Raw genomic sequence first — 144,179 nt, 5'->3', positions numbered from 1 at the left:
TGTGGGGCTTTGGAAATTTTGCCTTTTGTTGCTGAATCAAAGGTCCCTGGACAGCTCTGAAGTGCCCTTCTCACAGAGGGGCTTTTCCATTTGTCTGTTCTGGCTCTTGCCTGGAGATGGGTCTTTGGGTGGATTAAAAGATGGGCACATTATTCTTGATGGCTAGAAAGTAGTATTTTGTTTTCTAAATATTTTCTTTGTCACTTTTTATGTTCCTAAACAGTCACTTATTTCATGAGGAAACAAATTCAGATGTGGGACAATTAGTCTTGACCCTTCAAAGGCATTAATGTCAAGAAATAATGAAAATGAGGAGGGCTTGTTTTAGATAGAGGAATGTAAAAGACCTGGAAACCAAATATGTGGACATCCTTAATCAGCTCCTACATGGACAGGAGATGGTTACAGGAAGGGTAGAGTTGGGGTGATTGGGGAACTTTGACATGGAGTAATTATTGGGGAGGCCACTATATTAACATTCCATTTCTCAGGTATTAGCGTAGTTATGAGGGACACTGTCCTAAGCTTGTGCTGAAGCGCTTAGAGCTGAGCTGTCAGGATCTATGCAATTCACTCTCTGAGAGAGCGAGAGAGGGGTCACAGCTGAGGAGTGACTTGGATCCAAGCAAATGGCGCATGGGGAGTGCAGCATCCTACCATCTTCTCAGGGCTGACAATCTCCAAAATAACACGATGGGATAAGCATTTTCTAAAAGAGATCTTCACTTGAAAGGTGAGATCTGCATGGATGTGAGGCTAGAAAACTCGAGTCACTGCTTAGCTCGGCAGGGGACAAGCTCCTTTGTTCTCAGCATGCTTGGTTCTTATCCAGAACGCAGCCAAGATTTCACACTGTAATCACTGATGTGGGGTCCATATGAATAACTTTAAAATAGGGATGATTTTTTTTCCTGTTATTGAAATTTAAGTTAGCACACAAAACCATGGGCTTCCATGGTCTTTTTAATATATTGGTTGAAAATCTAACTCCCTCCCCAACTACTGCCCTCCCTGTGCCCTCCCTGATGTCTGCCTCCCCAGACAGTGCCCACTTCTGCTTTTACGGCATGTGTATTCCATCGTACCCTCTCTTCCTCCCGTTAATGATTATACGGTTAAATATTTACATTCAAATTGGAAGACATCCAATTCTGAATTTGACAGTGAAGGAGAGAGAATGAGGCCCTAAGGAGCTAAGGGGTCAAGAGTCACACAGCTGCCCTGTGGTGGCTAAGACTTCAGCTGGGCTCTGAGAGGGCAGATGGGGAAGTATTGTCACTCAGAGTTCTATGCAGGTTTCAGACTTGAATGAAGTTACACTCTCAACAAAAAGCTATGTAAGTGATTCCAGGAATGAAAAGTTGAAAATAGAAAGAAGGGGGCCTCATCAAATTGTTTACTACATGGGGAACAGAAGTTTAGCCCAAGGGACAATTATCCCTGGATCTGACAGTCCCTCATCTATGACAAATAGGATGTCAGGCTGGTTCTCGTAGAATTATACAGTCAGAGAAGCTTGGGCAGGGTGCTGACATGTGGTCCTAGCAAGTGATACCTCTTAAAAGTCAGGTTGCCATAGTAACTGCTGGGGAAAGATGATCAGGAAGGGGTTGAGCACCAAAGGTGTTCAGCAGGACCTTGGGTTATCATGTTGAGCAGGGGTAAGAGGAGGAAGCAGCCTGGGCCATGCCTGACAGAGTGGCCAGCCAGGCAAAGGGTTGGAATTGCAATAAACTCCTCTGCTTGAGTTCTACCATTGTGTGCAAATGTCACCCAGTCATTAAGAACCCAGGGCCATCCTGACCCTAACGTCCCTGTAGCACACACTGGACCTAAGGACAGCACCCAGGACAACTGAGACACCGGCTGCTCGCTAACTTTCACTTTCCTGAAGTCTTGTGTCCACCTGGAAATAGCATGGCATTTTTTAAACCTATTCTCTGCATTTAAATAATACTGTCTTTTTGACAATAATATATTTACAAAGATTTTTTTTTTTTTTTTTTTTTAAGCTGAGGATCGAACCCAGGGCCTTGTGCTTGCTAGGCAAGTGCTCTACCACTGAGCTAAATCCCCAACCAAAAATCTTTACAATGCCATTTGCATTGGCATACAAATTAGTTAATAATGGGCTGAGTCCCTAGGTCCAGCTCCCCTAAAGTATGAGGTTAAGGACAGAGTAGGCGGATAGTCTCAAAACATTTTAATGATGGAAGGACTAAACCGCAATACCACTAAGAACAAAAACAAACACAAGGCTTGAAAGCTTTAATCATCTGATACAATACAGATATTATTCTCCTGGCCATTTGTTCTCCTTCTATATTCAAAATGAAATGTTAGTGATTTTAAACATTCCAGAAAAATCAGAGTTGGGACACTTTCTTATTCAGGATTATTTTAATTATGGTTCCTATATAATCCTCAAAAACAACCTGACATCTTTGTACAGCTCACAGTCCTGGGGCTCAGGAGGTGGACTCATTTGCCCAAAGCCCCAAGCTGGGCCAAGGCAGAACTGAAGGAAACTACAACATCTGGCTCAGCCCAGCTCCCTTTGCACAGAGCTTCCAAGCCTTCAGCAGACATGCCAGATGGCTCTCCCCGGGGAATCCCAATGCTGCCAGAAGCTCCTGGCTGGGATGACTACGAGGCCACCAGGAGGTTCCTAACCCAACCGCTGCACCTGCCAACTGGCAATGAGCCAAGTGGCCTCTGGAAGCCTTTCCCTGAGAGTCTGTTACTACAGCTCTTGTTTACCACAAGGAAAGTGCATGAGGCGTGGTTTCCTGTAAAGAGCTGGGGAAGGCAGGGAGAGAGACGACAGAGCTGAGGTCTCCCGTTCCCAACTGTGAGCTGGGGGGTTCATGGTGGGACCAGGATAGAACAGAATTCTGTACTCCTGTGCCTCTCTGGCAGAAGATCTGGTGGGTGACTGTGCTCTGCCCCCGGTGGGGGTCACTGGACAGGAACTCAGTGGCTCTCCTGAGGTCACCAGCCGCTGTCTGAGCCCAATAAGGATGCAGTAGGCCACATAGTACATTAAGCCAGGGAAGTTTAACAGAGAGAATTACTTTTTTTCTTTTATTGAAGATAGATTTTTTTTCATATCATATATTCTTATTATGGTTTTCCTTCCATCTACTCCTTCCAGGTCTTCCCTGCCTCCCCTCTCACCACCCCCTTTCGGTCTTTATTTATTTTTTTGATTTTTTGAGACAGAGTTTCTCTGTGTAACAGTCCTGGCTGTCCAGGAACTCGCTTTGTAGACCAGGCTGGCCTCGAACTCACAGAGATTCACCTGCCTCTGCCTCCCAATTTCTGAGATTAAAGGCGTGCACCACTACCACCCAGCTTCTGTCTTTCATAAGAAAATAAACAGGCATCTAAGGTATAATAACAAAATAAAATATAAAACAAAATCAAGCCAGAACAGGACAAAACAAATACACTGAAGGAAAACGGCCCAAGAAAAGCATTCAGGAGTCCCATAAACACACAACTGCAAGCCATAATATATACACAAAACCAGTAGGGTTAAGCCTTGATGTGACATCTTGAGACAAGGAAACTCGAAAGATACCAGCAAGTTAATCTTCTGTTGGCCATCTATCTACTGTTGGGCATATGGCCCACCCTTAACAGTAATTTGTGTCCCAGTGAGACTCCCCTGGAGAAAACTAATCTTTTATTTGCAAGTGGTTATCAATTGCTCCTGGATTAGGAATGGGCATGTGTCCACTTCTCAGCTCTAGGGCACTATCTGGTACAGACCCATGCAAGCCCTGTGCATGCTGCCTCAGACTCTATGTGAGTTCATGTGTGTGTCCATCATGTTGAATTAAAGGGACTTGTTTCTTGGTGTCCTCCATCCCCTCTGGCTCTTACATCCTTTCTGCCCCCTCTTTTGCAGGGTTCCTGAGCCCTGAGGGGAGGGATTTGATAGAGATATTCCCTTTAGGGCTGAGTATTGCAAGGTCTTTCACTCTCTAGTAAGGGCTAGCTGTGGGTCTCTGTATTTGTTGCCATCTGCTATTGGAGGAAGCTTCGCTGATGATGGCTGAGCAAGATACCGCTCTAGGGCTGGAGAGATGGCTCAGAGGTTAAGAGCACTGGTTGTTCTTCCAGAGGTCATGAGTTCAATTCCCAGCAACCACATGGTGGCTCATAGCCATCTGTAATGAGATCTGGTGCCCTCTTCTGGCCTGCAGTCATACATGCTGTATACATAATAAATAAACAAATCTTAAAAAAAATATATATAGATATGAGATAGATCATCAAATCTACTCTGAGAAAAAAGATAAATAATAGGATAAATAGGTGGATCATTGAATCTACACTGAAGAAAAAGGGGAAGATATAAAAATGACAAAAGGTAGACTACTGAATCTACTATGAAAAGAAAAAAGAATATGGATATGATAAGATAAAAAGGGAGATTATGGAATCTACTTTTAAAAAAGAACTACTTGTTTTAAATAAGATAAGTAATGAAAATTTTTTGGTCTGAGTTTATCAGATGTTACTGGACTGGACATTGTTAATATATATATATAATGGAGTTTTTTGTCTGGATCTGTCAAATGTTAATGGACTAGACATTGTTAATGTAATCTTGACTGTATATTGCATATACTTATTGAAGATAGTTTTTCTTGTATTAGTTATAAGCTTTTTTAGTTTTAGACAAAAAGAGAGGAAATGTGGTATTGTGCTCCCCAAAATATTGTGTACTCTAATAAATTTATCATAATTTATAATTTATAATTTATAATAATAAAAGATCATTTCCTTTTAAAAAAAAAAAAAGATACTGCTCTAAAAGTATAGTGTTATATTTTAAAAATGGCCTGGCAGTGGCCTTGGCAGGTGGAGCCAAGGGGAACGGCGGAAAGTTACTCACACCACGCAGACAGTGGTCACACAGAGGATTTTATTGGGGAGAAGGGAGAGAAGGGAGCAGAGGAGAAAAGAGAAAGAAGAAGAGAGAAAAAGAGATGGAAAAGGGGGGAGAGATGAGGTGCAGACTCGACCTTGTGGGAATAGAAGTAGAGAAAGTGGGCAGGGCCCACCCTTTATGAAGGGACACAGCACACGTGCAGAGAGATCACGGAGCAATGAGTGCATGAAGCTGTCAGGATCCCGAGCAGGACCGCCTATGCACTGGCCAGGTCCCCAAAGGGCAGGTCCGAATGCTAACATTCAGCAGAATGTTAAGAGTCATTTATTGCTATGTCCCTTTTGTATTTTGTATTTGCTTTTACCCTAGGTCCCTGTCCTATCTGGTCTTGGGTTATTGGTCACCCAAGCAGTGTAAGGCACGTGTTCATCTCATGGAGTGGGCCTTAAATCAAATCAGACATTGGTTGGTTACTCCCACAAGCTTTGTGCCACTATTGCCCTAGCATATCTTTCAGGCAGGACACCATTGTAGATCAAAGGGTTTGTAGCTGGCTAGTGTTTATCTTTCTACTTTGGTGGCAAGCAGAGTACCCTTTGGTACCAAGAACACTAGCCAGTAGGGGTGAAGGCTTTAGGTAGGTACCTGCTCAACTTCCCTCTGTTCAATTAGTTGTATAGGTATTGTTTTTAGCAATAGGGTCTTACCATCATTTTGTGGAGAGAAATCTATAGTCTTTGTAACAGCCTCAGTTTTTGGGGGGTTCCCATGTAACCCATTCCCAGTAGTGAAGCTTCATTTAGTGATGAGAGATGTCCGTTTGGGGTTCTGTCTCTCCTGCTATTTAATGATTTCATTTAGATAACTTTTATATATGCATATAATTTAGGAAGCTATTGGGTGTTCTGTGTTGTGTGAGACAATCCAAGAAAGAGAGTCACTCCAAGGTGAATTTTAGGCCCTCTGTGGCATCAGGAAGGTCCAGCTTCTGATGGATTGAACCTCAAACAGCATTCAAAAGCATATTTATTGATGGTTACCCAAAGTTGTTTTTTGGGTATACAAGTTTCTCATACCAAAATACCTAATTTAATCTATATATTTTTCTGAAGAAAAGCATCATACCCATCTCTTTAGTCCTAGTTGTATACTGTTTGCAGTACCCAAAAATTAAAGTGCTCCAGGTGTGCCAGGACCATCTTGTGACTAAAGTCATACAAAGGTTGTAAAGCTGCTTCATACAGCATACCTATCTGCCGCCACCAATACCTCGATTACCATTATGGTTGGCTGGATCATATGGTCCAAGAGGTAGAACAGCCTAGATATAGCAAACTATTAGCCTACAGCAGGAAGCTTCTGAAACTTTGGAGGCATCATGAGAAGGTTTTTTTTTAAACTATGGGAAAAGCTATCAAGAACTAATTATCAACACACACACACACACACACACACACACACACACACTTTTTTGGTGTCTGTATCAATAATTCAGCTATTTTTAGGAAAGCCATCTCTGAAAATACCTAGCCTTAGTCTTTTCTTTCCGCTTTCTTTATTGTCTCTGACGCCAAAGAGGACATCTCATTGTCTTCTTTCTGAGTCAGGCGTGCACAGTTCTTTTCTTAATATACACCTTGCTCTCCCTAAGTCACCAAATGGGACATCAACCTACTGTCAAATAGGAAATAATTTTCATCAGGTGCAAACAGTAAGAAATCTGATGCTAGGAAAAGGTGACCTCACAATGACCTTCATGTGGTGGCCACTTCCCTTTTCTAGGAATTCCTAGAGGAAACTTGAACATGTCTTCCTTATGCAAATTGATCTCAGAAAGGTACATGTAAAGTTTAATGTGTTACTGACAATTACCTATGTATTTCAAAATATCTACAAAAGGTTGTGAATGTTCCCAACACAGAGAAATAATAATGTATTCAGTGTTCTGCCTGCATGTATGCCTGCAGGCCAGAAGAGGGCACCAGATTTCATTACAGATGGTTGTGAGCCACCATGTGGGTTCTGGGAATTGAACTCAGGATCTCTGGAAGGGCACTCAGTGCTCTTAACCCCTAAGCCATCTCTCCAGTCCATAATGATTATTATTGATAGATATGCAATTATTGTGAGCTGATCACTCATCAATGTGTACATATATGGGAATATCACCTTACCCCATCAATATATGTAGACATAATTATAAGTAAAAATAAAAGTATAGTTAAAAACCAAAAGTTGATCTGGTCTTACAAGTATTCTTACACATGTAACAAGTAAAGCCCCTTAAGTTGCAGAAATTCAAACATTTAAGAGAATCCTAATAACAGACTGTCTTTGAATTCCTGAAACCATACTTTACGAGCAATCAATCTCCCTAGTGGAATTTATATAAATCACATAAAACTCTTATTGTATTTTATAATTGCTTTTTAATTATGCACATTTTCAAATAGTCATAAAAGTAAAGAGAAAAGTGAACCTCAGTGAAGACATCACCCCAGTTCCAACAAGCCACTGAGGTGGTTCAGTCATGTTGCATCTTCCTTTACCTGGCCCCCAAAGCAAATCTCAAATATTGAGTATTTGGGGGCATATCAAGTGTCACCCCCCAGAGCCCACTCTTGTGCCATTTCTTCACTGACTACCACTTGTCTCTTTCTTCCAATACAGTCTCTCAGTGGAATGTGGACACGTTGGCCTTCCAGGAACTGAAGTCAGAGTTAACTGAGGTTCCTGCTTCTCAGATACTGAAAGAGAGTCCATCCGGCCAGCCCAGGAACAAAGAGGGAAACAACGGTATGAAGTTAGATCTCTTCCCTTCGGAGCCCACCTGGCCATTGTGTGTCTGGTTCTGTGTTCAGTTTGGGTAGAGCAACTGTTCACCCAGGGGGCAAGACAGGGGACTTTCCTAGAGCCAGAGCTGGGGAGAGGGGAGTAGAACCCTCTCTGCTGCCTTGTCTAGAAGGGTGTACAGGAAGTCAACGTTTCCCCCACAAGCCCTATATCCTCCCACCTCCCACCCTTGGCGGGGCAGGTATATACCATGCATTATCTTAGCATTTCTGTTACTAAAGGTATTTTTCTGACCTTTGTCCATCAAGGAAAAGTACATCTGTCCCTCTCTAAGTGTTCCATGAAATAAGGCTGTTGTTTTCAGAAAATAATACAGACTATGTTATTAACAATCCTTGCTAGCACTGAAGGGTATGGAAGGGTGTCCTAAAGCATTTCAAGTGCGATTCCCTGAGGGAAAAGCATCACTGTTTGCTTTTTGTGAGGAAACTCAAGGCACCCATGAAAGAAGAGAGATTTATCTTGAGTTCACTAAACTGAAATTCTCATCTATTTATTAGATTAAAAAAAATCACTCTGTTTTTATGATTTTTTTAAATAAGCTTTTTTTTTTTAAAGATTTATTTATTTACCAGGTATACAGAAGAGGGTGCCAGATCTCATTACAGATGGTTGTGAGCCATCATGTGGTTGCTGGGAATTGAACTCAGGACCTCTGGAAAAGCAGTCAGTGCTCTTAACCTCTAAGCCATCTCTCCAGCCCATTTTTATGATATTTTAAATGGATGCATTAAATACTGTGGCCCCTCAAGTTAGGCTTGAAAAACTTGGTCATATAGAGATTATACTTACAATGAACAGATTTCTTGTTTAAATAAAATAAACCCAACTTGAAAATCATGAAGAGCAATGTAATAAACACCCACAAACCCCTGTCAAGCTCAAGGAGAGAATTACAAACACAGTCAGAGCTCAGTACAGCCTTTTCCCTTACAGAGTTCAAGACTCATCTCCCAGACTCATCACATGATATTTGCTGTGTATTTCTCTAGACCCAGCACCTGGACATGTCTAATCACATTTATATTGACAACAACCTCATTACCCCAAACCTTTAGCCTCCTTTATAAATGAGAAAGCCAGAGGATTGGAGAGACGACTCAGCAGTTAAGAGCACTGGCAGCTCTTCCAGAGGACCTGGGTTCAATTCCCAGTGCCCACATGGCAGCTCACAACTGTCTGTAACTCCACTTCCAGGGGACCTGACACCCTCACACAGATTCACACAGGCAAAACACCAACATCCATAAAATAAAATGAACAAGAAAGCCAAGGCTTACAGAGATAAGCACCTCACTGGTCACATGGTAAGTGGGTGGCGGGGCGCAGATGTCCATCCTCTCTGTCCCCACCTTCTCTGCTCTGCTCCCACAATCCTGCTGTGTTTGGAAGACTTATGGATACTAGATATATGGCATTTTTTTTTTTATTATTCATCAGGATGTGGAGCGCTAGTCTGGGTAGGAGAGCCAGTCACTCTGAGGACTGCTGAGACAATCACTGGCAAGTATGGAGTATGGATGAGAGACCCCAAGCCCGCCCACCCCTACACCCAGGCGACCACATGGAGGATCGACACTGTCGGCACAGGCATCCGCCAGGTGTATGAGTACAGTCTGATAAGCCAGTTCGAGCAGGGCTACCCTTCAAAGGTTCATGTGCTACCCCGGCCTCTGGAAAGCACAGGTGCTGTGGTGTATGCGGGGAGCCTCTATTTCCAGGGGGCCGAGTCCAGAACTGTGCTCAGGTACGAGCTGAACACCGAATCAGTGAAGGCCGAGAAGGAAATTCCTGGGGCTGGCTACCATGGACAGTTCCCATATGCTTGGGGGGGCTACACGGACATCGACTTAGCTGTGGATGAGAGCGGCCTCTGGGTCATCTACAGCACAGAGGAAGCCAAAGGAGCCATAGTCCTCTCCAAATTGAACCCAGAGAATCTGGAAATCGAGCGTACCTGGGAGACCAACATCCGTAAGCAGTCCGTGGCCAATGCCTTTGTCATCTGTGGCACCTTGTACACGGTCAGCAGCTACTCCTCAGCCCACGCAATGGTCAACTTTGCCTATGACACTGGCACTGGAATCAGCAAGACCCTGACCATTCCATTCAAGAATCGCTACAAGTACAGCAGCATGATCGACTACAACCCCCTGGAGAGGAAGCTCTTTGCCTGGGACAACTTCAACATGGTCACCTACGATATCAAGCTCTCTGAGATGTGAGGACCCCATATCCCTACCTGCAAAGGCAGAGGAAGGTCAAGTTTGGGGCTCCTGGGTGAAGCAGCTGCAGAGAGAGCCAGCCAGCTGCACAGAGCTTTTCTCTGCTTTTCAAGCTTTCATTCATCCAAGTCAATGTACAGAGTCACCATCTGATTAGACAGAGATGCCGCCTAGGGACCTGGACAGTTATATATACTATATTCTCTTCTGTCAGCTTTTAAAAGGGTGTTCATCTTAAAAAGTTCATAGCATGCAGCAATCTGGAGCAAAATCTATAAGCATGGTTGTTTCTTCATGAAGCCATTGTCCTTGTAAGCTGTATGGTTATCATCAGCTTTGAGAAGAAGCAGTGTTTCTAAAGAGGGGCCACTCTTGTGACTAGAACTGTTCCTGCAGAAGGTTCATTTACTACAGCTTCTAAAGCTTCAGGTAGCACTGAGTTAGGTAGTATTTAACCCTTTGCCCTGTGAAATAAAGTTATCTTATACAACCTTACTGTCTTTGAGATCTTTGCTTAAAAGCACACGTTCCAGTCTTCAGACAATGCCTCTGGGCTGGAAGATATGACTGTAAGACATCCCAGATGTATCCATGGGTGTGTCTGTCTGTCTGAGAGGCTTAAGCCTGCTCTTTCCTGTTTTGTTCAGGCCAGCAGTGGAATGCACACCTTCCCACCTCCATCCAATTCTGTTCTTGCCTCTTCCTGAACATTCTCAGCATCTCTCCTTCAGCCTGCCCTCTTTTCTAGATTAATTTCAGGTTTTGTCTGTTGTTACAGATACTATTTTTTTCTTGAGGGCATAGCCTTGGCTGTCCTGGAACTCACTATGTAGATTGGGCTGGCCTCAAACTCAGAGATTTGCCTGCCTCTACCTCCCGAGTGCTGGAATTAAAGGCATGTGCCATCACTCCTGGTCCAGACACAAGATTTGTTTGTTTGTTTTGTTTTTCAAGGCAGGGTTTCTCTGTGTTTCTCAGTCCTAGCTCTCCTGGAACTTGCTTTGTAGCCCAGGCTGGCCTGAAACCCACAGAGATCTTCCTGCCTCTGCCTCCTGAGTGCTGGGATTAAAGGCATGCACCACCATGGCCGGCTAGGTACCAGATTCTTAAGCCACAACTCTCAGGTGAGCATACCTTACAGAACTTCTCTTCCAATTAAAAAAATTATGATAGAACACATATAATAAAAATTACCATCGTAACCATTTAAAATTACTAGTGTGTGTATGGTCAGAGGACAATTTAAAGGAGTCAGTTTTTTCCATGGGTTGAATTTAAGGAGTCTGGCTTGGTGGCAAGAGTTTTTAGCCAGCTGAGCATCTCACAGGTCACATCTTGACCAGTTTTAAATGTACGTAACAGACCAATAAATGGTTTTGTGCCAACATCACCGCCAGATGCAGAACCCTTCCCTCTTGTAAAAACTGAAGCTGTTGGCTCATAAGTAACTCTTCATCCCTGTAGTACCTGTAGTATTGCTTCTTGTGTGTAAACATTTCGTGTGTGTATTTGAGTATGTGTGTATGCATGTGTGTGCCCATGTGTCCATGCAGGTGTATGAAAGTCAGAGGACTACCTGGGACATCATTCTTCAGCCACAGCCACCTTTTTTTTTTTTTTTTTTTTTTTTTTTTTTGGTGAGACAGACTTTACTAGCCTGGCACTTGAGCCAGTGAGCACCAGAACGCCTCCTGTCTTCTCCCCCAGTGTTGGGATCACGAAGTATGCACCACCACATTCAGCCTTTTAAATTTCCACATGGCTTCTGGGGGGTCAAACTCAGTCTTCATCTTGCAAGGCAAACACTTTACAGACTGAGGCATCATCCCAGAGCTCTGCTTTTTAGTAAGTGAAGTTCATTTCCTTCTACGCGGTGCAATAGCGGTAGCGTATTTGATCTTGCCGGTTCAGCTTGAACTTTATCCCACTGGGGCATCAGTCAGTCCAAACTTCCCGTCTCCCTGTCTCTGGCTGAGGTGCATCTGTGCTTAAGATGGGCCTGCTTTCACCGCATGAGGGAGAATACATGCAGCTGGCCAGCATTTGTTACCAACGTGCGTGTCTTCATTGCGGGTTCCACATCTGCTAGCTCCACAGTCTGGTGTTTGGATCTCTCAGGTTTGTTGTTTGAAAGACAGAAAAGGAGAGGAGGACTTTTACATCTCCCCAGGGTTATGGGGCATTTCAGGAGTGGGCCTGAAGCATAGGAATGCGGGTTCCCTTTGCTCTTCTGCTGCTATCCCTGCCGGGGATGGGCTGGTTTCCCAGGGGCCTGATGAGCACCAGCTCCTCTGATTTCAGCTACCCACCCAAGGTTTTTGTATACTGCATGCACATAGTCAGAAGGCAATTTTACATATCTTTAGGGTGACCCATCACATAAGGGTTAAGTGAAGAATTTCCCACTTTTGGCATCCTGTAATTGCCCTCAAACGTTTTGGATTTTGGATCATTTCAAATTCAGGATTTTTCAGTTTGAATGAAGACTTCAACATAGGACTCTGGTGGAGGAATACAATTCAGGCCCTGACCATTGGGTTTTAACCATACTTTCTCTCTCAGACCCAAAGACCCAGAAGTCAGAATGCACAGACTCTTTCATCCCACCAGCTGCCAGGTGTCTGAATGAGGAGGAGATGAGAAGTGTCTTTGGGTCACAAGAGATTGTGATGTGATTTCTCACAGCACACAGACAGGTGAGGCAATCCACTCAGGCCCACCCTACCCTGCCCAGGTTCCTTCGCTCCCTCCATAAGCTATACCCTAGCTTTGGGAACGGAGAGCAGAGGAAGGAGGGGTGAAAAGGAGGAGCCTTTCTTTTCTCAGCTTCCAGGATGTTGCTCTCCTGTGTCCCTGATGGCTTCGTCATCTGTTGTTTTAGTGTTTGCTGTCACCTTCTGTTTCTTTATGCTACTGCTTTCTCCTTTTATCATCTGGATATTATGACAGAGGTTCTCCAGGCTCAGGGCTGTTCATCTCTCTGGCAATCTTACTTAGAATTGTGGCTTTAAATACTATCTTCATGCTGATGATGCCCAGAGTGTCATCGGGAGTGCAGTAACTATTCCTAAACACCAAATTTGCATATTCCTTTGCTTACTCGACATCTCCATCTGGCCGTTTACTGGCAGAGATGGATTTCCTGGATTGCCTCATCACACCAACCTGTGCCTCTTGCTGGTGGAATTCCATCCTTCCCATCGCTGAAAATCTTTTTCTAATGTTTTACTGCATTTATTTACTTGTCTGGGTAGATGCACATGGCATGGCGTTCATGTGGAGGTCAGAGGACAACATATGTTGTCCAGATGTAGCTATGCAGGGACTGAATTCAGTTCATCAAGGTTGATGGCAAGTGCCTTTACCTGCTGAGCCATAATACTGGCCCAAGGCCCCGCATCTTGGAATCATCCGTTATCCATAGCTCTTATAATCTCTATCCAACCAATCTATCAGCATCTTTTATTGGCACTTCCTTCAGACACGTAGGTCCAGAGTCTGACCACTCTTCTGTTCACCTCAACTGGTACTTGTTCAAATGACTGTCTCATTCCCGAGCTATAGGACAGCGGCTGGACTGCTCCCACCCTCCCCCATGCAGTCAGTACTCTACAAAACCACGGGGACAATTCCTTAACACGCAAGCCAGGTGATCCTTTTTTCCTGAAAGCTCTCATAAATTCTCACCTTGTTCAAAGTCACAGCCAGAGCCTTTAGAAGCCTTCTGGGACTCACCTCCTCCTCTCCTCCACCTCTCTCTCATCTCCTCCACCTCTCTCTCATCTCCTCCTCCTCCTGGTGACTTTATCTTTTACTAATTTATTGATGCACTTGAGTCCAGCCAACCCCAAGTATAGCCTCCTTGTTGTCCTTCAAATATGCCATGGATGCTTTTGTCTTTCAACGTTCACAGCAGCTCTTTACTCTGCCTTCAACATCTTACCTCCGTCAGTGGGTTTAGGTGTTTACTCAAATGTCACCTTTCTAAAGAGGCATGTCCACACACCTCTACTTCAAATTGCAGCCAGTCTACTGGTTCCTAAGGCAAAATAGAATCTCCTTTACTCCTTGATTATTTTATTTATTCTTCTTCATTTTCTATTTTAACCCTCCAGGTATATGATAGAATTTATGTTTGTAGGCTGCCAGTCTTTTCCTGCTGGAATGCAAATTCCACTGGGACTGAGACCGATCATCCCACACTGTAACGCTAGCACACTGCCTGACTCATATCGCATGTTCTTGGTTGTTTGTTGGACAAAATAAATACCCTGGAATGTGCGTTGAAAGCAAACACGAAATGAAACTAACCCAGGAGTGAGTCTTTCCAACCCTTTTTCCTCCTTTGCTAGCTGTGTGGCTTGGGACCCTTCATTTAACATCTGTCCCAGCAGTGTACGATAGAACTGTCCATAGTTGTCACATTCTCTACCTGCAATATCCACTTATCCGGTAAGGTAGCCACTAGCCACAGGTAGCTACGGAAACCTTGAAATGTGACCCGTGCAACTGTAGAAAAACATGTTCATTTTATCTGGATACATTTAAATGTAAATAACTGCACCTAACTAGTAGCTACCCTATGGGGCACAGAGGGTCCATTTCCTCGCTTGGCCAAGGACGAGGTGGCATATGCCACGCACTCAGATGGCAATGACAGGTTTCAGTGTGTGCCCCCTCCCTGGCTGACACTAGGGCCAAAGTTCACAGAAGAGAACACGGCCTAGCACTGTGGTGAAGAGAATCTACGCACTGCTGCAAAAAGAACTTCGTGAAGGAGGAGATGAAGTAAAGGATGGCAGACAAGCACATTCTCCAACGCGAATCTGAACGAACACAGTTTGTCCAGTGCCGTCAAACCATTCAGAGAAGCTCTCAGTTAGGGGCTGTATGGGTTCTACTGAGGCGCCTGGGCCAGCCATCCAAGAGATACACTGCTACCCACCAAATTATTCCATAGTCAGCTGCCTTTAAGGGTGGTGTGTTCTGTTACAGAATTTGAAAATCACTTCAACCGCATAGAAGTAAACTTTGAAAATACTGACAATAAATTTAAAACTCAGCAGCCCTGCCATCAGCCCAGGGGCTAGGCATGCTGCTAGCTTAGTATGAAAAGTCTATATGACTATGGAAGTGCCTGGTATAAAGTCTGATAACCCCCAAACACCTCAGGATTCTCTGGACCGTGGAGCTTTTTTTAAAAAGATTTATTTTTATAATTGTGTGTGTGTGTGTGTGTGTGTGTGTGTGTGTGTGTGTGTGTGTGTGCGTGCCATGTGTTACGTGGGTGCCTGTGGAAGCCAGAAGCAGCATCCAGTCCTCTGCAACTAGAGTTACAGTCAGTTGTGAGCCTGTGGGAAGTGAACTCAGGTCCTCCAGAAGAACATCAAGTGCTCTTAACCACCGAGCCATCTCTCTAGTGCCCAGGCCTCAGACTTTGAGAGTTACTGTCATCCAGGCCTAGACTTTCAACTGGTTCAAGATTTTATCATAAACAAGACGCAATCATTTTAAAAAAAACTCAAATAGAGATGACAGCCAGCAATGTTCTAGACAGCATAGCCCAAATCAAAGAATAAAACCAAACACACACATCTCAGAGACTTGAAAACCCAGGCTACCTTGAAATGTGTTAGTGGGGTGCAAGCTTCAATGTGAACTGTGCCCCCATGGGCTTATGTGTCTGAACACTTGGCCCCCAGTTGGTGGCAGTACTGGGGAGGCTGCAGGGTCTCCCGGGGATAGAACTTAGCTGGAGGAAGGGCCATTGGGGGACGGGCCCTTAGGTCTAGCCTGAGCCTGCTTCCTGCTGAGACAGAACAAGCAGCTGTCCCCGACTTCTGCACTGTGAAGCCCCCGTTCCTGCCATGCTACAATGTATCCCTCAGAGCATCAACCCAAATAAACCCTGCTGTCGTCCTTCCTTCAGCTGTTCTGTCAGCAATGAGGAAAAAGAATGACACACACGCAAGGACAAGCGACCTTCAACAGCGGCCCTAGAGCACAGAAAGGGACGACAGTGATTTCTAGGATCGTCTTCGAAGGCAAGCGCAGAGACCCCAAAGGAGCTGGTGTGTCGGCATCTATGTAGAAGCCCATCTTAAAATAATTGAGTTTGTACTTGCTTATGTTCGTAGCATCAGCTGGAGAAGGAGGTGGAGCCGGAGGCACCCTCACGTTGATTTTGCTGGTAGGCTCTTGGTCCACGACCACAACGGGCAGCGCTTCCCTGTCTTCACCACTTTTCTTGGTGATTGTTTCATCTCTGGGAGGAAAAACATGTTATTTGAATAAAGGCAGGATAGGGCCCGGTGAGACCGCTCGGCCGGTGAAGACGCTTTCTGACACACCTGGTGATCTGAGTTCAATCCTTAGGACCCGCATGATGGATGGACAGCCTGACACCTGAAAGGAGTTGTCCTCTGACCTCCACGAGTGTCATGTTGCGTGCACGCGTACACACACACACACACACACACACACACACACACACACACACACTAAAATGCAGTGGTTTTTAAAGGAGGGGGCGAGCAGGAAAGCCGGATCCCAGATACCAGCACCAAAGAGAAGCGCTTTACATTTTACAGGTTTTTCAGGTCACCCTTTGGTCATATCTTCAGAGCTACCCACGTGCAAAAATGAGAGAATTGGTTAGGAGGTGCCCTTCTCAGAAGGGACTCACCAGTCCCTGTCGGTCCTGGGGAACCAACGGGGTACAGTTCACCCTCCTGGTCCCCAGAAGGGTCTCTGACGATTAAAGCAAAACCTCTCTTCACTTGGCTTTCTCTCCCCTGCCGTCTACTCTTTGTGAATCCACGAAGCTTGGTTTGTACTCAGGGCCAGTCCTCTCTCAGGCTCTTCACACTCACCTTTCTTCCTGACTTTCCCCTTTTCCAGCCAGCCGGGTTGGTTTTTGTTTGTTTGTTTGTTTGTTTTCTCCTCTGCTGAGGTGTACTAGGCCTTTCCCATCTTGCTCAGGTATGGGCTAACCCTGTCCACCAGGGCATAGGACCAGCATATGAAGTTACTACAGGGGATTTTGCTGTTCCCTGAACGCGGAGTACAACCAGGGTATAAAAGTTAGCTTTCAACTAGAGACTAATCATATGCTACACACAGATTCTAAACCAAGATAAGGTCTTAGACCTTTCTGCGGAAGAAACCGAGACAGAAGGTGATTTGCTTGGGGTATGTGATCCCAACAAAAGCCAATCTCCCTCCTGCTGCTGAAAGGATGTGAGCAGAGGCATTTGATAGTGAGACGGAGGCCCCAGAATTGGTTATGTGCACTTCTCCTTTCAGATGGACATCAGGGCACAGTAACCACAAGCTTCTGGAAAGAGGATCTTCCTTGTGATCTAAACCGGGGCCGTCAATTGCCTGTGCACCGCTGTCTGTGAAGGTCCCCAACACCCATATGTGTACCCCAAGAAAACGCACAGACCTCCTGTCAGTTCACAAACACCGTACTTCTCAATACACTCACGAGAGCACCGAGACCACTACTGGAAATGGAAGGCCATTTTCCAACTCAGTAGCGTCTGGTTCTTTGGTCAGTGTCTTGGTCAGATTTAGTAAGAACAGGACGTCCAGATTTATAACTGTCGTAACCCCGGAAGTGTCGCAAAGTGCCTGCTCTGCCATTTCTTGCCATTGACTTGTATTTGTGGTTTCAGAATTATTTCAACCTGAGGTCTCTTTTAGGTCACTTGCCTCTTTTAAGGTAATTTAACTTGTAAATCATGTAAACAAACTTACATGTTAGTATTTGCAAAAAAAAAAAGTAATCTCCTTGCCCCTTGCATAAAGGAACCCGCACAAACCTGCACATGCCCCAACACAGTGAGGCCTACTGTGTCTAGCCAGGTGACAATTTCAGTAGAGTCCTATCATTCTCCACAGAGATGCCATCTCCAAAGTTGACATCACAGGCATGCCAAATGTAGTAATACAGGGTGAGCTGGGTATGGTGGCATACATCTTTAATCCCAGCACTTGGGAGGCAGAGGCAGGCGGATCTCTGTGAGTCTGAAGCCAACCTGATCCACACAGTGAGTTCCAGGACAGCCAGAGCTGCATAGTAAAACCCTGTGTCAAAAACCAAACCAAGCTGGGCCTTTAATCCCAGCACTTGGGAGGCAGAGGCAGGCGGATCTCTGTGAGTTCGAGGCCAGCCTGGTCTACAGGGTGAGATCCAGGACAGGCACCAAAAACTACACACAGAGAAACCCTGTCTCAAAAAACAAAACAAAACAAAACAAAACAAAAACAAAAACAAACAAACAAAAAACCAAAACACCAGTCAAACAAACAGATCACAACAGGGGGCCGATCAAATTTGTATTTTTACAGCCCGTTGGTAGTCTATCAATCACACAGATGTATCTAAACTAAACTAAAAAAAAATTACTTAAAACTCAAATTCAACTGAGGTTTCTGTATTTTACATGCTTAATCTACCATCAAAAGACTGTCCCTGGGCAGATGAGGACTTTTAGGGCTGAAACACTTCCCTCACATCATCAAAGAAAAAGTGGTTCAACACATGGGGCTGATGACCTCAGTTCAACCTCCAGAACTCCTAGGTGGACACACGGACACACACACACACACACATACACACACACACACATGCACACTCTCACATACACATATACACACTCTCTCACACACACACATACACTCACACACACATACACATACTCTCTCTCACACATACATGCACACTCTCTCTCTCTCTCTCTCTCTCTCTCTCTCTCACACACACACACACACACACACACACACACACTTAAAATAAAAAAAAATAGACACAATGCCTGCATCCACTGATTCAAAGTTCACTCTACCACGCCCAAACACAGAGCACCATCACCTCTTGAAGGGACCTGTGAAAAAGTTCTGCCCTGCACAGTGTGGGGCAAAGTGTCTGCCTCCCCTCTCAGAGGCGGCTAGGAGGACAGCGGATGAATACATCTGCACAAACCCTACTTCCTACAGCCTCTGCCAAACTAGGTGAGGCTCAGCCGCCGCCATTCTCCCTCTTAACTGACAAGCAAGCTACAAGAGAACCTTTTGATACCTTGTGGCCATGGCAGTTCTACGCTTGTTCACCTCAGAGACCAGGTCGACGTAGGAGAGGTGGATCTTTTCCATGGAGCTCTTCTGGGCCAAGCCTCACTCAGTGCAACGGAGGGATTTAGATTTGCTGCACCTGGGAAGCAGGAAATGGAATCTGGGTATCAGGGTGCTCAGCTGGGTCCAGCCTGGTCTGTCTCACTGCCACATCCCCAGAGCTTCACCTTCCCCGGCCTAGTCAAGAGGCAGATATGCCCTCAAACCTGGGGGTGGATGAGGGAAGGAAGGGCCCGGGTCTCATTGGCCCGTTAAATAAAACACATGTGGTTATTCCAACCAATAAGTGAAGAAAAATAACAGCCATGACTGGCCCAGGTAAGGGGGAGGAAATGGAGACCCAAAGAAGGGAACTCTGTCTCCCCAGATTACTCAGCGGCCTCTTCTCATGCTGTCTCATCTATTGGTTGTCACTCCAGGGGAGCATTTTTCCTGAAGGGTTCTTCGGCCCATGTAAACCTTTCTTCCCAGAGTCCCCACCTTCTAGGGGGACAAGAAAGGATTGATACACAGCTGGAGCACAGAGTTAGGTCATTTACAGTGACACACTCAGGGCCTGGATACCAGAGGGTTGGTTGGTGCTGGCGTTGGAAGTATTGGCAGCCTACCCACAGGGCATTGCCATTCACCGTGGGGCAGCCCTTTATGTGCACTTCTTTGATAGTGATCATTTCTCTTGAATTATGACTTCCATAGGACAAATGAGGCAACTGAGCAAGGGAGAAATTAGGAGGCTTCGCTAGGAGGCACCGAGCTGGGACCTGAACCTGAGTCTGTCCGATGTTCAGAACTGATGCTCTCTCTACGACAGAGGCAAGCCACCTGCAGGTCCCATCCTCCTGCCATGCCTTTCCTTAAGGAGTAGGAGGCTGTACACTGCATCCCACCCATGAGGCCACGCTGCTATTGTTACAGCATGGGTTTCAATGGCCTGAACTCAACAGCCTGGGCTTCTGGCTGAACAGGTTGGTTCCTGTGAGGACAAACAATGGACTCACCTTTGAATCCCAGGTCTGCTGATGTATGGCCACTTCCGCACTTCAGCTCACGGTATTGCTAAAACAATAACAACAACCACCCCAAAATGCTATCATTACACTGGGTACCCACAGAACAGCCACACTACCTCCTCAGAGAAGGAAAGAGCCAACACATGACCAACATCTTTGTCTCCTTTACTCTTTTATTCTCCTGGAGTTGAGTCTCTCTCCGGAACTTGAATTGATGGGATTAATTTGCACCTGTAGCACAGAGCAGCTGACTCAAATGTTCTCTATCCACCTAGCCTTGCAAATGCCCCCTGCTGTGGCAGGGAGGAGGTGGGGCTCCTGAACCGAGAAGAACTCTGTCTGTGTGTTGCTTGGGCGTGAGGAAAGGCACTAGCTTAGACCATGGTGAATTGACCTGGCAAACATCTTGACCTGTAGCTATTGAGTACACATTAAAAAGCTGGTTCATGAGCATCTGTCTTCCCAGAGTGAGCACAGTCAGTGACCCTTCCCCTTCCTGAAATGACTTCTGGTGGACTTAGGCAGCAGAGGCAGACAGATCTCTGGGAGATGGAGGCCAGCATGGTCTACATAATGAGTTTTAGGCCAACCAAGGCTACAGGCTGAGATCCTGCTTCAAACAGTAAACAAAATTACTTCTGCCAGGGTGGCAGGTATTTTGGCCTTTGAAGTGTCAGCGAATTCCCAGCCTTCTCTTCTGAGCTGAATGACCTTGAGCAAGTAACTTAACCTCTGAGTTTTGATTTTTGTATCTGTCGAAGAATACTGTCTTTCTCTTAGGGTAGTGGGAAAGACTGAGAAAATATTTGCTAAAAAATTCCTCCTTTATCAACTCTCCCCATTTAAAAAATGTTGAAATGAATGCTTGAATATATATGTCTAGCCCGGGAATGATTATAGGAATGATTATATGAATACAGGTAGATAGAGGTATTTTCACTCCTGTATGGCCATGGGTAAACCTGGTCCTCCCAAACCCAATTTCCTACATTTTGAAAACAGGAGCCCTGCTTCTTCCCTCCATATCTCAGAGCTTAGCAAAGTTGAACTCCTGAGACTCCAACAACTACTTAAGTTGAAGTAGGATCTTAAAATTTCACCTTTTTTTAAAAAAAAAAAAAAAAAGTCAAAGCTCGAACCCAGGGTCTTGTGATCACTAGGTAAGAGTTCTACTAATGAGCTAAGTCCTCATGCCCTTGAACCTGAATCTTAACTAGCATTGTGCTCCTATCTGTTTCTTTTAGCCATGTGATTTCTGAAGTACCTAAGTGCCTAAAATGATTCCAAAGCATGAATTTTTTTCCCCCTTTGCATTTGCTTGAAGGGGCCAAAAGCAATTACTGTATGCAAATTTCAGAAGATCTAGAGAAAGTGTACTGAGTTCTCAATCTTCCTAGCCTCTCTCTCTCTCCCTCCCTCCCTCCCTCTTTTTTTTTTCTTCTTCTTCTTCAGGGTTTCCTGTATCCCTGGCTGGGTGTGCCTCAAATCTGTTAGGCTGACTTCAAACTCTGTATGTAGATGAGGATGACCTTGAACCCTTGATCCTCTTGCCTCCATCTCCCAGTTGCTAGGATTACAGCTGTGCAACACCATGCCCCTTAATGCAGTCCTGGGGACTGGGCACAGGCAGGGCTTGGTGCATGTTAGGCAAATGCTTTGCCAACTGAGCTATATCCCCTGGTCTTCTGATAGCCTAAACTGACCTGCTTTTTGTGTTGCTGTTTGGGTTTAATAGCTTTGGAGATAGGAAACCTCAGGAGTTTGTTGTACTTCATCTCCACCAAAGTGATTGACAGTAAAAACTGTCCAGAAACAGCATTGTCTTAGAAAAATCCTACAGCGGGGGTTCTCAACCTTCCCAATGCTGCAACCTTCTAATACAGTTCTTCATGCTGTGGTGACCCCCAACCCTACAACTATTTCGTCAGTGCTTCATAACTGCGACTTTGCTATTGTTATGAATCGTAATGTAAATATCAGGTATGGAGACTGTCTGATATGTGACCACCAAAGGGCTGAGACCCACAGGCTGAAACCACTGTCCTAGAGTATCCTGTAAGATGTGCCAAACTCCTCTGAGACAGTTCCTCAGCCCCCCAGCAGCAGTGCGGAGGGCTTTGAGGGCTGATCCAGGGCTTTTCCCCAGGGCCCTGATGTCTAAAACCAGGAACATGCTTGGCGGAGCTGGTAACGGCTTGGGGCCAGGCCCTTGGGGGAGCTGTGGCTTCAGCTCCTGAGAACCAACTCCTTCCCACGCTTTGGGGCTGTGGTTATCCGTCCCAAGGCTGCTGTGTACTCAGTCTGCAGTGCTCTTGAGATACCTGTGTTCCCTCGGTGCAACAATGCTTGATTGGCTTCCTGCTGACTTCCTCCCATTAGCTGAGGAAAACAGAAAGAAGCTTAAGAGAACGTCACCCCCACTATTCCTTCTCCGCTCCCCCCCCTCCCGGCTTTGTGTTTGTGTTACTTGGCCTCTCACCATCTCTCTACAGACTCTGACCAGCCACACTGCAGAGACTTGAGACATCTGGACCCTTGAGCTGTCTGCAGGCTGTGGAGCGAGTCCCATGGTCGCAGCTTTCCCGAGTCAACTGGACTGGGAAGTTGCCCCTCACTCACAGTCCTGTTAGTCATCCCAATAGAAACTCATTGCTTTACCAAGTTGGACTTTGGTGCAATCATTACTTGGGTCTGGTGTGTGTGTGTGTGTGTGTGTGTGTGTGTGTGTGTGTGTGTGTGTGTGTTGTGTCTCCACAGGAAAAGTTCATACATCATTTTTGATAATCAAATTTCCTCCTCTTCCTGTTGGCTCTGTCTCATCAGCATGCAAACCTGCTAACTCCCAGATCAAACCTTTCGACCCCAGCTTTCCCTACTACCTAGTAAATCAAAGAAAACTGTAAGGACTTCGCCTAGGGGCTGGGGCAATGGCTTGTTTAGTGGGTAAAATGCTTGCCATGTAAGCATCGGGGCCTGGGTTAAGATCCCCAGCACCCACTTAAAAGCTGGGCACAGCAGCACATGTCTGGAATGCCAGTGTTCAACGAGATTCTACCTCAAGAAATAAGGTGAAAGTCAGAGACCGTGCTGTACTTCTGCAGTCCCAACACTGGTGAGGTAGAAGCAGGCAGATCTCTGTAAACACAAGGCTAGCCAGGGCTACATAGTTTCAACCTAAACAAATACATAAGGTAAGGTGGAGGGCAACAGAGGAAGACACCTGATGTTGGCCTCTGGCCTACACACACACACACACACACACACACACACACACACACACACACACACACACACACGACTATAGCGGCACACCAAACCACCCACCCATACCCATGAAGGGGAGATAGTGTGAAAGAGAGAGAGAGAGAAGGGGGTGGGGAGATAAAGAGAAAATGTCATGCTTTCCTGTCTTTTAGAGCAGCTGATGAGAAATGTATTACTCTGTTGTATTTCTCTCTGTGCCTGAGTTAGCATTTTCCCATTACATCTTTTAATATTGTTTTTTTGCTTTGTATCTTTGGTGTCCTGACTACAAAATGTTATAGAGAGGTTCATCTCTGGTCATATCTCCTGGGGATTCTAAATGCTTCTAGTGTTTGGATATCCAGTTGTTTTTGAGATTTGGGGGATTTCCTGCGATAACTTCATTAACTAGATCCTTGTATGCCTACAGTCTTTCCTCTCAGCTCCTTCTGCTCCATCACTTCTTAGGTTTGGTCTCTTGATCGTATTTCAGAGTTCCTGCTGTGGTTTTTTTTTTTTTTTTCCTCTATTGAAAGTTGAATTTAGTATGTCCTCCATTCCTGGTATTCTGGCTTCGGCCTGATCAACTCAATTGGTGATACCCTCCACTGTTTTTTTGTTTTGTTGTTTTCCAATGCTAACATTTTTGTTTGTTTGTTTTTTAAACAAAAATCTCAATTTCATCCCCAAGTTTTCTGCAATGTCGTTGGCTTTTTCATCCACATTGCTGATTTTTATCATCCATTTTCCTCATTTCCGCTGTGTTCCTGCTTTCCTCTCCACGTCTTGGGTAGATTTCTCCTACTTCGTTCATCTGCTTGTTCGAGCATTTTCCTCACACACCATTTTGCTGTTTCAGCATCTTTCAATCAAACCTGGAGGGCGATGGTCTTTTACAGGAGCTGTGTTGCATTGACTTTTCTGGTTCTTGTGTTTCTGTTGTGTCTCATATGTCTGGTGGTTTGGTTGTCCCCTCCGTTTGATCTGGGGATTTTTCTTACGGAGTGGCCTATCCTGGAGAGGTAAATCTCCAGTAGCAGAGTGCAGAAATCAAGTGGCTTTAACAGCAATGACATCAAACTGACAGGGTGTGGGAACTGTATGTGCACCGATGATGTAAAGGAGTGTGGCAGGGAGAGGGAAAAACAGAAATGAAACAAGTAAATGAACAAAAGAAATAGCTGCGAAATCTCTGAAGGGGAAGAGAAAATTAAGGAGATTAGGAAAAATTAAAGAAACATTTCCTAATAATGAAATTCATAACCCCAGTTACATAAATGTAAGAAGGGGAATATAAAACAAAAAACATGCACTTTTTGTTGTTTTTCTGAGACAGGGTTTCTCTGTGTAGTTTTTGGTCCCTGTCCTGTAGACCAGGCTGGCCTCGAACTCACAGAGATCCGCCTGCCTCTGTCTCCTGAGTGCTGAGATTAAAGGTGTGTGCCACCACACATGTTTTAAAAGCATATAGTAGGATAAGGCCAAAATAGTGCTAAAAGCATGATAGAAAAGATTGAAAACAGAAAGCCAAAGAAAGTTTGCCTAATAATGAATAGAGAAATGTATGAAGATAAATAAGCCTTTGAAATGTGCTAATAATAGGGTGCTTAAGAGAGGGTTCAGTGGCTAAGAGCACTTGCTGTTCTTGCCAGGGGAGCCAGGTTCGGTTCCCAACACCCACAAAGCAGCACACAACCGTGTGCAACTCCAGTTCCTGGGGGTCTCTTTGGGCACCAGGCAGACAGGATGTGCACATACATACAATCAGGCAAGCAATCATATACACGAAATAAAAATAACTCATAAAAGATAATGATGCTACAAAAAAATGGTTAAAATCAAACACACACAAGGGGCTGGAGAGATGGCTCAGCGGTTAAGAGCACTGACTACTCTTCCAGAGGACCGGGGTTCAATTCCCAGTACACACATGGCAGCTCACGAATGCCTGTAACTCCAGTTTCAGGGGATACAACACCCTCACACAGACATACATGTAGGCAAAACACCAATGCTTGTAAAGTAAAAATAAAAATTTAAACACACACATACACACACACACACACACACCCCACACACACACCCCAAGGGAAAAAGAATAAAAAATAAAGTGTTGGGATAGATTCTTTCTGGATCCAAGGTGTGTGTGTTGGGAGTCAGGGATGTTGGGTAAAGGAAGAGGGTCAGTTGAATTTGTGATTCATGCTGGTTTTGAGCCCATGCTGGATAAGTAATGGGCTTCACCTTAGTGTCTTCCCTTCTTTATGTACTGGTGACCTCTGCAGGTTGCACATAGCTTTGCAGTATATGTGGTCTGGACAGGGTTTCCCACCTCCGGTAGATTTCCTAGCTTGTAGGGTGCAAGTAGAAGCTAACATTCCATTTGTGGGCTGGGGAGAGGGAGAAGCAATTCCAGCCCTGAGATCCAGACGGACACCCTTTCCTTTGTACTTTCAAAACCCACTGAGCATTACTTACCCTGCTAAAGAGATAGATGGGCCGAAGGACGCCCAAAGCTTTTGTGGCAGCTTCAGAGTTCTCTGGACTCTGTAGCAGGGAACCCCATAGCAGTTGCTGGCTCCAGTAGTTGGTCCACAGGCTAATGTCAGACTCTGGATTATCAGTCTCCAGAGTTCTTCTCAGTTGAGAGGTTTGATCCTAGGCATGGAGGGTACCTAGCCCCTTCCCTTGGTGAACTGGATTGACTTCCTTATGATTTCTCCTTTTCCACTTACCAGCATCCAGCACTCCCACCCCCAACTGTTTCCTGAACTGGGGCAGATTGAATTTGTGCTCTGCTACTTGCAGTTGTTCCCTGGTCTCAAGTCCTTAGGAGAGCTCAGTTTTAAGTCAACGGATTCCCTTTCGAGAAGAACTCCTTTCCACTGTGGCCCATCCTGCCAGACATAGCACTCTGTAATACTGCAACTGGATTTGAGGTGTTTATTTTTATTTATTAATTTATTTGGGGGGCGGTTTTCGAGACAGGGTTTCTCTATGTAGCTTTGCACCTTTCCTGGAACTTGCTTTGTAGACCAGGCTGGCCTCAAACTCACAGAGATCCGCCTGGCTCTGCCTCCCGAGTGCTGGGATTAAAGGTGTGCGCCACCACCGCCCAGCTTTGAGGTGTTTATTAAGAGCTATGACTTGTCTCGTGAACTGGACCCAGTGTCTGCACCAGGTGGCCAGGCTTACCCTTTGGATGAGGTTTCTGCTTCCCTTCCTGCATCCGGGGAGCCTGCTGGTTGGTGCTGGGTTCTGCTTGGCTTTTTCTTTGGTGTCTCTCTCACATTTCTCTAGTTTTCAACTTCCTTTTCTTCTTCTTCTTCTTCTTCTTCTTCTTCTTCTTCTTCTTCTTCTTCTTCTTCTTCTTCTTCTTCTTCTTCTTCTTCTTCGTGTGTGTTTCTGGTTTCTGAAGCTCTTTGAATTTTTTTTTTTTTATTTTTTTTAAAATTTTTCAAGACAGGGTTTCTCTGTGTAGTTTTGCAACTTTCCTGGAACTTGCTTTGTAGACCAGGCTGGCCTCCAACTCACAGAGATCCGCCTGGCTCTGCCTCCCGAGTGCTGGGATTAAAGGTGCGCGCCACCACCGCCTGGCCGAAATAGTCTTTTTTTCCTCTCTTACCCTGACAGTTTAAAATTTCTTTCTAAATTATTCTTATTTTATGTGCATTGGTGTTCTGCTTGCATGTAAGTCTGTGTGAAGGTTTCAGATCTTGAAGTTACAGTTGTTAGCTGCCATGTAGGTGCTGGGAATTGAACCTGGGTCCTCTGAAAGAACAGTCAGTGTTCTTAACCGCTGAGCCATCTCTCCAGCCCCCTTATGTTTATTTCTAAGTTTATTAATTTGACTCTTATTTAATTAGTTAAGGGTTTATTAATATTGCAAACCATTTCAAAAATCAACTCTTGGTTAATAAATTTTGAGAATTTCAGACACATGTACAATGTATTTTTTACCCATTCACCCTCTGCTACTCACCTAACTAACTCCTCCCAAACCCACTTCCCAACTTGATGCTTTTAAGCCATGGAGTTCAGTTTGTGCTTGCCCTCACCTTCTCTGGCAAGTTTGTCTATCCTGTTGCTGATGGCAGTAAACCCAGTTCCTTCAGGATTCCAGTGCAGACTGAAGACAGGACTCCAGGAATCCTCCAGGAAGGACTGTAGTGCCAGACTGGGACTGCTGAGACATCCAGCCTGGAGGCTTAACAACTATGGGATTCTTGGCCCCTTCATTATGAGACAGTATTTGTTGAAGTACCTGGAGTCAGCCTAGTAAATCCCATATATATTTTATTTATTCTATCAATTATATTCATTTAACTGACCCTGACTAATACTTTGGCTTTACAAATTTGATGTTTCTTTTCTAACTTTCATGGCTATTCTTCTTATGAGGTCTGTCTTTTCTGAGCTCTAGTGATCAGGGCTTTCTTCATCATCTATGTTCAGGTTTCCACCAAGTATATCCTGCAATGTGGTCTTGGGTGTCAAGGACACCTGCTTTACTTCGTCTTTCTCTTGGAATTTCCTTATCTCCAAAATAACTTGGCTGGGTATTGTAATCTTGTCAGCTGTCTATTCTCAGAGCTCAAAATTATTCTCTGTGTCCTTGACTTTCCGGGTGTCTGTGGAGGTAACAATGTAATTCTATTGAGTTTGCTTTTATTAGCTTGCTGCTTCTCCTTGCAGCTTTCACTGTTAACAGCACTAAGACAGAATTTGAACTATGTGACATGGAGAGTTCCTTTCTTCTATTTGAGTTTTAAATGCCTCCAAGCATCCATCTTCTCCTAGATTTGAGGGATTTTGTTATTCTACAGAACATGTTTTTCCTCTATACCAGACTCACATTTGGTCTCTCAGTCACATTCCAGGTCTTGAAAGTCACAGTTATGATTGATAGTTTTCCTTTACTGCTATCAGATTCATCAACCTTGTCTTCAATCCTTTGTACTTGATCCACTGATGTGCTTTGTTTTCGTTTTTTGAGACAGGGTGTCTCTGGGTAACAGCTCTGGCTGTCCTGGATCTCACTCTGAAGACCAGGCTGGCCTCAAACTTAAGAGATCTGCCTGCCTCTGCCTGGGCTCACTGGGTTCACTGCTATAGAGACCAGAGAAATCTCAATCTGCAACAAAATCGTGTGACAATCTCTCTAGCAGAGTAAGTAACGTTTAGTGGGTTTTGAAAGTACAAAAGAGTGCCGGGTACAACTCCAGGAACACGAACTGCCAAGGCCATGGGTGGGTTAGGACTTCTGTTGGTCTTTTCTGTGTTGAACACACAGATTGCAAGCCCAGCGCCACTTTGAGATCTTTGGCAGCAGTTAACTCTGCAGCTCACATGATTGAGCCTGTATGATAGTGAGTATTCAGAGATGGGTAATGCCTGGGGGGCGCTCACCAACCTAAGACAGAGCGATTGTGTGGCCTGGGCAGGCGTCTCCATGATGGCTAAGGTGACCTGCTGACGTCCCACACAACCTAAGTCAGAAGCTCATTTATTAGTGAAAGGGGGACCTATAGGTCCCTGGCCCCCGATTTGGGTAACTGTTGCCTTGCTTGCTGACCTTGACCTTGATATCCTCCCTATGCTAATTCCCTCCTGGGTTTCACTCTCCTGTCTGTGTATCCTGCATAATGGGCGTTAACAGCTTAGATGCAAGATTGTAAAATGTGGTAGCAAACTTCTGCCCTCTGGGGTTCTCCCATTGTGCTGTAAGCCTGTATTTAAGACCCCCTCCCTCCTTCAATAAATGGCATTCAGCATTAAAAAAAAAAAGATTTGTATGATTTATCTCCTCCCAAACCCTTACCTCTCATAAATCTCTCATCCACATCTCTACATGTCTTATCCACTGACTTGTTTCCTCTTTGAGATCATTAATCAGCTTTTAAAATTAGGTTGCATTCTTGTCTGGCATTTCAATCATTCAATATTTAGATTTAGAATTTGAACTCACAAACTTTTGGATCATTTCGCTTTTCTTTCCTCCCCTTTACAAATTTGGTTTCCTTGTTATTTGTGCAAATGTTGGTTTGGGTATCTTTTCAGATGGGATCTTTTTGACTAAAGCTTTCATGTGACTAAGCACTTTTTTTTTCATACATCTATACAATGTATTGATTGTACTCATACACACCCACTGCTTTCTGGTATACCCTCCCTTTCTTTTTGAATCCCTTCCTCCCACCTAGTTCCTTTAGTACACCATTAAAGGAAGTAACATCCCTTCCTGCAATCATTATGCCACTATTTCCCCAGGAACGGGTAGGGACTTATGGATACTCTCTTTCCGTGGTGAAAACTGAGTCCAATCTCTTTTATATAGTTGTAGGTCTCTTATATGGTCATTCATGCATCCTTTGCTTTTATCAGTGCTCGAGTACTAACAATGATACCCACAGCAAGGACACTAAAATAGCTCAAGTATTTCTCGGATAAATTAGGAACTTAAAAAAAATAAACAGAGGAGCTACACAGAGAAACCCTGTCTCGAAAAAACCAAAAAAAGAAAAAAAAAATAGAGAACAGAAAGAGGGAAAGTGAGGGAAGTATATAGGATGAAAAATAGTGGAGAATAAGAAATACACAAATCAGTAAAGAAACAGTATTACTTCCTTGCCGAGATGGACAATATGTTTCTTGTTTACTTGTTCAGGGGACAGAGAGAAAAGCAATCATTTTTTTGGCTGGATTCAAACTAATAGAAAAGGGCTATTTGGAGTGGTCCTGCCTTTTCTGTTTTTGAGACTGGGTTTCTCTGTGTAGCCTTGGCTGTCCTGGAACTCACTCTGTAGACCAGGTTGGCCTCCAACTCAGAGACCTGCCTGCCTCTGCCTCCAGAAACATGGGGTCCTTATGGGAGGTGAGGCTCCATGTAAAGCTGGGAGAGCAGTTTCATGGAGAGGGATGGTGAGGGAGGTGTGTACTACCCTGGCCTGGCTAGTCCTGCACATCAGCCACAATCACAGCTCTTCACTGCTTCTGATATGCAGATTAGTATAGAACTCCCTTAAGCTGCTCCCACCAGCAGAGCCCACAGATCAAATTGGGTGACCCTTTATAGAGAAGCATTCTGGCATCACCATGTGGTTTGAAGAAATGTTAGCAAAATGGCTGTGATTCTCACTGGTCATCTCTGGGGTATATGTGGAAAGCAGTCCAGACTGTGCTAGGACTGCAGAGACAGCACTGGCTGATGGCCTACCCCATCTGTCTCAGCCCACCTCTGGCACTCACTCAGCAGGTCTTGGCCCACTTCTGAGGTTGGGCTGCAATTCCCAAATGGATGTTGCTTCTGCAGTGCAAGCATATACATCTTCCATGACTTGTGACCAGATCTGCTTCCTAAGCTCGAAGTTGGTGCAGCTGACTGATGTTCAGGAAGGCCACTCTCTTTAGTTGGGGTTAGATTAGGGTGAGACTTTGGAGTCTACTGGTAAAAAATGCTGAGGCTTCTGTCTGCTCTACTCCCTCCAGTAAAAGGTCTGTTAAATACAATGGGCAACAGCACCAGTCTGCCCCCAAAGGGAAGTTGACACATAACTAGGTGAAAACCAAACACTAAAGATCGGGAAATTGTAGTTACAAAAGTAGTTCTCAACCTTCCTAATGCCGTGATCCTTTAAAGGCTGTTGTGGTGAACCCCAACCATAAAATGATTTGTTGCTATTTTATAACTACTTTTGCTACTTTTACGAACTGTATTGTAAATATGTCTTAGACAACCCCATGAAAGGGTTGTTCAACCCAAAGGGGTCAAGACCCCACAGGTTGAGAACCACTGACTTACACAAATGTTGACTTTTTCCATTGCAGACCTAGGCCAAAGTATCAGTGGTGTTTTACGCAACTGAGTAGCACATACTGGTGTGTAGACACAATGCAAGCTTTATGGAGATTAAACTTAGGGTTGGAATGGAATACATGAAGTAGCAGTGACAGAAGTGACTTAATAAGAAGGCAAATATGTGATGTAGTGACTATAGCTCTTTGTCACAGTTTCTAACCCTCTCACAGACCTGAAAGCTCAGTCAATGTCCGAGTATTTTAAGTGTGTAGGAACCACAATCTATCAATGACCCAGTGACTGGCTCTGCTAAAGCTATCTAGAAGCTATGTGTCAAACATACAGGAATAAACAAAATCTTCCAGAGCTTTGTCAAGTCAGAAAATACTAGTAATGACTGTGAATGTGCTAAAAAAAAAAAAAAAAAAAAAAAAAAAAAAGTACCGAGAAACATGCAAATATTCAGGTCTACTTTTGGTCCTTCCACTTCTATCCAAGAATGGTAAAATGTTTTCTGTTTGGCATTTTAAACCATCAAGATCAATCTTAGAGTTCTCCTCATCTGACTCTCTAATTATAGGTTGTTTTTATTTTTCCCAGAGACAGGGCTTCTATGGTTCCTCTCTCCCCCTCCCCGCACAGGGTCTCACAGCCCAGGCTGGGCTTCAAACTTGCTACCTAGATGAGAGTGACCTTTAACACCTGGTCCTTCTCTTGTTTCATCTCCCAAAGTCTTGATTATCCTGAGAACATGGGCCATAATTATTACCCTCCACAACAATACTGACTTTGACTGAATAAGCTTCAAAATTCTTGAAATTCATCCAAAATTTGGATGACAATATTTTTCCCCCTAGAGTGTAAATGTATTCTTGGTTATGGTCTCTGGTACATTCATAAGCCTTGCTTCAGATTTTGGAATGGATTAGAAGCTGCACGATTCATTATTTAGAGAATACTTTATTAGTTTTTGTAATCAAACCCACGTAGATAAGACCTTACATATTTAATACAGTGCGTTACCCCTGTACAAATGGAAAAAAAAATTAAGTTCAACATTTCTAGACCAATATGGCTGTTAATTTCTGTACAATGCCAACTCAACACGGTAAACTGGGATACTTTTTTCCAAAGTTGACAGCACAGCTAGTTTCCAAAAATTCAAATTATATATATGTATATATATATTTATATTTATATAAAAAGACCAATAATAGCAGTATGTTATGCATCAATAGCAGCAACAGCTTTTCCAGGTTCTGCAGTCACTTGAACAAAATTGTAGAGACATCCAGCACACTCAATTAAAAAAAAAAAGAAAGAAAGTAAAAAACAAAACCCCAGAAAACAGCACAGTCCTGTTACTCTTGTGGTACCTGGCACCATTTGTTTTTTTAAATTAGTTTCTCAATCATCATCTGGAAAGAAAACATTCTGAGCAACATCATTAAAAACAGCTCTGATAAAGCACAGTCACTACTATGTATCATAAAGCAGGTACAAGCTATTTTACATTCACAGAGGTATGATACAGTACTGTCCTACACCTATAATACTAGAGGATACAATTGAAAAGGCATTATTTGAGACTTGATTCTACTTTTCCAGCAGAGGGCCCAAAGGATGGTATGACAAGCTCTGTAAAGAAACACTCTTAGATAGGATTTCCTTTCACCTAGTGGCACAGTTCTAAGGATTCATTCTCTCATGAACATCAGCTAAAAACCGTTATTAAAAAAAATGAAAGAATACCCCTAAAACAAAACCTTATAACCACTGGATTCAAATGAAGATGATCTAGTGGAGACAAGCAAGACCTCACCTTACCAACACTTTATCAAATCTGTTATGCTTAAATGGTGAGACCTCCAAGGAAGGAAGGAGATGCCAAGTAGTGCTTCAAAGCTTCGGACCACAATCAAAACACAGCATCATTTTAAACAGAAGCAGAAGCCAAATGTTGCTCACTTGAATATACTCAAGAATGCTGACATCAGTATTTAATCATCTGCTCACTCATCCAGGAAGAAGGGGAGATCAGTTACTACTGTACTTTATTGTGTTCAACCCAATCACCATGTTACAAAAATAACAAGCTGCCGTAATAAAAAATAAGGCTCCTCTATCCAGCACCAGTTAGCATCATTTTACTTTCAAGCCTAGAAATGCCACAGACACATCCAAAGAACACAAGGGAGCAAAAGAACCACAGCTGATCTATCTATCAATGGGACCACCCAGTGCCCAACTGAGCCATGGTGGTGTCATTTTCCTTCTACTTTTGGTGTTTCATTGAATCACAAAGCTCCTTCCTTAGGTCTAAACTGTATGCACTTATGTACGTGTGGACACACTTGTATATAAAGCGACTGAAGATGCACGTCAACCAAGCAGACGTTACACAGTAGGTGCAAGCCTCCTTTTAACTGGAGTGGCAGCTCTGTCAGTGTAAATGCTCTATGCCCCTTGAGCATCTTCAAGCTCTACACAGGATAACGTCACAGACCATTCCACCCCCTGGCTGCTGGCATTATTTGACTTCATTTTCCCTGCCCACCCATCCCCAATGCCCCCAAATAAACCAAAGCTTTTAAGATTTTGTTTCTTCAGTTTTGATCGCCTGAGGTTTGATTGGTCCAGTTCTAACAGGCTTGGTGGTTATGGTGGGCGCAGGGGGTGGCTTTTCTTCTACTTTTTCCTGACAGGCACCAGGAGGGTCCGTCAGTGTTTCGGGGGGTTTACTTGAATCACTGTCCACTTTCTGGGCTTTGCCTCCTATCTGTTTGCTCTGTTGCTGTTCAGAGAAGAACCGTTGCGTGGACTGAAGAACCTCTGCTCTCTGCTTTGCCTTAAAAAAAAATAAGAAAACAAAAACTGAAAATACTGCAACATCACCAAAGCCTCTCAAATCAATCTCAGTTCAAATTTTTGTACCAATCACAAAAATCAGTTTTCCCTAAGTTGGTTTGGCCCCATTGATCTTTCAGTTTTTAATATATAGGCTTCTTCCTATCTTTGAAAATATTCTATGTGATTTTTAAAAAAATTCCGGAAACAAGACCACCTCCCACCATCTTCTAGCGTCTGCCCTCTTATAAACAATAAAATACACATTGCTGTTGGTTTGTAATTTTTAGGGGGGAACAGCTCACGGATACTTTATTCAGGGAGGCTGCTTGCAAATCTGAAAACATACATGTACTGTAACACTTAAAACTTCTAGTTATCAATATGTGGTCTACAATAAAATGAAAAGGAAGCACTTATATTGTGGCATTACCAACACCTAGGACCAAATGTCTTGTGGCTGAGTCCTCTTCCCACAGCTCTCTTCTGCAGGGGAAGAGCATCAGAAATTAGTAACTACAACTTCACTTGATCACTAAGTTCTGATAGCTCCTACCACATTCTGAGCTGGTAAATAATCTTAGTTTCATTGACTCTGTGCCCCAAAGAAGGTACTTAGGTTAATCTGTAAATCATAGTACTACAACATATACAATTAAAACCTAACTCTCTACCCCTCTTTCACATGACAAAAAGAAAACAACAACAAAACTCCTTCATGTTCTAGAGGTAACCCATACTATCTAAAGATCTAGAAACCTAAGAAATAGTTAAGAAACTATTATTATTAAGCTCTAATGCCATTTCTAACATGAGAAGTGTTTGAAAATCAAGTGGCAAGTAGCCAGGAGCAGAAGGCTACCCAATCTGCAAAGCTTTTGGGGCTGGTACTTTAGTAGTAACCAACAGATGGAGCCCTAGGCAAGCCTAACAAAACTAAGTGATGTGTAACAAGACTTCTCCTAAAGGGGAGACTTTGAGTTGTATTACTCAGCATTAGAAACACAAAGGCTATCAGTCAATTAGCTGAATTCTTTAATCAGCATTATCACAAACATGTTTCTAATTCAGAGTAAAGCATTACTGTGCACATTCTCCTGCTTGTAAGCACTAATCTCGTCTAATCCATGTCATGATAAAGCAAGTAAAATCACTAAGATTCTTAGAGTCACCCCTAAAGCGATTACAGAAACAAACTCTAACTGGTTATACAGGCAGACTGGTAAGATTTATGCTGACAACTGTCCCCACACAGACTCCTAATGGCCTCAGCAAACCCATGTTTATTTGTGCCTTTCATCATGAAGGATCCCAAGTGCTTTACTGAGTTCATTTATACTTATATTCTAGAATATAGCCATTTCAAGTGGCAGGCAAAAAAAAGGATGTAGAAAACAGTTTGAGATGAAAAATTACTTAAATGACTTGTGAATAAAAAAAAAAAAAAAAAAAAAAAAATCAGAGATAGCTAACATGTCTTACCCATTCCAGAGTTCACATAACCATGATTATGTATTACACTGGGTAGGGGAGGGGAGGTCAGGGAGGGAAGGGGAAAAAAGAAATAAAACGGGGTAACTTGTAATAAACAATCCATATCACATTTTTTAATACTTAAAAAAATAGTGCATCCAAACTCAGATCTCCCTCACTTATTTCAAAAGCAATTCATTTGGATATAGTTTAAACATTAATTTGATTCCTGACTACAGTGGCAAAGGGGGGGGGGTCATAAAAAGGAGGAAAAGGTAAGGATGGAAGGAAGAAAAAAATGGGGTGTGTGTGTGGTGGTGTGAATAAAAGTAGTTAGCTTGGTTAAGTCTAATAAAGACAACGAATGCCTGGATATATCGTTATGGGTCCAGAGGCATTTAAGACATGGTTCAGAGACAGACTGTTGCTCTGTTGGCTGTTAACACTGTACTAACCTTCATATCTTGTTCAGCCTTCAACGCAGCCTGGGCCTGATTACCTCTGACTCCAGATAGTGATCCACAAGGACCCCTGGCTACATGTGGCAAACGAGCATGGCTCATGAGGCCTGTGGTCAGCGGAGGAGGCATCTGACTGGCCAGTGCCATTGGTGGCCTCTGTACAGGCGCTGGGAAGGTGTTAGTATGTGGGGCTCTTACCAATGGAGGGACCAGGTTAGGCTGAGAGAGAATCTGAGTGAAAAAACAAAACATACAACATTGAACTGTTAAAAAAAAAAAAAAGCCAACTAGACTAGGTTGGCTTATCCCAGAGTAAACCTGTGCCCACTTTGCCAGTTTTTAGATCGTGCCATTCCATTAATAAGGACAAAGAACATACAGGCCATGCTTATAAAGTTTAACAGAAAAATTAGGCAAAGCATGCTATGGCACTTCAGCTGCAAATTCTATAGGGGAGATAGAAAGGATCCAAATAAGTAGGATTGTGGGATCTTTAAAGGGACAACTGCAGAAAAGCACACTTCTAAGCCAAACATGATCTGAAGACAAAGTAATTCAACAAATGTGTTTCTTAGGAACCAAGTCTAGCCTATGAGTTATCAACCTTAGTCAGTCTTCAATATGATCAATAAGGGAAGGAGAAGCAAACATACCCACCCACTTATTTAAAACATTCTGAAACTCTTACTGCAACTATAGATACCATAAAAACAAAAACCCACTTTAGGCCTGGAAAACTTAAGCACTGGGACCCTTCGCTGAGAATTAAACTTCTTCAAAAAAAGACAAAAGGAACAGGACTCAAACTTCAAGAGTTGTGTGGGGAATCTTGAGTATTTCTACTGTCTGCTTTAAAACTAAACAACGAGTGCCTGTGTATTTATAAACAATAGAAAGAATATATTTGAGTATCATACATCCACTGTTAAAGCCAGACAAGTCTTCACTCAGAGGTGCACATCTTAACTGGTTCACCCATGATCATAAAACCACAACTTTAGTCAGATTAGCCACCATTTACAAGCACTACATTCATTCTCCCCCAGGAGCTGCCTACCTGGGGTGCAAACTGTGCAGGAAATGGTTGAGTCATTCTCACTGTGGCAGGGGCTGACTGGAATTGCTTCTGATAAACAATGCTGTTCATTTTACTAGACTGGCTGTTTGGACTTGTCGAAGTAGCCCTTGGAAAAGAAGTCACTGGTTAGTAGAGTAGTGCCAAGTAAATAATGCTGTTAGATTTTCAAAGATATTTTCTTTTGCGTTTCCATCACATTTACTTGTTAATTAAAAAACAAAAAAATCCCATGGTAGTGCTATTAAGAGAAGCAAAGGTGAGAAAGAGTTCCTATACTTGTATTAAAAAGGATGTCCTTAAAATACAGTGTTAACATCTTAGATAAAACTAACAAAATAAATGTCTTAATCACTTCTGCTTAACATAGGACTGATAAAACAATTGAATTTCTTCATTACTTTTCAATTTCCTAAGCAAATTTAAATGTCAATTCCTTACCGGAACGGACTAGACGTTGGTGTGGTGCTTCGGCCACCAATTGGAGGTGTCCCTGGTTTGATATCAATGCCACTCCCAAAGGCTTTTAGTTCCATTTCAGACATCTGAGAAAAAACACAAAATAAAGTTAACATTCCTTTAATTCTGTGCTTAATGTCCTATATATGATGGTTAAACTATAGAATCCTATAGTTGGTTTCAAATTTCATAGTCACTGGGTCAAGCAGACTTTTATCATTGAGAGATTATGTAATAATAAAGTTTCATAAAAACCCTCTGAATTAGACAAAAACAGGGAGTGTAAAAGGTAGCAAATAATGATGTTAGAAAAACAAGCATACATGCATGTGAGGTTTTCGGTGGGGTTGTAAAAATTGATGTTTTATTTACATTATACCTTACTTATGTATTTATTTAGTGAGTATCAGTACATTTTGTGGGTTCCTTCCACCATACGGGTTCCTGGGATTGAACTGAGGTCTTAGGCCTTGGCAACAGGTGACTTTACCCAATGAGCCATCTTAAAGCTGTTTTAAAGTTGTATCTGTTTTATTGTGTGCGCGCACACGCGTATGTTTGTGTGACTGTCATGTGTACATGCATTTTATCTTCATGGACAACACTAACAGAACATACACATCTCTTAACTCTAAGCACCATCAGCAGAAAGCCCTTCTGTACACTAACCTTTCCTGTGGCTGCCATCATGCTATGCTGTGTTCCAGCAGGGATTAAGCCTCTGAAAGGCTGGCTGACTTGTGCAGGGCGGCTCAGGCTTGGGGCCTGTGCTTGTGGTGTTGTGTGCTGTAACTGGGGCTGAAGTGTCTGAGGCAAAGCAATCAGAGGCTGTCCTGCAGATCCAAAATTAGTCAAGGAGAGTTGAGATGCTGGTAAAGGTACTGTAACCTAGAAAAAGAAGCAAAGAGAAACTGTAATACATACGAGGTCTTCAAAGACTTTTAAAATGAACAATGTAAGAATATTTTCATCAAATATCCATCAAATCTTTAGGTAAGTATCACTATTTTCTTTTTCCTCTTTAAGACAAGATCTCACTATGTAATCCTGGCTGACCTTGAACTCAGAGATCTGCTTGCCTCTGTCTTCCAAGTTCGGGGGTTTAAAGGTATGAAGCTCTGCACTCAGCCCTAACTATCTCTATTCTTGTATTAGTGGTCTGATGACAATATACAGCCATATGCTGCATAACAACAGGGACAGGTCTTGAGAAATGTGCTGTCTGGTGATTTCATTACCATATGAACATCAAGATTACAGTTCTGTATATGTTAACTGTAGTGAAGAAACTATATTCAATGAAATGATGACTAACTTTGAAGATACTCACTCATAGTGCATGTCAAATATACAAAACAGAATCCAAGCAGCAAAAGTTCCCTCCACCAATACTGCCATATTATTTGCAAGTCTGGTCAAAATGAGTGTTCTTAACAAAAACTTTCTAATTTTCATACAACTTTTTTTTTTTTTCTTTTTTTTTCGAGACAGGGTTTCTCTGTGTAGCTTTGCGCCTTTCCTGGATCTCCCTCTGTAGACCAGGCTGGCCTTGAACTCACAGAGATCCACCTGCCTCTGCCTCCCTAGTGCTGGGACTAAGGGCGTGCACCACCATCGCCTGGCACATACAAACAACTTTTACGCGTCAATAAAATATTATGAACCGTCATTCCTATCAGTGGCAAACCAAAGCAAAGGATTAATGACTTGCCCTTCTCTAGCCTTCTACCATGTGTAATAATGCCAGAAGAGAACATTCATTTTCCACTGGAAATCTAACTGTATCCACACATTTAAGGTGCTGTCTTTACTGCCACTCTTTGCTATAGCACCAAAGTTATTAACTTGTTTAGAGTTTTTTTTTTTACCTCTAACACTAATGGGCATGTCACATTATATTCTTGAAAAAATGGTTTTCAAACTTTCATATTCATGGATTCTTTTCTTAGAAGCTGTAAGAAACTTACATGGAAACTCAGCTTTAAAAAAAAAAAGAGAAAAAACTAGAATGAATTAGAGGTGGAGGTAGAGTGAAGAGCTGGCTGTTATAGGACTGAAGGAAGCACCTTTAGCTTTCAGTGGAGCTAATGGAATCCCCAGAACATTGCAGTGAAGTTTGAAAATCACTTCCTCTATCTTGGTTCTATATAAATATCCAAAGAATAACAAAAGCAATACAAAGAATAATATAGAAAATTGAGGAAATTTACCATGCCATAGTTTACCTGCTGGAGAGCACTTGGTGATTGGGCAGTGTTATAGAAATTTGTCTGACCAGGCTGCTGTACTTGTCCAGAATAAAGATTTGAGGCCTGGGTAAGATTTGCTCTTGCCTAGAAAAATTTACAAGAAAACAGAAGAATAAATAAATAAATAAATAAATAAATAAATAAATAAATAAATAAATAAGAAGGAAATTCCCATGCAATCTGTATCAATAAGATCATTTTAAAAGGGAAGATCTTAGTCAGGTGTGGTGGTGCACGCCTTCAATCCCAGTGCTTGGGAGATAGAGACAGTTTGAGTTTGAGGCCAGCCTGGTATACAAAGTGAGTTTCAGGATGGCCAGAGATACAGAGAGAGAAAAACCCTGTCTCAAAAAACCAAAACAACAACAAAAATCTTTTTTTCTTTGTAAATTACTATGTGCTTAAAAGAATCTGGATAAAAAAACAAAAAACAAAATCAAAACCCAACAAGAACACCCTGATTAAGCAAGCACTCCTTTACCTGAAGAAGATGTGTGTCAATCAGCTGAGAACTTCCTAGTCCTGACGCCTGCCCCAGTTGATGCTCATACAGTATAGGGATAGGCTGAGTATTTGAAGTCTGCTGAAAGGCAAGGCCCGATTGTGCTTTGGCAAGTTCCTGGTGCTGGACAGTTGGGAAGTTGTGGATAGCTGTACCAGAGAGGACCACAGAAGGCTGGGACAGACTGCTTTGCATAAAGGCTGGCTGTGATCTATGTAAATATTAAGGAATAGAAGGTCATGTTATACATTAATTTTATTTAGAATCTGAAAATCTTAAGAACAAGTATCTCAAATGACCAAGTACTCTAATTAGTAATGAGGTAGAGAAGGCAATGTCTATGGCCACTTTTTTCAAGTCCAGCATGCATCAGAGCTCTATATGCAAAAGTTCGGAGGCTCCACATGCAAAAGCCTGCTCTTAGCAACAACAGTTTACATTTTACCTCCTAATTATGATAACCGATTCAAGTTTTACATGTTCATTACAAAACTGAGAGCCAAACCTAGTTTTCTCTTTGATGTGTGTGTGACACCCTTCCCCCCCCCCCCCCCCCCCCCCCCGGTCTGTCTTAAGACAAGTATGGAAGAAAATAAAGTTTCTTGTTTTGTTGTTTTGAGACAGGATCTCACTCTATGGCCTAGGCTGGTCTTGAACTTGCAGTGATTCTTCTGCCTCTGTCTCCGAAGTGCTGGGACTCTTAAGTTTGAGTCACCATCCTCTAATCAAGACGGCTGCCCACAGGTTATAAAAATCCTATCTGAACCATGAACAAAACAGAAGAAAACAAGGCCTAACTGAAATCACCAAAGACAGGCTTGCAACATATAATGAATATGCTTAATTATTTAGTTTATAACATGGTACCCTAGGGCTTGGGGAAACAGAGTTAGCACTAGATACCACATAATCTGCAATTATAATACTAAAAATATCAACTTTTAATGCAATTTACCTATATGGTTGAATTGAAGAACTGAATAATTCCTGAGCCTGGGAAACAGCAGGTCCAGCCCCCAAACTCAGCTGGGCTTGATGCTGCCCTTGCAGTGGGGCATAAATAGGAATTGGAATCTGCTGAACTGATGTTGGCTGCAATGAAAAAAACAAACAAACAAACAAAAAGTGCATATATAGGTACAAGCTTCATACATACAAATCACAAGACTGAGAAAATAAAAACAACAGAAATCCAGACATAAAAATAAAAGATTTATAGTATATATCAGCTCCCTTTTAACACTAATTTTCTTTTTAATCTATGACTTACTGCATAACGATAACTATTAAGCTCTGATAATTTGGGGAATTAAAATTTTTTCCCCCAAGTTTTGCTAATAGACTATACACAAGACAATTCAAGGTATTTTTTTTTTTTTTTAAAAAAAAAAAAAACAAAAACAAAAACAACTAAGAATCCAAGAGAAGTGTCAAAGACTGTTTACCTGAGAGAGGCCTGGTTGGAAACCTTGCTGTTGAGCCAGGGAAGGTGGAGCCAACCGTGCATGCTGGGTATTGAATAGATGACTTGTGTCCATATAGAAGGCTGGAATTTGAGCTATAGACCATCAGGAAAAATAAACAGTATTGTCTAAATTTCAGAATTTTCAAATCAGTAAACCAAATTGCTTACAGCAGTAAAAAAATATTTTCTAGCTGATTTCAAATGTAAGCCCTCTGAAAATTAATAGTCAAAGAAAAAGTGTAAATGTTAAGACATAAAACTTCTAGTGAGGAAGTGTATGTAAATAACACACTATAAATCTGGCACTACTGGATCATATGAAATAGATGCTCTCATATGTTCTCAATTGGCTGCGTATTAGAAATATTTCACACAAAAATTGAACTTAACCACTGAACCAGCAAATCCACTCCAATTTTAAACTACTGACTAGAATAGGGCAACATATTTCAAAGCAATTGGGATTTAATAATTAAAAAGTTTGGCATAGATTTTAAATATATTTTTACATATTTCAAACATACAATTTTGTGATTTGCTGTCGTTGTAAAGCAATATATTCTGACGACCCAAGCATACTATTTTTTGTGACTATTATACAACAGTCAAATGAACAACCTTAAACTTATCAGATAGGAATCAAGATTCTTATTTATAAAATAGTCAATATAGATGAATACACAAATCTTGTAAGAAAGAACTGTTAATTCACAAACTATGCATTGCTAGTAAAACAATACCTTAGATATTAGATAACAGATGTTAGCTACTAATAACCTTATTATGAATGGCATTATTCAGAATTTAAACCATCAGCAAGTTTAAGCATTTGTGATGGCCACTGTAACAGTCACCATTACAATATTTTCTTGTTTGCTGTTCTTATGTTCTTTTTTTTTTTTTTTTTAAAGATTTATTTATTATGTATATAGTGTTCTGCCTGCATGTATGCTGTGCACCAGAAGAGGGTACCAGATCTCACTATGGATGGTTGTGAGCCACCATGTGGTTGCTGGGAATTGAACTCAGGACCTCTGGAAGAACAGCCAGTGCTCTTAACCAACTGAGCCATCTCTCCAGCCCCTCTTATGTTCTTTTCACCAAGAACTTCACTATTTTTTTTTTAAGTAAGATACTTTGGAGATTTTAATGAAATAGAAGGCATGGACAAATTACTTTGCAAATTATAAGACACTAATTTGTCATAAATGTACAAGACAAAAAAAGGAGACACACACACACACACCTCTCTAAAAGTCCCAGAATTCTTGTTATGGAGGGATAGGATTCAAATCTACAGAAGGACATATTTGAAAAGTACACTAAAAACAACAACAAAAAACAACAAAAACCACCACCACCAACAAAACAAACAAACCCAAACCACCAAGCTTTAAAGAGTTATGAGAAAAGTTCATTTTCTAAATTCCTATAACCAAACCTAAAATTATTACCTGCTGCCGACTGAGACACATAAACTTGTGGACTCTGCTGTTGCTGGGCAATCAGGGAAGGCATACAGCTTAACTGTGAAAAATGACTTGCAGAAGGTAGGCTGCTTGTCTGTAACTGCTGGGGTTTTACTTTACAAATATTAGGAGGGTCCGATGTGGTTGTAGATTTTGTACTCAAAGAAGAGGTAGTGTAAGTGCCAGCTCCTGTATTGGAGAAGGAAGAAAAACATAGCATGTTCACTCTTGATACCTATTATGTCTTCTGGTTCTATGGGTTCTATAGATATTAAAGCATTCAAGCAACCACAAATCAAAAATATTTGAGGGGATTGGAGTGTCTCAAGGGCTGGCAATGGAGTTGAGTTGATAGAGGTGCTTGCCTAGCACACACCATATCCCCAGCACTCCGTAAACCAGGCACAGCGGCATATGCCTGTAATCCTAGTACAGAGTTCCTGTGATCTCCACACTAGGAGGTAGAGTCAGAATCATTCACTCATCTACAGAGTTTTAGGCCAGTCAAGAATACAAGAGACCTTGTCTTGAAAAGAAAAGGGAAGAAAACCAAACAATGGCAACAACAATAGAAACCAGTCATGTCACTACCAAGTAAGGACAGACTTTTATCCCTGTCACATTTGCTCAATCAAACAGCAGAGGGAAGCTAGACCCGGAAAAAGGAGGTCACTGGATTCCAAAGAAAGACTGAGGAACATTCAGGTCATCCTACCACAATCTTATATGTTTGTTTTATATCAATTCCCACTCGAGTAGATGGGAATTCAAGCTAGTCTATTAAGATGTCTTACAAATGGGCAGTGCAGAATGACTGGACAAGTTTTAAAGAAAGAAATACAACTGGGCATTGTTTGGCACAGCATTACAATACAGGAATCATCTCTGAGGGTTTTCTTTCATTTTCTTTTGAGACAGTGCCTTCATAGCTGTCTAGATTGGCCTCAGTTTTCTAATCTTCCTGCTTCATTATCTCAAGTGCTGAAATTACAAGTGTGTGCCACCATGCCTACATTGGGTTTGTCTAAATACATTAATTACAGATAACAGAAAAACAGGTACAGGACAGTCCAAACACCAGTGGTGGAGTGGGTTCTCAAAATTAGCACAATATGGCATAATATGGAGAAAGAACACTGTAATAATCACCAAATAAAAACCAACTAGAGCAAGCAAATTCTGTACAAAGTATATTTATTCATTAGAATGGCGTTTCTCACTGCTTTGGAAACACCATGGAATACTGTAAAAGCCTGACATAAACTTTGTTTTTAACAGAAGCAGCATGGTTGCATTTAGAAAACAAAAGGGATATGCTATCCCGGAAGTCAAGCATTTAGAACCCGTGCTTTTAAGAACTACAAAGCCTCTAAGTCAGCAGCCGTGCAAAACTATAAGGAAGGAAGGATGGAGTCCTTCTAAGTCCAGTCTGTGACAGACTTTCCCCAGACCCACCCCAACAGCAAGAACACTGCCTACCTCACTCTTCATTAGAAAAGACTCCATTAGTACCTTTAAACCAGACATGTACTGGGGGGAAAAGCTCTGGGAATTTGAATTTCTGAACTGGGTTTTAAATTATTTAGATATAGTAAAAATGATAATAAAAAGGTGAACTTCACAGAAAAAAATTTAGAAAAGATACATTTTTTCTCAATGAGGAAAGATGCAGCAAAATCTTTTCTAGTAAGCAATCAATAAAACAGTAACATTAAAATTCTGAGAGACAAATAAGAGGATAGGTAAGAGAAGGGGAGGACTTTTCCTAAAGAATAGCACATCATTTCAGCTAGGAGTGGTTCAGAGGTCCAGTGCTTAGGTACAGTGCTTCTAGGGTCCATCAGGCAACTATGATCACTCCTCAGAAAAAAGGTATGTAAGGAAAGCTATGACAAATGTCTGTCTACCTGACAATGATGCTGTAGGAGTGACTGAAGCAACCGGGATCTGAGGCATCGATGCACTGGAGAAGGAGTTGTAATTAGCAGTGCTCGGTCCACTGGCACTACTGCTGACTCCACTCACAATGGGAGGTGCTGCAGAAGTGACTGGAGACCCCTTCTCCCTTATATTTGGAGAGTTCTCCCATGCCTTACGTGCAGACTCCATCTGCAATAAAACAGACTTCTGTTAAAGCAAACAAAATAAACAAAAACAAAGAAAAACCAAAATACCAAACTCTACATGCTAGCATGTAGATTCCAAATAGTGTGTCAGACTGAGAGTTTTCAAGCCTCTTACTTGTTCTCTCACCCAAAGGGTTATTATTATTTTAAAACAGAATTAATCAGAGGCTTTAAGAAATGCACACTGAACTATAGCTAAAGCTCCACCTCCCCACCAGTGTAAAAAAAAGAGTATGACTCCTCTATGGGACAGAAGTCAGAAAGGGCCTTATGAAGCACCTTTTCTCTCCATTCTTTCTTTAAACCAATACTTCTCAAGTGCAGATGGCAAAGGACTAGGACAAAATTCTCGGCTAGTGTACTACCTGTAGCCATTTGTATTTGTGGCCCTGATTGACCTGTACTCTTCAGTTTTTAAAAGACAGAATTAGACCTCCAAATCAGAGCAGCATTACTCACTAACTTTCAGACAACAATGATAACACATATACAACTTACATTTTTCTACCAGCTACATTTAAACAAGTAGAAACAAAAAGGTAGCATTAATTTGGTTATCAGTTAATTTAAGACTATATATAAACTGAAATAATAATTGATATAAAAAACACTAAGACATATCCTTTTCTCTAATTTGTTTCCACTGTTTTACTGTACCACAGACTGGCCTTAAACTCATTATGTATTGGAGGATGACTGTGAACTGCTTTCATCTCTGAAGTCCTGAGATTTACATAAACGTCACCACACCCAATTTTTAAGCTTTTTAATATTAAAATTTCAGGTGCAGCATCTATTTCATTTTCTCTTAAGCACACATCAACTTAGATCAGCCATTGTTCAAATGTTGAATAATTTTAGCTATCTAGGGTCTGAATTAGAGGGCAGAGGAAGATCCCTCTACCAAGGCTATGAGGTTCTCAGTATCACTAGAGGAAGTTTTGGGTTGAAACGAAAACCCATGACAATCTCTAAGATGATTTGTAAGAGGTCATTTTCCTACTAACATGTTAGCTCTTAAAATGCCAATCTCTAAATGCCTTTCCTCCTGAGACAAGATTTCTTTGTGTAGCCCTGGCTGTCCTAGAACTCACTCTATAGACCCGAATTCATAAATTTGCCCACCTCTGCATCCAAAGTGCTGTGGGATTAAAGGTGTGTGCCACCACTGCCAAGCAATTTCTAAATTCTTAAACAATCTTAATGTGTACTTTATCATATTCCCTTTAAAACACACACACATACTACTCATCACTTAATTTTATGCTGTCACCATTAAACCATCAAATTGTTCAACTCCTTTATGTTTAAGGACACATATGTATTTCTCACAATCACTATGCTAATTCAAATGTACTTTATTTAAAAAATAATTGCTTCTTGGCCTTTTGGCTAAGATCAAGTGTAGTATCTGTTCTTATCAGTTTAAAAAATAAAAGCTGTGGAGGGTAGGGTGTTACTGGAACCTGATCTCCCCCCCCACCCCCCAGATTCTGAGATCCTTTCTAAATCCTAGAATGGCACATCTAGAGACCGTTCTGCTTCTGCACTGCCCTGAATTTGAGCTCCTACTCAGAATATGTACCCTGGTATTTTAGTTGAGTTTCTCCTTAGTTGTTCTGAATGAGAGAATCCACAGCCAGGTTTGTGGTATCACCTCCATCCCTTAAGGGACAGCTGAGGTTTCTGCCTAGCTTCTGACAGAAGACTGACTTTGTTGAACAACCAACCTTATTTAAGTTCTACACTCTCCATATATAATGTAATGAGAGGAAAAGTCTAAAGACATACTTTTTTATTAATTGGGGGGTTTCTTCTGAAATAAACATCTACATATCTAGGACATGCCAACTTTTGATATTCATTAAAACCCATTAAAAGTAACTGTAAAACAAAACCAAACATCTTGTAGGGAACTTAAGTTTGTTGACCACTGTTATAGTAACTTGATACTTTTGACGCTGTAGCGCTGCAGTAATTTGGGAAGAATACTATGTCTTTTTAGCAGTAGGCAATTAACATGGTATGGGATATAGTTCACACATATACTTGGCTTAATTTCACTTCTTAAACAGCAAGGAAACAGTTTGTCTTTGGAAATTCGGGGATACTAAAATTATAATTATTTTACATGCTGGAAATAATGCCCATATAGAACCTTTTACAACTAAGTATTTTTGCCAAGAAAGGTTTAAAAAAAAAAAGCAAAATGACAGGATGACAGATCAAGCTAATTTAATTTTAACTCTGTATATAATTTAGTTCTTCTTGGAATGTTAAAAGTGAGTAAAAGGCAAAGCTCAAGAGGTATTCTAAAGAATTAACAACTGACTCAGAAATATGTATAAATGACATTACATTTGCTTATATGAAATCCAACCAATATAATCATAAAAATCATCTGAATTATAAAAAGAGGTAACGAATCCAGAGTGAGACAGTCCCGAGTGGAAAATCAGCAGCAAAGGCCCAACAAGAATTGGTAGTCATCAGGAAGAACAGGGCAGGCACATCAGACATCTATGTCACAGCCTCACAGGTCTATTAACACTCTCACAGAGAAGTGACCGTGAGGTTGAGCAGCAAGAGTCTACAAATGAACACTGGCCACATGACTGAAACGACTTCGCTTTCCCTTCCTCTCCTCTGCAACATCCAAGAGTCACTACAACCCAATCAGGAAAACCTGCCTGTAGAGGCTAATCCCATGCTTGCTGGGATTATGAACCAAAAAGGGCACCAATAAATAAAAACATTAAAAAAATTCATGTTTTCTCCCCCTAACCACTAATCCACCCTGAGGTGAATCAGAAATCTAAAGTAATCTCAAGTAACCTTCTTATAGGTTCACATAGGCAAAAAATCGTGAAAACAGGCTAGAAAAACCAGGCAAATGCCAGGCATGGTGATACAGGACAGTCTGTAACCCTTGCTATCTAAGAAGCCGAAGCAGAAGTGCGGCAAGGTTAGAAGCTAGCCTGGGCCACACTGTATCTAAATAAGTAAACAAATGGCTGGGATGTGGTGGTACAGTGCTTGCCTCAAATGTGAGGGTCCCAAGTTCAATCTTTAGTACCTCAAACCAAAACTTCCCACTATCAAGTATGCTATGTTAATAGCCTTTTCATAAAATATTCCTGCATGCACTGAATTTACAGATGACTTATAAGAAAAAAAAGCATTCTTACCATAATTAGTACTTTGTATCTGAGTACAAATCACAAACTGTAATTCTATTTTTATGTCAAAATTCACAAACATAATAGACTTGCCATTGCCAAGCAGTGTTAAAAGCCAACGTAATTTTAAGGTATACTTTGACATAACTCAAAAACCACTATTACTGTGAACTTAGGTCCCTTGCATGCAATGATTAAGGAGCCTTGGAGATGGACGCTGTACATACCTTGAAGGTGAGGCTGAAAGTAGTGGGAGGAACTGAAGTTAGGCTGGAGCTCTGTTGTATAGTCTCCCTCTTAGGGAGGGGAAGGGTGTTGGGCAGGGGCACCTGAAAAGGCAGGCGACATATCACAATCTAAGTGTGCTGCAAAAGCCCCATCAGTCACAGTGCTAATGTATTCTAAGGGTGCTTGTATCTGACTAGTTAAGTTACCATGCTTACAGAGGCTGATAACTATGTTTAAAGTTCTGAAGAGAAAAACTATCCGCTTGGGTATGCACAAATGTCAGGAAAAAAAGAAACTGCCTTGAACATAAAATACATACTACTCAGGTAGTATTCTTTATACTTAAAGCGAAATCTTGTGTTTTAAACAAATTCCCAGGTAGTGTTAATACTACTGATCCAAGAGCCATACCCTGTGCAATCAAGTTCTAAGAAATACGACTTTCTTGTCCTGAGTATTTAACCTAGCAATGCAAAGGTAGAAAACCTCTTTCCTACAATACAATCAGCCTCTTTATACCTAGATTCAAGAATAAGAGCAACCTCTGGAGCCAAGTATGGAATACATCCTTACCTCATCACATCAAACCGTTCTATTGTATAAGGAGAGGACTACAGCAAATACTGTTAGAAACTTTAGCTATTATGCACTATCTGCATTTTTTTTTACCTCATTAGTCCCTAGATCTTATTTTACTATGTGTACTGCTTTATGTTTGTTTTTGATGATTCACTCATTTATTCAGAAAAAATTTGCTTGGGGTGATTTCAGATTAAAAATAAAAATCACGGAGATACTATGGACTATCTCTAATGGAGATCTCTCAAAAACATGTATTAGTTAACAAAGATTCTTTAATAAATCTTGAAACTAGCTAAACTACAGTAATAAAAAATGTGCCCTGTACTTAACTCTGTGGGACATTCAAAATACACAATAATTTTAATACTGGGTAATGCGAGCTACTACACAAGTTAAGACATTGATTTGAAAAGCCTATACTGGGGCTGGAGAAATGCCTTGGTGTGCTTACTGCTTTTACAGAGGACCCAGATTCAGTTCCCGGTGCCTCACAACAATACAGTTTATCTAACATCTATCCAGATTATCTAACATCTTTTTCTGCCCTCTGAGGACTCCTGCAAGCAAGTGGTGCACATAAACTCACTCAAGCTCATACATATACATATAAAGTTACATTTAAAAAAAAAAAAAAAAAAAAGCCTATATTAAGTCTCAACAGAAATAAACCTACACACTTGGCCCATGGAAGCAACATTGAAGTCATCTGAACTGAATGTTCAACAGCCCTAACTTAAATTATGTTTTTGCTTTTATAAATGCCTTCGATATATTACTAATAATCAAATGTAGATTATTCACATATACACAAGACTGGGTTTCTTCCTCCAAAGTAGTTGTCAGTGTACAAAGTCACATGCTAATTGGCCTTAGGAACAAATGGAGACTAATGAAGTGCTCATCTCTGTATATATTTTTAAGTGACAAGATGTTATAGGTTTAGAGAATTATAAAATTTACATTTATCCAATTATATTTCAGATTATAGATTAGCAGAGAGCATCACATACACTTTCTAAAGAAAAGTGACATATCCCCCCCCCCCCCCAAGACAGGGTTTCTCTATGTAGTCCTGGCTACCTTGAAATTCACTCTGTAGATCAGTCTGGCCTTGAACTCAGAGTATCTCAGAGTATCTGCCTACCTCTGCCTCCTGAATGCCTGGGTTAAAGGTGCGCATCACACAGCCCAGCTGAAAAAGTGACATCTTACAATTTTTTTTTCTTATTTTAAGCATAAACTCATGAAATTTACTGTAACGTTACTGGCTGATCACCTAGCAGTGGAATCAGCACTGAAACTCAACAAACAGCTCTTTTTTCCTAAGTTTCCTATTACACAGGAAACTTCTCTCTAAAGGTGGAGAGGGGAGTGGTAGGTTCCAGGTTTCGGTGCATGAAGCATCTTACAACTTCTACAAACTGGACAAGTTAATCAAGTTCTCAATACCAAGTACAACGCATTCCTCGCTATTCCTTTTCCTCAGCTCTGTAGGGAAAGTGCTTTGATTGGACTATCATTTTAATGAACTGACCCCTAATGCAGCTCACCTTTCTAAAACTCCACATACTTGATGCTAGAGGGACGAATAGACAGCATGAGGGAAAAATATAAGACAAAAATCAAGATTTTTATACTGAAAATGATTAAGTCCTTTTGAAGAAAAATTTAACTGTAGCTATAGAAGTACTTTTTGAAAGAACAATCAACATTTAAATATGATAGTTTTTGATTATTATAGAAATTTATATTTAAAAGGGAGATCAGATGACAAAATTTCTCCTTTATAAAGTGAGGAACATACAAGAAACTTTTAGATGTCCAAAATTATACTGTGCATGTGACCACAGCAAGTTAGTTAGCATATTTAGAGTATTTTCTCATCTATAGTGAACTAGGCAAAACGATATACTGTACTGACTTAAAACATCCAATTACAATCTCGTCCCTGGTAAACTAAGGCTTAATTTGCCACATAACATCACCTAATACTAGAGAATTTAAGAAATTTGGGAATATTTATGTACATATTATAGCTCAATTTTCATAAAAGGAATGCTGGAAAAGCCCGGTCTATGTATTTAAATTTCAAAAGAAATGCTTGATTCTTTGGAAACAGTTTCTTTTCTTCTAATGACCTTAAATGAGTACAGCTTCATTGCACCATTAAAAAAAAGTCTCATTTGTGAACAAAATTATTCAACCAAATAAAATTAACTGTAGTATATAAGGGAAAACCCAACACTTTTTTTTTTTTAACCAAACTAGGTTAACAGGATGAATGCCCATTAAAAACAACAACAACAACAACAACAAACCAACCAACCAACCAACCAAACATACAAAAAAACCCAAAACAAAAACCAAGCCTTAATATAAGTCTTGGTCTTAGAAAGCTGCTAACTTTTTTTTTTTTTTTTGGGGGTGGGGAGATAATGACGACTTTGACTTTAATAGGCATATTTACTACAGTGCTCATAAACACAAACTTACTATCAACTCATTCCCTGTTAAGAGTCCAATATTGGTCATGACAGTGTATATAAGACAAGACAATGTATTAGATGACAGCCAGGCTTCTATCCAAACCCGTCAAATCTCTGATTACTTACATTATTAACCAAAGTATCCTCCATCTTTGCATTATTAGTAGACACAGTGTTAGGCAGAGAAGAAGAAGGTGTAGTATAGTCTGTTACAGACTCCTGTGGAGGAGTAACAGAAAAAGTCCTTTTAAAGCCGAATTGATAGGTCACCTTTTGACAGTTTAATAGAATAGAGGTAAAGCTGTTTTGGAAGGAAAGAGATCATAAAACTTTATGCCCTAAATTTCAACCCACCTACTAATAGAAGGCCAATAAAGCATGGTACCTTCAAGGAACAATATCTCAATTGCTGCTAGACTTTTGCACATATTTAAAATGTATTTTACAGCACTCGGTAGGAGGCTATCAACAAGACTAAATATTTGTGAGTTATTATCTTATTTATTATCGAGAATCTCTTCTTTGAATATGGTAATGTAGGACTGTTTTAGTTCCTACTTACATGAAGAATTAAAGGTGTATGACAATTAAAAAAGAGGAAACTATTAAAAAATGAACATAAAATATCACTTCTTCCTTCATTTTCAAGCAATATAAGTCTCCAGATGAAGACAAGTATCTGTTCTCAGTCACTTTCCATAACTTGCCTTTACAGGCACATCTAGTTACATACTGGGCCTGCAGACATGTGGATGTTGGAGTCTTTTACATAAAATGTTACAGTATCTCTACACAAACTACCATCTTCTCTACATTACTAACAACATGTAATACAACAAAATGTTCTATTACTGGATATAATAGTTTAAAGAAGACAACAAAACAAACAAGCAAAACCTCCTAATAACAACAACAACAACAACAACCACCCGCTATTTTTCAGGGAGAGTATTTTTGATCCAGATTTGAGTTCAGAAATCCTGAACTCAGAGACATAAGGGAGCCGACTGTATTTTAAAAGATACACATCTTTCATTCAATGTGGAAACCAAAAGCAAGTCAATATTTTTAGTGTTAAATTTAGAATTATAAAGCTATAGTAGACAGAGACATCTTTGAAATGCTTACAAACTCAAGGGAAAGAATTCTGATCTTATAGTTTTCTATTTAAGCCCATTCAACAAAATACAAACTTCTACAAAAATGTAACTTTTTGCAGACATTTATATCATATGAGTATCTCACAAAATGAAAGCTTGCTAAAGAACAAGCAGCATAATACAATGCTCAGCATTAACAAGTCCACCACTGATGCCCCTGCCACTCATTCTGCACCAGGGCATGCTGCCTACCTTTGCATCAGTGCCGTATTCTGCAGATGACACCGAGATCATTGCTCCTATGTCAGCAGACATCTCTGAGACAGCTTTGGTTTCTTTTGCTGCTCCAGGGTCTGTGCTTCTGACCACAGCTGGGCTGGGTTTCTCCTGTCCTTCTGGCTCTGCCTGTTGGGCATCTTTCACTTTTCTATTTTTTAATGATCGCTCCTTTCCAATGGGACCAGGTTTATGTTCTTTGTTTTCTACCAGACTCAAATCTGGAAGCTAAAGTCAATGTTTATGACAAACTTCATTATAGTGAAAGATTTATGAAACATTAAATCCAACTTTAAAAATCATTTTCTTTGTCCATTTCAGAATCACATCTCCCTTACGAACAGTACTCACCTTCTGAGCTTTAATAGGCCCTGCCCGTGGCTGTTTCTGACGCTGCTCTTTAGGTTCAGGAACTTTGTCGGTTGGTTTTTCTGAAAGCACAGGAACCACCTCATTTTCATTCCCATTTGAAGATGGAGCACCAAACTGAATTGTGTCAATTCCAATTTCCACACCATTCTCTTGACCATTTCTTGTTCCCTAATAAAATAATGTTTAACATTTGGTATATCTCAGTAAACAAAGTTCAGACTTGACTGAAATATGTATACAGTTAAAGTGTTCAAAGTCCTAGCTAGCTCTGTGATGAGAAAAATCAAGAAAAGCTTCAAGTTATGCCATCATTAAAACAAATGTAAAATCAACAAATGCCAAAGGTATAAATGGGAAAGATAGTAACGATCAGCATCAATATTTTCTTGGAAGTCTGATTTGAGAGTAACTTAAATAAAAAACCCAACAAAGTACTATGTGAACAGTGAGGTGATATGTACACCCATGGAATCAAGCCACCCATTAAAACACTACTTTTCTGAACATATTCTTTGTGCTAGGCAATATCATTTGGATTTTCTTGGATAAAATGAAGGACCAAAAAGTTGGATAGAGGATATTACGAAAAGCTAAGACAGAAATACGCAAATGGCCCTTTAGAATAGAGGGAATTCCTGAGCAAAACATACTGGAAAGGAATAACTACCAATAGAAAGTGTCTCAGAAAAATTGGAACAGCTAATGTAAAAGTTAATAGCACAAAAGGTGAGTGAGGCCAGAGCACAAGAGTTGACAGTGATGGAAGATGGCATGCAGGAGGCTAGATGCATGAAGCAGTTACATACAGTAACTTACAAATTGCTACTTCCATATTATTTCTGACCTTACTGACCTTAGTGTGGCTAATCATACTATGGGAGCCAAATGACTTGTCACTTAAGTCTAGACAAAACTGTTGTAAGTTAGAATACAATTTTATTTTAGTCAATGTTGAAATTTCTATAGGGAGTTAGAGTCATTAAGGGAGAATGATACAGCAATTTGCAACTGAAAATGACTAATGATGTAGAAATTACAACCTCATATGTAGCTGAATGAATAGAAAATGACCAACAGTAACTATAAGAGAATAACTGTTCTGAGTTCTCTAAGTTAACCAAAGGGATAAGCAAGGACTATTAGCAGGGCCTGATAGAAGCCTCCTCGTGCAGACTGACCCATGTTTGGTTCCTAGTACCCAGGTCAGTCGGCTCAAAGCTGCCGGACACTACAGCTCCATGGTAGTGGATGCTTCTGGCCTCTTTTTGGTACCCACAACTGCGCACATAACCACACATACATCTTAAAAAACAGGCCGGGCAGTGGTGGCGCACGCCTTTAATCCCAGCACTCAGGAGGCAGAGGCAGGCGAATCTCTGTGAATTCCAGGCCAGCCTAGTCTACAAAGCGGAGTTCCAGGAAAGGCGCAAAGCTACACAGAGAAACCCTGTCTCGAAAAACCGAAAAAAGAAAACAAACAAACAAAAACCAGAACAAAACAAAAAAACCTATGGGCTGAAGAAATAGCTCAGTTATTGAAGTACTTGTTTTATAATCATCAGTATCTGATTTTTTTTTTTTTTTTTCAGTATCTGATCTTGATCACAGCACCCATGTAGAAAGCCAAGTGGGCTTGGACTGGGATGTACTTGAAATCCCAGCAACAGAGAGGTGAAAAGGTAGATATCCCTAGGCTTCAAGGGTCAGCCAGCTTAGTCTAAGCCTCACATTCTTCTGGTCAGAGACAGTGGCTCAAAAGGCAATGTTGATGACTCCTGAGGAATGACACTTCAGGATGACCACTGATCTTGACATGCACATATACACACATGTATACTCAAACAAAACATAATGGAAAGATATCAGGGAATTCTCTCCAATGTCTGAAATGCCAATTTTGCTAACATAAAAATTTCAAGGTAAAGGAACAGCTTTCACTCAGAAAGCAGTTTCCAGCTGGAAATTGCAAAGAATATGAAGATGGTGAGAAGCAAAGTGCGGGAGGATCAACAAGATACTACCAAAACATACAGTTGCAGAATGCCTGCAAAACAATTTCTGTAGCCAATCAACGAAACAAATTTTTCCATACTGAACCTTTTCATATCAATATGAATAAAATTACTTTGTAAGAAATGCACTGATGAATCATAATAATGCTAATACTAACAACAGATATTAAACGGAGGCTCTTATATTGAAACACAGTGACTTGAGTTATTAAAGGTCTCCAGAGAACTATAATACCAAAATAGATGATGAAGCCTACTCCAGGCCTGTCATGTCAGAAAAATGGAAAGGCAGATAGGGTAACAGAAAGACTTCCGTAAAGAGAAAACAAACCGAAACCATTCCATCCTATTTACTTCCCCATTTTTCTGCATGTCTTACCCCACTGTTACTGTACATTACATAACAGGGCACATTAGGAGGAATCCATTACAAGACAATCGTTTTGTTCTGCAAGTATCAAGGTATACTAAAACCAAGACTAGCTGCCAGCTGATGCCTTATGTGCACAACATGGCATCGGTGGTCCAAAAAAGACATTCTGACTATAGAATTCTTACGTAGCACATGACTGTACCCTGAAGCTCTCTCTACTCACCTCATTTTCTCATGTCAATGTCACCAGTGGCCCTACAGCATTAATTCCAACTGTCAATTCAGCACAGGTACCACTTCTTCTATCAGCAGCATTTGACACATTTGATCCACGCCCTCTTTTCAGATGCCTCTCCAATCAGTTGACAGTTACACCTCCCACCTTTCTGAGCTGGAAAGCCTCACTTATTTTTCATTTTTTCCCTTTTTCTATCTTCATAATTCATATTTACCTTTCATCCAACCTCACTGCTTTGCATGCCGATATGTTAATGACTTCCCAAATAAATCTTCAAATCAGACTCTCTTCTGACCTACAGACTCTTAAGAGCCAGCTACATTGACATTTTCACTTAAATCACGTTTATGCGTGTGTGGGTAGGTAAGTACACCTGAATATTGGTGTCCATGGATGCCAGAGACATCAATCAGATCCCCCTAGAACTGGAGTTCCAAGTAACTCTGATCCACCTGATGTGGGTGCTGGGAGCCAAACTTGAGCCCTCTGCAAGAGCAGTAAGAACTCTTAACACTTGAGCCCAGGCAATAACATCTTAGATGTAGCTATATGAACTTCTTATTCTCAGCACTAATTCTGATTCATGTGCAGCTGCTCATTTGAAACTGATGAGAATTTTTTTCTTTCTTCCTGTTCACACCAATAGCTCTCCTTTTCCTGACATTCTACATTTATCACATAAGCTCAATGACCTTCAATGTCATTTCTTTGGTTTATCATTTGACTACTGTCATTTTAACTCCCTTGCCCCCTCACCCACACAGACAATTCCTAACAGAACAATCTATAGTCATGCCCTGGCACTCCTTTGCATCCATGACACCCTCCAATGGTCTTCCAAAGCCCCTATTGCCTCTCAACTCTGTTCTTTGTTCACTCCAGCCAATGAACTTCTCTGACTACTCTGAATACACCAGATTTGTTCTTGCCTCATGACTTTCATAACTGCTATTCCCTGACCTGAGAACTGACCTTGTTTTCCTCATATTTGACTAGCCTACTCTCTGTATCTCCTCCAAATCTTTATTCAAATACCACACAAGTAGAATCTCTTGGCCCCTTTAAATTACTTCCATCTACTTGGACAAAATCCTTGCCTAGTCTCTTGATTAAACAGAAGGATTACCGACTTCTCCAGACACTATAACGGAGCCCTGCGAGGACAGTGTCTTTTAGTCCTAGCTTCAGCACTAGTTTTGCAAACTTAGAAGGGAGAATGGCCACTGACAAAAACATCATTTACCAATACTGCACACAGTGAGAAATGACAGAACAGTAACCCGTAAATTGTAATTATCCTATTATATATGAAAATGAGGAAAGCCTGGAAAATAGTGACTGTATTACGGCCTGTACCATAGGTCTTTTCTGGATATCAGAATGAAAATAAATGCTTAACCTTTAGCTAAAGGTGAAAAAACAGCTTGTAAATATAGAGGACCAGTAGCATTAATATCGCCTGGGTACAAAACCCAACCCAGACCTAACGGATCAGAAATTCTGGGCATGAGCTTAATCTGTTTCAATGGCCCTCCTAGGTTAATAATGAGCTACAATGAAGTATGAGAAATTATTTAGAAACTATTGAGAACTGCTGGTAGCAAAGACCATGGGAGTATACAGCAGGTGACAACTAGAATTCAGAAGGTCAACCCAACTAAGGGTTCTGTTAGAGGAAACCATCACGCAAGGTGTTATGGAATTATTGCCTTTTGAATGAATTGGCTGTTTCTTATTGTAAACTTCTTGTGCAATAACAGCTATGATTCTCCCCATTTACTGTGCATTTCCATGTTATGTGTACATGCAATCTCATGACTGCATCTCAATGTTATGGGCACACTTAGTTGTGGATGGTCTAGAAGATGGTTTCTTACTTAACCGTACAATTTTTATGAATAGAAACATACTAAAATATGCTTCATACTAGATCTACTGTTCCATTAGAGGTCTTGCTCTCCACCCTTAACCACTGACAAGGTAAATATTGGCCAGACAAAATGTCCTCATAGAACTTTCACAGAGCAGAATTGCACATGCCTGGCCTTGCTGGATCAAAACTCTTCAGAAGAATTATAGTGAACCAGAAATGATGATAGTGCAGGTGTCTGGCTTTGGTATATCTTAGTCCTTCTAGAGATCAATAGCTCCTATGTTGACCTAAGCTTCCTCCACTAGTACCTCCCCACTCTGATTCAAATTAACAATTAACTTTGTTTTTATTTCTATAATAGTTTTTAGCGCAAGACTTTTAGGCTCAGTAGACTAATTACATATAGGCCCTGAGATTCAGTGACTAACAGAAAAAGGCTGTTAACCGACTAACCATGTCTGGATATTATTAATCACATATAATAGTATATGTATTCTTTGCTTTTTCCTTAAATCTCTCATTTGTTTCTTCCCTTGTAAGCCTTGTAGCTATCCCTTTAAGAGATAGCCAGAACTTTTACAACCTACAGCTGTTGTTAATCACCAATTAAGCTGACCAAGTTTTGCCAAGTGTGACTCTAATCAGAATACTTGTCCCTGAGAGTTTATTTTGTAGTTTTTACTAACAAGTTGTTAATTAATGGAGATTTGTATGTATGTATGTACACACACACACACACACACACACACACACACACACACACACACACACCTACCTTCATATTTGGGGAAACAGAAAACAAGAAAGATAGAAATAACTATATAGAAATGAGAGAACAGCAGAGAGGGGAACTGATTGAGAAGAACAAGATGAGGATGAAGATGGAAAGAACTAGCTAGAGAGGAGAGAACAGTAGAAGAGGGGAACTGACTGAGAAGAACAAGATGAGGACCAAGATGGAAAGAACTAGGTAGAGATGAGAGAACAGCAGAAGAGACTGATAACAGGAAGACTGAGAGGAGCTAAGCATGAGAACAGAAAAGAAACTGTGTAGACAGAATTGACTTGGAAGAATAAAATGAATGGACTAAAGAACTCAGTGTGTTAGATTCATTGAATAGCCCTCAGAGTAGTATCCTTAGCCGCTTGTAGCATCTATTCTGAACCATGGTAGAATTCTCCTCAAGGTGGACACTTGGGAGGAATTTGGTAAAAAACTATGTCACTAATTCCATCAATGCCAGTCAGTCTATTCTTACCTCTGATGAAGTTGCTGATCCAAATGACGTCAAGGGCTTATTCCATGCACTGACTGAAGGTGGCTGTGGTGGACTAATAGGACCTACTAAAAGTCATTGAGAAAAATGTGACCATTACAATTTAGATGTTGAAGTCTAATATTCAATCCTTAGTTGCAATGGTAGCCTGACAATAAAACAAATCTCTACATCACAGATTTTTTCACACTGCCCCCACTAACCCAACCCCAGCAGGGTTTCTCCTTGTAGTTCTAGCTGTCCTTGAATTCAGACTTGCCTATCTTCTAAGGTGTGTGCCTTATCAAGCTAACAGATTCTTACATGTCAAAATAAGTTAAGGTCCATTCAAGGTCTGTTACACACATATATTATCACTTTGTCTACATAAAACGTGTGCTGTTCTACCCTTTCATGCTATGATGCCCTTCTTTCCACTTCATCTTAAATGGTTCTCTTTCCTAAGTTTATACATACTTTACATTCCACATGAGAGAAACACATAGCTTTATTTTCTAACCTTCCAATACCTCTCTTGTTGGCCAACATATCTTTTCTTTCTCCCATGTAGTTCCTCTTTACTTTTACCTGTGTGCACTCCCCTCCCCCATTCACATACAATCTAAAGCACACATAAAGAAAGACAGACTACTTCCATTCATTTCTCTGCAAATGACATAATTCATCCTTCTTTATGGCTGAATAAAATTCCACTGCGTTATACTAGAACTTTATGAATTTATCTGTTAATAGGCATCTGGGCTGATGACTTATATTGGCTATTGTGAATACTGTTAAATAAACACCAAAGCTTGAGCATCTCTACTGAGACATAAATCCCTTCAGATATTTACCTAGGAATGGAAGAGCTGGATCCTATGGTAATTCTATTTTTAGTTTTTTTAAGAACCTGCATACTGATTTTCATATTGGCAGAGCTAATTTACTAGTTGTGTATAAGGGTTTCCTTTTTTCTCAACTAGCATTTGTTGGTTTTTCTAACAGCCATTCTAACTAAGGTGATATGAAATCTCAATATAAATAAAAAGCATGTTGTTGTTAACTATGCTTATTTTAGAAATAAACCATTTCAAGAAAGAAACTAACAACAATTGCTACTACTGCTCCCTACTAGGAAAAACGACATGGCTAGGTGGAAAAAAACAAGCTTAACTGAATTTTTAAGTAAAATAGAAAACAAATGTCAGTATTTCTATATATTTTCCTACCCCATACTTCTTTCTGTTGCATACTTACATTTTTTAGAGATGTCATTCAGCACAGCTGGAGCAGCCACTTTGTTATCCCACAATTCAGCTGTTAGAGGACCATGGGATTGTGGAGTCTGGATGGATTTTCCTGTGGCTACATAATCTGTGCCATTAGATGTTTGAGCTGAAGGTAATCTAATTGAAGGTGGTGGCTGTTTTGAAGATGGTGTTGGAGGTGGAAGTGGACTCTGGACTGGTTTGTGGGTCTGTGTCTGAGTCTGTACTGGTGCGGCTGGGGCAGGGGCAGTGGTTGCAGCCGAGGCTGGGGCAAGTGGAACTGAGGCTGCTGGGGCTGAGGCTGGGGCAGTTGATGTTGAAATAGTTGGTACAGCTGGGGCTGAGACTCCTGGGGTTGGGGAAGAAACTGAAGCTGGTGCCAGTGCTGAAGCAAGGATAGGAATTGAAGCTGAGGCAAGAATGGGGACGGAGGCTGTAGTTGATGCTGAGGCAAGGACAGGAGTTGGAGCTGGAACTGAGACTTGGAGTGAGGAAGAGGCTGTGACTGAGGATGAAGTGGACACTGGAACAGGAGCTGAGGCTGGGGCTGGGGCTGGGGCTGGGGCTGGGGTTGGGGCTGGGGCTGGGGCTGGGGCTGGGCTGGGGCTGGAGCTGGAGCTGGGCTTGAAGTGAGAACTGGAGCTGGGGTGGAGGCTGGAGCTAGAGCAGTGGCTGAAGCCAGAACCAGAACTGGAGCTGGGGTGGAGGCTGGAACTGAAGCTGCTGGGGATGTTAAAACTGCAGCTGAGGAAGAGACGGAAACCGCAGCAGAGGTTGGAGCTTGAGCTTGCTGAGTCCCTGTGGCTTGTTTTTTGGCAAACCTTGGAGGGAGTTTAGAAGTCTGACCTCTTCCTTTTTCATTTACATTTTTTTTGTTCCACACCTTAAAGAAATTGACAGAACCATTTCTGTTGTCAATAATATGCCCAAAGAAACAATGCACACAAGTAATTTCTACATCCTACTATTTCTAGAACTTCTTAGTGCTAACTTGGCTATTTCAATTTTCCAAATTGGACACTGTCAGGGTACTAATGAGATTTAAAACTACAAGAAGAAAAGATAATAAAGAGAAAAAAAAAATTTTTATATACAGGCTTAAGCACCCCTGCCCCCAATCCGAAATATTTAACAAAGTTTGAAGTGAATGTGACCTCCCCCGAACCCTCCCCCAAAAAGACAAGAAGTCACTTCTGGATCTGTGCACTGTGACCATTCAATTTCCAAGAAAATTTAAAACAATCTGAATTCTACCATGGAACAAATTAGTAACACATAAGATCTATTATTGGAAAAAGACAAGCTACAGCAATTATCTCATTTTGAAAATTACCTAATTTTGAAAATTTCCTACTAGAGTTCCCAGGTGTGAAGATAAAAATCACTCAGCTCTTTAGCTAAATACAAATGCCGTTCTGAGTAACCCTGACCATTTGCTAACATGCTCTGAAAAACAACATATGAACTAGCAACAAAAGGATGAGCTTTGAACCTGTACAACTTGTTCTTCCTTCTTTCGGCGTTCCTCATCCTGTAACCGCTTTTGCTGTTTTTTAGATACCACTTCAGTAAAGCCATCATCATTCAAATTGGACTGGGGATCTTCAATTACAGTTACTTCAGGATGATCATCAATTATAACAACACCTGCAGGCACGAAAAATTTTAGAGTATAACTTAGATGGCCCATAATGGATTAGCAATTTTCAAAGCTATTGCACCTTAATGAAAAAGTTTCATAAATAAGATTTTTGTTTATAAAAAAAAAAAAGTCCTAAAATTGCATTTTTAAAACAGGGTGTTATGTAGCCCACAATAATCTCAAACGTGTGCAGCCGAGGCTGGCCTTGAACTCCAGATCATCCTGCCTCTACCTGTCAAGTGCTGAGATTACAGGTGTGTGGCAGCATTCCAGTAGTTTATTGAGAATACCTGTCCATGAGCTACTTGGTAGCTGTTGCCAGACCAACTAGAGGTACTGCAATGCTTCTGCTGAAGCAACTCTTGTAACTAACAGTATATCCACTTCAGCTCTTCACTCATCCACCTCACATCACAACAAACGGGGCAAAGGCACAAGGTATTTGAAATGAGGAGAGAGGCAACATTCTCCTAATAGGCTGGGGGCCTGCCACCATGGAAAGTCCCTAACTGCATATCCCCATGTTCTGTTATGATTGGTTGAAATTGAAGGATTGCCCTCTTTTGTTTTTTTCCTTTAAAATCAGCCTTTTTCACTAAATTTTCTGTTTGCTCGAACCCAGTCTTCCTGATGGATTCTTCCTGGATTTTTAGACCTTAACAACTCAGTTGACCATTTATTTATTTTCTTTTTAAAAAGAAAGATTCAGAACTGCTTCAGTTCTAATTAAAAATCTTCCCTTAAAGTTTTCTTGTGCTTTCTCATGCCTATTTTGCAATTTTACTGGTTTGATCAATTTTAACCCACACCCCCAATTAATTCCATGAAGAACAGTGAAACCTGGAGTATCATTAACAAAAATTGTACTCAATGTTCATAAAGTTTAAGCCAAGTTAGAATTTCAGTCAGCTCTATGTCTAACACAAAGGTCTAATGCTTTTTTCCTTATGTTTTCATATTATCTGCTTAAATTTACCAAGAAATAAAGAAATATGTAACATACTTGCATAATTGTTGAGATCAAACTGTGAGAGAGCATCTACTTTCTCTTTGGTCTTTTTAGGACCTGGTTTGGTCTGGTCCTCTCTCTTTTTTCCAGTAGCATCCTTGGAATTCTTTTGACCAGCACCATTAGGTGCTCCTTCTTGGTGGTGTGCAGCATTACCATTGACAGGGTCAACACCAGCTGTGCCTGAGGACTGGTCATCAAATGGCCTACAGAAAATAATGAGATGATTTTCACATACTCCAACAATAGAAAAATGTCCTTCCTGGCAGTTTGTAAAGTCATACCTAAGACACACCAGCACTGAAGAAGGCCCAGTCTGTCGCAGGAGCCTCTGAAGGCATAACCTCACTAAAACTGAGGATCTCAATACAGCAGAGGTCTTTGAAGTTCTCCCCAATAAATTAAATTCTGGAATTCTAAACCTCAGGAGGTTATTGTGTCCATTTGCCCAATATTTTATAAATGAGCTACAGCATAGATATAGGAAAAAAAAAATCTGTCATATCTATGATTGGATCCACTCCTAAAGTGAGCACTATATAAAAAATAGGATTTTAAAATAGCACTCTAAATGCTATACTATTTGGCATACACACACACACACACACACACACACACACACACACACACACACACACCCCTACCTTAGAGTTTTAGATACTCATGTAAACATGTAAACACCTTTAATAGGAAAACTCACTTCATAAGCCAAATACATTCCTAGTTTTTGTTCGCTGACATAACAATTCTTGGGTTTATTTTAATAAGTTCCAAGATAAAAACATAATAAAAAAGGGCTTACTGATTAATTTTCATATCAGTCCACACAATTTCTCAAGATAAAGGATTACTAAATGCCTGACATGACTCCCAACACTTGAAGAATTACTTATTTCTTCCAAATGGGCCCTTCAAAACTCTTGTTGCAACTACAACCATCCAGTGGTATTTCTGTAAGTTTAAAGTGGCTGCCATCTACACAGCTCAAAAGACAGATCAAAATTTTAAGTATTATTATGTGAAACTCGACCACCAAGGTGTTTGTTTTGCCTGTTTTTTTGTCTGTCCATGTGTGTACTGCCCAAGGAGACCAGAAGAGGGAGTTGGAGGACCCCCCAGAAAGGGGTTGTTAGCTACCACATGGTTGCTGAGGTCCTCTGGAAGAGCTGTCAGAGTTCTTAACCACTAAGCAATCTCTCCATCCCCACACAAACCTAGGAAATTTTGCCTAAGGAATGCTTACTGTGTAGTACATGCTACAATATCCCATGCTCTGGTTTTTCTTCATATCCTTAATACTGAAACCAATATTAACATCTAACCAACATTTTCATATTTAAAAGAAAAGGGCAACCTTAGCATAGTTTTTAAAAATTTTCTTCCTTTTTTTTTTTTTTAAAGAAAGTCTAATCTCCCAGGTTTTCTAGTCAAGGATGACCTTGAACTTGTGATTCCCTATCTCTACCTTTCTAAATGCTGAGATGACAGGTATGTACCACCACGTCTGGTTTTATGTAGTTCTAGGTAAGCACTTCTACCAACTAAGCTACTATATCCCCAGTCCTGAAAACTCTTTAAAAATAAACAAATATCAAATGCCATGGGACTCATGTTGGCAACCCAAGCCAGGGTGGATAGGCAGGAATTTGTTTTCTGGGTCTCTCTAGTTGGATTCTTTATTATAAAGTTTATAACTCCAGAAGGGAGTATATGTTGACAACTCAATAAGGACTTTCGAGCAAACAGCACAGAGTGCCAGGATACATCTCTGTAACATTCAAGTCTTAGAACACCCCTTGAGAAATGAAAAGAGGAGAGCTACTCATTAATGTCAGGAGCAATTAACAAATGAAGAAACTGCATGTTCCTTTCTCGCTGTACTAGTACTTCCAAAGCTATAGACACATTCCCAAGACAACCGTTTTAGAAGACGTGACTCAGCACGTGAGGATCCACACACATAAGTCCTGCTGCTCAAGGACCACTACACCTTAAGAACAGAAAACAGCACTAGGGGAGGACAATGTCTTGTTCCTCTACCTAATTATGCAACTTCCACTACATCTCCTTTTGCCTTTTTTAAAGGCACAAGTTTTAATTATTAAATACAGTACTCACCCTCTCTTTCCACTTTTTGATGGTGGGCCATTTCTTCTTTCATTCCTAGGACCTGAGAAATTCCTTCCTGATTTGGGTGGGCCATTGTTGCCACGACGATTCTGTCGATCAACTCCAGGTCTCTGACTAGAAAAACTTCTCTTTGCTATTTCTCTTTTTGGAGGCAAAACATTCTCTCCAGCTTTTACAACTGCTTGTGAACTCACATCGGCATTTTTTTTTTCATCCCTCTCACGTCTCTCATTGAAATCACTACTTTCAGAAGCAGTTTCCCATTCCTCATTTGCCTGATCTGAAGAGTTCTGATTAGACAAATCTGGGGTCTTATTTCCAGATATGTCCCCAGGGGGATTAACTGGTTCTTGAACAACATTATTAACTGTGCCATTTGTAGGTACCAACACCTCACTTGTTTTTGAAGCAGCCTCTCTCTCTCTTAGCCGTCTAAATCGAGGAGGCTTATCTTGCCTTGGTGGTCGAGTTGGACGTTGTCTTCGTGGCCTCTCTCTTGCTGGGTCGAATTTCCGTTCAAATTTTGGAGGTCGTCTATCTGCGGGTACAGGCATAAACTGCTCATGTCTTCTTGGTGGCTCTCCATCTTCAGGTTTTGGAGGTTCTGCTTGCCTTGGGTTCCACTGATTGTCCCGATAAGTAGGCCTTCTTAAAGTGGCAGGGCGTGATGGTCGGCCTCCGGGGTCCCTTCCACCTCGTCTGAATGTTCCTCCTCTACCTCTCCTTGTAGGCTCTCCTTTAGGAAGGAAACCTGGTTTAGATTTATCCTCATCTCTGATATAAGGTTTTTCTAATGGCCTATTGTCTATTCGGACATGACTTTCAGGCTTAAAAGCCTGGGGCTTGACAGGTTTTTTGTTTTCAGGCCGTTCCTCTCTTTTAGGAAATTTGCCTTTGCTTAGGCTATCCTTGTCACTGGCACTTTCAGGAACTTCACTGTCCGTGTCAGTCTCGGAACCCCTCTGTCGCCGTCTTTTGGGAACAACCTCAAAATCGGAACTCTCACTTCGTGTTTCACTTTCTTCTCGTTGTCTGAGAGGTCCTGAAGGGCCATGCTCTGTTCTTGGCTTACTGTCTCTATACTGAGGATAATCACGAGCGTGCCCTCTACCACCTCTGCCACGACCCCCATAAGAGCCTCTGTAGCTTCGACCTCTGGAGTAATACTCTCCTCTGCCTCTGCCTCTGTAGCCTTGGTCTGGAAACCAATCTCTCTCTCTAGCTTCTTTCCAGTAGGTCCTAGAAGTTGGTAAAGGGGAGTCTTTTTTAACTGGTGCTCTAGAATCCGGCCGAGGTCGTTCTGCTCCAACGACGTCTTTGTGGATGACTTTCTCGGGCTGCTTTTCTTCTTTGACGGTTGGTGCCACAACATTTTGTTGGTTTCCAGTTTTAACTAGAGGCTCTACCTGGACACTAGCCACAGGTTCCAAAGGCTTCTCACTCTCTTGAGATGGCTTCTGAGCCAAAGAGGAAGGTTCTGTTGATGGTAGTTTCTCTGGTTCTGGCTGAACTGGTGGTGGAACCAGTGACTGTGCCTGAACTGGTGTTGGAGGTGGTAGAGGAAGAGGAAGCTCTTTCTTCTCTGGTTTTTCTGTTTTAACAACTTTTTCAGTGACCTTTTCAACCTTCTCGCCTTCTTTCTCCTTCCTTTGCTCCCGCTCCTCTTTCATATCTCTAAGCACAGGTTTTTTAATGGGTCCGGACCTTCTTACAGGCCGATCATTACCGTCTTCTCTTCTGTTGGAGCTTGGTCTTGGACCCCAACGAGTTTCTGACTTAGATTTGTATATTTTCTCTGGTTTAGGTCCTTCAGAAGATCGCAGAAAGCCATCTTTTCTTGGCTTCTCCTCTGGCTTTTCTCCAGTTTCTTTAGAATCAATGCACCTGCTGCTGACTTTAGGAAGGCTGACAGAGGGCTCATTTCTTTGCTCCTCTGCTTTTGGAGCATGGTTAGATCCATGGGAAACACTTCTTTTCCGGGCAGGTTGACTTTCTAGTGCTGAAATTCGCTCTTCTGGAGGAGTAGGTAAGCTCTTTTGATCAATCACATCAAAACAAGCAGACTGATTATTTGTATCAGCATGGTGAGGTCTTACATCTTCCACTGATCTGCTTAAAAACTTTTGTCCTTCTGTTTCAGCTGAGTCTCTAGCAGCCTCTATTTTTGAATGAGTCTCCAGATGACTATGTTCTATAGAATAAGCAGCAGGAATTTGCTCATGGTCCAAAGCAGTTTCAGGCCTGTGATGATGAGAATTCAATGAAACAATCGTTCCCAAGTGTACATACATCCCACCCAAAACACTATTCCCATAATTCTCCAATTTTAAATTATAAAGAATAAAATACAAAACAATGAACTCTAACCATAAAGAGCATTGTTATTCTCAAATAAAAAGTTTAGCCGCCAGGCGGTGGTGGCGCATGCCTTTAATCCCACACTCGGGAGGCAGAGCCAGGAGGATCTCTGTGAGTTCGAGGCCAGCCTGGGCTATAGAGTGAGTTTTAGGAAAGGCACAAAGCTACATAGAGAAACCTTGTCTCGAAACACCAAAAAAAACCCCCCAAAACCAAAAACCAACCAACCAAAAAAAAAAAAAAAACAAGAGTTGCATCAAAAGCTTAGCAAAGAGAACACAGTATGTCTATAAAATTGAGTGAATGAAGCAAATATGACATACACAGACAGTATTACTCAGGGACAAGTAAGAAAAGATGCTGGTAAGCACTGTAACACAGATAAAAGTCTGAGCTAGTAGCAAAGACACCAACTGTTCTGTCTCACTTAGAGGGTGCATGTAAAGTAATCAAACTCATTCAAGTAGAATATAGAATGAGGTTTAGTAGAGGGCTCAAGTTAGTCTGAAATGTGGAGATGCTGTTCTAAAAATGGGGTCAAGTTTTAGTCATGCAATATGAAGCTCTTTAGCTCTGCTATAAAATGTACAAACCAAAAAAATGTTTAAATCATGTAGATGTGAACTTCTGATGCACTAAGACATATAATTTCCTAACTAATATACAAGAGCAAGCCTATTCTATGAACATAATCATTAAACTACATCCCATAAAAGAAACCCCAACCTTCTGATTGTAGATTATTAGAGTTCACCACCAACTGCCCCATTATAAGCTATCATTTCTCTTTACCTGTAGTCTTAATTTCCCTAAGGACTGAAAATGTCTATCATTTCTCACTACTATAGGAATTTTATCAGCCCACATGCCAGACTATATAAGAAGGCAAATTTTTTTTATATATGATGTACTATAAAGAGTTGTTTTAAAACATCTACTAAGTTTAAGCATCTAATTCAGTCCAAAAAACTAATTTACAACTAGTGTGCCCTCATTGACTGTCCAAAGACAAAATGAAGCACATTAATAGGATATCAGACCCATGCGTAGCCCTAAATCAGAATTATCTTTAAAAAAAAAAAAATTAGTGAGTGTGCGTGTGTGCGTATGTATGTATGTATGTATGTATGTATGTATGTATGTATGTATGAATGAATGAGCACGCACACATGAACAGTGACAGAGATGGGAAGAGCTTGTGTCATGGTACATCTGTGGAAATCAGAAGACAATTTTTAGAAGTTGGTTTTCTACTTCCACCATATGGGTTCTAAGCATCAAACACTGGTCATCAAGCTTAATGGCAAGTACCTTTGTCCCTGAACAATATTGCTAGCCCCCAGAAGGATCTTCTGAGATACTATAAAGTTGCTTTCTTAAGCACAATATTCTAATAATCCTTTAATCAGTCAAATAATTTATTACCTTGCATCCCCAGGTTCTTCAGCTGACTTGGGAGTAGCTGCCTGCTGAGGCTCAGCATGATAGGGATCTGACCCCCACATCACTCGAGGTTCAGAAAGGGAAATTCCGTGATCTCTTGCAGATCGAGCTATATGCTCAAATGACTCAGAACTATTTGGTGACCCTTCCATCTGGTCTCTTCTGATTAATGGCTTAGGAGGAATCATTCCTGTAAGAAAAGTTCATACACATAAAAGAGAATTATATAAAGTGATAGAGAAACAAAACCATGATAAAAACATACAGACCAATTGCTGTTTAAAATTTAGTAAGAAAAAAACCAAGGTGGAAAAACACAATAGGAGTCTACTTTACTTTAAAAGAAAAAATTATGCATGTTAAAAACAACTAACAGAAAAAACAAAGATCAGAATTATACCAACAAGGCAAGTTTTGGGAGAAAATTACTTCCTACGGCAATTTCATTCATCCTAGTTGTTCAATATCCTATTAAAATATGTAACTCAAACATTCAAATACTGTGGATTTAGTATCAAGGTGAGATTTAAAAACAAACATACATACATAAACAAACCCTTCAAGATAGCCCTGACTATACTATTTTGTGGCACAAGCCTTTTAGATCCTGAGATTAAAGCTATCTGCCACCATGTTTTGAATCAGACACAATTTGTGATCAGCTTTTTAATCATTCCTAAAAGATCCACAGTATCATTTTGATGATAGATTATCTGGCTTTATTTTAAGGAGATCTCAAAGAGGCTAACTTACTTTTGGATAACTTATAAAGAAATTCAAGAGTTGATGATAAATGATGGAAGAATTCAAAAGGAAGGGATACACATGTAGATAAAACTCAAATGCTGAAATATTTGGCAGAGTGAGAATACTAATAACAGTTTTCTGCAAGAATAATTTTCATCTCCAAAATTTACAATACATCTATAAAAGGGACAGAGCTAGCAGTTTGTTCTTGTCAAGACAGCTGGCAAAAATACCTGCACTAAAAGCTCTAACTTTCGGATAAAGACCTAGAGGTCCGTGGTCCTAAAAAACTTCTAATACTGAGGGAACTGTGACAAAAAGGGGTGACAGACAAAAACCCCTTAAATACTGCAAGTAAGCCATGTCACACTGTCACTATAACATACCAGGATGAATGGGTGGGATATCCATAGCAGGCCTCCCCGATATTATTCGAGGATCCATATAGGACTGCATCATGAGCCACCTTGGATCAAAACCCATAGAAGCCAAATGCTGAGGGTGGGGTTGCATTGGCTGATAAAGAGGTCTGTGTGGTGGAGGAGGGACCGAACCATTAGACGGCTGTGAAGGAACAGTCTGTGGAAGTACACCTTGCTGCTGCTGCTGCTGCTGCTGCTGTTGCTGCTGCTGCTGCCACTGCTGCTGTTTCATCTGTTCCTGGAAAAGCAAAAATCACACATGTTGAAGTTTCTAGTTATGATCAAATAAATTGTATTTGAAAACAATGGTGTTTTGTAATATTTAAAGACAAAGACAATAAGCACAGAGTTGGCAACAGATTAAAGCAGTACTTTCTTATAATGGACATAAACAACTCATCATGTCCTAGAAGAGGTATATATGAATAAAAAAGGCATTACAGAGAAAGTCAGAGTAAAACCAATTCCCACAAGTGTATTGAAAACAAAAAAATTAAGGCAAGTTTCTATGCTTTATATGGTTTAGGTTTTATGTTAAATTATCAGGAAACTGAACAATAAATCTTTCAATCACACAAAAGTGGTGCAGCATTCTGGTTTTCCTATTACCTGCTGCCGCTGAAATCGTGGTGGCAATGATTTCTGAAACTGTTTGAAATAGCCCGATAATCCAGCAGGTCGGGGCTGAGAGCCGGACTCAGGTTCTGCTTCCTGCACCACTTGTGTGGTCTCCTTCTCACTGCGATTGCTGTCCTGTCTAGTGAAAACTGCTTCCTCTTCTGCTCAAAGAAATAGTCAGATATCCTATCAAATACATGCTGTTGTGAGAAAATGAAGCATAATATACCTCAAAGAGGAAAAAGCATTTCTCCCTAAACCTTCATTTTTTATCCACTATTAGATTATTAGACTATTAGATTATCAAAACAGATTCTCATAAAGCTGGACTCTAAAGAGATCACAGATCCAAATCCTTCACTACACAAAAATGTATTTACTTCCCAGTAAACACTCAGGTCCTAATGTTTCTTCTCATTTATTTCAATAAATATTAATGTGATACACGTTAAGAGCTACATGAACACCAAGTGACCAATATACATTAAAAAAGAGCTGAAAGTCAAGTGTGGTAGAGCACACCTGTAATCCCAGCACTCAGGACATAGAGGCCCATGGATTTCTGAGTTTGAGGTCAGCCGAGTCTACACAGGAATTTTCAGGCCAACTAAAGCCACATGGTGAGACCCTGTCAAATCAAAAACCAATGTACCCTGCCCCAAATACTGGACTAATGGATAGTGTATCACAAAAACTAGTGCAACTCAACAAACACGAAGACCTCAGAGCGGATCACTAGTTATGCTGAAACAAACATATTCATTCACAAGAGGGTGACTAGTATTCACACTAAACCTCAGACATAAGTGTTTTTTTTTTATCCCAAGGAAAACGAGTTCCATATATTCTAGAGAATATCATGTCACACATACATGCAAAGACCTGCTTCCAATCTCCACCACTCCCCAATAAAGTAGAATAAGTGAATTAAATATAAAATGTAGACCGAGCATCATACCTGTATTACAGTTGGTTTCACTTTCTTGTTTTTCTGTCACAGGCTCTAAAATGGGCTCTTGGGGTTCAACTTTCTCTTCTTTCTCCTTTTCCTTCAACTCACACTCTTTCTCCTCTTCTTTCATCCTTTGCAGTTCTTGCTCCTTTTCCCTCTGTTGTTCTAGCTCTTTCTCTTGCTGTCTTTCCTTCTCCATTTCTTTCTGTCTTTCCTGCTCTCTCTCGAGCTCCCGCTCCCTCTCCCGTTCCTTCTCTTTTTCAAGTTCTCTCTCCCGCTCCCTTTCCTTCTCCCTCTCCTTTTCTCTGAGCTCCTCTGGAGATGGTTGTTTTTCTATGATACCCAGCTTCTCGTCCAGCTGTTTCAATTTCTCTGCACACGCTGCCTTCCTCTGTTCCTCCATTCTTCGCTCTTCCTCCTCGCGCCGTTTGCGAGCACGCTCCACTGCGGCAGAGATTTCAGATTGTTGTTTTCGTCTTTGCTTCCAGATTTCATCATTATCAGGTACTTGAGGCTTTGAAGGAAAAGGGCCTTGTCTTCCAGGTACTTGTCGATCTGGAGGTGGGGGATGCTGAAAGGGCAAGATATCAAAGATGAGAATTCAATTTTTGAAATAATTTGTTTTATACCTATTTGTGGATGCATGTGTGTACATGGGGAGGTCAGAGAACAACCTGTGGGAATCAGCTCTCTTATTATTGCATTACATGGGTTCCCCAGAGTGAACTCAGGTTGTCAAGCTTGACAGCAAGCACCCTTACCCACTGAGTCATCTCATTAACCTGACAACTTTTTGTGACCAATGTTGGATGCCATAAACATGGAGAAGTGGGAAGAAGGGTCCATTAAGAGAGAGAGAGAGAAAAAAGAAATTAATTGCCCTGTCAAAGCATATACATTAAAATGAAAAGAAATAGGGCCAGCAAGATGGCCATGGAGGGTCAAGGCACCTGCTGCCAACTCTGACAACCTGAGTTTAATCCCAGGTCCCACATTGTAGGAGAGAACTGACTTCCCAAACTCTGAGTTCTGCATGTGCATACAACTTAGGAAATTAAAAATAAAACAAAAGGAAATATAACATGTAAAGTCTAAGTCTAGACAACTCACCAAATTAGGAAGAGAAAAATTAGGTCATCAAATACCGAGTGAAGAAATATCCATTCATTGTGCTAGGTAAGCATTACTGCTCAGTTTATGCTAAGATAAAAAGCATAAGGATCTTCAAAATATCAACTCAGACAAAACATAAATTTAAATGTATGCTTTTATAGCGGCTTGCAGACAAAACTGCCTGAGGGGGGAAATGCCTCAGGGTGAAAGAACGGCTCAAATATGTAAAATGGCAGCACATGGGCACTGAGAATATGAACAAGGAAGGACTAGAAGGAAAGATTCAGAGAAAGAGATGGAGGAGATGGCTGCCAAAGAAATAGCCCTAAGTAAATTCTCAAAACTCAGTCTGGAAAGAGAAAGTGACAACTGAATCCAGAACACAATGGAGAGTTGAGAGGAGCATGTGAGTAATACTTTTCATTGATGGTTTCCAATGATGGCTAAAGCTTAAACAACATTGCTGGAAACCCTGCAAAGATAAGAATGAGGAAAAGCACACGAAGGGCTGGAATACAAACAATAAAACTCAAGATTTTCAACACACAGAAATGGAAAGTTACCAGTATAAAGAAAGACTGAAATTCACTTATAGCCCAGTCAGGAGTCCAAAAAAGAAAAAGAAAAAGAATGGCTTGGTGGAAACAAACAAGAGCTAAAAAGTGAAATGCACCGACTGTGCTGTCTTATCAAACCATCAATCTCTTTTCACAGCTTCACCTACAGCTCAGAGCCAATCTAAAAAAGGAGAAATAATTTCACAAAAGGATATGATACACACAGGACACTTATTTTCCACCACTCTTCTGCTCTTATCCATGACTTCCAAATACCTTAACCGTAACACTTTTTCCTGTCCTACAATTTCACTGAAGCAGAAAAAGTTGTATCTTTGGTCCATTTTCTCTGACGCACTGTAATTAGTTTGGTGCTTAGTCTGTGGTAGTTTACACCACTCACTGCTATTTAGTATTCCTCTACCAGTACAGGAAACTATGACTCATGTGTATCCTAGGTTGCTCTTAGTAGTCTACCTAACTACATAGAAGAGTTATAAACACACTAGTCTGTGTATTTTCATTCTTCTTGACGAAAAAGCTTGCAGTGACACTCTCAAGTCACGTTTCCTTAACAAGAAACTGCCAAGCTGCCTTCCTACACTGTTCACAAGGTTTACAGACTTCAAAGCACTATTCAAGTGTGCAAGCTATCCTATATCCTCATTATTATGGCAATGATGAATACACAGAAGATATATCACTGTTGTTTAAATTTGCATTACAATAATTATTATTAAAGGTACTGACTACCTTTCCATGTGCTTACTGACCATTCATTTATTTTCTTTGTGAATGTGTGTATATTTGTGGTTTGATGTACATGAATATATTCATTACTTATGAGCAAAGCATATGTTCAGAGGTCAAAGAACAGATGTCGTCCTTGCCCCGTACCTTATTTAAAATAGGTGGCCAGGTGTTGGAGGCTCACACCTTTAATCCCAACACTCGGGAAGCAGAAGCAGAGGCAGGCAGATCTCTTGTGAGTTCGAGGCCAGCCTGCCTGGTCTACAAAGTGAGTTCCAGGAAAGACAAAGCTACACAGAGAAAGCCTGTCTCGAACTCCCCCTCCCCCCCAAATAAATAAATAAATAAATAAATAAATAAATAAATAAATAAATAAATAACATAGGTGTCATTGTTGGTCATCACCGTGTACACCACAGACATCTATGAATTCTCCTGGATGTGTGTACTCTGGCAATTTGAATTCATATCCTCATGCTTGTATAGCAAGCATTCTAGTCACTGGGCTATGTCCCTGACCCCACATGCACATCATCTTCCATTGTGAAGCTGAAACCATCTTACTGAGCTATCTGCCTTATTATTATAAAGTGTTTTTTTTCCTAAACATAACTTAGTACAAGTTATTTGTTAAATTAATATTTGGAAATGTATTTGAAGAGGGAATAAGCATGTATGTGTGTGAATACACATGTATTCGTGGCAGTGGTGGAGACTAATGACACATGCACCTAAGTTTAAATAACTCATTAAAAGAATGTTGCTACAATGCAGAACAAAGAAATGGAGTACAAGAGGCAAGACGATGAAGAGGTGGTATGTAGACAGCTTGTTTTTCTTAAATGCCAAGAAATAACACTGTAGTAAGTGACGGGACTGACTTCAGGGAACAAGTAAATGGCTGGACAAGCAAGGACAGCAGGAAGGAAGACTACTAGTGTGGAAGTGGCAGCTATCAGCCAAGTGCTTCTCATTCTTTAATGAGATGCACATTGTGACTGTTAGAGAAGAATGATGAAAAGAACTAGAAGAAAAATATGCTAAAGCCACCGAGTGAACAATACACAACTGTTTCATCAAAGTTATAAACACATAGCACCGTTTCATCAAAGGAAAACTATAAATAAATCCAAACACAGCATACCATACACCGACACTTATCTAAAATCTACCTGTTGTGCAAGCAACTTGGGAGGTGGTGGCAAGTGTGAAGAAGGTCCACGTTCCTGTAATGAAGAACAAAAGATTGGGGTGGGAGAGATTAAAAAAAATTATCTCAAATACTTATGATACACTATACTAATTTTCTTAATGAGAACACAAGATTGTTCGAAGTCAACCAATCAGCCTTGTCCTCATTTTAGGAAAAGCGTTATCAGTCACTGTAAAATAACTTTTTACAGAACCATTCTTCACACTGCCATTTCCATTAAGGTAAGAAGTAAACCCACTATGCAAATGGTGAAAATTTCCTTTTCCTTTCAAAGATTGCCTGCCTGTTTGCTCCTTTTTTTTTTTTTTAAGCTTAGTATGGGTATGTTCTTCCATCTGTTTTGTATAAATTCAAATATATGACACCTACACAATGATTACTAATTAAAAATTACAATGAATTTCTTGAATATATCCCCTTTCAGTTTGCAATGTAGCTATTGCTACACCAACTCAATTCATAGATGAGATCAAAATACACCTCTATTCTGACCTGAGTTGATTAATAAGACAAAAGTGAAGCCTCATTTTTGGCTTAGTAATTTTAGCTACTGGAACAATAATTCCAATTAACAGGCAATAAAATCAGCAAAGGTTCAGGCTTATTTAAAGGAAACACACAGTCCCAGTCAAGTACTGTGACATATGTCTGACAGTTCAGCATCCATGAGGGCAGAGCCCAAGCTACAGGGTGAGACCTTGTTTCAAATAAGCAGTTACACAAAACTACCACCACCATCCCACTCCTGCCTGCAAACCATGTAACCTTTCCCAAGTCCCTCAATTTTGAACGTAAAATTAATTCATTTGAAGAATTGTTAATGACAAGGATCTGCACGGCCCCAACGAACCTGATTAAATGGAGGTCCCTTTCCATAAGGACTTTTTGCTCCTGGAGGCTGAGCAGGTATCTGAGAAGATAATTTGGTGCCAGATGCTTCATCTATTTCTTTTCGGTTTTCTGTGTTTTCAGGTGTTTTTGAACTTTGATCCTCACTGAAGAATCAAAATGGAGAAGATAGCAAAAAAGCTAAGTAGAATTACATCACAAGCAAACGATCTCTCTGTGTAGAAATGTTTTATGTATGACTTCAGGGGAAGAAAGTGTATAAGGCAATGAATGATAGGTTTGTAACTTAGTGATGTTAATTCATTCAATAATACACACTATGTTTCTGTAGGGGCTTGAGGACTAGTTAGTTCATATTATCAAAGGTTAACTAGCATAGCAGTACGGCAGCTGCACAAACTAGATACTCATCTGTGATGCAAATGACTCTAACAAACTATTTTTTTCTTTTTCTGTCCACTCAAAAAATATCACCTGGATATAAATAAGTGATATTGGACAATATTCTAATTTATTCTGGTTCAGTAAGGAAAATAAATCAAACTAGTATATCACGGACATCTCACAGATGATTACAATGAAACTATAGCATATTACAATGCCATGGCTGAGAAAATTACCAATAGGGCATGGAAAAGCCTAATATTTTATTATTCATTAACCCTGATTTAGAGTGAGATCCAGGATAGGCACCAAAACTATACAGAGAAACCTTGTCTCGAAAAATCAAACCAAACCAAACCAAAAACAAACAAAAAAACCCTAACCATTTTAAAGGTACATGAGGGAAAAAAGAAAATCAAGACCTTGAAGCAACTAAGTAGTCTAAGAAATTGCCTCCAGTTCTGCTAGTAAAATGGTCCCAGATACTCACTCATCTGCAGTTAGACACCAAGTATACAAACAGTCTTTTGAAAAATGTACCTTCTGAAGAAATATAAAATCTTAATTCCTTGATTAGCTGTACTGTATTAATTAGGCTTACTAATCACTCCCCTACCTCACTAATACTTAAGGAGAAAAATGAAATTTTATATACAAAAAAAAAAGAAGAAGAAAAATGTCTATGAAGCATCTTTGCAGAACAATATTCTATCAACAAAAGTCACACTGTCAACAGCAACACTGTCCCAAGTTACCTGCTGTTCTCTTTAGGACTACTACTTCCTTGCTCATCGTCATCACTGAAATTCAGCTGTTCTGTATAATCTACTTCCATCTGAGCACCTGTTAAACAAATGAAAATTTACATGGGCCTTATAAAACACCAATCAGTTTAAAATGCTTAATAAATTTTGCTTCTTACCTGCCCATCCTTCATCAGCTTCAGCATCTAGGTTATCAAATTTATCGAGCTCCTTCAGTTCTGATGCACTAAGGATGGATGGGCGTTCAGGCTCAGAAGCCCACGAAGGAGGAGGACCTCTTCCTCGAAGGCCTCTAATGATTGGGAGGGCAGAGAAAAAATGCACCAGTTTTAATTATATTGAATTGAGAGTATTAAAATGCTGGAATTTACTTTCAATTCAACATTAGTGTTTTCTATAGCAAGATATACATTGGCCATGATATGACTATAAAAAAATCACTATTACATAATTAGTAGCTTACAAAGTTCAAAAACTTATTTTATTTAAAAATGCATAATTAATATTATTTAAGAGGATACTAAAAATCTCACATTAAGCAGAGAAAAAGAATGGGGTGACCAACATGACAAGAAAAGGGGAGAAATAATTATCATTGGTTTTAGGATCATGATTTCCTGTTTTCAGAATTTGTGTCAGATTTTTCAAATACTGAACTGTTTGTTTTTTTCTTAGAAGAGGTAGCTAATTACTAGCAAATGTCCTTTTGAGAATACAAAAATGAATACCCAATGTTAAAAAAAAATCTTAATATGCACACATCTCTTGTAGGCTTTTCTAAATAGTCTTACTTGTTTGTTTCAGATAAAGAAGGTGGGAATCTCATGGGGCCATGTAGAGGAGGATATGCCATCCTTGGGTATTGTTGAAACATCTGTGAAGAAAACAAGAAATTTAGTAACTTAGGATATACAAATCAGATTGAGTGGCTCTTAAAATGTAATGAAGTATGAATGATTAAAGCAAATGATATGAATAATTAACTTGGTCTGCTAATATAGACATCACTCATCCTCACTAATAAACCACTGAGTAATGAACCATTTATAGGAACATGATTCCAGAAAGTCTTTTTTGTTTTCAAGGCAGAAGTCTCACTATGTAGCTGTGGTTGGCCTGGAATTTGCTACAAAACAGCTGATTGCAAATTCAGAGATCAATCTACCTTAAAGACATGTGCCCTTGCACCCCTCCAGCAAATTGTACCACAAAAGTATTAACTAGGGCATATGAAGAACCTCTGTATCTCATTAATATAATTATAGCTTATGTAATGACATAAAAACAAAACAAAACAAAACCGTAAAAGCCACTAATTCATAATACACAAACCCCAGGAAGCCTTATCCAAGTAGGAATTTTTTGTGTAAGACAAGTGGAAAGACTCACTAATAAAGAAGAGCTCACTTCAGATTACAAAAGGGAAAGTCCATACCAAAATTAGGGCAAGAGATAGGTAAAGGAGTACCCTGAAAGACATTAAGCATGGCATAGAAAACAGGTTCTCAGCCAAGTTACTACACAGATGACATAAATGAAGACCTGATAAAAAGTCAAGCTGATTTTTGTGGGATCTCAGCTTTGAAAAGGAAAGCTTAAAAGGGGGGCTCTGTGGGGCAAGTTTTGAAAACACTAACAACTAAGGGATTCATTCTATGATCTGGAAGGGGAAAGTCTCAAGAAGTACTTCCTCTTTTACTGACACACAAGGCAATCATGTAAATAATATCAATGGTGTATCTTAAATACTCTACTTGTATTCTGAACCAGATTAGCTTCTGCTAAAAAATGTCTTGACACAAAACAAAAATCTTTTTCCATAGGAAAAAAGGGAGGTTTGTATGACCAAGCTTTTAAAAAAGTCATTCCTACTAAGTAGGGCTGAAATGAGGTCAAATTAAACACCAGATGAAGTTCAACTATGAACTTTGGAGGAAAATGGGGTGGGGAAAGGGGGTGCACCTGTCTGTATCACACACCTATATTGAAAGGAGTAAAAATAGGCAAAATTATCTTTAGCTTATTAGATCCTCCTTTTGATACTTCAGACATGATTAATTTTATGTGACTTACAGCTTAAAATTTGGAGTTTGTCATACATTAATAACAGAAATGATTCCTACATTCTCAATATATACTTGTGTTAAAAGGTGTTTGCTTTTTGATAACTAGTGAAACACTTTTTCAACCAGAATCAGAGGCAACTGGTATTGAAGCCTCCTCTCTTTCCTTTGACATTCCAACATTCCAACCTGGAAGCTCAAAAATCTATAAGCAAAATCTAAAAATGAGGAGGCAAGAGTATAGTCATTTTTAAAGATCAAGTCAGTTTGTAAAGTGGGTTTTTTTTTTTTTTTTAAATCAGACTTATCCTTCTTAGGATGTTATCCTTCAGCACTGGGGAGACAAGGCCAGGGCCTCATGCACAATGAACTGTAATCCTCCCCCTTTAGAAAATATTTAGCAAGTCATTTCCCTCTGCTTTTCTAGAATGGTAAAACATGACAGGAAGAAGGAATAGAGCACACACAACTTAAAACAATTTAAAACATAAAACAATGAAAGGAAAAGTATGAAAGACAGATGTACCCACAGGTAACAAGATCACTAACAATAAATAGGAACTGATTCCAAAGAATCAATCATTGCCTGGATCTTAACAGTGACCTAATTTTTAAGAATTCATTTTTTAATTTTAGGTGTTAATGTACTTTACCTGGTTGTCTCCTTTCAAAAAAAAAAAAAAAATCCACAAATGAAATATAGTATCTAAGATTGCTTTAGCCTGAAATCATGGAGAATGGGCATTTATCACCTTTTTTTTTTGGGTAAAAATTAATTTAGGTAGGCGTAAGAGCATGCCTATAATCTCAGCACTCAGTAGCCTGAGATTAGACTCCTTTTGAAGCCTACTTGAACTTCATACAAATCTTGTCTCAAAAACAAGACCACACTATAGATTAAAAAACTTAATTAGAACTTAAACAGTTTTTAACTTTTTTTCCCTAGCCATGAACTATTGCTTGGGCAATCTGGCAAATCCCATGAGAACCTCTTCTCCAAAAAGTTTTAAATCCATAAACCAAAGTACACACTGATACAAAGTGCTACAGTAAAATTCTATTTCCATAACAAACAATAGCTGTGATTTGGCAATTAGTATACGTGCTTCTTTTGTATGTTTGTTTTTGACAGAAGTTCTCACTATGTAGCCCTGGTTGTCATGGAACTCATGTAGACCATGCTGGCTTCAAACTCATAGTGTTCTACCTGCTTTTGCCTCCTAAGTGCAGGGAATTGAAGGTGTAGGCCACCATGTCTGGTGATATATGCTTCTTTATTGACCCATAAATCCAATGCTGAGTGTAATGATCTGTGATTTGTTAATGATAAAGCTACCTGTGCTGCCAATACATGTGATTTGCTTACTTTACTATATTCATAATTAATTTTTAATTTGATGTTAATGAGACCAAAGAAGCACAATTTCCCCTAATCCAATTTTCTTCTTGAATCCCACAGTAGAAAATCCTTTTGACTGCTTGCATGTTTAGCAATACTCACATATGAAGGCATCATAGCTCTATACTGAGAAGCAAGGGCAGCCTGTTGTCCATTCAGCTTGGTCTGTGGAGGACCACAAGCTATCCTCTTTTCCACTACTTTCAAAATATCATTTTGTTCTGATGTTATAGCCGTGCTTTCATCCTGGCCAAGTTGCTTTTCATCCTGATCAGAGGAAGGTGAGCCAGCAGACTTACCACCATCTCTCCAACAAGCAACATCTGGTACGGAGAGAGAAAAGAAAATACTTAGTAACATAACAGTGACACCAACCAACCTACACCCATTTCAAGAAAATATCATCAAATAAATGCAGTAAAGAGGTGGGGGAGAAACTCAGTGTGGGTCCTCTAAGTCTCTTGAATGAATTCAGGCAGTCTAGAGTCGTGGCTTCCAAAGCACAAAAATTGTAACTCAGGCTGCCACGACAAGCCATCAGAGGAGGGCTATTAGAACCTCTATGAGCTTTATCAGTATTTTTGTAGAGGTTAAAAAATAAAAAACCACTACTCTCATTTGCTCTGTCAGATAATCATGTTTCAAGATACATGAGAATTCTAGATGGAAGTAAAGTGAGGTGCAGCCCAGAAGAGTTGATGGAGATGCTCATACCCATTTCCGCCAATTATTACTAGTTACATGGGCCCAGGTGAGAGACTCAGTGCAATTATTTTGTTCAAATCCTTAACTAAGTAAAACCACTGTGTGCTTTTAAGGGAACCGTGAATAGATTAAGAGACAGATAAACAGTCCCCATTCTAGAAAAAAGTCCAATCTTTTACATCAGTCTCTCTATCACTTATTTTGGGGAAGACATGTCATGAGCAGTACCAACAAAGGGGCTGTGAGAGAATCCCTTAGTCATAACTTCTAACCAGGCTTCTTTTGGATTTCTAGCCTTCAGAAACACTGTTGGGTTCGGTTTGTTCACTCACACTGCCATATTTATTAGGAGGCAATAAGCAACTTTTAGGTAAAAATTTAATCAACTGAAGAAATAATAAAGCTGACACAAGTTCTAGTATGAATTAGTTGATTACATTATGAAGGTTAAAAAATAAAAGTAGATGATATATTCAGGTTTGACAAGAACTAGACCTAAATGTGAAATACAACATAACATTAAAAACATGGACCTCTAAAATTTTTGTCTGAGGAACCTCATGAATAGAGTGTCTGTTGAAATCTTTAGTGATGACATTTACACATCTCTTACACATTTCATACTTCTAGTTTTAGTTTCTGCTTTATAATGCACATAAAGTATCCTTCACTATCCAAAATAATTTATTTCCTCAGTTTGAGTTAAGAAAGCAAGAAACTGTGGAATACAAACAGAATAAAGAAATGAATAGATTTTATATAACAGAGAAACATGCTTAAAAACTTGTTACTGTAAAAAGATCAAATATATGGCTAGGCACAGTAGCATATGCTTATAAATGCAGACCTTGGAAGGCTGAGGTAGATGCATGCACTCCAAGAGGAAAGGGAATGGACAGGGCAAATGGCAAAGACAAGGGCAAAAGGATAAGATATTATTTACATACAAGACACCTGGACATCTCAGAAATTTTGGTTTAGTAAGTTAAGTATAATACATTTCCAACAATCTCTAAAATTACAGTGGTACTACTGTTGGTCCCAAACCCCAGTGTTTTAAGTAAATACAGCATTAGTCTCTAGAAAGTAGGAAAGTCTCTCTCTCTCTCTCTCTCTCTCTCTCTCTCTCTCTCTCTCTCTCTCTCTCTCTCTCTCTCACACACACACACACACACACACACACACACACACACACACACACCAGCATATATGAGGTGATATCCCAAGATAAAATAGGTAGAAAGCATTCTCACTTGGTGGCCGTAAACTGGGGCCAGGTCCATAGTTTTCATCATTTGCTTCTTTTTCTTTCTTTTCCTGATCTCCAGCTGCCTGCAGGCTGGGAAATTCCTGCTGAAATTGACTGTTCACTTGGATTCCTACATTTTTTTTAAAAAAAACAAAAAATTAAGGTAACTTTTACAATAAGATAATTCAAGCAATCCTCCCACGATAGCTCTTGCTTCTTTCTGATTAATCATTCCAATGATTGCTTATATTAATAAAACTATTAAACTGCACCATAGCCTTTGAAAAGTTAATGAACAGCCATGAGAAGACAAAACTCTTGAGAGGAAGGGGCCAGATATATACAGAGGACTAAGGGAGGTTGAACAGGCAAGTGAAATGTTACTTTGTTTCTTTTGTTTCAACTCCTCCTACTCAGGTCCAACTTCTTAGCTAAAAGCTTTTAATAACTAGTTTAAATTGTATTATTGAAATAAACTTTTGGACTAAAGATCACCAAGTCCCAAGTAAGGCTAAGATGCTTTCATTTCATTTACTACTTTATCATTAATACCTAAGGGCATCCCACTATTTGTTTACATACTTGTTCATTTTTTATAAGGAGTATGATAGCTACTATTGTGCTTTATGAACACTAATTTTTCAACACCCAGAAGTCCTGAAAAAAGTGTGGGACTTTAGGGAATACAATGTCTATATACAACATATTTGTATTGATCAGTGTTGAGGGTAAAACCCATGTCTTTTGAGCCATGTCTTGATACTTAGATTTTTTTAAAAGGTAGAGGATAACTTACAGCTCTCCTTAGATCGTATATGACTTTTGACAAGGAAATTTAATTAGCCTAAAAGAGTTTATAAGGCTATGAATATATTTCTTTGGCAATGTTTTCTACATTGATGATTTCCTACATGGCTGTTCAGTAACCATCAAACCTAACCAGATACCCCAGCTAATGTCCACTTACCATCTCCTTGCCCACCTTGCTTGTTACTGGCCCATGATTTTGGAGCAGGTGCTACTTCTGGGGGAGCTGCAACCCCAGGTTTTGGCTGTGCTGGTGACACTTCTGGTGCTCTTTAAAAAAATATTAATCCATTATTTCAGATATTACGTTAAATATTTTTAATGCATGTAAATTAAGTGTGCTAGCTTTGGCTACAAGTTTAATACTTATAGATTACAGCAGCACCTCTCATAACTGGTTTGCCCTTGTGTCATTACAAAGTTATGGCTGTTTTCTTCCATTCATCTCTACTTTTGAATAACCCAGAGATGACAGCTCTGCTTATTTTCCGTTTTTTTTTTTTTTGGTTTTTCGAGACAGGGTTTCTCTGTGTAGCTTTGCGCCTTTCCTGGAACTCACTTGGTAGCCCAGGCTGGCCTCGAACTCACAGAGATCCGCCTGGCTCTGCCTCCCGAGTGCTGGGATTAAAGGCGTGCGCCACCACCGCCCGGCTTATTTTCCGTTTTGTTAAAGAAATACTCATAGCCGAAAATTAGCCACCAATACAATGTTTCAAAGAAATACATACAAACAGAAATGTAAGTATATGTAGATATACAGTTTAGGTTGAAATAATTAGGAGTGAAGGCTACGGAAACTATTGACAGTTGATCACTGCATTACAATTCAAACGTAATAGCAATCTGTCTAGTCCATTCTCATGAATAAAACATGAATAAAAATAGTCTATAATTTTATTCAATCCTTGTAATATGGCAATATTTAAAAATGAAAAGGTAATTCAAGAGACTAAAGATGCCAGTATTATATTTGGTACACCCAGCCCTAGCTTACTTGTTACTATACACCAAGCAGTTTTAATGCTAGAGACAGAATTCTTTAGCATCTTGCAATTTAGGCAACAGAACCAATTTTTACTATTAGAAAGAGAATGCCTGATTTGAAGAGGGTGGGAGAGGAGGGAGTGTGGTGCAGACTGTGTAATGTAAGTAAACTTGCTGATTAGTTACTATGTCATTTGTTCTGTTGACAATGCCACTAGACTCCAAGGATCTAAAGACTGTAATGCATTCATTATGGTTGTATGTCTACTATATTTACTTTTAGAGTGTGTGTGTATCTGTACCTTTTTTCTGACAGTGTTTTTCTTTGTAGCTCTGGCTGTCATGGAACTCACTCTGTAAACCATACTGGCCTGGAACTCATAGACCTGCATGTCCCTGCTTCCCAGAGTGCTGGGATCAAAGGCGTGTACCACTACCACCTAGCCTTATCTTTTTAACTCTCAGAATTAATCCAGGCCTTACTAAAGCAGAGCGCTGGGTCCCACTTCATGATAAAAGTTTGCAGTAGACGTAGCAGGACTCATAAATTTGTTCCTAGGATGTTTTACGTTTATTTTTCATATTGCTGCTAAGTAGTGTTAAGAAGTCCCAAGATTTTACCATTCTTAGATAGGAGGCATCAGATGAGCATGAAAGAGCTCTCTGAATCTTAATTTTGTCATACAGTGTTTTTATATGTACTATACACAGAACTGTCAGCACACAGCAGTTACTGACAGACGTTTCCTATAAAGAAATAAGTGTTCTTTTCTAACAGATTTTGACTCACTTTTCTTCTTCATGCTGCTCTTGTTTTGATGCCCATCCTGTGCCGTCCTTTGGCACAATATTCACATTAGGATCATTGCCTTTGTTCTCTGCTTTGAGACTTGGGAGGTTAGCAGGTGGAGGCATCCGCCGGGAAATACCAACTTTTCCAAGACTTTGTAATCCATGTCGAGCTGCAACTAAAAGATCAGTAACATCAATTTTCTTAGAACATCTACTGTAGTATCTATCCATTTTATTCTTCAAATATAGAGGCACAGGAATCAATGGAATCTCTGAATAGTCCTTAATCTTAAAGTTAAGCTCCGTAAACTCAGTTTATACACTCGTAATGTAAATTGAAGGTAAAAAAAAATAAATTAGCCAGTCAACCGATAAGCTATCGTGGGAACCAAGCAAGACCTGTCTCAAAAACCAAGCCACCCAAACCACCCCCATTTCTAAAAATGCAGCACTATATACTATGGGCCTGGCAGGGGTTGTTGTATGTGACAATGCTAGTTTTAAAATGTTTCCAGGCAACTTATTCTATATTCAAAACTTAAAATGTTGAGAAGAAAGCTCAAAGAGGTAGCACACATCTTTAACTCTACAATCTGGGAAGTAGAGGCAGGGAAATCGTTGGAGGCTGGCCTGTTCTAAGCCAGATAGTTACACAGCAACAAGACCTAGTCTCAAAAACCCAATCCCAAACAAACAAAACCCACAAACAAAAGATTATTACAGAATAAACTGTATTCATAATACTGTAAATGTTCCTTCCACTTTTCACTGAAGTTTCATCAGGACTTTTCTTCCCTGTAGCTAAACAGAGTATATATGGCTCTGTGTCTTTCAATATGGCTTCTTTTCTCTAGCCAGAAGGGAGACTAAAGCATGTATAAATGGTTTTGTGATGGGCTGGAGAGATGGCTCAGGGGTTAAGAACAACAGCTGTTCAATTCTAAGCACCCACGTTTGGCAGCTCACAACCATGTGTAACCAGCTCCAGCAGATATATCATTATCTCTGACCTCTGCAGTCACCTGTACTCACATCCACATACCCCGATGAAGACACACACACACCTACATATAACTAAAAAATAGAAACAAATCTCCCAAAGGTTCTATGAAAGTGCAAATTTTCAATGGTAAAATATTTAATTCATATTCCTTAAAAAGTATGTGATACATATAAGGCCAATATAAATGGGCTTGCCCTAACCTCTAATCAAAAGCAGCAGATACAGTGACATCTACATTAACAACTCTTTGAACATAAATGCTACTGGATCTACTCACCTGTAGTCTTCTGAGTTTCCAAGGACTTTCCTTTGTAAGTATTAAACAAACTGAGTGTTGCATACTTTTTCCCATCCTTTGCTTTTGTGCTCTGGCCTGACTTCTCCGACATTTCGGTGGAAACTCATCGAGTCCAAAACCTCCTGCCACACCCCTTAAAAGTACTCTTTGTGATACATGCAAGAAAGAAAAATAAGAGGAAAATTTTAATATTAGCAGACTAAAAAGTTTAATAAATTTACATCTCAGGATCTTTTTAAAAAGATAGGTAGGTATTGAAGGAGATATTTATCTTCAATACATATGCCAATATTTTCATGAGCTCATTAATACAGGCCAATGTTAACTAAAATAAAACTATATTATGCACCTGATGAATATATTATTTACAACTGCTTCTAACTGTTAAATGATATCCCAGAGGATAAGGGCTATAATCCTAAGGTGAATACTTCATCATGATGAACCTAGCAGACTGTCTATTCAATAAAGACATAAGAATTTAAGTTTTGAAATGACTGGCATATCAGACTACTAGATGGAATTCATTATAAAAGAAAAGAGAAATAGGGGCTGGAGAGATGGCTCAGGTTAAGAGCACTGATTGCTCTTCCAGAGGTCCTGAGTTCAATTCCCAGCAACTGGTGCCCTCTTCTGGTCTGCAGTCATACATGCTGTATATATAATAAATAAATAAATAAATAAATCTTTTTTTTTTTTTTAAAAAAAAGGAGATGTAGACAAATTATTTCTCATACAACTTGCTTTCAATTTAAAGAAATAACATTCATGTGTGTCCTAGAGAGGCTGGTTAAGGCAAAAGCAGTGCAGGGGTTGGCTAATAATAGTTCACAACAGAAACTATTAATAGCTTAAAAACTATAGAATAAGAGCTAAGGACAGTACAATTTCTACACACACATTTTAAAAACTCATAAGGTATCAACCACGTGTCATACAAGGTTTTTTTGTTTGCTTGTTCTATAGTTCTGAGAATCTGACCCAGTACCTTATCCAATATCCTATGCAAATGTTCTACTATCAGAACTACCTACAATCCCAGCCCTCCAGATATACATTAAATTAACCATATCTACTTGTCCTTTGATAGTGTGACTCACCTGTCATCAAAAGAACTACATGTACAACTTGAGTGCTGCCTGCCTGTCTTGCTACCTACCTACCTACCTACCTACACAAATATATATGTTCAATTAATTAATCTCAACAGTGTTAATAATAATGAGGATTTTAAAAAGGAGGTATGTATCCAGGCATGGTGGCCCAAACCTTTAATTCTAGCATTGTGAGGAGGAAACAGGTTGATTCATGGCCAGCCTGGTCTACATAGAGTTCCAGGCCATCCACAGTGACACACTGAGACCCTGCATCAAAAGGTGCTGGAGCTGAGTGGGGAGATATGTATGTACTTACACAATCTAACCCACCGGCAAGTTTTCAGTTTCATGATACAGCAAGAATTATGTACAGTGACAAGAAGAACAAATATATTAAGAGTCATTATGAATAGGCACATTTACACTGATTCTCAACTCTTGCTATATATTAGTGTTACCTGGACACTAAAATTATTCTAATACAGGAGTGAGAAGCTAAGTAGCAATGTGCAGTTCTAAAGTTTCTCAAGTGATTCTAATGTGTAAACAGCCTTAACCATTTTATCTTTTCTCTCACCCCAAATTAAGTTCTATTCTTCCTAATGTGGGGTATTCATTTCTCATCTCTGTAAGGAAGTTCACCAAAACTCCTATTACTTCCAATACTAATTGATCATTCAAAATTACATACTACTGAAGAATGCATCCCACTGCCTAATTACATTTTTTCTCTTTTGAGAACATTTTTAACTGTACGTAGAATGTAGGGACATTTAAGGAGGGTGTTTACCAGTATTTTGTCCAGCATAAGAAAATAAGTCGAAAAATGAAATCGGAGGATACAAATACTTTATATTAAACAGAACTCAACATAAGAAACCCAAATATTAAGTCTATGAACAGAATTCACCAAGCAATAAAACCAGTGAGCAAATGTACTAAAATGTTCAATTCAGAAAGTCAGGCATGGATGGAGCATGCTTGTAATCCCTGCATCTCAGAGTAGAAAAAGAGGCTCGCTCAGGTGTTCTAAGCCAGCCTGAGTGGAGTTCCAATGTTGACAGTGTGTACATACATCAACTACCAAGTGAAGCTTCTTCGTTCTAGGTGTTTACTGTAAGACACCACTTGCCTAGAGACCTCCTATGAGATTAGCTATCTTCCATCCCTACCCCATGTCTAAGTGCCGAGGCTCCAGCTGGTGCCACTCCATTAAATTATCTATCAATTCTTCATTCCCTCCCCACCTTAATCAGGTTTCCAAGCCATGCAGGTTGCAGCACTGTTGGGACATTTTGCTAAATGAAGTAAGTCAAAAAGAGAAAGAGCAACACCAGTAATACTAAAGAACTTCATTTATATGTGTAAAACTCAACGAAGCAATACACAGAAACAGAGTGAGTAAGTGCTAGGAGGTAGAGAGAGGGAATGAGATAAGAAGAGCCTTGCAACTGGACAGCATGAGGACTACAATTAAAGTATTGTATACTGCAAACTTAGTAAAGCCATAATCCCAGCATTTGGGAAGCAGAAGGGGTATCAGGAGTTCATGGTCATCCTCAGTTACATAATAATCAAAGAGTGGATTGTTGGGTGCCTGTAACACATGTCCAAGTAACAATGGGAAGTAAGGGACACAGTGATTTACTTAAAACTTTAGTCGTTTGGTGTTTACCAAAGCAGCACAATGTACACTTCAAATACATACAAAAACCAAACTTTAAAAGGGCAAAACAAAAATACTCCTATAAATTATAAAGAAATTCTAAATCCAAAATAAGCAATTGTTTCCTGAAAGCCACAAATTATTGGGTTTACATAAAATAAAGTAAAAGCTTCCATGTTAAAATGGGTTTTTGCATAGTTAACATTCTGTGTAAGATGTCTTTCTAAATAAACCCTTCAATAGTTCTTTCCAAATAAACTGTAGAAAGTATACAGTGAATGTACTTTCTTAATTTAAAAAAAGTAGACAAAGGATCCACCATTCAGTACATTGGAATAAAGAAATTTTTTGTTTTCAGAAGCCACAAGTCACTCTTGACTTTGTTTCATTTTGTTACCTAGTATGCTGGGAGTGGGAGGGAGGTTGTTATAATATGATAATAACAATCAAAGATAAAGGTAAACTATAATCTACTTGCATATAATGCTACAAATATACTTCTTTGTTGTTTTAAGACAGGGTCTCTCTATACAGTCCTGGTTGTTCTGAAACTCCCTATGTAGACCAGGCTAGAACTAAAATCAGAGATCCTACTGCCTCTGCCTAGGATTAAAGGCATGGGCTACCATGCCTGGCTTTATAATATAATTTCTAAAGAAACAGATATGCAGCTAGAACCCAAGCAACTCAAAATGGGTGCCATCAAGATTTAGTTTCATTTTTGAGGATTATAATGGGCCACAGAGGGCTGGGCGGTGGTGGCGCACGCCTTTAATCCCAGCACTTGGGAGGCAGAGGCAGGCGGATCTCTGTGAGTTCGAGGCCAGCCTGGGCTACCAAGTGAGTTCCAGGAAAGGCGCAAAACTACACAGAGAAACCCTGTCTCGAAAAACCAAAAAAAACCAAAAAAAAAAAAAAAAAAAAAAAAAAAAAAAAAAAAAAAAAAAAAAAAAAAAAAAAAAAAAGGGCCACAGAATCATGGCTATTTTGTTAAAACAAAGTAATGACCAACACAAATGCACAGAGGCATGAAATATATATATATATATAAAAAATCAAACAGAAAGTAATTGGGTGCAGTGGCCCACATCTGTATCTCAGCACTGAAGGCTAATGAAGGACCAAGCCAATCAAGATCAGCCTATCAAGTCCCAAAACCAAAGAAACAGATTATCAATTGAGTCTTTAAATAATAAGTAGTCGTTTCTGTACATAGTATTTCCTAAAGAGAAAACTAGAAAAACTATGGTCAAAACCATTACAAATTTAGTGAAAATTCCCATACAAAGACTTACTAAAGCTAAAAATACAATATTCAAAGAACCACTTCAGGGGCTGGAGATATGCTTTAGCACTTGTCTAGCTTGTGTGAAGCCGCACGTAAAGAGCTGAAGTACCACAACCAACCAACCAACCAACCAACCAACCAACCAACCAACCAACCAACCTCCACTGGGGTGGGGATACAGTTCAAGTACCTGGATTTGATTCCCAGCATATAAACAAACTGGAAGGTATGCTCAAAAGCCAAAGCGCAAGCAATGTCATTTACCACAGTAGCAAAGGAAAGTAGAAATATCATGTGTCTCCACTGATGCAGAAAAAGCCTAAATTCATTTATGATAAAAGCTCAGTAAATTAAATGGAAAGGAACAATTACAAGACTGAATTGCTTACCCCTATCTCCTCAAAGATCAGAAACAAAGAAAGGATATCCACTTTCCCCACATCTGTAATAAAATTCTAGCCAGTAGAAGTTAAACAAAAAGAAATCAGATTGAAAAGAATGAAGTAAAATTGTCTTATTTGTTGATCATAGGGCAATATATATAGAAAACCTGGTAAGTGCCAGCCAGGGGAAAACTTAGAAACACTTAGGGAGGTTTAAGACCTGTTAACTGAAAACTACAAAACATTAGGATAGCCTAGATAAATGTATGTATGTATGTATGTATGTATGTATATGTGTGTATATGTGTGTGTATATACATGTGTGTGTGTGTGTATATATATATATATGCATGCTACCAGGTTAATGAGCCAACACCTAATATGCGTGCAAGTGTGTGTGTGTCTGTGGTTTGTGTGTGTGTGTGTGTGTGTATGTGTGTTGTATGTTTGTGCTTGGGTATGAATGAAAGAGGAAAGACAACTTGAAAACAAGAAGACAAGCTATAGTTTGGAGAAAAAAAAATTTCCAAACTAACCTAATAAAGGCCTCTTACTCAGAACATACAGAGTTCTCAGAATTTAATTGGGGAAAACCAGTACTTTTAAAAATAGGTGTTAAGACACAAGTGGCAAATAAGTCTATGGACATATTTAGAATTATTTTTCACTGTAACCACAAAATACTTATCCCACACCTTCAAGAGTACTAAAAATACAAAATAATGCACTCAAGTTTTGATAAGGATATGGAAAAACTAGAATTTTCATACACTGTTGATGTAGTCAAGTAACTTAACCAAATTCCAACCCCTAAAAAGATTTTTGTTTTATTTTTTTAAATCAAGGGCTTCTAGATTCTTTGCTAACAAAATCTTACTATTAAATCTATTAGAGCAAATAAAGGCCAAGAATGGGCCAGTAAGAGATTAGAGATGAGATTAAATCACCAGGCAGTGGTGGCGCATGGCTTTGATCCCAGCATTCTGGGGGCAGAGGCAGGTGGATCTCTCAGAGTTTGAAGCCAGCCTGGTTTACAGAGCAAGTTCCAGGTTAGTCAAGGCTACACACAGAGAAGCCCTGTCTCAAAAAACAAACAAGTATACTGGGGGCTGTCCAGATGGCTCAGTGGTTAAAAGTACTTACTGCTTTTCCAGTACCTAGGTCCAGTTCCCAGGATCTACATCAGGCCTCTGAAGCTAGCTCCAGGGGAGCTGACACTTCTTCTGACTGCATGCACATACATACACTCAGGCACACACACATAAACACAGAATAATATTAAAAATGGCCTATAAGTGATACACACATTTCGTGTCAAAGGATGGGAAGACTGCAAGAGGTGATGGTAGAAAAAGAACTAGTCTAGCAAGACAGGGAAAGTGAGAAATCAGCAGCCCTGACCAAAAAAGAAAAGAAAAGAAAAGAAAATGTATGCAACAGACAATATAGGAGGAAAAAAAAATCTCAGAACATAGTAAAGGGACAACAAAACCTGTTTTGCTTCTGGAACCGGCATGAAAACTGTTTAAGATTATAACCCCATAAATGTAAGAGAATCAATTAAAATTTTAAAAAAAATCTGTGACAAGACATACACACACATGCAAATTCAAAACCAATATTGCAAAACTATTTAACAGAAAATACTCTATCAAAACACAATGAATATAAATCACATACACTCCAAATCAAGTATTTCTATTACTAGACAAAGCAAGAAGTTTAAAAAATGGGTCCAACATAGCTGTGGTTACATACCTCTGTTAGTCCCAGTGCTTGGGACATGGAGGAAGAGGGTCAGGAGTTTGATATTATCCTTTGGCTACACTGTAAGTTATAGGCCCACATGGGCTACATGAAAAGCCTGTCTCAGAACAAAGAGCTATCCAAACAATGAAAGAAGAAAAGGTAGAAATAAACAAATTTGAAAACAAAGCCAGTAAGTTCAAGAGCTAGTTCTTTGGGTTGTGGGAATCAAGCCAGCTCTAGCTTAGTGGTCAAGCATTTACTTATCAAGGCCCCAGGTGCAATCCTCAGCACCAAAACAAACAAACAAACAAACAAAAAACCATACACAGAAAAACAAAATACCCTCCCCAAGAACACAGATGGTCTAATTTTAAAAACTAAGATAAAATTAGTGAGCCAGGATGGTGTTCCACATCTTTAATCCCAGCACTTGGGAGGCAGAAGCAAGAGTTCTGATTTGAGGCCAGTCTGGTCCAGGGTTACACAGAGAAACCCTGTCTCAAAAAACTAAACAAAACCAGATAAAACTAGTGGTAAAATGACACACAAAATCTAAGTCTTAAGAAATAAAAGTTATCTAGAAAAACTACCAATTTTTGGCTCAGAAAAATCAAAAGAGTTGTTGAAAAGCTATCTAGCCTCCCCCACTTCCACCCATTTCTAGCTTGGCCCAGAAAGCCAGTTTCACATGGGAATTCTGGAGTCCTCTCAACAGAAGTCTTAGAACAGTGCTCTAGTAAGTGAAGACTACTGTAATACATAGTCTTCCATGGACCAGAGATACAACAATTGATCATTAATAATTTAGGGCCTCATTTTCTAGTGTTGTGATTTAAATGACTAGAGTGTCACTCCAGATGGCAACAATGCCACAAAGGGCAACAGTATGAGAAAGGTGGACTCACTTCTGATTAGCTGGTCACTGAAGGCTTCTGACTTGGATCCAAAGGAGAGATCCTCTCTCCTCTCACCTTTAAAGTTTAAAGACAACTTTAAAGATGACGAAAAGAAAAGACAAATACCCCGAGGCCCTAAGATGCCTATGGTGTTCAAAACCAGAGAAAAGAAAAGCAGAGGTGAGTGAGAAGGGCCAAATTTTATCTGTGGAACACCCATGAAAAGCCACATGTGATGGGGTGGTGTGCATCTGCAATGCCAGCAGCATTCCTACAGCAACATGAGAGGTTGGAGGAGAATCTCTAGGATGCTCATGAGCCAGCTAGTCTAAACATCTGCTGGCTGTAGAAACAACACAGACCCCTCTTCAACAGAACTGTCCCAAATGTTGTCCTCTGACCTCCCCACCTGCACTGTGACAACTGTGACACATACCCTGATCTCTTTCTCTCTCTCTCATACACACACACAAAGAAACTTTAAAAAGTACCACAAAGACAAAGGCACCATTTGTCTTTTTATAATATACCTTAACATTAAAACATCAAGCCGGGCGGTGGTGGTGCATGCCTTTAATCCCAGCACTCAGGAGGCGGATCTCTGTGAGTTCGAGGCCAGCCTGGGCTAAAGTGAGTTCCAGGACAGGACAGGACGAACAAAACACATTAAAACATCAAGTACAGCTATTAGTTTTCAACACATACCTGATATGTAATGAATAAATATATACTCTGAAAAGTCTTCTTTGTGTAATTGGCTAAATTTATATTTGAGAAATTATACTAACTTGCTCCAGCAGGTTTAAAATAGTTTCACTGGCTGAGGCTTTAGTATCCAAAGATAAATGTATACAACACAAAAGTGTTTGTATTATCCTTTGGGACTAGTGTTAAAGGTACAAGTTAATTTTAATACCGTGCACAGTAGAGTTATATGTGCCTGTGATGAAAGGTAAGTTCCTGACAAGGACGAAACAAATGTCATAGTAAATATGCTTATGTTTGTCTATTACCGTTCCAATTTTTTCCTGTGTAAAGACGCCCTCACAAGTTAAGTCTTTGCCCATCAGCTCCTTTTCTATGTTGTGGGAGCATGTTCTCGGGTTCCTCGTGGCTTCACCCAGCATGTCCACATGAAGGATTATTAGGACCACGGGTCTGAGAGTAGGTGTCTGAGATGGTCTGCACTTGGCTGTGCTGGGGGGGGGGGTCCTCTTTGCTCCACCCCCTTGGCATCTCTATAAATACCCTGGGACAGAGACAGTCAGGGCCCGTTGGAAAAGGTTCCAGGCCCTCTCAAGGCTATCCTTTATTTTCTATCTGTTTATCTCCACAAGATTCTCTGCAATAAATCCTTCTATCTAATATTTCCTGCTGCTCACACTCAAGAAAACTCTGGGGAACTGTGGGGTTGGTGGGTAAACGCCCCACACTATGTTCACTTGTAGCTGTACTGGTCATACTTTATGGAACCTGTAATCAACAACTTATAAGTAAAACAAGAATGTGAGTGGAAAAAAAAATCAAGTGGGTAAAGGGATACAAAATTCTGAAGGCTTCTCTGAGGTGACATGAGCTAAAGACAAATCAATCAGTGCTCTCACTCAGGAAGTACAAATTTATCAAAGATCTTAAAAATAATCTATGCCGGGGGTTAAGAAAATGTTTCAGTAGGTTCCACCCAAACATGAAGACCCTAGCTAGAAACCCCAGCCCCCAGGTAAAATACCAGTCACAGTCATATATACTGTAGCACTAACATCTAGCTGCAGGTGGTGGGGGAAAAGGCAGAAGGAGTTGGGCCTTGCTGGCTGACTAGCTCTCCAGTACGGAGTAGGATACACCTAATGGTCCTCTTCTGGCTTCTTTGCGCGCGCGCGCGCGCGCGCGCACACACACACACACACACACACACACACACACACACACACACCATACACTGTCTCATTACCAGCCAGTTTATGCAGAATTGCTGGGGCCAGGCTGAGTAGAAGTATTCTTTGAAAAACTTCCCCTATGTGTTTCTAAGTACAGCCATAGTTGTAAACCACTGAACCTTAGCCCAGAAGTGTAAGGTCAACTGTAAAATTCATGCCTAAAGGGGAAAGGTAGGAGATAGAAGTTCAAGTAGACAGAAATCAGATTTCATAGAGCTTGCCTGGTGGACAAGAAATGTTACCTTTGTGGATATTCTACTTGCCAAGAGCCAATGGAAGAAAACTAGTTTAAAAAGGGGCTGTATGAATACATGGTTGCATTTGACATTAATTTCTCAACAAACCTGTACAACTTATCTAATTAGTAATCTCCCAAACCTTTCAAACAGAAAGCTCAAGCATTTGTTTTCAGCCTTCGAGCTTCTGATTTCAAAAACACATCAGCATAATTATAGGGATCAAAAGCACTACATTCTCTACCTGTATCATTTCTAACTTTAAAACACCTCTTCAAGGATTAGAAAGATTGTAATACCCAGAGGAGCAGGATCTCTCCCGCAAGCTTCTGTCTTTTTTATACAGGAATGGAAAGCTGCACCCAGGAAGTCACAAAGAGGTCACCTATACAAGACCAAAACAATGGTAACACCAGTTGATGTGCCAACATGGATGAAGGAACACCCACAAGTGAAAAACTACAGGCAATTAACGGCTGCTGAGAGAAGGAGAAATCAGTCTTCTCCAGGGACAAGGCTTGCTCTTACAGGCTATTGGATCCCAAGGAGTCTGACCTAACATATACATGGGAGCAGCCTGAAGGGATCCAGTAGGTTGTATTTATAATTATATGTATATATGTAGCAATAGTTATTAAAGAAAAAGAGGCTATGAATTTGTGAGGGAGTAGGGGAAGTGAGAAGAGTTTGAGAGGAAATTATGTAAATATAGTACTCACACATAAAATTCTTAAAAACAACAAAAAAGCCTCTATACTTGTACAATATTAACAATACATTTCATGGTCATTCATACTAAGGTCCCTAAACATCTTAAGAACTCAATCTGTAAAAACAAAGCCTTTTAAATAACCCTTCCCTGCTTTTACCATTGAAAATAATAATTTTCTCTAAAATCAGAGGTTCTATGACTGAGAAAGCCCAATAAAAATAGGATTTTCCACCAAAATTAGATATAGTGCATATGTATTTTCCAGATTTTGTAAAAATGTAGATTGTTTTCTAACAGATTTTGGCCAAAAATCAATACAAACAAAACCCCCCTAAAATTATATAAAAAATAAATGGTATGCACGTAGTGAATCAGTGTTTTTAAAGCAAGTAGCTTGTTTCCAAAAGATCTAAATAAAACTTGGGAAGCAGTTTAACATAATACAAGTATCAGCCTTTCAAGATGAAAGGATGCTACTGAATAGTGCTAACAATGAATGTTTTTCATGAATGCTCAGCTAAAATGCTGATGTGGAAAAAACAATCTAAGTGGTTTCTACATCTTTGAAAGAGATTAGCTATGATCTCTAAAATCCCTTGGCTTACCAAGTATAAAATTCTAGATTTTAATACTGCAAGCATTAAATAATCTTTAATATTCAATATATGCATAAAAATAACCCCTGTATTTCAATAAACTCCAATCTGCCTAATGTAAATAAACAACAAAAGTATGTTTTCTGGCCATGTGGGTTTCTAAATGTTTATCATATTATCATTATTCCTATGTAACAATTTAGATCCCTTAAATATAGTCCAATGCGCCATTGATTTTCATGTGGCAACATGAAAAACGACCTGTTGGGGGCTGAAGAGATAGTCCTTTCCAGAGGACTCAGGTTTCATTCCCAGTACCCACATGGTGGCTTACAACACCTATCTCTAACTCCAGTTCCAGGGGATCTGACACCTTCACACAGACATTCACGAAGGCAAAACACCAAAGCACATCAAATACATAAATAAATTTTAAAAAAATGACTTGTTGGGGCTGGACAGATGGCTTGGCTCAGCTGTTAAAAGCAGATTCCTCTTACAGAGGATCCAGGTGTGACTCCAGAACTCATAACCATAACCATGCAATTCCCTCCTCTGGCTTCCTTGGGTACTGTACACACATGGTACAGACATACATATAGGCAAAACACTCAAACATACACATAAAACAAATCTAAAATAAAATAAATCTGCAATCTGGGCAGGGCAGTCAGTGGGTACAGCTTAGGTGGCAATGTTTACCTAGGATGCAAGAAGCCCTGGATTGGAACTAAACTGAGTATGGTGGCCCACACCAGGAATGGCAAGGACAGGAGAAGGATCATCTACTGTACAGATATCAACCGTTTCCAAAAGACTCCCCCCCCCCCACGGTTTCCTTTTTTGAGACTAGGATTTCACACTGTAGCCTTGAACTCCTAAGAACTCTTCCTGCCTTTGCCTCAAGAGTGCTGGAATTAGGTGTGACACCATACCTGGCCATAATGAGTTGTATTACTGAATAACGACAACAACAACAATAAATGCACATTAGCTACTGATAATAGCCAAGTATCACACAAAAACATAAAAGCTAACTAGCTTCAGTATAAGCCATTCCTTAAAGTTCATGTGACTGACAGCTTTCATCCTCATTTTTCTCTTCTCCCCATTTCTTCTTTCCCCTGTGGTCATCTCATCTATAGTTCATTGTTTCCAGTATTACCAGTAAAGCCAACTCCTCCAAATTTCCTTCCAACTACAATGTTTGATACAATTTTTAATTGCTGATATACTAAAACATCATGTATGTTTCTAGACAGAGCTTCAAGCTCAAAATGTTTATCCCCTACTCACTCTTACAACTATTTACTCAGTGTCTATCATATACCACAGAAAAACCATGACCAGGAAATACAGTGTCCTCATCCACTAAGCAGAGATAGAGCTTAGAAATCTGAGGTTGCCAAAGGTCTGAAAAGCAAATGGGAAAAAAGGAAGGAAGCTAACTAGTGGGCTTCTTGTGTCTTTCTACTCCTACTTCAAGTGAGGACACAGTGTTTAAGTTGCATTTTGAAAGCAAATACTCCAACCGGGACAAATTTCTGTCCTGGGTATGTTACAACAGAGCTAACAGACAAAAGCAGAATAAATAAGGGCGAAGAAAACAAAGGGGCTGGCCAGCAATAGTCATGAAAACCTCTGTGAGTAACAACACTGAGCATGTCCCAAGACTCAAATTCACTAACTGCCTTTTTGCTCATTTACCAAGACAAGTTCAAGAACTGGTCTCAGAAAATTATTGACCTAAGAGTACGATTTTAATTTTAGGTTTGCAGATACTACAGTGTTTCGACCTAGACACTAAAAAGCAAACACAGGGGCGGCGGCAGCAGAGGTGCACGCCTTTAATCCCAGCACGCGGGAGGCAGAGCCAGGCGGATCTTTGTGAGTTCAAGGCCAGACTGGTCTACATCACAAGAGCCAGGACAGGCTCCAAAGCTACACAGAGGAACCCTGGCTTGAAAAACCAAAAAAAAAAAAAAAAAAAGCAAACACAGAAAATGTGTCAGTGTGTGCAGAGGTGAACCCAGAGGACAAAGGAAATAAGGTAAAATAGTAACAGGATACCTGGATGAGGAAATATGAGAATTTTCTGTACTATTTTTAAATGTTCTAGACTAAGGTATTAATTCATATGATTCTCAAAAAAGTGCCCAAGATAATGACAACTTTCATTAAGGAGATAATTTTTTAAAAATAATTAACATGTTATTTAAAGTTAAAGAGATTCGATATAGTTGATGTTTCCTTCCTCATAATTCAATACAATATAAAATGCCAAAGATAAATCATTACAAGCAGTAAGTGATGCCTCCATTAAATACACTCACCTGTTCAGAAATTTTCAAGTTGCAATAACATAAAAAGTACCGCAGATTATAAGAGGAATTTGTGTAACCAGAAATGACAAAGCCCTAACCCAGAGGTGATACTATTTAGAGACATAGTTTTGAGAAGTTATTAGGCTTAGATGATGGCATTAAGTCATGACTAGATCAACACTTTATATAAGGAGACAACAGAGTTCATTCTCTGACCTGAGAGTACAATAAAAAGGAGTCATGTGCAGAGAAGACAGTCCTCACTAAAACAAACCATGCTAACAACTTTAGCTTGAACTTCTAGTCTCCATAACTTTGAGAAATACATTTCTGTTGTTTAAGCCATCTACTAGGTTATACTAAGTTCAGGGAGGAATGATGTATTAAGTCTAGAACACAGTATTTTATTACTCCAATTTTAAATCGATTGTCCAATTTAAAATGACCAAACATTTACCAGGCCTAAGCCAAGCCATCCTAGGTTCAAGGTATTCAGTATTCATGAAATTTAAACTTTCTAAAAAGTTATTTATTTTCCCCATCTTCTGTGTTTTTAAGACATTACTCTAAGAACCAGGCTTAACAATACTTCTTAAATAGATAATAAAAGATAAGTTGCATATGAGACCTTAGACTCACAAATATAGGATAGGATATTTTCTTTAATTTTGCCATACAGACTAGATATTATAACTACAATTTTTTCTTGATAATTGTTTTGTTATATGTAATTTTACTATGTTAAAGTTAAAACCTTCCTTTAAAAAAAAAAAGGGGTGCTGTGGATACAGCTCTGTATGCTGTGAATGTGTTGCTCTGATTTGGTTGATAAGTAAAATGCTGATTGGTCAGTAGCCAGGCAGGAAGTATAGTATTGGTGGGACAAGCAGGGAAGAGAATTGTGGGAAGTGGAAGGCTGAGTCAGGAGACACTGCCAGCCACCACCATGAGAAGCAAGGTGTACAGATGATACCCGTAAGCCATGAGCCACGTGGCAAGGTACTGATTTATAGAAGTGGGTTAATTTAAGATGTAAGATCTAGCTAGCAAGAAGCCTGCCACGGCCATACAGTTTATAAGTAATATAAGTCTCTGTATTTACTTGGGTCTGAGTGGCTGCAGGAGCTGGGTGGACACAGGAAAACTCCAGCTACAATATTGGAAGCAGGAAAAAAAAAAAAATCACTTTTTTTTTTTGTTTGTTTTTTTGAGACAGGGTTTCTCTGTGTAGCTTTGCACTTTTCCTGGAACACACTCTGTAGCCCAGGTTGGCCTCGAACTCACAGAGATCCGCCTGGCTTTGCCTCCCAAGTGCTGGGATTAAAGGCGTGCACCACTACCGCCTAGTGAAAAATCACTTTTAAGAATGGGATCAGGGCAGTGATCTCTGTGAGTTCAGGCCAGTCTGAACTACCAAGTGAGTTCCAGGAAAGGCACAAAGCTACACAGAGAAACCCTGTCTCGAAAAACCAAAAAAAAAAAAAAAAAAAAAAAAAAATTTAAGGCTGGGGATTTAGCTCAAGGCCCTGGGTTCAATCCTCAGCTCTGGAAAAAACAAAACAAAACAAAAAATTGAAAAACCAGTCTGGAGAGATGGCTCAGAGGTTAAGAGCACTGGCTGTTCTTCTAGAGGTCTTGAGTTCAATTCCCAGCAACCACATGGTGGCTCACAACCATCTGTAATGAGATCTGGTGCCCTCTTCTAGGGTGTGTAAACATAATAAAGAAATCTTAAAAAAAAAAAAAAAAAAAAAAAAAACCGAAAAACCAAAACAAGAATGGGATCATTACTAAGTACAGAACCCACAAACCATTGTGGATAGGAAATACTTCAAGAAACTATAAACAACTTATAAGAAAATCCATAAACAAGTAACATTTACATTGTTTAGGTATAAGTAACCTCGAGGTGACTTATAGTCTATAGACATATATAACTATATGTTGTGGGATAATCTTTGTACACTGTGAACATGTGTCTCTGTCAAGCAAGGCATCTTCTGGTTGGTTTAATAAGGAGCTGCATGGCCAATAGGTAGGCAAGAGAATAGGCAAGATATGGGGGTAGAGAGGGGGGAGAGAGGGAGGGAACTTGAAAGGCAGAGGGAATCAAAAGAACAGCATGAAAGAGAGGTAATGAGCCATGTGACAGAATGTAGATGTTTTAAGAGCTAGCTAGAAACAAGTCTAAGCTAAGGCCAAGCTCTGTGTCATTATTTGGGAGCTGGCGATCCAAAGAAAGACCTGCTATAACCATGTGCATTGATTAGATGTGAACATCATGCTATTTTACTTATTTTGAGACTGAGTCTCAAAAGGTAATTAAGTTGGGCTCAACTTCACACTATGTAAACGACATCCCTGACTACCTGATCATTCTGTTTTCTACTTCCCAAGTGTTATGACTACAGACATGTACCAATCATTTATGTAGGATGACTTGGGCATTTATGGGTTTTGCTTTGAGCAGGGGAGAGAGTTATCTGCACCCAGTGGGTGGTGTGGAATAATCCTTCTGAACACTGTGTAAATTACTTAGTTTCTGTCTCCTTACACCTTATATACTTTTTTCCGCCCAGCTCTTTCACTTCCTTCCTAGTGCTGGGATTAAAGGCATGTAATAACCAAGAATTGTGATTAAAGGTATGTGCCACTACTGCCTAGCCCTAGTTTTCTCCTAGACTGAATCAATCTCATGTAATCCAGGGTGGCTTTGAACTCAGAGATCCAGAAAGTTCTCTGCCTGGAGAGTGATAGGATTAAAGGTGTGTGCCACCACAGCCTGGTCTCTATGTTTAATCTAGTGGCTTGTTCTGTTCTCTGATCTTTAGGCAAATTTTATTAGAGTACAACAAAAATATCACCACATATAATGGTATCTGAACTCAATCTGTTATATGTTTAATACACATAATATGTACTGATCAGATCAGAGCAACTGTCATATCCTCCATCTCAAGTGTTCATTTCTTTGTGTAGGAAGCATCAACTGGTTTTAAATTACATTTGTTTCTATAATAGCAAGGATAAGAGTACCACAATATGTTGAAGGCCTCTAAAATATCAAAACTTATCATTTCATTTTCAGAATGAGACTGGTAGTCAGGTCATATATGGAAACAACATTGCTGTATACCTATAATCCCAGCACTTGGGAGATAGAGGCAGGAACATCAGAAGTTCAAGCCCAGCTTGGATGAGACCACGCCTCAAACAAACAAAACCAAAAATAAAATGGAAATGAAGGAATTATGTTTCTGGGACAGAGAACAAGCTTTACAATTAGAAAAACAATCTAGCTAGCAAATCTTTTGTACTAACAAACGCTGAAAGAGTCAGCTTCTTATGTGGGTCATGACAGAAAATTTGATAACAGTAAAAAGCTTCTGAATTTGTAATTCTACAATGAATCCAAAGTGCTTCTGTCAGTGCTCAACCATGTTGTTTGGGCAACTTCTCTGTGTATACCCTCATGCCATGAGCCGGATGCTGACTCTAACACCTTGATTAAAATTGGTGAAGGCTGTGTGCTATGATAATTCCAGTGTTTTACTGTCCATAGCTTTCTGTTTATATAGAAACATAATGGTTTAATTATGGAAAACTATTTTCCTATCAAATATTCCTCAGCACGTATCAAATTAGTTTACCTGTTGATTGTATTATGCTTTACTGCCTGGTTTTAAAATTGCCCAAGCTCATTCCAGTTTAGAATACAATTACTACAAATTTTTAAGATGGTCCTTCACACACTTCTGATATTTGTTTATTAATTTATGCAAAATGTCATTCTTAGCACTATACCAGTCAACCTCTGAGAAATGAAGATCTTTACATCCTGCAAATCAAATACTTAGTTTAATTACTTATGCAATGAGCAAGCTATCACTAGTATAAAGTTTTTATCTTTAAACAGTAAAATGCCAAAAGAATTACTTTAAAATAGGTTAATGATATTACTAAATGTTTGACTTGTATATTTTATATAGCAGGGTCACTGACAAAAGAAGTTGTAAGTGAAAAGGTTAAGCCCTGTCCTAGCAGCTGAAGCAATATATGGCTTAGTGGTAAAATATGGACTTTGCAAACATGGATGAGAATATGAGGAGTAGGATGCATTGGGGGTGTGGGTGTAGGTGGAGAAGCTGTTTGCACCTACAATCCCAGTGCTGCGAAGACAGGAATCCCTGGGATTTGTTGGCTAGTCAAACAGTGAGCTACAAGCTCAGTGAGAGATGATCTCAGTAGGTAGACAGCTTTGAGGAAAACATCTAATGTTGACTTCCACATATGCAAACACACACACACACACACACACACACACACACACACACACACACACACAGAAGCCCTGTTCTAAGTAAGAAGCTCTTGCATTTACTATTTATTTCAAATGATTATCAGGGCATCCTTACTGAAAACCTACAGGATTTTAAACTACTCTTTATATACAATTACCTATAAGAATGATTTCATAGTTTTAAAGCCAATCTTATTTTCTGGGAGGGCCAGAATGTTATAAGCTATGGGGAGAGTATTCTTTCTCAAATGCTCACCCTTCTTATCAATCTTTCACATAACCAAAGGGTTACAATAGGGGATAGAATTTTAAACATAACATCTAAGTTATGTTACTAACTCTTCCAATACCATTGAAATGTGGGTCTTCAAACACTGAAGGGAGTGTATCCCTCCCTTACACTTTCTAATTTTATTTTTTCCAAGTTCAAGTTTGTCATAAACATTATATAACACTTTTGTCTTCAAAATGTCAGAAGACTCTTCCTGCTTATTGGGAGATGTTTTGTCTTTCTACAATTTGATCCTAGTTGTGGTAGATAATATACAAATCCCAGTATTAGAACAAAAAGTCCAACTTTATTTAATAAAAAAAAATAAAACTCATACAGCAATATAACCAAACCTCACACCTCTTTCCAAAGCCTCCATCCATTAATGCTCTTTTATTTTTTGGTTTAAGACAAAAAAAGTAACTTGTTAGATAGCCCAGGCTGGCCTGAAACTAGTCACAATCTTCCTGACTCACTATCTGAGTGCTGGCATTACAGGCGTGAAGAACTACATTCCGCTTTCTTTTCCCACTTTTAAACTAAAATTTGTATCCACTACTCTAACTTTCAACAGAAATTCTATACCTCCCATATTGTGCTTCTTCAATTTAGATCTAAAAAATTTCAACTTAATTCTAAAAGTAGCTTCTTGAATTACAGACCACCAATAGCCATATTTTGAAAAATCAAAACAAAATGTTTTGAGGACTAAATTGTTATTAAATTAGGACTTTTAAAACGCTTTCTTACCTCTTTGAAATTTGACATGGTATTTAATATGTCATTTTTTACTCATATTAAAATATTAATAAGTTATAATACCCATCTTTAAAGTATATTTAAAATGGAACTGGAGTTACAGATGGTTGTGAGCCACCATGTGGGTTCTGAGAACCAAACTTGGTTCCTTTTAAGAGCACAAGTGCTCTTAGCTACTGATCTCGCTTTCCAGCCTGTTTCTGATGTTTTAAATGTGTATCTAGTCAGCTTCCCTAAGAAGCCTTGCAGAGGTATCCACTGGCCTCCACAAAGCCTTTGAGCAAATAGAAAATATATCCTTCTGGGAGTAACTACAGTTCTTGGAGAAAAGCTGATGTCTTTAAGAGCACATAACTCCACTAGTAGAACATGGGCTATACTTAAGTTCTTGTTGCCATCTTCAGGCTAGTACCTTTGTGCAATGCACCGACCATATAATCATAAACAACAACCTTGCACTTATTAAATTACCATCTGGAAAGAGGAAGGAAGATACATCACTCTTTTCTTCAGACTCAAAATTTAGAACCTTATTTGACAGGGTCTTACAATATTGCCTTGGCTGGCCTGAAACACTCTACGTAGACCAAATTGGCCTTAAACTCAGAGAATGGCCTGATTAGAGTGTCTATCCTGACTAGAGTGACACCTATCTCCTCTTTTATTTGTGCTTTAAATATGGCTAAAGCCAGGCATGGTGGTGTACACCTTTGATCCCAGCACACAGGAGGCAGGTAGATCTCTGTGAGACTGAGGCTAGCCTGGTCAACAGTGAATTCCAGGACAGCCAAGAGTACATAGAGAGACTGTCTCAAAAATCCCCAAAACAAAATAAATAAGGACACAACTCAGGACATATGGTACCATAGATATAATATTAAGTTCAAAAGATACAGAAAACATATTTAATGTTCTCTTTTTAAGATCAAATGACTGGACCTGAACTTGACAGCTGATACAAACTGAAAAGAACTAAACCTAAGTTCTAAAACTTATAGTTCTGAGTTTCACACGCATGAAAATCAAGGTCTCATTACTTTTTCCCACCACTCTGCCTTTTAACCTATCTCCAGTTCTTGACCTAATTTTTTTTAGGGTCACCAAGGATATCTCACCTAAATCCAAAAACAAGGCTGTTTACCACGTTTTTCTGAATTTGTTACATCTAACTCTAGTAAGCTTATGTTTATATTATTCCTTCTGTCCCAATTTCTGTAGTAGCTTCACTCCATTACTCTTGCTGTAAGGTCTTAGACATTAGAATGTCAATTTTTTTTTTTTGGGTTTTTCAAGACAGGGTTTCTCTGTGTAGCTTTGCGCCTTTCCTGGAACCCACTTGGTAGTCCAGGCTGGCCTCGGAACTCACAGAGATCTGCCTGCCTCTGCCTCCCAAGTGCTGGGATTAAAGGCGTGCGCCACCACCGCCCGGCTTAGAATGTCAATTTTATCTAAGTTCATGAAGGTAGTGGTTGTCAAGTATGCACTAGGACTACTTTGTATTCTTTTCTGTAATGTTGCCATTTCCTGTTTAATCAATCCATTCCACTGTAGTTTTTTAATCACTTCTGGCCTTCATTATCTGCAACTGTTGCTTATTTTACCCAGCAATCATTTTTTATAGCAGTTATTTTCCAAAGGGTAGAAGGACAGGCTGGTGGTCCACAAGTCGGAATTTAAGAGTATACATGTTTATTTTAAAATATATTAGATGGTCTAAAAAAATGTACATTTTAATTTTAAATTCACTTAATTAAAAGATAGTAAATTAAAACTGAACTGAGTGGAGTACATACCTGTAATCCCAGTACTCTGAAGGCTGAAGTAGAGGGTGGCAAATTTAAAGCAGAGACGTGGTTGGAGGTGGGGGTGGGGCAATAAACTTACGTATTAACAACAGATGGGTTGAAGACAAAGCCAAAACCTGGTGAATGACTTCAGTTCAGGAAATATTAGGCACCGGGACTGAGTTACTACTCAAACTCCTCTGGGTCAATGATTAAAATCCTTACTACTACTTACTAGCTAGGTAACCATACTCAATCAGCTTTAAAAAATGTTTTCTAGAGTTATAATGCAGAGAGAAGAATCCACTTCTAAGGTTTACTGTAGTATAGATTTAAAGCCCCCCCCCAACCCCCAGGGGCGAGGGCAAAATTTTTAGCCTAGAGCTGGGTACAAAGTCCTTAACAAATATTAAAAAGTTACAGGGATGGGGATATAGCTTAGTGGTAGAAGTGGTAGAATAGTTAACCATGTGCAAGACTCTTTCCCAGCACTGAGAACAATCAACTAACTAACCATAACTCTGGAACACACCTGAACCATAGTACTTGAAAAGCTGAGGCAGAAGGATATGAATTAAAGGCCAGTTTAGCTACATTACAAGCCTCTGCCTCACACAAAACCCCAGCCAAGCTGGATAGCTAATGCCTGCAATTTTGGCACCAGGGAGGGCTGAGGTAGGAGTTTGAGGCCATGCCCTGAGCTATGGAGCAAAACTCAGAAGAAAAGAAAGTAAACAAAAATTACAATTATTCGTATTTGTGTGCATGTGCATGGTCTAGAAGACTAGACCATGCCGGTCTTCTAAGACTCTCCATTTACAGTCTCTCACTGAACCTGAAGCTTACCACCACCACCACCCCCAACTGCTGGGGATACAGGCCTGTGAAGTAATGCCTAGTGTGGATGAGTGCTGGAGATCTGAACCCAGATTCTCGTTTTCACAGCAAACACTCTGACCCAACGAGTCACCTCTCCTACCCCACAATTTTTTTTTTAATCTTCTAGCCATCATGTCTTCCTTTACCGTAATCAACCAGACACTTGATCCATGCTATCTTTTTCTGTGAGTAGATTTTCTTCACCTAATTTCCTGCACCTTCTCACATGCCTTTGTTTTCATCTTCAGGTATGAATCCAATGATTATAAGGGAACTTTGGTGGTGTGAAGGGCAGTACTGGGAACTAAACCTAGGCCTTCATTATTGCCATACAAATAGCTCTCTCCAGTTCTATGGCAACCTCCACCCACCTTATTTATGTAGCCCTGGGGAGCCTGGAACTGCTAAATAAATCAAGGTGGCCTTGAACTCAGACAGCATCTACCTCCCAAGTGCTGGGATTAATTGTATATACCACCACACCTCATGGTAACTTTTAGTATTAATCTTAAGACTAAGTATCTTGGTAGTAAGAAACAAAGCCACATACCCCTGATTCAGCAGATCTGCCAAAGTGAAAGGTTCTTTAATAATTGAATAAAACTGAAGATTAAGCTGTGGGACCATAAGTCTTTTTATCCCAGTACCGGGGAAGAAGAGGTAGGCCAATCTGTAAATTCAAGGCCTGCTTGGTCTACAGTGAGTTCTAGGCCAGTTAGAGCTAGTCTCAAACAAACAAAACAAGAACATTTTGATGCAAATCAATCTCACAATGAGTATTATTAAGTATACTCTGGCATGGATCTATTATTTGGTATTTCTAACCCTTACTCAATAATGTAAAAAGAAACTATGCCAACCACTATATGAGGTAGGTGTATTAGAATGGAAAATACTGCATGATAAACTATATATGCCAACTACCATACAAGGTAGGTGATAGAAGCATGGAAAAAGCCTAGTAGAGAAAAACAGACTATCAGGGAAATCAAAACTTCCTAGGAAGCAGTTTTTAAGAATACTAGTGATGCTCTCTATAAATGCTGGCTGTACCTTCCTTTAACATTCAGCATCCAGCAGTGCTACTACAGGGGAATCCAACACACTATCAGTAACAGCTTTTGCCACATATGCCTGCCAATGAGACAGAAGTTGCCTGCTGAACCTCAGTAATAGCACTCAAATTGATTGACTCTGCCAGCACACAGGTGCAGATATAGGCCCCTAAACATGGCTGGCCTCCCGTTAATCTCTAGAACAAAATGAGAAATATGTGGCACAAAGACAAATTTATAGTTAGCTTTAGACGGAAAACACAACACAAAAGTGACTCTAAAGAATACTTGATCCACAAAGATGCTAGGACCATGACTCAGGAAAATATCACTAACTCAGACTTCCTAGCAACAATTAACATCGACTGAGATAAGTATTCATTGTGTTAACTCCACTCACAAGGCAATAGACAAGTGTTGCTTTATTACTGAAGTCAAAACGTCTTAGTCAGAACTTTCCTCTTTTTTTTGTTTTTGTTTTTTGAGACAGGGTTTCTCTGTGTAGTTTTGGTGCCTGTCCTGGAACTCACAGAGATCCGCCTGGCTCTGCCTCCCTAGTGCTGGGATTAAAGGCATGCACCACCTGGCCGTCAGAACTTAGATATAAACTTCAGGGCTGCTTTCACTGTAAGAATACAGTTCTCTGCTAAGCACTGGTAGCACATGCCTTTGATCCTAGAACTTGGGAGGCTCTCTGAGTTCTCTGAGTTCGAGAGCCTGGTCTACACAGTGAGTTCCAGGACAGCCAAAGCTACATAAAGAGCCCATTGAGAGAGCGAGAGCAAGAGACAGAGAGAGACTTGGGGGGTGGGGTGGGTTGAGAGAGAATATACAGTTTTGTAAACATGCAATTGATTTATTTTGCAATTTTACCAATGATGAACTATATAGATACCGGTATGTCATAAATTGCATAGAAAGATGTCACCCAGATAACCTACAACTTAAAAGTGTGGGAAGAGGGCACTACACAGACTCAGGGGCACAGTATTATCTTCAAAAACTTTTAAGAAATTCTGTACTTTGTTCTGAGCTAGAACTGACCCCAGGGTTATTTACTATATAGAACACAAAAGGAGGAATCTTTATGAATTAAAGCCTGGTATGTAAATATAAAGAGAAGTGGAACTGGAAAAAGAAAACTACTTAAGTAACCAAAGACTTGGGTTATTCTGAGAACACAGATTATCCTGCTTGGAAAAGTTTTATTTATTTATTTATTTATTTATTTATTTATTTATTTTTAAATCTTTCTACCAGTACTCCAATGTTCTCCCTCCATTTTTAGCTGTCCTTTTTTTTTAAACCATGCAGTGACCATAGTATTAAATCCTTTACGCAGTCTTTAATTCTACAGCAAGCCTGAGAGGTGCTGCTATTATCATCTTTAGTTTATAAATGAAGGAATGGTCTAACAATAATTTCTCAAAATTAAAAAAAGTCCTTTTCAGCATTCACCTGGTCTTACTACAAAGCCTAGACTGGCCTCAAGCCCATCACTGTCTTCCTCTAGTTTTCCTATCCACAAACAGATAAAACCCACAGTTAACACCTGGCAACACTTTAACCTTCATATGTAACAATGTTCAACACTGAAGGCAAGCTTAAGAAAAACTACCAGTTAATAATGTACCTCACTTCAGCAAGGATTATAAAAGTATAAGAACTAATGGGCACCCTGACAGTTCACAGCATCCCCTTTGGGTTTTGAAAATACAGCTTTGACTACAGTACCACTAAAAATTTGTGTGACCTTCATCTATTACTTCAGTCTTTCAAAAATCATGTCCTCGTCTGTAAAACAAGTATAAGAGCACCTTCCTCACAGATTAGAAGGAATAAAGGATAATGTATATGAAGTTTTTGTGATTAGTACATAGAGGTTAGTTAAGTCATGAAGGGAGAACAGTCGGCATTCTATGCTCATCACACACCTACAGACCCCGTCAACCTCTCCTCCAAAAAAACAAAAACCACACCAACAACTTATTTGGAAAAATCCATTCCAGAAAAGCAAATAACAGCTATTTTTACTATATACAAAGTCAATCTATTTCTAATTTCCGGAGAATCAATGTATTTGGGGAAAGCCAGAAAAGATGCTGCAGTGCATCTGTGACACACACCTAAAAATGGCTCCAGCCAAGGCAGCATCTTAATGACCAACATAGAAGCTTAAATCTACTTTTTAAAAATGCTGGGGGTTTGACATGGTGGTTGCCTAATACTCCCCTACCTATCACTTCTATTTACAGGAATTGACTACCACGCACTTAATCAAGCATCCTCCAGTTCTTCTGGTGCGTTCCAAACTAGAAATCCTAACAGAGTCGCCTACAATTCCAAGTATCTTACCGGGGCATGAATTTATGAATCTAGGCTGAAGACCAGTCAATGCGGAAATCCGGGTAGTTTTAACAGCTAGGAATTAGCAGGCAAGTTAGACACCCCCACCCCAAAGATCGTGAACGAACTTTAAACAAATATACATCTCTTTAAAGAGGCAAATATACATCTTTATACGTCTTTAAAGGGATTGGAGAGCTTCATATGTGTAAAACCAAACGGGAGTCCTCACTGACTCCCAGGCTCTTTTCTGCACTCTTAAACGGGGCCTTTGCCCTAGCAACCAGCGGTACTAAACGCTCTCTCGGAAGCACAGGCAGCAGCCGAGCCGTTTGCATTCCCGCAAATGCGGAGCTGGAGCGGCCTAGCGGGAGGAAGGACTACCCAAATCCTCCCGAGAAGTTGTTCAGCATGTTCCTAGCGGAAGTAGGGTCGGTCCTTGGGTCCCCCGCGGAGCCTCACAGGATCGCCCTGGGCCCCACACCACACTGCTCGCTGCAGACGCCAGCATCACCCCAGGAGCAGCGTCCACGGGCAGCGGGGGCCCTCGGAAGCAGCCGCGGGCCCCATCCCTCCACGCCGCGGAGGAAGGGCGCGCGCGGGCCCGCGGGCAGAAGGTGCCTCGGCCGCCGCAGGGCCGGCTCCGCCGCAGCACACGGCGCGCACATGGGCGGCGGGGCCCGCGCCGGAGCCCCGCGGACGCCGCGATGCCGGGAGCCCCAGGCGGAGGCGCCGCGGGCCCCCAGGCCTCCTCCCGCGCCCCGCGCTCGCCCTCCTCCATCGGGCCTCCTCACCGCCCGGACGCCCCGGCTCTCCTTACCCGCCAGGGTGAAAAAGACCGAGTTCTGCGCGCTTCCCACGGGGCTCGCCAGGTACGGATCAGGGGGTGGGGAGGGAGCCTCGAGGGATCGTCCGCAAGGCCGCCCGGTCCGGGAAGCCCGAGCCGCAGCCGTACAAACCGCCAAAGCACTTTCGCTACCTCCTGAGAGGGTGAGAGCAAGCGAGGAAAAAGAAGCAAGATGGCGGCTAGCCAGCCCCTACGTGTTACGTCATGACGTCGCGCACGTACAGAAAAATCTCCGCAAGCCCGCCCTCGGTGGGGGGGGGCGGCAGGGGAGGGGGAGGGAAAGGAGGCTGCGGGATCACGTGACGCCTCCGTGGCAGCTCGACTGCGGCCGAGGGTAACGCTGCCTCCTCCTGGAAGGAGGGAGTTCCATCAACCGGAACGATCGCGGAGAGACAAAAGCTCTCCTTCCTCCACCTGGGACGATTCCGGAAGTCTTGAGTCGTCTGGAATACAACTTGGTTTGTCTCCGTGCATCGACCCAACTGACGGATGAGCATCTAGATTTATAACCAGCGCTTTGCTGGACTCTTCTCAGTGAAGTAGGGGGCACGGTGTGGCACTTCGAGCAGGCTGAAGTTACCTCAGCGTGAAAAAAAGTAATCCAAGCGTGAGGCACAAAAGGACCGGTGTGCTTTGCTGAGACCACTTTTGGCATTTGTAATTCTGGGTGTAAATTAGGCACTGTTTACTTTAGTGATTTTTTTTCTGGCAGTGTTTATCTCTTGAACCAACTAGCAGAGAAAACTAACAGTCAAGAGTCAGTCACGCCGGGCGGTGGTGGCTCACGCCTTTAATCCCAGCACTCAGGAGGCAGAGGCAGGCGGATCTCTGTGAGTTTGAGGCCAGCCTGGGCTACCAAGTGAGTTCCAGGAAAGACGCAAAGCTACACAGAGAAACCCTGTCTCGAAAAACCAAAAAAAAAAAAAAAAAAAAAAGAGTCAGTCACTCCTGCAGATGTTTCCTAGAGAAGTGTGACATAGAGACAAGAAAGTATGCTAAGTGAGGAAGGAAAATTATATTGTATCTGGGGGCCGAGCCATGTAGGATCTTGCCTCACGTGTACAAGGCCCTGGGTTTGAACTTTCTTTCCCAAAAGAAAGAAAATAATTCATGAATGTGTGATGAAGTATCTATAATGTATAATAAATTCAAAGATTTTTTTTTTTTTTTTGCCAACTTCTCCTGGTCTAAGTAAAACTCTCTGCTAGTAATTGGTATGTGTTCATGGGATGACACCACAGTGTTAGAAGGTTAAATAAAACCACAAAGCAGTAAGCCACAAGCAACTTCCTCCCAATTGACATTTGTGATCATTTGTTTTAGACTGTTTTGCATTGTTGGGGCTTGAACCCAGAGCCTTCCACATGTTAAGCAAGTGCCAATCCAACTAAACAATAGCCCCCAGCCCCTTTAATGGTCATTTAAAATGGGACATATTGGCTGATTGATATAACAAACCAGAGAGAGGCTAAGAAAGTACCTTGGTGATTTTCCCACAATCCACTAGAATCTGGTCTTTAGTATCCTGGTACTGAAATACCTTTCTTGAGCAATGTAGAACACCTCCAACAATCAACCGAGTTGATATTTGCCCAGGTTATGAGACTGACATGTACAAACAGAATATTAATTCATGAGTTTCTAAGAGCCATGTCAGGGTTCTCTAGAATAACAATTTATGGAATCAATCTCTATATGTGTCTATATAAAAAGGGGATTTATTAAAATGACTTACACACTGTGGTCCAGCTAATCCAACGATGGCTTTGCATGATTACACTTCACTGGAGTCTCTGCTGGTCTTCCCATATATCCTGAAATCTCAAAGTAGGCTTTTATGCCAAGAAGGAGTGGACTTGCTAGTGAGGCAGGTCCATGTCTTTATATGGGCTTCTAGCAGAAGGCATGGTCCAGTTGGAGGTGGGTCTTCCTACCTTAAAATACCTGGAATAAAGGTGTGTGATACCAGCTCAAAGATGCAGATTAGAAGTGCATCTTCCCACTTCAAATTAAGCAAAAAAATCTCTCATAGGTGTGCCCCACATTTTTGGGTTTTAGTTAATTCCAAATAGTAGTTAAGTTGACACTCCAGAATAGCCATCACATGCTGTAACATGTATACATCAGTGCTCATATTTTCAGAGTTAGTGCATTTCTTTCTTTCTTCTTTTTTTTTCTTCCATGACTGGGTCTCACTATGTAACTCTGTCTGTCCTAGAACACTATGTAGACCTCACTATGTAGACCAGGTTGGCCTCAAACTCACAGAGATCCACCTGCTTCTGTCCCCCTCCCCCAGGGTTGAGATTAATGTCATGGGTCATTACTCCCAGCTAGCTAGAGCATTTCCTATGTAGCTAAACTTACTTAAGAAACAAAAGCTGAAATCAGACATGGTGGCCCACACTTTTAATCCCAGCACTCTGGAGGCAGAGGCAGGTGAATCTCTGTGAGTTTGAGGCCCGCCTGATGGTCTACAGAGCTAGTTCTGGGACAACTAGGACTGTTCCATAGAGAAACCCTGTCTTGAGAAACCAAAGCTGTTGTCAGAAGATGGTTGGTGGGCATAGATTCAGAATAAGTAGTTATATGTAAGGCCATTTCTTGATTTATCTAGTTCCATAAGAGGATGATTTTGTTCCAAAGGTTGAAATATATATTGAGTTTCTAGTGGTTGTAAATTTCCACATTGATTGCCAATATAGCAGGAACATCCTGCTGTGCTCTTGATTTAGGCTTCTTTTCTCCTTGACAGCACTTGCATGGCCACCAGGCCTGAAGTGCCCCTGTGTGTTCCTTCCTCTGTTTCCATAGCTACCTCTTAGCAATGTTCTCTCAATAAAAATCAAATCACAGTGGAGTCAGGTCAGTTTGTGCTTTAAAGGTGAGTTTACTCATTTCTGCTCTTACTCATTGCATGCAGACTTAAAGTTTAACTCTCAGAGAGCAGGCTTCTTTTCCTTAGTTCCCATCTCTTTTGGTGGTGGTGAGCAAAGGAGACTCTGACTAAAATCGCCATGCATTATTTTAATGTCCAAAGTCAAATACTACTTTCCGTGCAGGAGAGATGACTCAATAAGATGCTTGCCACCTCAGATCCCTTGGCACTGGAGTTACAGACAGTTGTGAGCCACCACCCTATAGATGCTGGAACTGAACTGGAGTGCTCTACAAGAGCAGCAAGTGTTTTTAGTCTCCGAGCCATCTCTCTAGGCCATGCTTACATTTCTTTCATGTTTGTCACATTCTGCTTTGAGCATAAAATCATCCAGTAAGCATTGAAAAAAAAACCAACAAATCAAATAATTTATCTAGAGTTAAGAATTTCCAAATTCCTGCCATCTTCTGGCTCTGCACTCAGTCACGTCCAGCCACATTCTTGGAGTTTCATGATATTCCAAGGGTATGTGGGAAGACAATTCTCCATGAAGTCACTCACCTGTCCTCTAACCTGTGAACCTTTGATCTGGATGATTTTATTTTAAAGTTGTTTGTACAATAAACAGCCTTAGAAGACAGCATCATCTACACACACACACACACACACACACACACACACACACACACACATGCATGTATAAGAGGCAGAGAGATGAAAGATCCTTTAGACAGTCTTTGAATTCTCCATACTCTATGTTCTTTGTGTTGTGGTCCCTCTTTGTACCACGCTGTGGGAATCAGAGGATGAGAAAGTAACACAAAAATGATACTCTGGCATCTTATGTTGCTGCAGTCAAGATTACCCTTTGAGGGTTGGAAAGATGGCTCAGTGGTTAAGAACACTGACTGCTGATCCAGAGGACCAAGGTTCAAGTCTCAGCAACCACATGGTGGGTCACAAGCATCTCCAGTTCTAGGGGATCAAACACCCTCTTCTGGTCTCCTCAGGTACCATGCACACAACTGGTGCACAGACATACATGTAGGCAAAAACACTCATATGCATTAAATAAATCTTTAAGAAAAAATTGAAAAAAAAAAAAGATGCTTGCCACCAAGGTTGATGACCTGAGTTGTGGGGAACCAGCTGGGAGACCAGCTCCCACATTTTATGACAGAGTACTCTTGAGGAGTGAGGGATATGAGAGTTAGATATAAGAATAGAGGGGAGAGAAACAGATAAAAACACAGAATAGCCTCAGGAGGGTCTGGATCCTCATCTACCGGCCCCTCCTGTCTCTTCTAAAGGGCTAGTTATAAGAATGCCAAGGGATGGAGTAAAAGACCTGCCCCCAGCACAGCCAAGTGCAGACCCTCTCCAATCACCTAGTAACCACACATGTGGTCAAGCAATCCTTAAATGCAGCTCTACTGGGTAAAGCAAGCTCATATCTCACTAGGAAACCTTTGTGGGTCTCCACACTGAGTTTAATCCCTAAGACCCATGATGGAGAACCAGTTTCCACATGTTATCATCTCTCCATGCATGCAAATGGCAGAAAACACTACACAATAATGACATACAATGTAATAAAAGTGTTTTTAGAAAATATTACTTTATAAACACTTTTTGCATTGACCTGATCACTCACTCGGTGGATAAAGCACCTGTTTGAACCCCAAGACCCCCATATAAATGTCAAGTAGGTATGGCAGCCATCAGTAATTCTCAACACTGAGAAAAACATACATGAGTTCCCAGGGCAAGCTGCCATCTGTGTGCTCTGGGTTCAATTGAGAGACCCTCCCTGAACAAATAAGGTGGAGAGCAAAGAAGGAGGACTCTGATGTCAATCTCAGACCTCAACATGAATGGCACACACGTGCACCTGTACCCATACATACAGGCGCACTTACCACATACGTATGTATGTTTGTACATGTATGCATATCAAAAAGAAAAGTTTTTTTTTCCACTAACAAGAGTTTTATTAAGATGAAAGAGACAGACGAGTGCTCAGGCCTGCGGAGAGACACGTGTGTGGAGAAGAAGAAGAAAGAGAAGAAGCAAAGGTTTTTTTTTTTTTCATGTGTATATATATGTGAAAAACTTTTTTTTTGGTAGTGCTGGTTTTTCGAGACAGGGTTCTCTGTCTAACAGTCTTGGCTGTCCTGTAGGCCCGGCTGACCTCGAACTCACAGAGATCCGCCTGACTCTGCCTCCCGAGTGCTGGGATTAAAGGCATGCACTGGCACCGCCTGACAACACCGAATTTTCAATTGCTGGTATGAAATTAGGCAAACTAGTTTTTAATTGAAAATGAATTGACTCCCCAAACAATATGATCTATTTCATTTATAATTGTTCAGCCTTATTTATAAAGTGTTTACTTAGGTGGCTGTGGTGGCACAAACCTTTAATTCCAGCACTCGGGAGGTAGAGCCAGGCAGATCTCTGTGAGTTCGAGGCCAGCCTGGTCTACAGAGCGAGATCCAGGACAGGCACCAAAACTACACAGAGAAAACTTGTCTTGAAACCCGCCCCCCCCCAAAGATTAACTAATTAATTAATTAAATGTTTAGTTAATCTTTGATTCTAGAAAGCTAGAGGCACTAAAAATGTATGACACAGTAGGTTACAAATAAAAGAATCAGTCAGGATGGGAGTGGTGGGGTGCCCCTTTAGTCCCAGCACCCTGGAGGCAGAGGCAGGTGGATCTTTGTGACTACAAAGCCAGGCTAATGGTAGCAAGTTGGAGGTGTGCTAGGGTTATATAGTGAAACACAGACTCAAACAAACAAACAAACAAGCAAATAAAGAAATGAATTAATAAAATGATGACACTGGAAGCCCATGGAAAGTTAGAAGGTGAGACAGGAGGGTATTAAGTGGAAGGTCAGCTTGGGCTAGACTCAGCTTTAAACAAATAAATCCAGGATGTCTCTGACTTAGTAAAACTGGGAAACATGATAAACTGGATATAAGTAAAGACATGACATCCAGACACTATATGAAAATGTAACTTTATTAATGACTGCAGATGTTACAAGTTTGCAAATGAAGACAAGAACAATATTGCCATTGCTTCCAGGAACCTCCTTTAGGACTGGAGAGAAGGCTCATGGGTTCCTGCTTCTCCTCTAGTGAACCCATGTTAGGTTTTTAGCACTCACATCAGGTGATTCACACCCTTTGGTGTGAGCTCCCAGCCATCTTCTGGACTGACAGTGCCTTGAATACATGTGGCACACTTGTGCACTCACGCACACACAAGATAAAATTGAAAAAGAAATAGCCTTTTGCCAACTCATAAGTTTTGATTGAAGTATTACAATGCACATATATATGTTTACATTATATATAAAGTGAGATAGTATTTTTATTTGCCAATTAATTATTAATAGCAAAAAACTTTTTTAATTGAATAAAAGATACATTTTGGTTGAAAGTATTCATTTGTCATATCATGTGTCAATAAATTCTGAAGTAATTGGGATTTACTCTTTACTCAAAATTTTCCTAACATCTTCTTAGCTGAGAGAAGCTAACTAAGTTCTTAAGAGTGGTGAGTACCAAGTCAGGAGGCTGTACTGCTGTTAGTGAGCAAAGAACATTATCTGGGACGTTTAGTCACCCTGGGCTGGAGGAGGAAGGCGGGGAGGAAGAAGAGAGAGAGAAGATGGAGATGACTTGGTTCACAGTTTGCCTCAAGCATTCTTAAGTGAGTTGGCCTGAGCCAGGAAGTGAGTCATGATGTAAGATTGAGATCTGAAGGGGAGATCACAAAGACGTGGTTCAGGTGGAGCAGATGCAGAAAAGGAATATAGGTGGTAGTAATTGGAGAGATGGGAAAAATGCTTTCAAAATATTTTTAGGCCGGAAAATAGAGACTTGAGGTAATGCTGACAAATGTACTTACAACACTCAATTATTTCTGAAATTACCAGCCTGACTGCTGGGTCCAGCATTTTTCAAAGCTGAAGGACCCTTTATTTGTTTCCTGCCCAACCTATTGTACATGCAGTACGCAAGTGAAGCTACCCAGTTTCAAATCTTTTCTTGCTCCATGGTAACCAGACATTTTGAGCAACATCTTTGTGGAAGAGAGAATTTCCTGTCCTACAAGTCTACAGCCCATGCCTAGCTCCGTTCTTGTTTATTAGTGTCTTTGTATTCTCCATTCTTATTTCTGCTGGGGCTAATTAAATGGTTATTTCAGAAATACTTCTTTGAGTTGATTAGAGTCTCATTGAGATAATTGCTTCAAATGGGAATTAGTTCAATACTCAGTACAGAGCCACTGTTAACTTCACACAGCACACAGGCTTGGTAGAAAGAAGAGAAAATGGGATTAGTGACTAAAAGCATTAAAACGTTTTGTAAATATCTAATACCCTGGGTAAATTACACTCAACTGTAACTGTTCATTCCAGTATTCAGTATTGCTTATATAAAACTTAAAAAAAATTTTCCTTATTGTGTGTGTGCATTGCATCCACACAGGCACCCTTAGAGTACGGAAGATCACGTGTCATAGCACATATGAAGAAGTCAGGAGTCAGTGTTCTTCCATTGTGGTTCTGGGGACCACATACAGATTATCAGGCTTACAAGGCAAGTGCTTTTGCCCATGGAGCCATCACACTGGCCCCTGTTGAAACTTTTAATTTGGAAATCTCAGCCATTATAGTGACTAATAAAATAGTGCTATACATTAATGTATATTTGACTATGACACCTACCCAACCTGAAAGGATGCTGGCAAAGTGACCAGCCATCCCGTTTTTCATGGAACCAGTCTGGTTTTAGTGCAGAGGGTCTTATGACCCAGGAAACCCCTTGGTCCAGGGCAAAGCAAGACAATTGTCCCACCCCTGATGCCTACAGTAGACTGGAGACAGGAACTGCAGCCTCAAGCCTCACAAAAAGCTCCCCTTGATTTTTGCTGTCTGCCCAAAAATATGCTCAAAGATCACAGGCAGAGAGCTGTGTCTGGTAGAGAGAGGGCCTATCATCCAGGGGTAAGCCAGGCTGCAGAGAGCAGAGAAGGTAGGCCCCAGCTGCCCAAGACAGCAGCTACACATACTGCTTCTGTGCTTTGGTCTGGGTTGTTATTCCTCTATTAATTCCTGCTACTTTGTTACAGCTGCCAAGTTCTGAATACCCACTGGTGGCCAGCACGGTGTGAAACCTGTGCACATATTTAATACACCGATTCGTAGTACAAATTATAAAACTGAGGCTCAGAGATGAAATGATTGGCCTCTAGCAAATCATACTAGTGTCAGAGCTGGTGCTTGAACCCAGGTCCAATTTCACACATCCTCTGCCTGAGTCCTCTTCACTCCAGGAGGGCCTCTCCTCCTCACATGCTTTCTGGTATGGGTGTACTATACCATCTTTTTTTTTACAGTCTGGCAGAATACCTAGGATGAAGAAACTCAAGGAAGGAAGAGTTATTTTGGTTCAGCGTGTTAAGGGCTACACTCCCTTGTTGCTTAGGGGCCCAGCCGCCCCACCCCCCACCCCCAGATCAGAGAAACTGGAGAGGAGATGTGGGCTAGGTGAGCAACTGGAACAGACACACAGACACTCGCGGAAACTTAATCTGAGGGCCAAAGCTTAGTTCTCCACCATATTTTCTCTCTGTTGGCTGTTCTTCTGACCCTGTTCTTTCTCTGCTCTGGTTTTACCTGGTGGTTTTCCTTTTTCTTGTTTCCAGTTGTCTCCTTTCTATTTTTTTTCCTGATGGTTTTCCTGATGTTTTTCTTCTACATCTTCCATTCTTATTATTTCTTTCTCCATCTCTTATTTTTCTCTTACTCTTTAATACCTCCTAAGACAAAAGTTTCTACGCAAGGAAAGATTACCTCACAACCATAAGTTATGTATTTTCCAAAAGCAAATTAAATTTCGTCTTTACATAAGACAAAATGACATTAAGATCATCAGTTACATGTTTTCCTTAGAATCCCACAAGTAGTGAAACATTTTTCTTTGTATTAATTTTCCCACCATAACATCTTCACCCCAAAGCAATGACTCTTTTATAATTGATTAACCAAGTTTTAAGCAAGCCAAGTATATTTCAGTCAGCTGTTTGTGGTTTTAGTGCCGCAGATTTCTGTTCTTAATTCTACTCAAGAAAAAATTTAAATGTGTGGTCAGTTCACCATCTATTTTCTTTTATACACAATAGGGTCATTTAATTTCCTCTCACAACTTTGTTTTTTCAAGGTGCATACCAGGGCCTGTAAGTTACATGACCAAGGAACTCAGGCCTAACCTTGGGTGTAGGTACATAATTGTTCTTTTTAGTCATCAGCCTGTTTTTTCACAAGGCAGAATTCATGGGTCTGTGATGCTTGAAACCTCCTCGTTCTTGTTTTCCATCCACTACAAATCTCATATTTACCAAAGGGGAAGGTGACTTCTAGCCTATTTTTACCTTTTTTGTATCTCATATTGGAGCAAATGGGCAGAATAATCTAAACCAATTCCGTAATCATCTTCACTAACTGTCTAAACCACCTGTATCTTTTAGGCTCACCCAGAAAGTCCAATTAAATCATAGATCTAACCAATCATCATTGCTCTTATAAAAATCATCTATAGGGTTGGGGATTTAGCTCAGTGGTAGAGCACTTGCCTAGGTCTGGCAAGCGCCTGGGTTCGATCCTCAAAAGAGTTCTCTTTAAAAAGTCGGGCGGTGGTGGCTCACGCCTTTAATCCCAGCACTCGGGAGGCAGAGCCAGGCGGATCTCTGTGAGTTCGAGGCCAACCTGGACTACCAAGTGAGTTCCAGGAAAGGCGCAAAGCTACACAGAGAAACCCTGTCTCGAAAAACAAAACAAAACGAAACAAAAAAAAATCTATATTATGATCTGGAAGTAAATTGCCCAGTGAGGAGTGGGATTTTCCAAAGAAACAACCACGCTATACTAGATACAGTGGGATCCTTTCACACGGTGGCCACACCGGGCCACATACAGCAGGATCAGGCAGCAGCAGCAGAAGGAAGCACGGCAGAAGCAAGGGGCCTTTCGGAGACAGTCCTCCCCGACTCCCGAGCCAGAGAGCCAGGTTTGCCTTTCCAGGGTTTAGTTTGCTATTCAGCGAGTTGAACTCCATAAGCTCCATTGCTGACTGCAAATCTTCTGGCATGGCCACCAACACAGTCCATCATGGCAGGAAAGGCGTGACCATGGTTGAGGTCACATTGTGTCCCTAACCAGGAAGCAGAGTGTGGTGAATGCCTGTGCTCAGGGGATTTCCTTTTTGTTTATTTAGGACCCTAGAACATGGGATGTGCTGTCCATGTTCAGGAAGTGAGAACACCCTCACAGACCTGCCTAGAAATGTGTTTGCCAGGTGATTCTAAATTTAGTCAAGTGGACAATAAAGCTTAGCCATTACGTGGAGCTCTGGTCCTGTTGATGACATCATACTCTTCCTTTATCCTGAGAGCCCATGACTACTGTTAAACTATGTTAGCCAGCTTTCTATCATTGTAACAGATACATCAGGGATAGCCGATTTAAGATGAGGAAAGGTGGTGCATGCCTTTAATCCCAGCACTTGGGAGGCAGAGGCAGGAGGATCTCTGTGAGTTCAAGGCCAGCCTGGTCTACAGAGTGAGTTCCACAGTAGCCAAGGCTACACACACAGTGCTGTGGATATTGCTCTATATAAATAAAACACTGATGGCCAGTGACCAGGCAGGAAGTAGGTTGCCAGGCAGGAAGTAGGTGGGACAAGGAGAGAGGAGAATTCTGGGAAGCAGAAGGCTGAGGCAGAGAGACACTGCAGCCACCGCCAGGACAAGCAGCATGTAAAGACTCTGGTAAGCCACCAGCCACGTGGCAAGGTATAGATTTATAGAAATGGGTTAATTTAAGATAAAAGAACAGTTAGCAAGAAGCCTGCCACGGCCATACAGTTTGTATGCAATATAAGTCTCTGTGTTTACTTGGTTGGGTCTGAGCAGCTGTGGAACTGGCGGGTGACAGAGATTTGTCCTGACTGTGGGCAAGGCAGGAAAACTCTAGCTACAAATGGCCCCCAACGGCTCGAGTTTCCACCTTAAACCTGAGAATATTTAATAACCAATTCTAAACAGAGCCAAAACCAGGTTCCTGCTTCATGTCTCATACCAGCAGCTAGGTTTCAACATTGGCGGGTTCCTGGCGTGTGCGTTCGACCGGCAGTATGGCGGAAATGAGGTGTCTGCCAGAGGCACATTAAACTGTGTGGTAGATTTAGTCTTTACTAGTATTAAAAAAAAAAAGAAAAAAAAAAGAGGTTTCTGGGCTACACGCTGCTTTGATAAAAGCTTAGACCCACTATTTCTGAGACTTGATGACTCCCAGAGCTGGTGGAAAACGTACCACTGCCATGTTGGGAAGCTGAAGTGGGCGGAGCCAGCAGCCACAGCGCCATTTCAGTCTTAGAATGGTGCAGTTTAAAGCAATAGGCTCAAGGTAATATAAAAAATAAGCCACGTAAAGATGGCTACCACACAGAGACTCTGGATTAAGTTGTCTTTGATATTCATAACTGAAGAAAAACATTTGATTGCAAAAGCTGTTGAGTTATGCCAAAATGTACATTTTAAAAATTTGGATTTAAGGATATGTTGCTTTGGAAAAGAGGTTCTGCTTTTGTTTCCACAGAAAGCCAGAGGCTGTGGATTTGTTCCAGATTAAGATTCATCAGGTTTAACCAGCCAAGACCCCCTGAAAGGTCTTCGATGACACCATGGCCCAGATGATCCAACATCCAGAGCGGTTTCAAGGCAACTGGCTCCCACAATACAGCCTCACGGACTACCCCATAGGCCTAAAATTTTCTTTATATCCCCATAAGATACAGCGCCCACCTCCAGCAGGAAGTAGTAAGAGATGCTACGCCCAAATTCCCAAATATACCAAGCTGGCTTTAGAGGTGGAATTGGCTCACTCCCCCTCTAAACCCAGACATATTGCTTTAAAAAAAAAAATGGTTAAGAGGTTCTTGTGTCCCAAATCAGAAGAGCCCTCTGGTGTGGGACAGAGAAAAACCAATATTTTTATTTAAAACAGGTTGATTATAAATGTGATCTCTTTCTAAAAAAGAAAAGGAGATATGATATAGATATATAGGAGGATATGGAGATGATAAGATAAAAGGGTAGATTAATGAACCTACTTTTAAAGAACAATTTGTTTAAAATGTTTTACATTGGTATAGATTTTAGTTTATGTTTAAAATGTTTTACATTGGTATAAATTTTAGTTTATTGATACAAACTTGAAGTTAATTTTGTTATACTATATATATATATGTATATATATATATATATATATATATTTCTATTCTTGTTTGAGGTATTATGTTTATGTAACTCATTTAAAATTGTAATGGATAATTAAAAAATAGATTAATAATTAGTCATCTGTGATAATCATATCTGTAGCCATGTTAGTTAAGTCTTCTAGGTATACATAGATATATTTCAGATAGATAGGTAATCTTCAAACACTTCATAGACCTAGAGAATATGGCATTTAAATAACTTAAAATTCTGTTGACGTGAGACTCAATTGCTCCTGGCTGCACCAATTGATCCCGAGAGAATGTTGGGCTTCTAAGACATTTCCATTTGGAAGTTTGTCTTTTTGGCACAAAATGGCCTATTGGGCAAAGAACTGCCCTTGCCTTGATGGCTGACAGTACAAATATAATGCTGTCCTTTCTGGACAAGCGGGACACAAGGAAAGCGACCACTGTACTCTGCCAAGACAGGGTAAGATGGTCTCTCAGAATTCCTGTTTCTAAAAATGGTCTGTCAGATACTCTAGGCCTGTAGCCAATTTGAATGCACCAACAATGCTGAGAAACATTAGGTGACTGTCCAGGCTGCCAGCTGTCTTGGTCTACTCTTGCAAGATTCCCAAAAGTTGCTTGCATCCATCTACCATTTCTCAGGTACCATTATGTTCCTTCTCAGGTCTTTGATGTGGTTGAAAACTAGATAGTTGTAATTTCCTCAGTTATGATAAAAGATAAGTTAGATATAAAACCTTAAACTCACAAATATAAGATAGATAGGACATCTTCTTTAATATTGTAACTATAATTCTTGCTCGGTAATTGTTTTGTTATATGTAATTTTACCATGTTAAAGTTAAAACCTTCCTTTTTAAAAAAAGAAAAAAGGGGAAGTGCTGTGGATATTGCTCTATATAAATAAAACAATGATGGCCAGTGACCAGGCAGGAAGTAGGTTGTCAGGCAGGAAGTAGGTGGGACAAGGAGAGAGGAGAATTCTGGGAAGCGGAAGGCTGAGGCAGAGAGACACTGCAGCCACCGCCAGGACAAGCAGCATGTAAAGACTCTGGTAAGCCACCAGCCACGTGGCAAGGTATAGATTTATAGAAATGGGTTAATTTAAGATAAAAGAACAGTTAGCAAGAAGCCTGCCACGGCCATACAGTTTATAAGTGATATAAGCGTCTGAGTGATTATTTTATAAGTGGATTGTGGGAATGCGGGGCTGGGGAACCTGGAGAGAAGCCCTCCAGCAACACACACAGTAAGACCCTGTCTTAACATAAAGAGTGAGTGGGAGGAAACTTTATTTTAACTAATAGTTTGAAAGATTTTAGGCATCCTATGGCATGTCATATGTCCTAAATATATATTTTTGGCTTTATTTTTAACTTAGTGTTTTCAACTTAAGATGTACTTGAATTATTATTATTATTATTATTATTATTATTATTATTATTAGACAGTCTCACTATGTCAACCAGGGTAGCCTCGAACTCACAGATGTCAGCCTGCTTCTATGTCCAGAGTTCGGAGACTGAAGGTGTCCACCATCACACCCAGCTAGAATTAGTTTTTTTCTTTTTAAAAATAATTTATTTATTGTTATTTTATGTGCATTTGTGTTTTGCCTGCATATATATATCTGTATGAGGGTGTTGAATCCTGGAGTTACAGACAGTTGTTGTGAGCTGCCATTGTGGGTGCAGGGAATTGAACCGGGGTCTTCAGGAAAAGCAGTCTGTGCTCTTCACTGCTGACCCATCTCTCTAGCTCCCAAATTAGTTTTTTCTTTCAATAAATATTTACTAAGAAGCTATGATGCTCTAGATATTTATTCTGATGATGGAAGACATAAAAATGAGTTCTTTCAGGGAGTTTATAGTTAGGTAGGATGGGGAGTAGAGTAAAGTAAAAAAATTACAAGCAACTATGTCTAAAAGTTATGTGAGTTCTCTTTAGAGAAGTGTGTGTGTGTGTGTGTGTGTGTGTGTGTGTGTGTGTGTGTGTGAACATGAAAATCTAGAGGGTGTAGTGGGACCATGTTTGGACAAAAGGGAGGCAGCTGGTTTGCATATAGAGACACGTAAAGAGGGCCAGCAAGATGACTTAGTAGGTAAAGATCCTTGATTTGATACCAGAAATCCTCATGGAAGAAAGAGAGAACGAACTCCTGAAAGATGTCCTCTGACCTCCACTCACATGCCGTGCCATGTCCACTGACCCTACACACACACAAATGGATGAATGTAAAAAAAAAATTTTAGAGAGGGTGAAGAATGCTCCAGACACAGGGAACATCATGTGGAGAGACTCCCTAAAGCCAGGCATATTTGAAGATTTCAAAGTAGTTTAATTAGTAGCTTTGTGGTTTTGATCATGAAAGAGAAGTGAGGGGGAAGGACAAAAGAAGGAAACTTCAAAGATATTAAAAAACCGGATCCTAAAACACCGGACCAATTGAATATGTTACTGAAGTAGAATAAGGTAGAAAAGACCAATTATCACATAGTGACTTATTGATTTATTTAGTGATTCACTTGAAACATTTTTTGTACTACCTATTGCCTAGCAGACTTCCCTTGCTACTTGGAACAGAATGACCTAGAAAAATAGCTGAAACAATAGTTCATTGCCTTTAGCAACCTGACCAAAAAAAGCTTACCCCTGTCAGCTCTAACATACGCCTTTGAAAACCAAAAGCCCCAAAGATTAACTTCATATATGCTTTTGCTTGCCTGCTCATTTCGCCTTGTGGTTTTAGAATATTAAATTAAATGCAATGTGACTTGAGACCGAAGCCATTAGGGAAGTATTCTGTCTTTGGTCCACCGGTGGCATCTCTTCTCTTCTGCTCTCCTTGGTGTCAGTGTCAGAAAGAGTCCCATTTCATCCCAGGAGTCAGAGGAGTCTGTGGGTAGGATGTATCTGGATATTGTGTAGACTATGTAACATTAATAAATTGTGTTGATAGCACATGTAAAATCGAGTACCAAGTTTATTAGTACTTAGGGCACTTCTGCTAGGTATTCATTGACGTTGGACTGTATGTTAGGTACTGTGCTGGCTGCTGGAGATATAAGTGATTGTTGCTTGCAGTGTTTATGTAGCTGGAAGGTAGAGTACGGTTTGCTTAGACACAGAAGCAGCTCTGAGGAGCCTGTGCTGCTGATCACTACTCAGAGGAGTGTGAGTGCTGCAGTCAGGGTGGAGAGAAGCAAGGGGAGCCAGGGTCCTCCAATTGTCTTTATTCCACAGAAACTCCATCAATACCATCCTGCATAAGCTATTTTGTTTTGTGTTTACATAAGTTGGCTTTAAGGTCCAGTCAGACTGCAAAATGGAAAGTCTTGCCAGAGGAAATTCTAAAGATGGGTGGGAGACAAAACTAAACTCTGAGAAATTTTTTTTCTTCATTCAAAGGTAACTGGAGCAGTCAAAGGAATTTAAGAAAGGAAGAAACTTGTTTGTATTCTAATTTTAAGGCATCTGTCTGTGTTGTGCAATACCAGAACCTGATCCTTCTAACTAGTGTACTCATTATCCTGCCTCCTTCTATTATTTCTTTTCTTTTCTTTTTTCTTTCTTTCTTTCTTTCTTTCTTTCTTTTTTTTTTTCTTTCTTTCTTTCTTTCTTTCTTTTTTTTTTTTTTTTGAAACAGGGTTTCTCTGTGTAGTTTTGGTGCCTATCCTGGATCTCGCTCTGTAGCCCAGGCTGGCCTTGAACTCACAGAGATCCGCCTGGCTCTGCCTCCCAAGTGCTGGGATTAAAGGCATGTGCCACCACCGCCTGGCTATTATTCCTTCTTCTTCTTCTTCTTCTTCTTCTTCTTCTTCTTCTTCTTCTTCTTCTTCTTCTTCTTCTTCTTCTTCTCCTCCTCCTCCTCCTCCTCCTCCTCCTCCTCCTCCTCCTCCTCCTCCTCCTCCTTCTTCTTCTGTGGTGACTTCCAACCATAAATCTATTTTTGTTGCTATTTCATAACTGCAGCCTTGCTACTATTATGAATCATAATGTAAATATCCGATATGCGACACCAAGGAGGTCATGACCCACAGGTTGAGAACCAGTGGTCTCAAACCTCCCATCGTTTGGGAAATGGAGATAGTACTCCATTGATGCCACGGCGCAGGAGAACGCATACAATTGTGAGCTGTGCTGCACAGAGAAACGCGGTTCTGCCACACACACACACACACACACACACACACACACACGCATACGCACACGCACATGAACGCACACAACCACACACACACACATACACACGGTGGACCATCAGATAGCGAGTCGGGGCCACTGCTAGCGATGCTGGATCACCAGGGACAATCCAGGAAGAGGCAGAGTAAGAAGAGTACCGCAACAGCTGGGGGCGGCTTTTCCCAGCGGCGGGGGGGGGGGACGGGGGGGACAACGAGGGACAGTGGGGGCCTCTTGGGCAGCTGTTTCCTGGGGTTATGATGTCACTGGCCCATCCAGGAGGCCACAGTACCCACGCCTGCTGCTGCCTCCCAGCTGGCCGGCTCCACTTCCTGTGCCCTCATCTTCTTCCTCCTGGACAACCCTCATCTGTAAGTTGGGAGAACAAGGGGCTCCTCTCCGCTCCCCAGGGCTCCTGTACTTTGGAGTACCTAGAGAGTAACTTTTATCCAGTGATTTTTTAAGCTGAGTTCCTCCAGGTCCAGGGGTTCGGTGGAAGGGCGTGGGGCTGTTGAAGCTAGGGAGACTGGAGCTGGGGGTAGCAACAGGTCCCTTGAGCAGGCACGTTCTGGACTGCTCTCTCCAGCATCCAGGGCACTCTGCTCTCATTATGTCTAGGTAATGGATCTTCATACGAAACCTTTTGGTGTCTTGAAAAATGGCATCCAGCGTGGCTATCTCTGATGATGTCATTAAGTTATTCTGTGACTCAAAACCACGCCAAGTCCTTCTTGCCTGAGGAAGGAGGTGCTCTTCTCCACGAGCAATGCCAAGAACACTATCCTTTTCCGGTAGGAATGTTCTCTCCATCCTTCCAAAAGAAGTCCCTCAGGTCCAGGGCAGAGAAAGGGAGTCATGACTGTTGTTGAAACTGTGCTGTCGTGAGGTGCGATGGTGTCTCCTGGGAACTGTGGCTGGGACCTCAGCTCCGAGAGGGCTGTGTCCTTGTCTGCTTCATTCAGGGTTGTATCCGGATCTGGACTGTTGAGAGCAGGCTGGGCTGGTGAGACCTCAGCCCTACAAAGTTCAGGTGCGGTGGGGCAGCAGGGATGCTTCCTGTGGGGCTCAGGTGGGGCAGGCAGCTCCTCAACTTATTTCTTCTTTTAAGAAAGGCATTTCATTGTGTAACTAAGGATGGCCTTGAACTCAGAATCCTACTCAGCCTCCTAACTTTGCTGGAGTTATAGGAATATGCCACCATGTCAGGTTTATCCATGTTACCAACCACCCCCAACTTTCAGCAATCACTATTCTACATCTAGGTCAACTTTTTTTTTTTTTTATTTTAGTTTGAACATGTGAGAGAGAACTTTCAGTATTCGCCTTTTTGTGTCTGTTTGACTGACCAATACCGTCATCAGTTCCAACCATTTTGCTGCATACGACAGGGTTTCACACTTCTTTATGGGTGAATAACATTACGGGTGTGTGATTACATCACGAGTATGTAATTACATCATGTTCTTTATCCATCTGCCCCTTGATGGGCAGCAAGGTTGGCTCCATATCTCAGCATCTGTGAAAGTGCTTCAAGATATACAGGAGCACAAGGATCTTTGCTTCGATTCCATTTGATTTGCATGTACACAGAGAAGTGGGGTAGATGAGCTGTATGGTAGACCTACTTTTGCTTACTTACATTTGTTAAAAAATAAACAGGCACATTAAGTTTTTTTTTTTTTTTTTTTTAACAAGCTGAATTGAGTGTTCGGTGATTCATGAACCAAGCAACACCTGACCACAGCAGTTCAGTGAGTCACAGAGGAGGCACAACAGGAAATCGTTCATAAAGTTTGTTGGAGCAAGTAAAAGAATAAAACTACTTGATTGGTTAAAGTGGAAGTGGTTAGTTGCAGTTGATAACGGGCAAGGTCCCTTGTTAGCATTAGTGAGTGAATTCTAAGTGATTACACTTACATTTCCATTTACTCTTGTTACTATCCATGTTGATTCAAGGTACTGTAGCCTTCTCAGCCAGTGGCCTCCTGCTTAATAATTTTAGGATTCTGTTGAATTCTGGTGGGCATTTCTGTGGGGACAGAGCTTATAATTATTGAATCCTTCCTTTATAAGCCAAGGAATAAATAAGGCAAAGCACTTAAAAAAAACCCAAACACCATTTCTGAGCAGATAAGTGTTATTCAGGAGGAAATGGGAGTGAGGGGACACAGACCAAAGCTGAGTGAGCCTCCAGTTGGTCCAGACCTCGGATGTGGTCAGATCTTATTGAGTTATTAATTTCTGGTTTCGACACTTTTATGTACTCATTTGTCAAACATTTATATAGGATTACTGTATATAGAGATTGTTCAAGCCCTCCTGGGTAATTATTCTCACATATTCTTGGTGCTGTCCAGCAAAAAAATGACCTGGGGAAATTCTGATTTTTGTGTGTTGCATAGTTGATGAGAATGGCATTTAAAAGCAATCCCTTTATGTGATTCTCATGAACCATTTTGAAGTAATATACTGGCAACATTGCTCAAAATCATAGAGATGACGAGGAGAGGACTAAACACGACATAAGGAAAGCTGGGTCTTTTTTTTTGGTCAGTTTGTCACTCTGAGTGACATGAATGCATTTGCTCATACCCACCCCTCTACAAAATGCTACCTAAAGAGAGGGTTAAGCAGTATTTTTATTCATGCTACTGTTGATAGCAGTAAAATGGTACCGGTAGAAAAATCCATGGGCTGACAAAAATGTGTTTGTATGCATTCTGGTTTGGGGTTAGAAGCATACGTGATGGTGTAAACCCTACTTAGGGCTGCTGAGTTTCTGGCCAAGAAAAGATGAAATAGAATTGTTTAGAGAGGTGTGCCAAGCGGGCTGTCCAGCTAGATATTCAGGATTTCATTGACATAAACCAGCATTGATAAGTACCTCTCTATAAAGAAACTGCTTAGGCTTCACCTTCCCTGTAGACAATTCTTCAGTGTCCTTGCAAGGATGGTGGTGATGCAGGATTAAGATGACTTCACTCATGCCAACATAGCTGCAGCATGATCCTGCCGTAGGCTGGGTCTAATATGGCTACAGGAGGCACAGGTGTTAAGTCTCTGTCACCAGTAGGCAGTAGTATTGGTAGGTAGCAGAACCTTTAAGAGGTGGGACCTAGTGGAAGGGGGGTTAGATTATTGGAGACAAACCAATGACTTGAAAGAGACATTGAGACTATGGACTGGCTTCTCCTCCCTCTTGTATTTCTTTCCTTTTTTTTCTTTCTTCCTGGCTGCCATAAGGCAGGCATCTCTGAAATCTGCTCTGGCCATAATGTGTTGGCTTACTATGAGACCAAAAGTTTGAGTGAAATCTCTCAAACAAACTTGTCTTTCTCTCTTTCAGATACTTTGTCACAGTGACTGGAAGTTGACTAACAAATTCTGAATACAAATGTCTACATTTGTAATAGCAGGAAATGAACAAATACAGATCAAAAGAATGTGTAAGAAATGTTTTTGTCTTCTTCAGTTTCAGAATGTGGACTAATGAATGTCGATTGCATTTTTGCATAACTGAAAAAAATTTATTCTGTTGGAAAATTTAGTTTCAACATTAAATCTAACCAACAAGTATATTTATTTTTTGTATGTATATGTGTATGTGGTAATGTGTATATGTATGCATGTATGAATGTGTATATGCATGTGTGCATGCAATTGTGTGCACGTGGCTAATGTTTGGTATCTTTCTCAATTGTTCTCTGCCTTATGTATTGAAGTAGAATTTTTTTTTTTTTTTTTTTTTTTTTGAGACAGGGTTTCTCTGTGTAGCTTTGCGCCTTTCCTGGGACTCACTTGGTAGTCCAGGCTGGCCTCGAACTCACAGAGATCCGCCTGGCTCTGCCTCCCGAGTGCTGGGATTAAAGGCGTGCGCCACCACCGCCCGGCTTGAAGTAGAATTTTTTAATTCAACCCAGATCACCCTAATTTGGCAAATATAGCTAACCGTCTTGTCTGGGGGGGTTCCTTTTCTTCAATTCGTGAACTCTGAGATTAAAAGTGGCCATTTTACTCAATCAGCTGTTATGTGGGTGCCAGGGATCTGAACTCTGGTCCTCACGTTTGCACAGGAAGTGCCTTATCCACTGAACCATCTCCCTACCCCCCCCCCCATTAACACATATTATTGTGCACCTGTTAAGGATAGATGGGTCTTTATAAACAATCAAATGGAAATAAAGGCACTGATACTTGACTAAGTCCATCCAAAGGCAAATAGTTGACACGCTAAAGTTCTCTAATTTCATCAATGTTTTGTTTTCATAAGGAAGGCAATATGATCTGTTGCCCTGCCATTTATGGTTTGTGAGTTTTAAATTCCTAGGTGTTGAGTTTTTTTGAGAGGGTTTTATATAAACTCTATGGAAGATGCTTGAATCATAGTTGAACTTGGGACAATTTTCTTTCCCCTCAGGCAGAATCTCATCTAACTCAGGCTGGCCTCAAACTTGCTGTGTCACAGAGGGTGACATTGAACTTCTAATCCTCACTCCTCTACCTCCCAAGTGCTGGGATTAGAGGTCTGCCCACCTCAGGTAGTTTTAGGACAGACAGTTGACAAGACTTTCGAGGATGAAGTAATCACCCCATCGAAGGGAGGGACTCAGTTTCAGATTTAGGTTGATTTTTTTTTTTTTTTTTTGGTTAAAAATTTCCACAATTGATCAAAAACACTTTTCCCCCAGAAAAAAGTATGATGAAATATATTGAACCGAGGCTGAGTAAAATCTCAGGAAGAGACAAATAACTAAAAATAACAGGACATGATTAATGGTTTTGATTCACAGCCTATTTTTATTCTCTGGACTCTGAGCACCAAGATTTACATTTGCACAGCGACAGAAGGAAAAATGAGGTAGAAAATTTTAGTTTTGAGATTTTCTTCTTTTTAATCGTTTATTTTATTTTATTTTTTTAGAATTCTTAGCTTTATTGAAATACTGTAATTTAGAAACTTGATTGATTTGTGTATACATAAAGTTACGTTTCTCTGGGTCTAGACATTAGTATATTTAAAGATTTGCCCCCAATTTTATGAGGTATGACAAAGTTAATGTGGGTATATTATTTTTTAAAAAAACTTCATCTCTTAGAGATAATTATATAAATGTTTGTAGGTAAAATGACATGGTGCTTTGGTTTTGCTTTAAAAATATTCCACGTGGCCTGAGAGATGGCTTAGCTGTTAAGAACACTTGTTGCTTTTACAGAGAACTCAAGTTTGGTTCCTAGCAACCACCCGTTGGATGGCTTATAGATCTCTGTGACTCCGGCTCAGGGGTTCTGGTGTTCTCTTCTGTTTTTCCTGGACATTCACACTTGTGTGCACATACCTCTCCCAACACACAAACACATAATTAAAGGTAAAATAAATCTAAAACTAAATTCCATTAAGCAAATAAAAATAGAAAATTAAGTAAGAAAGCACATGGAACGAGACGGCAGAATGTTGATAATTGTTCCTATGGGCCTATGAATGCTCGGGGGTTTATTATATTCCCTTCTTTCATGAATTGAAGAGAAATTTCATAATAAAGTATTTTTTAAGTTTTTTTTCTTGTGACTTACTCCACATCTTATTATTTTTCAGCTTCCTTTTGAAATTTTTCTTTTTACAAATTTTCTTCCTTAGCCAGCTCAGTCTGCTATAACAAACTACTGCAGCCGGGGTCATTTAAACAGCAGACAGTTATTTCTCACCGTCACAGAGGGTAGGAAGTACAAGAGCAAGACTTGGCACTGGAGACATGGCTCAGTGGTTAGGAATGCTTGTTGCTCTCGGAGAAGACCTGTGTTAGATTCTCAGCACCCACACTGTGGCTCACTATTACCCATAACCCCAGTTCCTGGGGATCCAACAGGCACAAGCATGATGCACGTACACGTAAATCTTCCAAACACATAAAGTAAAATAAATTTAAAAAGAAAAAAAATAGCAAGGAAATTTGGTTCCGAATGAGAGCTGTCTTTCAAGTGTCTGTAGTGGATGTGGAAGATAGCACAATTCTTCTTGTGGGGCCCTAATACACACACACACACACACACACACACACACACACACACACACACACGGTTCTTATGGACTCTTTAATTGCCTCTCCAGGGCACACCTCCTCATTCTACCACATTGAAGTGACGGCTTTAACAAACAAAATTTAGCAGGGACGTTCATTGCACAGTGCCTTGTTCTAGAAGCGTATCTAACATATAAACAGCAACATCTCTCCCATTCTTTGTTCACAGTATAAATCCAGCACACATTTTTTGGATGCTTGGTGGTGGTTTGTGCAATTGCTGCTGACACAAGAAAATTCAAAGAAGCTCATGATCCGGTCACGACGAACAAGTCTCATTTCTAAGATTCATCTTTAGTTTCCTTACTGGAAAATGAGAAGACTAGACTCTATGACCTCAGCAGTCATCTTTACTCCCCTTTAAGTCCAGCTTCTTGGTAATAAGAACTATCATGACCTTTTTGTTCAGATTGTGTAAAATAATTGAAGACTTTTGCTGTCTTGGTATGGCATCACAGGCCTGTTGTGGTGGTTTGAAAGAATATGGCCCCCAAAGGGAGTGGCACTATTAGGAGGTGTGACTTTGTTGGAGTAGGTGTGGCCTTGTTGGAGGAAGTGTGTCACTGTGGGGGTGGGCTTTGAGGTCTTCTGGGCTCAAGCTACACTCAGAGTGACTCAGTTCACTTCCTGTTGCTTTTAAGATGTAGAACTCTCGGCTCTAGCACCATGTCTGCTTGCACACCATCATGTCCTACCATGATGATAATGGACTGAACCTCTGAGCTGTAAGTGAGCCACCTCAATTAAATGTTTTCATTTATAAGAGTTGCCGTGGTCATGGTGTCTCTTCACAGTAATAGGAACCCTAACTAAGACACATAAGCATTTGGGAGCATGAGTCAGGAAACTCAAGCATTTGAAGCTAGACTGGGTTACATTAACAAGACCCTGTCTCAAAACACAATGCAAAAAATAAAAACCAAACCAACCAAATAACCAACTACATGTGTTCTTAAAGATAGTAGACCCAATGTATGATCTTTTTATGCCTTTTAAAAAATACAAAGAATATATTTTACTTCATCACTGAAAACAAAAAACAAAACAAACTCTAAAACGTTGCCAGGTATATGGGTGCACACATTTAATCTCAGCACTCAAGAGGCAGAGGCAGGCAGATCTCTGAGTCCTAGGTCAACCTGGTCTGCTGAGTGAGTTCCAGGCTACACAACAACATAGCCAAAACAAGCCAAAACAACAACACTCCTAAATCACCAAATGTGTACATTTTGTGAGAGAGACTGAAAAATTACTTCCAACTTCACCTGGTAATGGTATATAATTTCTTCATTTAGAGATACAGTCTGGAAGGCTTTCTTTCCTGAGAAACATATTCTCATAGTGATATTAACCAAATACAGTAATTGCTACCACTTCTGGCAGTATATTGTGACAATGAACAAAAGGCTAAATTGCACTAGTGCAATTAAGCAGATACATGTAGAATAAATACCATAGAATACATCAGTTAGCTTTATTATGCACAATATTTGTATAAAACTGTAACTTGTTCTGTACGGAATTACCTAAGATTAAGACTTTTAAATTCTGATTACAGTAGCTATTTTCCTAAAAATATAGTCAATACTATAATTTAAATTTTGAGTGATCATTATATAAAATGAATGTATGATTCACACTTTCCTAAATCAAGATACTTCTGTGTTACATAGGGTAGTATTAAAACTTTCCTAGCAGTTTTTTTTCAGGCACAAATACTTTACCATATGCATCTGGCTAAAGTCCTCAAGAGTCCCCTTATTCCCCAGCAACATAACAAAACCAAAAAGTATCAAAATATTTTGGTAGCAACATGTTTTTCTGATAGCATTAATGCTCAAGGGGTTAAATGTATTCTTTTTTTTTAAAATTCTTTGGTAGGTTTCTTTAGTTAGCACAGGCTGGCCTTGAACTCATAACTCTTTTGCTTCAGCTCCCTGAATAGCTCAAGCTATAGGTATGTAACACTGAGGATTTAAATTATCATTCATGGTATGTGAAAAATCATGAACACTGTAATTACTTACAGTTTTGTTTGTTAGTATTGCATGTGTGTATGATATGTCATGGTGAGTGTGTGTGTGTGTGTGTGTGTGTGTGTGTGTGTGTGTGTGTGTGTGTAGGTTGAAGGATAGGTATGGTATTGGTTCTCTGCTTCCATCTTCATGTGGGTTCCAGGTAGCCAGGCTTGTGTGGCAAGTACCTTCACTCACTGAACCATCTTGCTAACATATTTTAATTCCATCATAAAATAATTATTTTTCTTCTGAAATATCTCTATATAAGAAAAATTAAGTTACAGATTACAGATTATTACTTTAATGGTATTAAATCATCACCAAAGTTTAGGTTATGCACTGTGGCTATGATCCCTTTCAAGATTATATTCTTACAAATGATTTTCCCCTTATTTATTTATCTATTTAATTTTTCTATGTGTGTGGATGTTTTGCCTATATGTATGTTGTGCACCAAATGTGTGCAGTACCCATGGAGTCCAGAACAGTGTGTTGGATTCCCTGGGTCCTCTGGAAGAGCAGTCAGTGCTCTTAACCACTGATCTCTCTCTCCAGCCCCTTTACAGGTTATTTAAAACAACAACACAAGTTCACAGGACTAGAGAGATAACTTAGCAGTTAAGAGCACTGACTGCTATTGCAGAGCACTGGGATTTAGTTCCCAGCACCCACTTATCAACTCTCAACCTTTCAACATTCTCTAACTCCATTTCTAAGGAATCCAATACTCTCTTCTGGCTTTTGTTGGCAATGCATGCACGTGGTGCACTTAAATAAATGCAGGCAAAACATGCATACACCTAAAATAAAATAAATAATTATTTTTTGTAAGTATTATCATGAGCTACCTAGGAATTAAGCAGATTCCTAGGCTATAATCAACAGTGGATGCTGCAGGACACATAATCTTCAACTGCTATCTCACACTGCCGAAGGCATTTATCCTGTGCATGGTGACGGCCACCAAGGTCCCACTCCTTCCTTAGTACTGTCAGTTGCTGAGATATTCACTCCATAGTTGACTTTGTCCTGAAGCGTCACCAAATGTGGCAAAATGTCAAGGGATGATAATTATTTTTCTCAGAGCTCAGATCCCATCATGAAGTGCCACTCTCCACATCCAGTGTGTTCTTATTTTGTCCTGTGGGTGTAGATGAATTGCTAAATGGTCTTATTAAATAAAAAATGTGGAACCAGATATCGGGGTAGAAACCTGAGAGATCAGGGAAATAGGAAAAGCCACAAGCTAACCTCACCTCGCCGACACCTCAGTCTCCAAAAAGAGACCTGCTTCCTGTATATCCACACCTATATTCCTTCCTGTTCTGATCACTCATTGGCTCTCAGTCCAGCTACATCACTTCCTGTCTGTCTGTACAGACCTCCAGACCTCTATGGTTAGTGCTGAGATTAAAAGTGTATGTTACCATGCCTGGCTCTGTTCCCAGTGTGGCCTTGAACTCACAGAGTCCAGACAGATCCCTGCTTCCCAAGTGATAGATTAAAGGCAAGTGCTACCATTGCCTGACTTCTATGTTTAATATAGTGGCTGGCTTTTTCCTCTGATCCTCAGATAAATTTTATTGGGGAACCCAGTATATTGGGGGACACAATACATCACCACATATGGGAGTGTTGACATGTCTTTACTTTCTTTAAATGTGCTTGTCCACTTCACATTGCTTTGATGTCCCAGTTATTAAAAAGTATAATGCAGTGTAATACTTAAATCTTGATTGTATCGGGAGTTGACCAAAGCACCCATCTTGGGGAGGTCTGTGAGGGCATTCCAACCAGGATTAGCTTCGGGGAGAGGGCAGCACCTTTTTGAGGAGGCTCAGACATAAAGAGGACCCAGGAAAAATCAGTGCTTAGTTCGAATGCCATGGTAAAATCAATTTATGGGACACAAGTTTTGTTGAGATTGTAAAAAAATGTTGCTGGTGGAGCACACGGGCTTTCCTGGAAAGCTGTGATTGGAGATAAGCTGCCAAACAATCAAGACTTTCGTAAGAAAACATAAAAGCAGCCCTCCTTTAGTGCTGTTTATTCACCTCCAACAAGACAGTCTCTACTCCTTTATTAGCTAGTTTGAGAGGATCTACAGTCCATTATAGCAGGGATGTTTGTGTGTGTATTTGTGTGGGTGTTTGTGCATGTGAGTACAGGTCTCTGCCAGGGCCAGAGGTATTGGGTCCCCTTGGAGTTGGAGTTACAAGCAGTTTTGAACTCCCTGATGTAGGTGGTAGGAATTGAACTCAGGTCCTCTGGAAAAGCAGTTTATGTTCTTAACCATTGGATAATCTCTCCAGCCCAGCTATGAGACTGCTTTTGATCATTAATTGAAAGTTGAAATTAAAAATAAATATTCCCAAGTGAGCTCCAGGAAAGGCGCAAAACTACGCAGAGAAACCCTGTCTCGAAAAACCAAATAAAATAAATAAATAAATAAATAAATAAATAAATAAATATTCACATTTTTTAAAAATATAAACTAGGTAAATTTCAAAAGTACATCTGCCATCTTCACCTGAGTGACATTAGGTGAAGATAACAACAGTTTCATAGAAACGCCCCAACATCTAAGACTGTGGGCAGGGGAACCCCTAATGGCAGGAGGGAGCTTGGTGTTGTGAACAGGTTAGAAAACTAAGAACCAATTGTCCTCCCAAGCACTGTGTGTCAGAACTGCTCCTGCTTTAGTGAGCCCATGGTGCAGGCAGTGAGTGGATGAAATAGATGTGTCAAAACAATCCAGTTCTCTTTCCGGGCTGCGTGTATCTTCGGAAGATCCTGCCAGGCTTTGCTTTTGAGAATGATGAGCTCAGCACAGCCCTTCTGTGCATCTGCTGATGTTCCTGATGTGAACTCGGTCTATACCAGAGTCGCTCTTTGGCTCCTGGATTCAACATAAAAATGACTTGTAAGAATTTCCAGGAGTCACCAGCCTACTTAAACTCACTTCTTGTGAATGCCTTGGCTGTGTATCCAGGGAACACTGTGAGACCTCCAAGGAACAGCTTTGGTGACATAAACAAACTGCAGCCATGGGAATACCTTTGAGGCAATTCATTAGTGAGCTACTGCTTCTTCTCCAGAAGGTAATGCTGCTGAGAGGTGGGGAAGCCGGCTTCGTGGCAAACAGTAATGCTCCCCTAGAGGCAGCAGAAAGAGGAAAATTATGTGGTTAGTTGGTGGTGCTTTAAAAAAAAAAATGCTCCTCTCCATCAGAAGCTGTCCTAGAATATTAGATGTGTTACATTTGTTTATGCTGTAGGACATTTGTTTTAATGATGCAAAGATGTGCTGCATTCTTTTATGTTGCATTTGTTTAACTCTGTGAAGCTGTGCTACTTTGCCTGTCTAAAACACCTGATTGGTTTAATAAAGAGCTGAGCGACAAAGAGGGAGGAGAAAGGATAGGTGGGGCTGGCAGGCTGAGAGAATAAATAGAAGGAGAAATTTGGCAGGAAAAAAAAAGAAGGAGCAAGAGAACAAGGAGAGGGGGATGCTAGGGGCCAGCCACCCAGTCACCTAGCCACCTAGCCACCCAGCCACCCAGCCACCCAGCCACCCAGCCACCCACCCAGTCACCCAGTCACCGAGTAAGAATGAAAGTAAGATTACAGACATAGGAAAAGGAAAAAGCCCAGAGGCAAAAGGTAAACAAGATAATTTAAGAAAAGTTGGCTAGCAGCAAGCCAAGCTAAAGCTGGGCATTCATAAGTAAGAAAAAGTCTCCATGTGTGATTATTTGGGAGCTGGGTCATGGGCCCCCCAAAAAGAGTAAAGAGCTCAGAGTAATAGAACAAACAACTACAAGACGCTGACTTGGAACAGTGCAACTCTGCAGACCTTCCTCCCTAACCTCCCAAGTGCTGAGATGACAGCTGTGTACCAAGCCCAGCTGGTATGTCTTTATTAATTTAGTAAGTATTTGTTAACCCGTATTATGTTCTAGACACATATATTACCAAAAAAAAAAAAAAAAAAATCCAAGAATGCCCCTGAGGTTTCTGATCTTTCATTCCGGTGTGGGAAACATACTAAACAAGTGGATGTGTATAAAGATAGTTTCCGATGGCAGTATGCAAAGTGCCAAGCAGGCCTTACTACATACACAGTGCCATCCCTTCATATCTGTGAGTTCTGCACCTGTGGGTTCAACCAACGTGGGTTGAAAATATAGGAAGAAAAATTGCATTTGTATTGAACATGTACAAAAGTTACTCCTTCCCATTATTCCTTAAACTGCACCTATTTACATAGCATTTACTTTGTGTTGAGTAGTAGACACAATCAAGGGTTGATTGCGAATATATGGGAGAATTACACAGGTTATATGTGAATACTATACCACTTTATATAAGGGACTTGAGAAGTCACAGATTTTGATATTCCCAATGATCCACAGACTCTGAGAGATGGCTGTACTTATGATTATTTAAATTCTTTTCAAGACTCCTTTGCTGTGGGATGGTCTGTATGTCAAATGCTCTGATTGGTCAATAAATAAAACACTGATTGGCCAGTGGCCAGGCAGGAAGTATAGGCAGGACTAACAGAGAGGAGAAAGGAGAGAACAGGAAGGTGGTGGGAGTCACTGCCAGCCGCCACCATGACAAACAGCATGTAAAGACGCCGGTAAGCCATGAGCCACGTGGCAAGGTATAGATTTATGGAAATGGATTAATTTAAGCTATAAGAACAGTTAGCAAAAAGCCTGCCACGACCATACAGTTTGTAAGCAATATAAGTCTCTGTGTTTACTTGGTCAGGTCTGAGCAGCTGTGGACTGGCGGGTGGTAGAGATTTGTCTTGACTGTGGGCAAGGCAGGAAAATTCTAGCTACACTCCTTTAGATGTTGAGACAATGGTTTGTTTCAATTATGCTCTTATCTGTGAAAATATAATTTATAAAAAAACCTTCCTGAATTTCAATTTTCAAAGTAAGTTCACTTCTTTAAGATGAGGAAATGTGAATGCTCATGTGGAAACAGAACTCACAGTATCAGTAAGGAATACGGCATCAATGCTAAGTACCACGACTTTCACACAGGACACAGGTTTTAATGGTTTGAAGGTCTAATAGTTTGGATATTCTTGCATCCCTAAATAACTTAAAACTACACCCATGATTTCCTAAATTTGTTTCTCTCTTTCTTTTCAGTGTTTTATCCCTTATAAGGGAGTAGGCGAGAGGATGATGATGATATGATTTATGTGTGTCCTGTGGGCTATTTGTATATAAAAATGGTATGCTGTGAGTGTAAGGATGGTGTTTGTGTCTAAGTTGAAGGTAGCATCTGATTGTGTGTGTACCTGTATGTGTATGGATATGAGTGTGTATGTGTGAGTATATGAGTATATGTGAATGTGTACATGACATATGAATGTGTGAGTGTGTGTATGTGAGTATTGTGTGAGTGTCTGAGTATTTCTGAGTGTGTGTGTGTGTGTGTGTGTGTGTGATTGTATTTCCCTGTAGAAGTTCACACATAAGAGGAAAACCAGCAAAGTATCCCATCAATTATTTTCCAGTGAGTGCATCTCTTTCTGATCTTGTAATGAAATTCCAAAGGGATATGAGAAAACGGTCCTGTTAGCTTGAAGCAATCACCTTAGAAACCCATAAAAAATGAGTTCTTGGGCTGGAGAGATGGATCAGCTCTTAGAGGCTAAGCTCACAACCAAAACTTCAAGAATAGACTCTTAAAATGTTGCTACTTCAAAGACTTAGTTATTCAGGCTGGGTTTTATTGTTTGTTTTCTTATAGGAAGCTGGAAGAAAAGCTGCTTACAGCTAAGATAATTTAAAATCCCTCAATAAAAATTTTAAAATGTTGAAAGGGAAAACCTTTTAAAGAAGGTTAAAATCTACCATTAGTTATTCAGTTAGTTTAAAGTTAAACACAATATTCTGTTACAGGATATTTGGTCACACTGTAAACCCTGAGATTTTTGTTATTTACTGAAAAACCAGTTTCTATTTGTGGTGTGGCTCAATCCTAGCACACATCTTTAATCCAAGAGCATCCTGCTTATTGTAAACTGTACTAAATAAAGTTAACCATAGGTCAAGAGGCAGAGCAAGCAACCAGTTGACAGGGAAAAAAACCATAGAGAAAAACCATAGAGAGTAAGAGGGAGTCAGGAGGATGGATAGAGATACACAGGAAGTAGAAGGGAAGGATATTGAGTTTGAGGAGTCTTGTTTGAGATGGAGGAGAAAGGTCTCTTTTGGGGATGTTAACAGAGGACAGACCAGCTGGATGCTTTCTCTGCCTTTATGAGGTAGCAGGTTTTCACCCAGAATCAGGCTCCTGATTATTGGTAAAATTGAACAACTGAGATTTTGATAAAAACAATATTGACTCCCAGCATCGCTTTAAAGTATGATTTTAAAATCAAATAGTTGACACAATTTTCCTTTTCTTTTATTGTAAATATTGGTGTGTCCCTGAAGGAAATAAAAAGTGATTTGTGCATTTTTAGTTCATAACAATTTTTAGGGTAATGTTTTTATGCCTTTCTATTCTCTTAGCTTGTTAATTGAATATACCACCCTTTTTACATTGTTTATTTTATTACTACAGGAGACCATTAATCAAGTAATCTATTTCTTGAGGTAAACAGTAATTATATTCACATAAGAGGTAGTTTCCACTGAGTTTTACATTAATGAGAGTTGACACTCTAAGAAATGACTTCTGTAGCTTCTTTAGTATATTTTCTACTGAGGAACTTGGGAAAGCTTTTAGGAATCAGGATCATTTTAAACTGAGCTATTATTCCATTAAGAGGAACATCTGAAGATATGTTTGTTACGCTAGCAAGTGAGTAATCAAGCTGGGGATGTGGTACATGCTTGCATTTAGGGGCCTCAGGAAGGAGGATTGTTCAAGGCCAGCCTGGGTTACACAATGGGACTCTTTAAAAAAAAGTATTACAAGTCTGGAAATCTTATAGTATTGATATTGTGGGCTGACACAAGCAACCTGGGTAATGTGAGCCTGAAAAGTGAAGTATGCAGTCTTAGAATTTATCACCTTAATATTCTACTTATGTTCTTATTACATCTCTCCTCCTCCTAATTCTTTTTCTAAACTCTGCAGAATTGAAGTCATTTAGTTTGTCTAGTGCTTCTGTGTGCCAAGTATTATACCAGAGCCACTAAAGGAATGAGTAAGTGAAATTACCTTAGCTCCAAATGGACTTAATAAGACACATGAAGGTTCAGGATTTGGCATTTAGGCTGACCTACTTTAAATCCATATTTCTCCACCCCAGTCATCTTAGACTTGATTTTAAGTTTTCACTGAAAGGTCAGAGGTTTGCCTGTCAGATAACAAAGTCTTTTAAAAAGTATATGTGCCATTTGTTATTCTGGGGCTTAGAAACACACTAGTGGACAAAATCTAAAAAATATCCAAGGTAGCGTCACTCACACTGGAACCAGCCACAGTCTTCTACCTCTTGATATCAGACAAGGAAGACATGCCACGGCTGTAGTCTTTGAAAATTACATTGCTATCACGATACATATCTCATTTATTTTGGCTCTCATCCTTTGGCTGTCTTGACACTGTGTCATCAAGGCATAGCTATACAGCGGAATGTGCCTGGCTCTCGAATGCTGACTGCTGCCTAGTTTCACACTAAACACATCTGGCAGAGTTGTATTCCTGACTGCAACAAACAATACTGACATGTACATTCTCTTTCAGATCAAGTCTACATTCAGGTTTCTCTGGGGATAATACTGATTGCTTGTTTCTATTT

General features: G+C 40.4%; 2 protein-coding genes and 1 pseudogene across 2 annotated transcripts in view; 2 read left to right on the top strand and 1 right to left on the bottom strand.

Moving 5' to 3' along the window:
• The window catches only part of Myoc (myocilin), an 11,857-nt gene extending 1,381 nt beyond the window's left edge, over positions 1 to 10,476 (top strand). The window contains exons 2-3 of the mRNA XM_028864502.2: positions 7,574 to 7,699; positions 9,197 to 10,476. Of these exons, the coding sequence (XP_028720335.1) occupies positions 7,574 to 7,699; positions 9,197 to 9,981 (911 nt within the window). The 3' untranslated portion in view covers positions 9,982 to 10,476. The remainder of the gene's footprint in view (positions 1 to 7,573; positions 7,700 to 9,196) is intronic.
• Positions 10,477 to 32,110: 21,634 nt separating this feature from the next.
• Positions 32,111 to 112,104, bottom strand: Prrc2c (proline rich coiled-coil 2C). The gene is made up of 35 exons (XM_028864436.2): positions 111,889 to 112,104; positions 86,770 to 86,935; positions 85,488 to 85,659; positions 83,874 to 83,983; positions 82,911 to 83,036; positions 81,055 to 81,275; positions 78,282 to 78,364; positions 77,649 to 77,782; positions 77,482 to 77,569; positions 76,344 to 76,488; positions 75,453 to 75,506; positions 71,867 to 72,431; positions 70,900 to 71,069; positions 70,255 to 70,528; positions 69,104 to 69,311; positions 65,309 to 67,561; positions 63,185 to 63,396; positions 62,032 to 62,186; positions 61,164 to 61,422; positions 60,529 to 61,128; positions 59,275 to 59,360; positions 53,499 to 53,687; positions 53,124 to 53,375; positions 51,898 to 51,990; positions 48,703 to 48,804; positions 45,078 to 45,279; positions 43,156 to 43,359; positions 41,682 to 41,794; positions 41,192 to 41,328; positions 40,216 to 40,447; positions 39,711 to 39,818; positions 38,155 to 38,373; positions 37,468 to 37,571; positions 37,009 to 37,135; positions 32,111 to 34,018 (listed from the first exon to the last, which is right to left on the bottom strand). Exons 2-35 carry the CDS (start codon positions 86,879 to 86,881, stop codon positions 33,761 to 33,763), a joined length of 8,367 nt encoding a protein of 2,788 aa, XP_028720269.1. The 5' UTR covers positions 86,882 to 86,935; positions 111,889 to 112,104; the 3' UTR covers positions 32,111 to 33,760.
• LOC114690045 lies at positions 46,669 to 46,835 on the top strand (annotated as a pseudogene).
• Positions 112,105 to 144,179: the final 32,075 nt, after the last annotated feature.

This window comes from Peromyscus leucopus, chromosome 15 (assembly GCF_004664715.2).
Source record: "Peromyscus leucopus breed LL Stock chromosome 15, UCI_PerLeu_2.1, whole genome shotgun sequence".
Lineage (NCBI taxonomy): Eukaryota > Metazoa > Chordata > Mammalia > Rodentia > Cricetidae > Peromyscus > Peromyscus leucopus.
This window is presented reverse-complemented; position numbering and strand designations above follow the sequence as displayed.

Coding starts and splice junctions, on each gene's coding strand:
- Prrc2c (XM_028864436.2), bottom strand. CDS start 86,881: ATGTCGGAGAAGTCAGGCCAGAGCACAAAAGCAAAGGATGGGAAAAAG. Junction 63,397..65,308: donor TCAAAAAGTGGAAAGAGAGG/GTGAGTACTGTA, acceptor TATTTTCTGTAG/GCCATTTGATGACCAGTCCT. Junction 41,795..43,155: donor TGTGTCTCAGTCGGCAGCAG/GTAATAATTTTA, acceptor GATGGTCTATAG/CTCAAATTCCAGCCTTCTAT.